A 144,179-nucleotide genomic window follows, 5' to 3' on the forward strand; every position below is an offset into this window, starting at 1 on the left:
GATGTGATTTCCCAAGGTTTGCCGCTATGGTAAGTACTCTGGTAATTTGGGTGGTGTTGACAGAAGCCCTGACTATTACCCAAAGCACTTGGTGATCACTTTTTTCTGCTGGCTCCAACAGCAAAGCACCAAGTTCACCATCCCTGCCCCCCCTTACAGACAGAGACACTGTTATGCTGCTAATGGTTCACAAAAAAAGCTGCCTTACTGTCCCAAGAGCCTTCCTGCAGGCCATGCTGCTCTACTGCTCCTCTCCAGTGGCAAGGACGGGATGGGACAGGACAGGATGGGACAGAGATAAACACATTTCTGGACACAGTCATGTAGATGTCTTGCTGCCCAAGCTTAGTTGTGCTCAGTTTCTTTAGTGATCACAACTCCAGTAGCCTAAGAATAGGCCAGATTCACAACCTTAGTTCTTGGGTCAGCTCCACCTTTGGTCAGCACCATCATTTTAGGTTAATATTTTTAGCTTAAAAATTGAAACATAATTTCAGGTTGCATTTTAATGTCATATTCCAAGAGTGGATGGTGACATCTTTTTAAAACGCATACATGATTTATTTTTCCTTTGTGACAAGGACAAAGGGAGTCTTCATTTAAAAAATCTATGTGGCTGAGACTGCAGAGCATCTGATGTTTCCATTCAGACAGCACTGCATTAGACTTCCCTGTGTATTTTTTTTCTGTACTAAATGATCATAATGGTCCTCTCTTTATAAAGTCAAAAGCTGAAATAAAGAGAGAAAAATGGTGTTACCTGTTATTTTATGAAAACCATCAAGTCTCCTAATGAGAGGAAGCATTTCTCCCTGGGTTTCTATTCAGCATTGTTTGCCAGCAAGCTCATGCTAGCATGGGCCTGAATGAAGAGCAGTCTCCCCACTGTTCTTGGGGCAGGAGTACAAATCCTGCTGATAAATCCTGAAAGATATCCATGGACTTCTGCACTCATTGAGTAGGAAGTGTCATGACAGCTTCTAGAGAAGCCACAGTGAAGAAGGCTTGGAAGACCCTGGTGAGGTGATAGAGAGGAAAAGCAAAGCACAGGGTGGCGGTTTTCAGAACTGAAAATACTTGTAAACTTGTCTTTCCATTTTGGTGATCTGGAATGTCACCAGTTATTCACACAGTTATTGATCTGTGATAGTTGGGATCCAGGTTTAAACTCTTACACAGTGTCACATACACTGCTCATAGAAGGAAAGCATTATTACTGTGTTCAAAGGTGATATAAAAAATTTTCTCAGTTACTGATCTACTTGCAAAATATTGGATTAAATATTACCTTTGTGCAATGCCAAGGTTGTGTTTGTCTGTGCTCCTTGTGTAAGGCTTGCAGTGGGGAGAGGAGGGAAGAAGTGAGCATGGTGACAGTGCTAATCCCCAATCCTTTCTTCTTACAAAGAAAGCCACATCCACAGCAATCCCCAGCAGCACAGCTGTTATCATGACTTACACAAATCTCAGAATAAGATGGGTCTCATTAGCTGCCCTTAGACAAGCTGGGATGCTAATAAGCACGGATGCCTTTGAAGGAAACCCCAGGGACCTGCCACTTTAAAGGGAAGCTCAGGCTGAGGTTACACTGCAGCGTTCTGGAGTGCCTCTGTCCTGGGATTTTGTTTAAATTAAGGCATTGCGGAAACTGGCAGAAAGCAGCCACAGGGAGTGGAGTTGCACAAGAACCTATCTGTGTGTTTGCTCGGGTGTGAGGACTTGTATTTACTCTTTATTTCACAGAACTGAAAGGAGTTGATGTGTGCCCTGTGAAGTAACAAATCCTTTACAATCTAAATTCTTCCATCATAAAATATTCTTTGGGAAGGCATTACTTCTTCATGATGATCTTTCCCCAGTCTGAAGGAGAGACTATGTACTACAGTGACTATCCAAGGGATGTTTCTTCTCATCCTTCATAACTTGTGTTATCTCTGACAGAGAAAGAATCCCCTGAGCTATGAAGGCTGTAGTTTATTTTCTGCAAAGGCTTGCCATCACTAGCTGGGCTGTAGTCAAACAGTGCGTTGTTTGCTTTGTCCCAACTAGGCTTGGGTAAATCAAGTTCTTTATGTCAGGACTTAATCCTTGGTGGCAGCAGATCACCTTTGTTAAGCACAGTTTCCTTTTTCTGTTTCTCTTTTTCTACTGCTAGTACATAATTAGGCCTATACGAGAGCTACCTTAGTCACTGACTTAAAATAGCTAAAGCTGCAGAAGACCCAGTATGAAGCTCTCCCAAGTGCCCTGGAAGAGCATTGACAACTCTAAAGTTAGGAGATGCTAAAACGGAAGTTGCTGAAGTGGTCTGGAAGGGCTCCTGTGCTGCACTGAGCCCTGGCTCTGGGTGGTGCTAGCAGGATCTCCCAACCAAACTGCATCCCGAACCCTTGCAGCCCTCATTCTCACTGCTCCTCCTGGGGATTTCTTCCAGTAATTCACTTCTCACCTGGTTAGATGACACCTTTTTTTTACCACCTCAAATATGTCAAGGTCTGTTTGTACCCTATTGCCATGCCAACACTGCCCTTTAATTTAAATTCAGTTTATTTCCTGGTATTTACTTCCTTGAGGTATTAGTATCTTCTTGCAGCCTTTCCTTTTTGTGCTGGACACCCCTCCTAGGGCAGGTTGAGGCAGGTCATCCCCAGGGGGTCTCACCACTCACTTCTGCAGTGGCCTCAGCACTGCTGGGGCTGGCTGGAGATGCCTTCCTGCGGCGGTACAACAGTGCTTTGCTCATTGCCATGCTGTTGGCAAAGGAAAGCGAGCTGGCCTCTCTGCTTGTTTGCATGCTGCGACTGATGACCTCCCACATCTTGTACCACTACAGCACTCACACATCCACTTACTGTTATTCCACTTCTCCAGTTTCTTGTTGTTTCAGCCAAAGTGTCTAGTTCTGCAACCTGCTCAGGGATGTGGTAGGGTCATCACTAGAGGTTTTAAATATGCAGCTGAACAGATGCTAGAAAATCACATCAAGGCTCCCTTTCCTGTGAAAGGCTGGACCAGATGATCAATCTTTCAAGGTTTCTTCCAACCTGGGCTGTTCTGTGATTCTGTCATTTGAAACAGCATGTGGCTGTGGTCCAGCTTGCATCTGGGAAGTGACTTTCCTGCAGTGATACAGCACCTGGTAGTACAATTAGTGTCAGTAATGTTGAGATCTCTGTGCAATCCAGCACCAGGGGAAGGCAGAAAACATGGTTGCTGAGCCAGAAGGCCACCCACAGTCATTGGTCTTGTTCAGACTGGGTCCCTACCTATCTTCACAGGGTCTTCTGCCTTCAGGATGGTCTCCCAGCAGGGGAGCTCTGGAAGGGCAGAGGCTCTTAGGCCACATGTAGCCTGGCATGTGCTCAGTGTGCATGGAAACCCACATATATTCAGTCACTGACATTAGCAACACTACTGCTGAGCACATGTGGATCTCAAAGGGATTTTCAAAGCAGATTCATGAAGCAGTCTATTTTATTTTCCTTCTGCCTCTCCTGATGCTGTGCTAACCTTCAGCATCTTCCTCTGACACATGGAAAAGGCAGAACTGTTTGTAAACGTGAAAACAACAAAATTGGACAAAATAGCATTGTTTTCTCTATCCTTACTGCCACATGCAAAGAACCATCCTGGCTAAACATTTCTTAATAGTAGGTTATCAGCCTCAAGCTGGCAACTATTTTGGAAAAGTTCTTCTCAAATACATCAAGTCTGGTGATTAAGAGCTAAACCCAAGGTCTCACAATGCAGTGTTCCGTGAATCCTTACCCTAGTAAAAGCAGGTGACACCAGGCACACCTGTGGTTGTATGAAATCATCTGAACTATCTGCTCTTTTCACCTGCCCAGAAAAGCTCATAAAGAGCTGCTGGGTGTAGTAATATGTTTGCAACATGCTGGAAGGATGGTGAAGCCTGTAAGTGTCCAGCATTGCTCCAGTCAGCTACTGCACTCTGGGCAGAGTGAGAAGGTCTGCTAGAAATGGCAATGGCCACTGTGGGTTCAGTTACGGATTCTGGGAGGGAGCTTCTGTATTTGGTGACTCGGTACTATGGTGACAAAAAACTACACAAACATTTCACAGGGAATAAGGCCACATGTTTTCTGTTCCTCCTTATGCAGTGTGGTGCTGCCTGGGAATAATCTGTGGTGGTGAATTCTTTTGAGTTTGTCCTTTTCCTACGTTGCTGTCCTGGAATATCCTTTGCTGGGGTGAAAGACTACTTCAGATGCCATTTATGACCCACTTTATCTAGTGGACTCCATTGAGTTGCCAGTGAACAACAGAGCCCTTATCATACTCTCCAGAGTCCCCATGTTCAGCCTGAAGTACTGCCAGCCAGTACTGCCATCCATAACCCAAATAGCAGGTGGAGTCATCCTGCCTCTTAACATGCAATGGGTCATCCATTGTAAGCTTTATTTGGAGATGGCTGGAAGCCCCTTCAAAACAGAGTGTGCTTCCAAAAGGCATGTTTAATCACCATGACTGCACCTCTGAAGTGGGGAGGCTGCCACCCAAACCATCATCTCCATAGCTTCATCCCTCCAGGTATCCATTTAGAAAAGCATTTGGCACAATGGCTACTCTTCCAGTCTTTCCAAAGTCTTCATCTCACATTTGTTCCTGAGTCACCTTTAATTGACACTGTTCTTTACATGTTTGCAACTGTTCTGGCTAAAGTGCTGATATAGTGGAAAGCAGCACCAAACTGAAAGGCTGAATTCCTTGTGTTCACAGAAAGCATTTAGGAAAGCAAAAGGTGAGGCAAAACTTTCTCACAAGACCACCACTGGTACTGCATTTCATTCCTCTTCTACCTTAATAATGAGTCTGGTCTTCCTGTGAGCATGAAATTTCCCATTCTGAAGGACCAGAAGAGCCTGTCACTCAGCACTAGCCATGGATCAGGTTCTCCATGTGGCTCTCCTTGACATTAACAAGAAATGCTCCAGCAACTTCCAGTCTGGCAGGAATCAGGGGAACTTTTTCCATTCACTTCAAGTGAGTGATCAAGGGTGATCAAGCCTACACAGGGACACAAAACCTAGAGGTGAGCAGAAAGCTGTAGGAGGGAGGAGAGTTCTTCACTTGACTCCAAGGCATTTGTGCATATTCAGCATGATTTTGCAGCACAGTCTTGACCATAAAGTCTGATGAAATTGTTGCTCAGCTTGCTCAGGTTGCTCTCATGCTCAGCAGGGCTGAAGCAACATTAGGAGTGTAAGGGACAGAAAGCATTATTACACCTCTCGGTAAATCTAGAGTGCCACAGATCTGGAACACTGCATGCAGGTCCTGTCACCCATGCCCAAAGAGGAGGCAATCAGAAATGTTACAAGGTCAAAATGGCCATGGTAGGAAGTCACATCAAAATGTGCAGGACTCTGCATGTTGTAATGGCCAACAACAAATGGGAGACAGAAGGAACAATTTGCCCGCTGTTTCACACAGTGCCACAGATGCCAAATGCCACAATCAGAAATGTGGTTTGTAAGAAACAAAATGATTATTTGAAGAACCTCATAACTTGTGGGGCTCAAGCCCACATAACAATATGGAGGTCAAAAGTATACAGGGGTTCAAATGGTGGTCAGACAGATCCATGAAACAAAGCGTTGACTTAGAGGTGTAGATCCAAGCTCCAGCTTGGCTTCACTAAGGGGAAATCCTGCCTGACCAATTTGGTGGCCTTCTATGATGGGGCTACGAAACTGATGGACAGGGGCAGAGCAGTTGACGTCATCTACCTGGACTTGTGCAAAGCATTCGACACTGTCCCACACGACATCCTTGTCTCTAAATTGGAGAGACATCAATTTGATGGGTGGACCACTCAGTGGATAAAGAACTCGCTGGATGGCCGCACGCAAAGAGTTGTGGTCAATGGCTTGATGTCCGGCTGGAGACCGGTAACGAGTGGTGTCCCTCAGGGATCGGTGTTGGGACCGATCTTGTTCAACATCTTTGTCAGTGACATGGACAGTGGGATTGAGTGCGCCCTCAGCAAGTTTGCCGATGACACCAAGCTGTGTGGTTTAGTTGATACGCTGGAGGGAAGGGATGCCATCCAGAGGGACCTTGACACGCTTGTGAGGTGGGCTGATGCCAACCTGATGAAGTTTAACCATGCCAAGTGCAAGGTCCTACACCTGGGTCAGAGCAATCCCAGGCACAGCTACAGGTTGGGCAGAGAAGAGATTCAGAGCAGCCCTGCAGAGAAGGACTTGGGGTGTTGGTCGATGAAAAAATGAACATGAGCCAGCTTCAGTGTGCGCTCGCAGCCCAGAAAGCCAACCATATCCTGGGCTGCATCAAAAGCAGCATGACCAGCAGGTCAAAGGAGGTGATCCTGCCCCTCTACTCTGCTCTCAGGAGACCTCACTTGGAGTATTGTGTGCAGTTCTGGTGTCCTCAACATAAAAAGGACATGGAACTGTTGGAACAAGTCCAGAGGAGGGCCACGAGGATGATCAGGGGACTGGAGCACCTCCCATATGAAGATAGGCTGAGAAAGTTGGGGCTGTTCAGCCTGGAGAAGAGAAGGCTGCGTGGAGACCTCATAGCAGCCTTCCAGTATCTGAAGGGGGCCTACAAGGATGCTGGGGAGGGACTCTTCATCAGGGACTGTAGTGACAGGACAAGGGGTAACGGGTTCAAACTTAAACAGGGGAAGTTTAGATTGGATATAAGGAAGAAATTCTTTACTGTGAGGGTGGTGAGGCACTGGAATGGGTTGCCCAGGGAGGTTGTGAGTGCTCCATCCTTGGCGGTGTTCAAGGCCAGGTTGGATGAGGCCTTGGGTGACATGGTTTAGTGTGGGGTGTCCCTGCCCATGGCAGGGGGGTTGGAACTAGATGATCTTAAGGTCCTTTCCAACCCTAACTATTCTATGATTCTGAGACACGGAAGGGAAGATGCTTGGAACAGGAAGAATGCCGCTCACTTCTTCCCTAAGTGGCCAGGGCAAGAACTCTCAGAGGTGCATGGTGCAGCGTACAAGCCTCTTGTCCAACCCAGGACAGAGAATTGCATCTTCTGATGAAGCAGTTGTGGGCTGAGGGAAGGGCTTGTCACATATTTCTCAGCACTTTCTAAGGAATGGTTGTATTTTCACTTCAGTCTGGCCACCGGTGCAGAGATGTCTCTGTGCTTCTCTGGTGCTTGCTTGTAGCTCATGAGGAGTTCATGAGAATAAATACAAAGCTCACTATTGTGTCAGCTACTAGTCAGGCTTAATGACCATTTATTAGCCCATACACTATTGAGCAAAGAGACTCCCTTTTAATGAAGGTCATACTAAATAACAGTGTACAAACAATGCTTAATGACTCAAAGCGATGCTGGGTCCTTTAAGATCAAGGAAAATGGTCTTTAATTATACTTGGATTTCTTCTTCCTTAAATGACATCAACTAGTACACCAAAGTGTACTAGCGACATAAAGTCCTTTCAGCCAGGGAGGCCATTTATAGGCAAAAAATACAGGATTTTTATTAAAAATACAAAATACTTTATCATCGTAGTGAAATAAGGTTCAAAGGAATTAGTTTGTGATGTAAGCAAGTATATATCTATAATAGCATACATGTTTGTAATTCACATCCGTGTCTCTCATGGTTAATATCATGGGACTCACTACTTCAACTCTGCAGGTGAAAACACAGACCAGGAAAGAGGATGTGGCTTCTCCAAAGTCACACAATAGCTCAATTGTCAAGTATGAAACACATAAGTGGAAATACACAAACACAGAAGCCTGTTCACGGATGGGAATAAAATATGACAAGAATGAGCAAAAACCTTTCTGTTCCCGAAAGAGAAGGGTCATCTGCTGTGGTAAAACAAAACCAAACATCTTAAAACCACCTGCAAAGTCCCTGACTATCCACATAATTTACACCAGATTCCCTCTAGGGACTCGAGGCTGGGAGGGGCTGATGCAGGAATCTTCCCCGACTGCTGCAGGAGCTGGAAATGGGGCCATTTGCCATAGATAAAGTGGTTTTATTCTATAAACTCAGGAGGCTTGGATTCTTGCTAATGGTAGAGTTGAGGGGATCAGTCAACTGCTGTCATAAGCTGTTTAACTGTTTCTAAATCAATTGGTACAGGGTTTCCCCACTTCACATTTATACCATGCCAAGTGTGCTGCTGGGCTCTGCTCTATGCTGCTGTGCCTGTGCTGGGCTGCCACTGGGGAGCAATGCACACAAAAGACTTACAGACCGCTCCTGAACATGTTGGCCACCCGCCTGCAGAACTTTTCCATAGACGTGCAGATCTCCTCAAATCAGCTGTACCATAGCTCACCTTTTCCCTTCTTTTTTATCTCCCAAGACACTGTAAATCACACTGCATTCTCCGTTATTGAGATTCTCAGGGACAAATCAAAACTTTCCTCTCTCCGGGCAAGGAAAAAAAAGGAGGCAGCTGCTTCTTACAGCCCTTTCTCAGGTCCTCTTCCACTATTTACCTTACTTCTTTACCTTGCAAACAGCTCAGCGTCTTGGAGCCTGGGCTAAGCCCAGCCCTTTTGTGCCCTGCAGTCATCGCTGCATCTTTAAGGGAAAACTGATTCCCAGGAATGCTGTGCATGCACATACCTATCTGGGCTCTGCACCCACACCTGCCCACCAGGTAACCCAGTGCCCGCTGGCCCTTGCAGCCACATTCCAGCCGGCAGAGCTATTACTCACTAATTGTTACCTGTCAAACAGGTAAATGAAGCTCTTGGGCCAAGTCCAAACAAGTGTATATTCCCACGAAATCCTAAACCAGCAAACCTTTGACCTTTCTGCAGCCCCACTGTTGATTTTTGCTGGGACTGATGTAAAAGTATGATGGTATCTTTGGTGGACAGAAAAAAAGTGGCATGTTTGGCTATTGTTTATTGTGACGAAGCTTTCTTGTACGTGTTAATACCTGCAGGAGACCAGAGGATTACCAGAACAGGAGAGCATAGCAGGCAGCCCAATAAACATGGCATAGCTCACATCTCCCAAATCACACAAGTCGGGTGGCTTTCCAAGATCTTGGCAGCACAGTGCTGATCCAGAAGGAGTTTGTGGATGGAAGGAATTAATATGCAAAACCTCCAGAGGCTGAAAAAGTTGGTGTACAAAATAGCCCAGAGCCATCTGGGAGGGCTGGAACTGGCATTTCCTCTTCAATTCACCCTGCTCAGACTTGCTCTGCAGAGCTTTAACAGGATCAGCTCCTGTGGAGCAGGAGGGTCTCTGCACACAGCCATAGGCAGCAGCCTATGTTGTTGCCCAGTGAGGCTGTAAAGACTTGGGAAAAGCTTAGTGCTTTCTGAACAGGCCAGCTGCAGAAAGCAGTTTAGATCAAACTGTTCCATTATGAGGCTTGATCCTCCTGGCTAATTGCACAAAAAATACATTCCCCTGCAGAAGCATCCATGGAAGGGTAGCCTGCTCTCACTGTGAGTTTTCGTATATTGCTACATCCAAATGCAACAAAAGAAAAAATGGGCCTTATTGAAAAAATACAGCTATAAATCACAACATTCCAAATAGCACAGATGTCTCTGCTTTACTGTGACCCTCCTCTTTACAAGCAATCTGGCTTGGACTGTAAGTGCTTTGGGGTGAAGGCTGCAGTACCTACATGTTCTCACAGCGAACGACATGATCTGAAGACACTTCTGCCTCCATAACATGATTCAGTCTCACCATAGTTTCACCCTAGGTGTTGTGTTGAGTCTCCCAGCTGTCAGAGGTGATGGCCTATGAAAGAGAAGATAAAGGGTATAAACCAGACTGTTACTGATAATAACAGCAACACGATCTCTCTCCCCACCAAGACAGTAATCTTTCTCCACAAAGGTTGCAGACAGCCTCCGTTGATTTTGACCTGTCTCTTACCTTAGCTTCACCCCAGTTAAACCACACTCCTGTAGATGTCCCAGATGTCATCTTAGACATTGAATTTTATCTTGGAATAGATTATTATTATATTTTTTGAATAGGTGATTTTATTTTGGAAGTTAACTAAAGAAAGCAGTTGTTAGAGAGACCATTCGCAAAACAAATTGGCTTTTTATGCTTCATTTGAAGACGCGTTTCTGGCTTTAACTTAACAGAACCTCCAGACTGAGGCTGGCACATTTCTTTGGAAGAGGCTAGTGCTTTAAGCTGATTTTTAGGGGTTTTTATGAGATCAGATATGCTAGCAGAACTCCAGCTCAGTCCAGTACCTTCTCTAACTGGTGAAGGATTGGCTCAGAAACCAGAGAAATCCTGGGATTTACAGCTGAGCTACCAGGTTTCATGGAGCTGAGCACAGCTTTGGGCTCTCTCAGACCCAATGTGCCAAGCAGAGATTCCTACAGGACTGAAAACTCCTCTGCAGCTCCTCCGCCCTTTTTCTTCTCCTTACTGTGAAGAAAACATTGAAAGAGAAAGGATGTCCTGCAAGGGGATGAAAGAAATAACCTTTTCCAGCAGGTTGCCAGGCCTTTCCAGACCTGCCTGTTGAGAAGCACACATGGTAAGTGGTGGGACAATTGGCTGAGTTTCTTTATAGGAGGAACAAGTACAGAAGAGTTCTCCTGTCTTCTCCTCTCGCACACAGCCTACCAGATCCCCACAAAACTCCTCAGCAATTCAGGAAATGATCAAACACAGAATCCAAAGATCATTACGAGGATGACTTCCTCTCCAGAGCCTCCTCTGTACCTTGGGGACATGGCTGAACTGTTTGCTGTCAGCTGACACCCACCTACATTGTCTGTTGGTCCTTTGTGACAAAGCTGTTCCCCTAAGTGAAGAGGAGCCGAGGGACCAACAAACATTATCAAGCCTTGACTTTAAATGGATGCTGTGAAGAAGCAGTTGGTGTTGGCCCCACTGCTCCCTGCTTGGCAACAGGAGATAGCCCAAGCTTGGCAGGGAGTGGAAGGGGAGGAGAAGGGGCTGTTTTGGTTTGGCCAGGAGGAAAGGCAAATGTTTTCTCTTGTGGCTCCCAAGATGAGGCAGCATCTTGACAGAGGCAACCTGACCACCAGGCCAGAGTCCTCTCAAGAGTCCTCTCAAAAGCTGTTCAACCCAACAGTGGTCCCTTCACAAGCTCCATTCAGCTGAATTTACTTGATTTGGGATTCTTCCCCCTTTTCACCTCACAGTGAGATTAAACAGATGTCCTGTCTGCTCCTAGCTCCTTGCCAGGCTCCAGCATGGAATGTCTTTCAGCTTCTAGCACTGTCACAGGCGCTGCACTGACCAGCTTCCACTGAGTATCACCTTAATGTTACTGTCCAATAGTATCTGAAACCACCAGTAATGGTACCTGGAGGTATTTTGCTTAAGATAAAAGGGAAGATATCTTAAAAGATGACTAATAAAAGGTGTCTGAAAACCATCACATGAAAATGGATAGCTGCATTACTGATACCCACCTAGAACCAAGGTGGGTTCTAATAGAACTAGGTGGAAATAATTTGGGCAGAAAATGCTGATTTTTCCTGTATCTCTCATTCCAGTTTTGACAACCATTTACTGAACAAAGAGCAAGGTTTCAGGATTTCGTTGCTCCACATAGGCTATTAAGATTCCTGGAGCACCTGGGCTCTCAGGGGTCCCTGCAAGTGGGCTTTATCCACGGTGGAGCTGATTGTCTGTTCTCTCTACAGGAGCTTTGAGAAAGGGTCAGAATAGCTCAAAGTTTGAGTTTTCTCTTTCAGACCTGTAGAACTTCTGTGTCTTAATTTTTCCCAACTACATATGTGATCAAACAAGATATTAGCTCTGCTGGCAAACCTGACCTCTCCCCATCACATCACTTTTACAACATGTTTAACATATAAAGGATGTCCTCTTTGTAATTAGCTCTTACTGGTGAGATCGTGGATGATTTAGCTTTTTCTCAATAGCTGAAGAAGAGGGTTGGTTGACTGGAGGGTTAAGGAAACTGGACTATGAGTGCCCATGCACTGATCACCAGAAAAGCTGACTATAACCACCAGTTCACACAGTCTCAGGCCACTGCCTGTGACCATGGGCCACTTATATTATTCCACTCCCGACTCCATCTTGAGCAAAACTGTGTTACTCAGAGAGCTGGTGACACAAAGTTTTCCAGCTTCTGTAATGTTCAGAAGTGAACCATCCTAGTATTGCTACTCGATGCCTCTGTGAGGTTTAATACCTGTTAGTGTAATTGCGAGGGTGTGCAGTAAAGCTGTGTTTACACTTGTTTGAGATTCGGAAAAGCAAAAGTAGAGAAAAGAAGAAAACATGTAACTCTTCAGAGCTACAAAACAACCTTCTTAAATGAAGAAATAAATAAGGGATTCTCACAAATGAATGCAAAACAACTGAGAAAAATAGATGTGTGCCTAATCAAACAAAGCCCTGATTAGTTCAGTGGTGGCAGGGGTGCCTCAGTGACACCAACCCTTACAGTTTTGTATATCTCTCTTTTTCTAAATGCCAACCTCTTAGATTTATATGACAAAAGTGTATTATTTAACTCTCTGATTCTTACACTTCATTTTTACACCAGGGAAAAGCTTGAGAGGGAAATACTGAGACACTGACAGACAGATGAAACTTCTATTTTTCAAATGTCACGATTCTAAAATACGATGCAAGGAAGGGGGTGCCACCACCTGTAAGCATTCACTTCAGAGTCTAAAGCAGGGTTTGAACCTCAGGGCCTCCAGAGTGAGTTCTGTCACCTGCTGCAAACATGGCATGAAAGAGGCAGAAAGTAAGTTAACAAAATTCTTGTGTTTGCTAAAAAGAAAAGAACTCAGTTCTCAAATGCCTGTATCTTTGCTATGGCTCAGGACACAGCATGCCACCTAGACAGCAGTTTCTCTGCCACTGCTCCTGTGCACCTTAGGGGAGGCTGCTACAGCACCGACACTATTTGTATCTTCCCATCATCAAGCTGTCTGTTGTCCACAATAGGTGCTTCACTGCAGGTATCAGGGGCAAGAATTGATTGCATGGGCCAGGCTGCCTGTTCTTAGTGTGAGATAGCTGAGAGGAGTGCACTGCAGCTCCCAGCACTAATTAGCCGCTAATCTCATGCACTGAGATTCCCACACACCGTGCAGGCTGCCTTTGGTGACTTTTCAATTAGCATTATAACACTCCAAGCTTTGAATGCTTTGTGTATATTTATCTTTTCTTTCAATTGCCAGGGCCAGCAGACAGAGTAAATTAAACCAATTTAAGACTATCTGTGTCTGTTATTTGACAGCTATTAGCCTAAACTGACATAATCTTCTGCCAGCTCAGAACTAACACATTTGTGTTAACCTGGGTATGACTGACTTGAATTCTTTCACAGAAAATGTGAGAAATCATGTAGGTGCTGCTACAGAAGTGGAATTCACTCCAACATGTACAGGAGAAATGTCTGCCCTTATTGCATTGATTTGTCATTTCTAGAGGTAGGTGACGCAGGTCTGCTGAATGGAGGGCAAAACCCACACGCTGATCCCAGACTGAACAGGGGCTGTATGCAGCACATGTTAAGGGAACGTTAGGAGAGGAGCAGGCATGAGAAGAGCCTGCAAAGAAGTCATTGTGTTTGATTTCTCTTCTAGAACCAGAGCCTAGGGCTGAGAAAGATGCTGCAGCCTTTGGTACTACACAGGTAGCTGCACTCACCTGCAAACAGACTGAATTCAACCCTTTTAGGCCTGATCATCATCTCACAGAATTAGAAAGATTCTCAGTTGACCCCATCCACCACAGGATCAGGCCTTCTGAAGAAGTGCTTCAAAGGAGAAAATGACACTTGGGTCTTAGAGAGACCTAAAGCCAGAGGAGGCTGCAGACTTTCTGGGAAAGTAATCTGTCAGTAAAGTGCAGGTCAAGCAGTTTCCTGGGCACAAAGGCAATGACTACACATGTATGTAACAAAAAATTCCAATTCCTTCACACTGCCATCAGTGATATGTTGGCTGATATGTAGGCAAACCTCTAGCCAGGTTGCCACTAGCTACTGCCTCATTCCTGTTGGAATTTTAACTACTGTATTGTGGTATCAGAGTATCCAATTCCCAGTCCACCCAGCCCCATTGTCACTGCCACCAAGCTCTACTCATTGGAGCCAACACCAGCTGTTGGTGCAATTCTCTGCATAAATGGGCAGTCACTGAGGGGAGGCACTTCAAAGCACCCTCCTCAGACTCAAAAGGTTCTCCCCATTATAGTGCTATTGGTTGTTTACAGTGAGGTAATTGGCGTGTGTATAATTGGCCTTGTTTACACTGAAGATTCTCAGATATCCTTGGTCTCCCTTCCCCCTCCGTTCCCTGATGGAAACTCCAAAACCTAAAAGGAACACCACAGATGAAGGAGAAATCTCCCTTTCCCTGTCCCCATCTTCCAAGGCTGGGTTTGGAGGGCAAAACCATCAAATTTAACCCCAGGCATCTCACTGTCTGAAGCTAACAGAATTTGAGCACTACCCAGCTATGAAGTCACTTCCAAAGCAAAAAATGGAGATGTAGTGCAAAGGACAACTTGAACGATTAACGTTCTGTGTAACAATGTCTATAAAGAACAGGCACAACACCTTCTACATGTGTATCTTCTGAAGAAAAGATGGGTCATTTCACCTGTGGCTTATAAAATACCTTCCTGATCAGATTGCTGCACTCATGCTTGTGTGAATTCAGAAAGCTTCACTGGGCCTACAGTGATGCTGATGCTATGGATTGTCTTGAAGTTGCAAAAATTCACCACCACTCCAGCCACTGGACAAGGCTGAAAGGTTCAAGAAACGGATGCTGCCAGAGCTCCTGGTGATGCTGTGTGTCTCTAATGCTGAGTCTCTCTAACATAGTGTCAGACTCTAGAATTGGACTGTGCATATGCTTTAATTAATTCCACTGCTTACACCTGGAAGGCTTTCATTCACTCTAACAGAAAAGACTGCTTTGCATGCACTTTCACAATTTAACTCGAAGCTAAAACCAGGCTGCTACCAAAAGAGGTGGGCCTGTCCTACAACTGCCATCCCTTTCCTTCTATTGGCTCCAGCACTCCCACAGCTTAGGAATGGAGATTTAGGGTGTCAAGCCAGCCTACTTATCTGCTTGAAAACTAACCATACTACAAAAACCAAACTAAACCAGTTTTCAGGAAGATGAAAAAGCAAGCCTGCGGCTGTGACACAAGAGGGCAGAAATGTATGACCTAGGGTAAGAAAGAGAAAGCCCCTTTGGGTAGGCACATGCTCTTCTACTGGGCTAAGCCAACTAGTGGTGACTCTAATGCGTTTATCTGTTAGAAATCTCAACAAAATATGCTTTATTAAACTTCACTGTAAGGAGGGTTGAAGTATGCACCTCTCACCTTACAAACAAGATCCCAGGAAAGCCTGGGTGACAGGACCTTCTGGCATTCTCATATCCTGCTCAAGTTGCTGCCTGTTCCTTGGTGTGACCTTGGGGATGCCATGGGAATCCCCGATACAGGATTACCTCCTGCTCCCTCCACCTCCACTGCATTGTGGTACCAAGCTCAGTGTCAGCCACCTGCACTTCATACAGACATAAGACTGAGAAAAATTTTTCTCTGGTGAGAATGGACTCTACTATGCCCAAGGTAAAACCTGTCCTTGAAGCCAGCTAAGATACTGCATCATCAGTTGTCCTGTGTAGATACTGATTTCAGCTTAGAGTTATCAGTGCAACATTTTAAATTCAACCTATGCTGCCCATAGGCTGCACCAATTAGCTCTGATATGAGATAAAGACATTTGGGTTAAAAATCTCACATTTCAAATGCTGTTTGTCTACTTTGTGAGTGCAATTCACCCCGAATTTCCCTCTCCCCTACTTGTAAACTCTACCTTCACCTTTGCTAGTGATTTAAACAAAAAAAGGGCAAGGCTGACCTGAGAAAGGTGTTTTGCAATCTCTCAGGCACTGTCTGGGAGCCCACAGGAGGGCTAAGGGATTCTGCCAGGCAGCAAGTTTAACAAGCAGTTAGGCATGATGATGTTTCAGGGCCTAAGAATCTGCAATCAACACAAGTTTGTCAAAACATGTAATCCCTGCCTGTGCAGTTTAAAAATAAATGTATTCTAAACTGGGGAACTCACTGTTTCACTGGGAATGCAAGAGTACTTTCCAGGAGTCAGGTTGGACCACTCTGCAGCCTTCCTGCCTGCATCTGCCACCAGCCTGAGATTTGGGCAAACGGTAATAAATTCCTGGCTCTGCACAAATTCCCCACATAATATTTGGCAAATCTGTTGCTCAAAAACCTCACATATAAAATGGAGAGGTGCTGCACCTACCTCCCCACGTCTGCCTTACACACCTCCTTTGAAACCTTCACAGGTCAGGAACTGTCTCTGGCAGTTGGTGCCTGGACTGTGGGAGCTTGAGCAACTTCTCTGTGATACTAGATGTCTTTGCCTTGGGGCTAGGAGAATGCAGGGTGTCAGTTTGGCCTCCCTCTCACACAGGCTTCCTGAACCTTTGAATGTGTCCTCCTGCACCTAGTTCACTCTGGAATGACACAGCCTAAGTACATGATTTTGCCTCTCTCCCGCAAGCACCTTAACCACAGTATATATTATTCAGAGAAGTGATTTATACCCCCAGTGATGGCAAAGCAGGATTTGCCTTCCCCTGAGAAGTCCTAGTACTCAGAGTAAAGTTTATGGTGAAATAAGGAGCAACATACACATCTTGCCCCCACCCTTCCCCGCAGGGCTATTGCTCATGTGTGGGAGCTAGAGAAAAAAGCAGTAAAGAAATTGAGCCTGCTTTGCCCCTCACACCCAAACACTGCATATAAACAAACAGCCATCTCTAGGTACTGTTTTGTCAGAGACAAGCAAATACTCAGCATCTCTTTCCTGGAGCCACATAAAACTTCTTCACTGCAGAATACTTTCACCTTCTTTCTTCCTGAAGCTAAAATTTCCACTTAGTTGGGGAAAAAAGGAAACAAAACAAAAGTGTAAGGGAAAAGCACAGATGTTCTAAATCTGTTTATTCTGAGAGATTTGGTTTCTGTACTGAAACGGAGGAAGCAAAATCTACAGTGCACGTCCTATTTACACACAGTGTCTAGGGGATGACACAGTAAGAAGTTTCTGCATCCTGAATGAATTGAGAAAATGTGAATGTTTTATTTGTACCTTCTCTAAACAAATAACTCAGAGAAACAAAGGTAGGGTTAAAAGCAGCATATGCCACAGTCATGGAACACTGTTAAAGGATTTGGAATTACATAGTAACTCCAATCTGCATTAAAAAACAATGAAAAAACCCCAATACTGGATTAGGCAGTGTAATAATGCACACAGGTAACAGAGATACTACAGAAGAAAAATGAGATGTAAAGGAACTTGGAACCAACATGTCAAAGTGAGGCACTGAAAGCCTGATTTCTGCGTCTGGCTATCCCACAACACAAGAGATGGAACGAGACACAGTAGCTATCACATCTCCCTGGGTGTCAGGGAAGTCCTTCCAGCAGCAGAGGAATAGCAGAATTTACTTTCACAGCACTCTGAGTAGAGATAAAGCAGGCTTGTAGGTGCATGCAGGGCATGTGCATTGTATAAACACGGTATCACTGAGATGGTGAACCTGATAGAACAGGATGACGAAGCAGCTGCAGGAGATCTAGAACTGGGGTCTTCCCCAAAACACTGACTAAATGATCTTGAAGGACCTGAGCACTGAAGAACCAAACCCAGGCAATAAGAAAGGTTAAAGATTATGTCAACAATCTCTTATCCTACATTGCCCCAAAAGCCTGATGGAGTAATATTATATAATGCCTTTATGTATATGAACTAAACCAGTTGGAGGCTTTCTTCTGAAATACTCCTCTGTTTAAAAGAGAATAGCAACAAATAGTAAGAGAGTGACACCGCTACACCTGTCTGTAAAGTTACTAAAATCAGAGTTGACAAAGCTTAAACAGAAACACAGAGACACAGGGTCTAGTGACCTTTACGTAGAACAAGGCACTGCAGAGATCTCCTGGCTCCAACACTGGTTCCTTTTGTGCCACCAGACAATCCCCTTTATCCTTTACCCTTCAAATGAAATAACATTTGCCTGCTCCTGAAGGCAGACACAAGGATAAATGAGCAACTGCACAGGGGCTATCAACCCCACCTCTTATTCAGCAGATCCTGAAAGCAACTTTTCCCATTTGCTGTGATTTAAGTACCTTGGTATTTGATTAGTGACCTATTTTGAGGGAAAACTGCATTTATTTTAAGTGAACAGGATAATACATCCACAGCTTTGTTTCCCAACTCCTGCTGCTCCGTTTGGAAAGTATTTCTGTGGATTCTTTGGGCTGCATTTACTCTAGTTCCTGAGTGTGGGAAAAGTAAACAAGCAATTGTTTATATGCCATCCTTCACCTTCTGCATGCTGGAACACTTACACCTATTTCAGGACAGACTGTTAGAGCAAAAAGAGACACATTTGTAATTGTTTTTAGAATGCTTATTATTGCAGTGCAATATTTTAGACCTGTGGAGCTTCTGTACTTTTTTAAAACCCTCAACATGCTTATAAGCAATGCAAAGGCAGTTAAAGCTCTTGGGTTTTCCACATGTTGATCAAATCCGTATTACAGATTCCTTTAAAATGATGTTCTGTAAGTCATAATGGTTCAAGAACTTACTGGTAAGAGCTGGGAACAGCAACCTCAGTGGCAAACAGACTTGGCCATTCTCACTCTCCAGTGAGAGCCCTTCAGTCCCAGCCTCCATGGAACCTAGAGGGCGAGCCCACCTCCATCAGGCACCCACTGCAGTACCAAGAACTGTGGGCTCATTTTGTACAACTGAGGGAATTTGTGTTGGAAAAGAAGGAGTGGAAAGGAGGAAGTTAAATAAATAGAAAAACTTCTATTTAGAGAAAAAGTTGGTTTTAAACTACTACTGTCAATTAAAAATGTTCTAGTAATTAAAGATAAAAAAAAAAAATCTATAGGTATTAGAACAATTTTTTTCTTCCATTCCTCAGGAACTGTTCACAGCCTGAACAAACTTAACAGCATTTTACCTTCATCCCCAAATAGCTCAAATTAGGATTACTCAAATGTGTCTATGAACACATTTTTGTTTGCATTTTTGTTCTACAATGACGCAAATATCCTGTTGATTAGTCCAGGAAGCTGGACACAGTTTCAGGAAGACACACTTGACATTTTTCTCATAGGCCAGGTTATTTAGGATCTCTAACTCTGGCCCATAATAGCATCACACGATTTTAATGCCAACTTAATTATATTTGCAAAATCCCAGATCCCACATCATGTTATACTGTCTTTCAGAAATGCCTTCTTACTCTCTTTCACACTACGGTTTTACACTAAAAGGAAAATTACCGTCATTAGGTGACCTAAGTGTATTTTCCAAATGTTTCAAAATGCTTGTGTGAATCACTAAAAAACACTATCAGGTAGATCAAAGCATCTGCAGAAAAGCTATCATTCTACATTAAATTACGTTGGATTGATTCCAAAACTGTGAGCAATCTTTATGAAATGGATTGGTACTTTAATGTCTGCTAATCAAGTATGAACCTAATATTCCCATCTGTTGTCAGACTTTGCCAGCTTCTTAGCTGTCTCGATGTCTCAGTCCTGAAAGGATTTCCATGCTGTGAACTATTTCCATCGCTAAAAATTACTTCTGTTCTAAACTGAAATAACATTGTGTGTGCCCCAGTGCCTAAATTCAATGTGCAGATATACAAGATAGTCATAAGTTTGGCATCTTTCAGACCATGAATTCTACACTCACAATGAGCAAAACAAAAATAAAGCCCCTCCCTCTTTTTCTTATATGTTTCCAATGCAAATCCATATTTCAAATAGAAAGTGCCACGCTTGGCTCCACACCTTACCCTGTGACCAGGAAATACTTGATGGTCCTCCACACAGCTGAACTGCTGCTGTTGTACAAGATGTGGATGCACCCGAGAGCTTGAGGCTGCTAAAGGGATCCCAGCAGACCTCTTTGGGGAGCACAAATTGCAGTTTCATTGTGAAGCATTAGGAGTAAACTCTTATCAGGATCTTGGTTAACTAGAATTACTTCCTTAAAGTTAACAGTGCAGTGATTAATTCTTACAGCATCTGAAAGATCTATTTGGGGTATATGAGAGTTGCACTGAAATATTTTAAGCTTATTTTGATGTACATGATGGCTTCATTGAAGTCAGTTGAGGATCAAGGTCTGCAAATTCCAATAAATATATTTTTTCATGCAGAAGATGACTACAAAGGAAAGACCAAGGGGAAGATTAACAGTAAATGTTGCGTATCACAGGATTAGTAGGTGGGTGGTTGTCTTTGAACTTATTGTGAGAGAATACACTTTATATCAACAGCCATCAATGACATAGAAAGACACAAATAAAAATACCCAGTAATCATTGCCTACTGAAAACAGTTGTTTTTAAACATCTGCTTTCTCACTGAACTACTTTACAACACTGTTTTGACATAAATATCTCTGTAACATCTTTTATCACATAGGCTTCTTTTAATAGTATTCTGAAAGATATTTTAGGTACTTAGTGCAATTAATAAGCCTACTTGAGCCTTATTTGTACACTCTATTTCCTTTAGCCAGACCTGGCAAGTCCAAACAACATTGATGGTAGCTGCTATGAAGTGAATAGTGTAAACATGGGGTGAAGCATTAGACAGTTGAATTCTACACTGAATCCTTACAACACCACCACAAAAAATGATCAGTTGCTGTGCAAACAAAGAAGCAAGCACAGTATAAAAAAATTGTAGTTTACTGTTTTAAATTTCTCCCATACACCCTAAAGTCAAGTCCAAGATTTCCAATAATGTATGACATGACTGTTTCACTTTTTGCTCTATAGGAAGCGAGACTGGTCTGGCCAGAAATAACATAAGCTGAGTTTTCAATGACTAACAGATTAGTTTATAATAATCTTGTGGATCATGAAGAATGAGCATCAGGCTGGATTAGGTAGGACTTGTTTGACCTGCTCAGTTAGAGGTGGACTCTGACACTTTCAATATGATTCCAGTCTGCAGTCTGAAGCAAAAGGCTCATCCAGAAAATGATAAGCCCTATGTCTACCTACCTAGTTAAATTAAGTTTCAGGATATATTTTTCCAACTAAGCAAGTTCCAACTGAATAACAGTTAACAACCTCAAATCAAGAGTTCATTACTGCATTTTCCACTTGCATTCCTAACGTTGACCTTGGAACACCATCTAAGATGGTGAGCAGTAGTAATTCAGTCTCCCAACTACCTCATTCTAAGAGAATCTCTCCTGAGAGCAGGCTGCTAAAGGCAGTTTTGTATTTGACCCAGTACTAGAACAACAAACTCCATTTCAGTTTGAGTTACAGTTTGGGTTTGGTCCAGAACTGCAGATGGCATCAAAAGCAGCTTCCTTCTTGTAAAATCACACATCAGCAGCATTTCTACCTTGGGGAAGATGGCATTTTCAAAAGTGCTTATCACTGATCTTGCTCTCCTTCTTCCTTTGTATTTCATACAGGAAAAAACAGGGGGGAGAGGAGGGAAGAAACAACATCCAAATGCTTCTCATAATTGAAAAATTTAAAAAGAGAAAGAGGATACCCGAATTGGCGTTAATCCTATTGGTGGTGCTCAAACAGGTAACCTTTTCAGGTCTCAAAGTTTCTTTCAGCATGACAAATATTTGGGAAAGAAACCTTATCATTTCTGAAGTTAATAGGGGGTTTTTTAACTGTTACAGCATTCTACCAATGTGTACCAACGCACAGTAATATGCCTGAAAGACTCAACTTGTTTTAAGATTACATAGTAATCCTGTATTCAAAATAACTGCATTATTTGCAATGAATAAATTATTCTGTTTCTCTCCTGGTTTTTTTATGTAGCCTTATGGCTCCCTCAAAATGTATTATACAAAATAATTCATAGAAGCATTGTTGTGAATAATGGTCTCCAAGTTCAGTAACAGTATTTTTTATTCAAAATCCAGGCCACATTAGCAAATTCTAATTGGATTTATAGATTATATGATAATGTTTCTTTCCTGTGGCTGGTGAATGGAACAGGAGGACAGCCAATAAGTACCTGGTGCTCAATCAAAGCGTCATTGATCTAGCTAAGGTATTTTCCTAATTCTGTTTAGTTAAAGTGACAGGAATCTTCATGGGGCTGTGTTTTAGCTGACTTATGTCTGCTTTATACTGAATTGTCTTAATTTGGTTAGTTACTATAAATATGAATTAGGCCTGAGACTCAGTAGCAGATATTTGTGCATGACTGCAATCCCATAATACCAAAGACTTTACACAGTCAAATTTGATTTTGACTGCAAGAGTAGGTGAAAAAAGATCAGGCCCCAGATCACAGTACCTCATGTTTTATATATATGTATGCATACATATATATATTTGGTTATACAAACATATATACTTCTGTGAATATCCCTATATTCACCTGCCAGGTGAAATCAAAGATAGGAAATAGAAAATGCCTTCACCTAAGACAGTACAAATTTGATGGCTTGGACATGATTCAGCTAATTTGCTTGCAAAGATCACCAAGCTATATAATGGTCTACCCCACATAATGCTGCGTTCTTTGCACATACAGCTCTGTCTGTATAGCAGAGGTTATCAGCAGTCAAGTTGGATGCCTATAAAGGGAGATGTCTCCAAGAGGACAGGTTATAGCAGGAAGAATTAGTGGGGTTCTGATCTGTCTCAGGTAGAGGAATGGGGTCTGAGAATGGGTGAGAACAGATGCAAGTCTCTCTGCTACCCTTCCACTCCCTTTTCACAAACTGACCCAGCGGGGGAGAGGCCCTCTCCCCCACCTTCCCCATCAGGGACAAAGCTGCTGCCCACACAGCCGTCCCTTGTAAGCACACTTAGGTCTTCAAGCAAAGTACCGGTAGGCTGATGGTGACTGGCAGGCTGATGGTGCAGTCCTTCTTACCCACTCAATAAACACCCTGCTCCCACTTTCTAATTTTCTCTGCAGATTTCCTTTGCTGACATAACAGACCCTTCAGCCTGCCCGGATCGACTATTAGCTCTCAGATGCTCGCAATGGGTGTCATCTCCTGGCACCACTACATCCTTCTGCCATGAGATGCCTTTGGCACCGAGGCACTCACCAACTTCAAGCCTGGCTGGTCCCAACCGTGGTAAAAGAGGTCAAAAATGCCAGAAATCCATAAAAAAACCCCCTAACTATGAAATTGTCTTGCAAAGGCCGACATCTCCCGGGGCACCATCCAACGGCAGTTTCGGGCCAGCCGCGGCGCCCGGTGGGTTCTGGGCACAGCTACTCCGTTCTGAAGGGCAGGGGCACGGAGCAGGCTGCCCGCGGCGCGCCCGGCTGGCTGAGGAGCCCCACGCGTCAGGAACCTCGCCTCAGAGGCCAACGGCCGCCGGGCGAGGCACCAACGGCCCTGCGCCTCATCGCGCCGCGCCTCGCCGCCTCAGCCCGCTCGGTCCGCGGCGGAGGAAAGCAGGGAGGAAAGGAGAGAGAACTTCTGTGACGGTGGAACTGCCCGCCGCCTCAGCGCCGGTTCCCCCTTTCTCCCTCCCTCCTTCCTTCCCTTCCCCTCGGCGGCGCCGGGCCCCGCGGCTGCCTCCCAGCGCGGAGCGGCGCGGGCGCGAGGTGCGTTACCTGGAGCTCGGTGGCAGCCTTACCTGTGCGCGCCTCTTCCAATGGCAGCGCACCTGCCGGGCCGCGCCGCCCAATCAGCTGGCGGCTCGTCCCTCTGCCCCGCGCCTTTAGTGAAAGAATCCAGCGCCGCTCGGAAAGTTACCTGTGCGCGCCCGGCCCGGCCGCTGTCTGCCCGGCGAGCCCCACATGCGAGGGGGAGGGGGCTCTACCTGTCCTACCTCGGCGGCTGGCTGCGGAGCTGGGAGAGGGGGGGAAGGAAAGCAGAATTACCAGTAGCTCTGGTTCTGCCGTCCCGGGCGTTCACACACACACACACACACACACACCTTCACCTGCACAGACCTGAAAGTCCAGTTCCGCCAGGGAGACGGAGGCACCGGGAAAAGGGGAGAGAGTTCATTGGATCAAACATGTCACAAGAGACGGACAAGTAAGTGATCGCAGGCACGCCGCTGCTCCCGCTGCGCGGGGCTGGCCGGCCCGTCGGGCTGGTTGGGTTTCCCTCTTGCCGGTGGCGGACGCGGACCTGCCGGGACTGCGCTTCTCCCTCCGGAAAGCGAAGCCGGACCGGGCGGCACAGCAACTCTCAGAGCGCCCGAGGACAAGCTGAGGCTCGCCGCCCCCCACCTCGCTTTCCATCTGGCTGTGGGGCTTCTCGATATTATTATTTTTAGCTCCCCTTTGATATGTTTGGGGTTTTTTGTTTTGGTGGGGTTTTTTTATTTTTTTATTTTTTTAGGGTTTTTCTTTTCCTTCCCTCACCTCGAGGGTCACTTTTCGGGAAGGAGCTCTCATCTCCTCGCCCGAGAAGGGCGGAGCGGCCTCCGCCCGCCGAAGGCCCTGGACTTAAAACTGCTTCTTGGCTTTTGTGTTAGCGCAACAAAGGGCTTTTATCCCGGGCCGGGCACGGCCATCTTCCTCCCCTCGGCCAGTGCCAGCCGGGCAAGGCAGGGCCGGGCGCCCGTGGAGGCCTGGGTCTCTCACGCCACCCGCGGGACGAAGTGCTCCGGCCCTGCCCGGGCGCTCCCCGGCTTCGGCTGCCCCAGACGCTGCGTGCGGTGCCTTCAGCCTTGGCGTCCTGACCTTGTTTTCCCGGCGGGCTCGCGGCTGACCGGAGACCGGCGCCTCCGCCCGAGGTTAAAAAGTAACTTTCGCAGTAGCGGCGCCGGAGGAGAAGGAAGAGGAGGTGGAAGCCGCCGGGCCCGGGCCCGCCGCAGCCGTTCTCCCGCCCCGGCGGGGCACGGCAGCGGGGGCCGTTAGGCCGCGGCGGACGGGCCCGGGTGCAGCGACGCGTGCGGAGCTGCATGCCCCGAGGCCGGCGAGACCAAGGGCAGAGCGACGATGAAGTGGGAAGGCCCCCGTGCCTGCCGGGGGACATGGGCTGTGGTGCCAGGTTCCCCCGGGGCACGCAGCGGGACTGAGACGGAGCCAGCGGTTGGCTCGGCGGGAGCGGGGCCTGTCCCGGGTGGGTGTCCGGTTCCACCAACGCTTCGTACCGATCGGGCACAAACCAGGGACTGTTTGTATTTACCTCTTCCCCGCCTGCCCCTGTGCGCCGCAGGGTAAAGGCGATGCCTGTTCCGCGATGGCGGCGAGGCGGCTGGGCGTGAGGGCCGCGGCCTGGCTGGGAGCGCGGCGGCGGCCGGAGCTGTGCGGCGCCGGGGAGCCGCCGTGAGGCAGCCAGGCGGGAAGGCCATTTTACCTGCTCATGTTATTAGTGCTTCTGCGGGAGGCGGGTGAGGAGAGTAACGAGGCGAGGAAGATGGAGGGCAGGAAATGGCAGTTTTGTGTTACTGCTGCTACGGTGCAGGTAGGAGCCCAAGTCATGAGTGTAATCTCGGCTACCCTTGGTGCTGCTCAGATACAACCCTTTGTTGGGCTCCCCAGGAACCTTTGTGGCAAAGGAGGTAGAGAGGAGGAGCCTGATGTTGGAGACGTCAACTAAGAAAGGCTTGGTGACAGCCTGACTGTCAAGGAATGAAAGAAGGAGATTTTCCGACAAAAGAAAATGGCAGGGTTGGCTGCCCTGATAGGGAAGAGACAGGATGGTTCAGATGAGAAAAGATTTTGTATTCCTGCCCTTTTTCAGACACCAGTTGACAGTGGGATAGTGTGAAAAGGTAGCTACTGACATAAAATTAAACTAATTGTGGTAGGAGTTGGGAACAAAGTGGAGTTTGGGAGTTTGGTCTGAGCTGGGATGGGAACTTAGGCCTTAGAGGTGGCCAGATAAAACCAGTAAATCATTTAAGTGCAAGGAAGGGAATAAGGACAGAGCCCCGAGGGATGCTGGTGAGGCAGAGAGAAGCAGCTGAAAGAGCAGTTACTGAGTCCGGAGGGGAACCAGATTAACTGCAGAAGAGCTGAGAACTGACAAGAAGCAGTGATGGAGGGCACCCCAAACCAGCTGTCGATTCCAGAACTGCTCGAAGGTGGAAGGGGGCCGTAAGTTACTCCCTGGACAAGCCTGGTTGTCAGTTTCAGCAAATGGAAACTAAGCTGCAACAGATCAAATGCAAGTGCTTAAACTTCCTCTCCTCTCACTGCCGGAGAGGAATATAGGCATGGAATATGGGGGAGAACAACTTTGTATCGCATCTTTGAAACAGAACAACAGCACAGTGGAAACCCAACCGCACAAAAAAACTAGGACGAAAGTGATTTGCTTCTGAGTCTAGGATGCTACTAAGCTACAGGACTATGCTTCCTTCCCAACAGGAACAGTATGGCATAGGTGTAAGCTACTGAGACTGGAGCATTAATGCCCTTCATCCCCTGCTCTCTGTAGTGCTGCTGCAGTTACCACTGTGAGCATGTACCCTGAAGTAACAGCACTTCCCCGGTTGCAGGTATGCCTGTGATCTGTTTCTGGTTAAGGTGTTTAGAAAATTCATAGCTGGTAGGTAAGAGTTTGAAAAGGAAATAGAAGTAAAGAAATCCCCATGGCTGTCTGTACACAAGTGTAACATGAGAAGACAAATATGTTTGTTTTCAGAAAAGATGACCAGGTGGAATGAGATATTAGACTGGTGGGGGGAGTTTGCATGGGAAGGTGGTGGTGTTTTTTGGTTTGGTTTGGTTTGGTTTTGTTGGTGTTTTGTGTTTTTGGTTTTTGGGTTTTTTTTTGTTTTTGTTTTTTTTTTTTTTTGGCTTTAACTGTATCCTATTAAAACCTAGTCCAGAGAGTACAACATTATTTTCCTCCACATGGCCTTTCTTTTACTTAAAAACAGCTCTTCCCTACAGGCAAGACTGGAGAGGGAAGCTCATTATTTCGAGGTCAGTTAATTTATCAGTGTCATTGGACGCGTTTTTGTAGGGTTTGTGCTAGTAAAGTGTTGACGTAGAGGAGTAAGCAGCTGAGGGGATATAGGAAGTATGAGAAGTATGTTCCCGTCTCATCCTTCAGTGGGATTTGCTGGGTTTTCTGGAGAGGTGATACTGGAGAGGTGATACATCTCATTGCGCAACAGTTCCACAGACTGCCTGCAGTGTCCCTCTTTGGAGGGAGGAGCAGGAGCAGGGGTGCTGTAGTACCACCTGCACCAGCTTTAAGAAAGGAAGGTGGACCCTTGGGTGAAAATGCTAAAATCATTTGATTCTAATGCTAACTGAGGAGCTTGGAAGGGAAGATTATCCTTAAGAACAGTGTGCATATCTCCCTGTCCTTCCCTTTAGTCTTTCTGCCTTAGTTGGGTCTTGCCTGCTTTCTTCCACAAACTGCTATCAGTCAGAAGAGATAAGGCATGATTTCACATGCATTTTTCAGAGGTCGCACGGACTTAAGCAGGCTGTGGCCACTTGTCCCTGCCTTCATTCCACCCTCTCAGCTGTGTCAGTAGAACTGTTTGTGCAGCTAGAGAACTGGCTCAGGGGAGTGTTGGGTTGAGAGTAGCCTGATCTCCTGTTAGAGGTTATTTTTAACATCTGTTTTTCATCGGTCTGGGTGCTTCATATGCAGGTAGGGTACAAGCAAATGGCAGGTGTTAAAGATGGAACTGCTCAAACTAGAACCTCTGAAGAAGGAAATATGTGTCCCTGCCTCTCTGTGAATGTTTTGGAGGTCCATGCAGCTGCTTCTGTTACTATTCAATTCTCAGGGCAATCACAAGGGGGCATAGGGTGGGAAGAGGGAGCATCCCCTTTACAGGATGTAAAGATGATTCCAGGGTTCACTTCCGCATTTATTGGCTGAAAAGTTGTTCATACTGTAGCATACAGGAAAAAATTATCACTGCAGAACTCCAGAGTAATGGCTCTAGTGCATTAGTGAAGCTAATCAGTGACCTCAATACTTGTGAGACTTAACAGGGTTTTAGAGATTGTCAGTACTCCTGTGAATGAGGAGCAGCAATTGTACAGCCGCTTGGGATCTGCCTGGTAAGTGCTACAGCTGTGCCTCCGCTGCTTCTGGTGTTGTGTAAAGCCAGGAGTCCCATGTACGCTGGGACTGCAGTTGTGTGAAGAGCAGGCTTGATAGCAGGCCTGAGAATGCTGGCTGCTGTGCCTCTTGCTAGCTGGCCAGCCACATGACTGCACTGTCAGTCAGGCTCCCAACACCCCCAGTATGTGCAAGAGCTACTCAGGACACCAAGTAGATGAGGCTGGGGCATGCTTAGACTGACCACAATAAGGAGGACTTGGGGCAGCCTGGGTCTGCAGCTGAGCATGTGCTTGTGGGTAAATAACCAAGAAGAGCGTGAGCTCGGAGGTGGGAATGGGTTCAGACCTGCTCCCTTGTGTCAGTGGGGGATGTTTACATCCAGCTTGCTACTTGGTAGTGTCTGTGGCAGAACTTGATCTTGGACTTTTCACAGAGTAATTTTGGCCTGGTTTCCTGTTTCTTCCTCGGTGTGTAAATGAAGATGCTGCCTTTGTAATATTTAGCTGAAGCATCTAGTACTTTAACAGTTATAACTTGTGTTTTACTGGGTGATTCTGTGAATTGTTCTTAATTTTTTCGTTGAGGGCCAAACACATTTCCCATCAGCAGATGTTGAGTGGCAATTAGATCACAGACTGCTCCCATTGCTCAGTGTGTCCACTAAGATGAATTTTCCAAAGTGTTACTCATCTGCAAATGAATGGAGAATGGGAATTGGAGGTGTTTGGTGCTTGTGCTTTTCAAATGGCAGACAAGCTGTCACAGATGTTCCCCACAAAACCATCTCTTTGCAAGGAAGGTGGAAAATCAAGTATGCAGAACCTTACAGAACCTGCCACCATAAGTTTAACTGGGAGGAGTAAGGGTATCAAATGGTTATGTTCTGCTGCTAACACTGCTGTCTCTCTGGTGCTGAAGTTTGAGGCTGGGCTGAAGATCAAAGCAGAACAGGAGGGAGGGGATTTTCCCAGGTCACTTAACTTGATTGTAATGCTCCCACAACCTTCGCTGTGGAAGGGTCAGCTGGGACATCGTTTTTGTCTGGCAGAGACATCTGAAGGGGAAATAATATTACACCGGTTGACATTTGTTGTCAAATATTTTCGCAAATACTAATCCAGTGCAGACCATTGATGGTTACCTTAAAATATTTGTTTCCCCATGATTATGGAGCAGCCAATGAAGCTACCCTTTTTTGTATGTGCAGGCACATACACGCTCACACACAAGCGCTTTCAAATGCTTATGTAGGAATTCATCCTGGGATAAACTTACTCAGCATTTAAATCGGTGATTGGGACAGTAGTAGCTAATTGAAAGAATAAGTATTTTAGCCATTCTAATATATTTGAACTAACTTCATAAAGAAGAGAACAGTTGCTTACGAAATATTTAACCAAGGAAATCATATTAAGTGCATGTGAACTGTGAAGAATTCAAATATTACAACATACCTGTAGCTTGAGAATATGTCACCAACCTTGAAGATTATGTGTATCTACAGATCCATTAGTTTTCCTAATAATGGGGCATAATGGCATCTTTCATAATTCTGTATTTTAGTTGTCCTGTAAAGTATATGTATTTTTGTGTGTGTGCTTTTTAAGAAATATTCATGGGAAATCTTGACTCCCAGGATTGCTCAGTTGCTGAATTCGGGTTTTCCTGCTGACTGTACAGAAGACTTCATATTCTGAAAAAGCAGTGATCAGTGCTATTGGTGCAGTAATTATTCCATTTCCATTAACTCTGTGGAAGCAATAAATGAATAAGGGCCACAGGGCCAAGGGTCAGGTTAAACTGCAGCAGGTCTGAGAAGCCATGTCATGACCTGTTTTTAATTTTAAAGCCTACTGCTGGCTGCTAAGACAACCTTGAGTGCTATGCATGCTGGAAACAATGCTTAGCAAAACAGAGCATGGCACGGTGTGAAGCTGCTAAGTAATTGCTAGTTGTCTGATCAACTCTTTGGGTACTGCAGTAATGTGAGTTTCAGAGTATCCTATTTTTTGAGATGTCTGTAGTGTTCTACAAATATGCTTAAACTTGCCTTTTTTGAGACTGTTTTCTGGTTAAAAAAATTAAAAAAGAGGCAACAGGCTTAGTGTGCTAATAACAAAAGACTGTCTGGTAAAAATAATATTTAATTAAAGCGAAACCAGTCTCTGAAATCATACGTATAAAAAGTTTGTCTCAGGATGAGTAATTGCCTACTTGAACTAGTCCTCAGTAGGCATTTACTGTGTGTATTTAATCCTTGTGTTAGATTTCTTTTTTGTACTTCCACTTTGACACAGTTAATAATATTTTTGTCAGTGTTAATGAATCACTTATTTGCTTTAATCTTTTTAATCACTATTACATGCTCAAGTTATGTTGGTTCTGAGTAAAAACAAATAAAACTTCTAGTAGGCATCTAATTGTTGAACTAGTCTTTTTTGCCATTCACTGTTTCTCTCAGTATATTATTTTACTTCCTCTCAGGATGTTTGGTAAAGGTAAAATAATTTCTGTTAATCATTTAGCATGTGTAATCTTGTTCAGATTTGTCTTGTGCTCAAAAGGAATAATTGTCCCAAAATTGCCAGAGTCCCAAACCTGTGTTCATTAGTAGGCAGAGTTACTTAGCCTCTTTAATGGGAGTTTTTTCCTTGGTATGGACTGCTGGGTGGGCCTGAGGGCATCTTATCTTCTCATTTCCTGGTGGCCTAAATGCTTTGATTTTCCTTCACTCTCAAGTCATTTGCATATTTATGTGCTCTCTGGATTGGGCTAAATGCATTCTGGAGACCTGTTCCTGCTTCTAGGAATGATTTGGTTGTCGACGATGAAAGACAAAATAGCAAGACACATGGGCTGTAGTTTTCCTGTTCATTAAACGTTTGTGCTCCTTTGTAGTTTCAATGGACCACTATTATCTAATTCAAACAACAGTGTTGCTGACTTTTTAATTATACTTTCGGGGATAAATCCTGAGGAATCTAAACCTTTTTTTAACTGAATAAATCAAAACTTGCAGTGAGTCACCCATGCTGGTGTGGTGTGTTGTTTTTTATTCTTTTTTTTCACTTGATGTCTAGGCAAAGTAGTATGCTGAAGGTAGTGAATTTGGAGTAACATTAGAATCTTTAAAATGAATGGTTTCAAGCACTAGGGCTAGCTTTGATTTATACATCTTCGTATAAATGAGAACAGACAGAAATTTGTCATCTGGAATCTAATGTCTGTTAACTTTAGATCAAGTTAACAGATCCCAGCTTCTGAGGGATCTGTCCTTAGCTGCTTTTTAAATGGTCATAGTAGTTCAATTTGTGTCTATGAATTCATATGTATGTACATTAGTTGTAAATCAAATTATACGACCATCTCTTCTAAGTCTTTTATAGTGTTCTTACAGCTGAATTGAGATTTGTGTAAGTGTAAAATAATCTTAACCAAAGGTCTTTAGAGCTACTGAAATGCTTGTAAATGGTCACACTCTGCCCTCCTTGGCTATGTTAAAACTGAAGTGGAAGCTTTTAGCTCTTTTTCCCAGCTCTTAGATGTGGCTGGAGCATGGTCCTTTACCTTTTATCATACCAAGTGAAACACGTGTTCTTGAAGATCCCCATTTCTTACTTTGCCTTGGAGGAGAAACTAAGCAGGCAGGTGTTCTTTCTGTAACTCATAGCACACTGAGTTTCAGTATAGTTTGGATCTGGACAATTAAGGGATCAGGAATGCAGGATGTGACATGGTGTGTGGTACATGTCTGCATGCAATATAGAAGTGTCCCTTTGGCTAGCATCTCAGTTTAGAAAACTTGTAGGTTTCTTCCAGGGTTTCTGGATTGGAAACAGTTGCCCTGTGCACCTTCTTACTTATCATCCAATTGAAAAAAGAGCTTGTGAAAAATATCCTATGGCCTTGACGTGCTGGGCTGGCAGCCAGGATGGCATGAGTCTCTCTTGCCTTTTCCAGTTGACAGGTGCTAGAATTTCTATGCACTTCCTAACAGCTGTATGGACCACAGCCTCCTATCTCTTCTTCCTAAGGGACAGCTTGCAGAGGATATGTGAAGATGTGCTTGGTGCTTTTGTCTCACAAAGAACTGGCAGGCTCAGGCTTGGGCTGAAACCTGGGAACAGGGATTCCTGCCATTTGCTGCCTTACATTGCTTGTTTCCCTCTGACACCTAACCTTTGCAGGGAGGGCAAAGCATTATCAGGGGACAAAGAAGTCCACAAAGATATCTATGGAGCAGCTTTATTCTTACTTTTTTTATAAGTTTATTGAATGAACAAATGCAATGTCCAAAAAAGCAAAATCCCCCATCCCCCAGGAATTGCCAGGGCTGGTTGCTCCCTGTGTCACTTTTAACAGTCTGCTTTGGATTTCAGGGGATGAATTTCCCTGGTCAGAGCAAAAGTTGGGGGGCAGGCAGGATAAGGCTTTGCTCCTTACTGGAAGCACCAACTGGATCAGGTTGTAATGCTGAGCATGTGATGGGGAGGAGAGTAGAATGCAGCTGTACTTGATGCAGCCTCGCTGCATCAGTCTGCTTTATGTTCAGTGGCAAATTTAGCAGAGAGGTTGAAAGCTGCACAGATTTTGCAAATTCAGCAGGAAGCTTTTGAGCATCACAACTGGCTGACAGACTGGCAGGCAGGACATCTTGTTTCTGAGTGAAAAGCAAGCTTTCTTCACAGAACTGTGGCTTTTTGCCATTGTTTATGAATGCATTAATGGACCTTTCTGATGCTGTGTAAGCTAATTCACAAATTGCATCACGTTGGGTGAGAATTTGCCAGTAGTAGGATTTTACAGCCCTGAGTGCTGGCTGTTGAAAGTTCATTATCTCTAGTCCAAAGAAGAGCTTGAAAAGCCAGGTCTTTTCTTTCAGCTAATTTATTGACTTAAAGTACAATGTACCTCTCCAACCTATGTTTACTGCAGCAACTGAGACGAAACTAAGTGAGCACAGTTTTGGACATCTCTGTTTATACACTACACTTGTATAGGTTTTATAAAACTGCACAATCATAATTTTAAGTAAATTAAAAAGTATCAGTTTACCAGATGCAGAAATCACCGTAACTGGTGTAAGTCTGGAAAAATTCTGTATAACTTTTCTTACGAGGAAAGCACACAGATCATGTAAGATGGTACAAACAAGGTCTCTACTAAACAGCTAGGGGAGATGGGGAGACAGGGCAGGAGAGATTTTGCAAAATAAAGGCCATCTGAAGTTTAGTCTTTACATAAACACTGAAGTGTCAGGGTAATTGAGCTTCTAAGTTAGATCATTCCTCAGAAAACACCTTTCATCCTCATACCTATAAATTAAGATACGTAACTGCTACTACTGTTTAGCTTAAAACAACAGAAACGTTTTTGCACTTATTAGGAGCAAAACTGGTAGCTTGAAAGGAAACATACTTTATAGGAACAAAGCATCCTCAATTGCTACTGTATCTCCATGTAAAATAATGGTATGATTTCAGCTGTGCAGGTGCATGCTTCCTAGCTGTGCTCTGGTTAGCACGTATCCTGACTGCCAGATAGAGGGTCAGTGAGGAATGGGCATGGTGATGAGGGCTGGTCCGGTCTGGCCAGCAGCCTTGGCACACCGGTTTAGATGTGCCTGAGGCTACAGTGGATATTTGCTGGTACTGCTGGCCAGGCTAGATGGGGTCTTCCACTTGCAATCTTGTCTTGTCTTCCTTTCTTAAGTGGGTGGTTCTCCATGGATGTGGTTACTGATGGGTTTGCAGCTTGTGATAAGATTTATAGATGTGTTGCTAATTGCAGGTTCCAACTGAGGCATTTCTCATAGGCGGGGTGTTCAGAGCAGCTCTCTCTGGTGGTTCCTCTTGTGTTTCTTGTAGTGTGTCACCCTTTATCTTCTCCATGGTTCAGGTGCCACCAGAGTTACCCTCCTCGAAGCAGCTGCCTGCTGTCATCAGTTACACAGCTGGAACAGCTAAGGGTGCCCCATCATGGAAGGGTGCCTGATGAGACCAGGGGAGCTTACCTGTGCAGAGCCTCACTCAGGAGGTTTGGTTTTCTTGGCATATATGAAAATAGAAAATATTTATCTCCTCTGGTTATGGAGGGGCTTTGCTACCCATCTGTCACATTTGGCTAAAATTGTCCAGGAGGTTCACCAGTTGTGGAAAAGGAAAGGGAATTTGGGTGCCCACAAGTCTCATTTCTCAAGAGAAACTCTCCTTCCCATCCAAATGACCTTAATTAATACAGTCATTTTCTTGAAGCCAGGGCAGTTGTTTTGGCTGAGTGCTTTGGGTATAATCTTGGAAATCATGATAATTAGATCTGACCATTAACCTCCCACAGAGCTGATTACAGGCATGGGGGTGATGAGGAAGTTTTTTATTTTTCTTAGTGCTATTGTTTGAGGCTGTTTGCAGAGTAAACACAGTGAGTGTGTCGGTTGATTATGCTGCAGACCATCTCTCAAGCCAGAGGAGACAAATATTTAGTTTTTACACGTGAAAACCTGGGTTTTACAGAAAATGTGCTCTGGGGAGATGTTGGGGAGGCTCTGTGTCTATGTACCTGTGGCTTTTCCAGCCATCCCAACTGTTTATTTAGTGAGTGGCTGTTCCTAGAGTATTTATCTCCTCTAGTTTAGGTTTTCCTCAATACAATCATATACAACACCTCTGAGGGACAGCACTCTTTTCATTGATTTAAGCTTGTCTTGACTAAGTTAGAGCAGCAGAGATTGACTCCTTCCCTCCAGCATTTCTGAAGTCAAGCACAGCCCAGGTCTAAAAATGTGTGATTTTAAAGGGCATATCACAATCCGTCTGTAGTGCTCATGACTCAGTTATGACTATTGCGTGGCTATGAGTGCTCTGAGTAACAAAAGGCAGTTATTGATTGTAAGGGAAGATTGCTACAGGAAGGAGAGTGAGTGATATTTTGTGCCTTGCAATGGGCAGATGCCCATGCAGTGAAGCAGCTCGGGTTTAACTGAAGGGGAGCTTTGTTGAGGAAAGGAGAATCCTTGCCTGGAATAATTGCCTCTGAGCCAAGGAGAATTGGCTACTCCAGAGTGGGAAGAGGCCCTCAGCTACCTCTGGCACAAGCAGTGGGGCTGTTGCAAATCTGATTTGAGTCACTAACAATAAGGGATTGAAAAGGCAAGCAGACCTAGCATTCTCTGTCTTCCCTTGAGCTCCTGATTTATGCTTCAGCTTCACCTGCTGAAGCAAACCTGTGACAACACAAATGTATATGTGGAAACAAGAAACATAAAAACCTGTAGAAGAGATGGCAGAAGGCCAAGAAGAAAGGCCTTTGGAACAGAAAGGAAGTTTCTAAAAATCCAGATATTTTAGATGCAAGGAAAATATAATCTGAACTGTAATTGCTGGCTGTATTTTGTGATACAAAGCTACAAAATGCTCTTTTCCCCCACAGAGCTCATAAAACTGTGCTCTGTGTGCCAGATGGATTATTTTGTTTTTCATTAAATAAAGAAACTTGTAAACAGCGCTCTGTACCATAGAGATGATAATCTCCACTGTCCCCCTCCTCTTCCTTAAACACAGCAGCACACACTTTGCAGGTTGGGCTCAGGCAGCAGCAGAGCCCTCCAGTGAAGCCCCAGCCTGGTGGTCACTGCAGCTTGGGGGCCAGGCAAGACATGCTCCCCATGTCCAAGAGCATTTACTGTGCATGTTCAGTTGTGCTTTTATCAAATCCTGTTTCTGAAATCAAATAAAATGCTCGGTTGGGCAGTGTTTGAATGCCACTTTCTGAGCTACAGCATTCGTTGGGTTATGTCTGTGGAGCTGGCACTGCTGCAGGTAGGGGAGAGCAAAAAGAGGAAACTGAATAATGCACAGCTTTTATGTGGAAGATGGCAAGAAATGTTTATGAAGGTCACCAGGAATAGCTCCTAGTTTTGCCAGTTAAGTCAGTATATTCAGGTATTCTGCCATCTTTGCAGCTTTCAATTGTAATGTGTTAAAAATTGATCCTTGTGACTCGAGCCACAATTCTTGAGAGTACTGTTGCAACATACATCCCTCGCTCCCCTGTTACCCTGCCTAATCTGTTTGCCTATTGTCTTGTGTAATAGGAATGCAATTTTTTTTTGTGTGTATAACTCTTTTATCCATAAGTTTATTGAACATTTTACAAAAGCAGGTGCTATTATCTTTATTTATGCTTCCATTATACTGTAGATTTCAGCCATAGCTGTGGTGCAGCAGCTTCTCTCGTGATATACTCAGGCACTGGTCAGTTTGTACCACATTCAGGCTGAAGGATACTGCTCTGCTTCAAATTCCACTTACTAATGGTCTTGTATTGCCATGGGTCTTTAGCTAGATGTGGTGAGTGATAAAGTGTGAATTGATATGAAATATGGTGACTTCTGCTCCATTCACTGGACCCATTACTCATGTCTGATTACAGAAAATCTCTCTGAAATTAAGGACAAATTGCATTCCAAAAGCAGAGAATAGCTCAATTACAGGGTGTACCAGTTATTAAATACTGAATTATACTCTATTTAGGTGAACACAGGATTAGTATTAGATACTTTTATTTTCATTCATGTCTTCTTATTTTAACATTTCAGTTAAATGTATTTTTCCTTAATCAAGTGTACATCTAACAAAAATACTGGGGCAAAATGTTCTTATATTTTTATTTCCTTTTTTTTTTCAAATAGGTTTTAAATATTTTCATCACTCTATCCATATATTAGTAAAAATATATATTTGAATTGTTATCACAACATCTGCACACATGTAACTTTTTTTCTTAAGTACTGAAGAAACATAATACTGATAAATATTTGTGTCACCAAATTTAATACAGAGATGCTTGATATAATCCTATCACTTTCATTGAGCTATGTGATGTTCTTTAACATGTCTTGTTAATAAAGTAATCCCTTCTGGATCACCATTTTATTCTTCCTGTCTATGCAGTAACAAGCGACTTGTGGCCTTAGTGCCAAATGACACTTCATTCAACACCAGACGAGCCTACACCAGCGAAGATGAAGCCTGGAAGTCATATTTGGAGAATCCCCTAACAGCAGCCACCAAGGCTATGATGAGCATAAATGGTGATGAGGACAGTGCTGCTGCTCTTGGCCTATTGTATGACTATTATAAAGTAGGTAACTCCATTGTTAATCCTCCCTGCTGCACTAGCAGGAGATTTCTCTAAGAGGCATCAAAAGAGACTCTTTTCAAAAGCAGAAGTCGCTGCATCTTGGTTTTTTGTCTCATATTCGCACCAAGCACCCTTTCTGTTTTAGGGAGCCTGTCCAAGATTGTTATGTGTTTAGTTCTGGCGAGAAAAACAAAGTCAGAACTCCATATTAAATTTGCAACCATGGTTTCTTTTTGAGCATAATGTTCTTCCTCTTCCCTTGTAAGAGCATTGGTTGAATTAGCTCCCTTTTTATTTGTGCTTGGATACATGCAGTATACTTTAAAAAGTGGAAAAAAGGAGGCCTTATCCGTCTGTAGGTTTGTCTGCTTTTCTGGTTCATTCCACACATGTTTTAGTTTGCTCTTTAACTGCAGTATCTCTCATCTGACAGTTTCCCATGTTACTTTTATTTGCATAATGATTGCAGTAGGCTGCGTACAAACACACAGTGAGGTTTAGCCCTTGCACTGGAAGTTTGCAATATAAGTAGAAAGGTGGAGGACAGAAATGGAGCTGGACACAGAGACAGGGATCTAAGTCAGTTTTACAAGAGGAAACGCTGGTGCAGGGTTTCATTTTATACCAGGTTCTAAGCCCAGGACTTCACCTACCATTTTGATACCACCTTTTTGTGTATTTCATAGTATTTAAGTAGAGCTATATATGAGATTTCTGCTGAAATCAGAGGAGAATCCTACAGGGAGGATCTCTGTGTAATGCAGAAATTTCTCTTGGAAACCCAGGATGACCCCTTTGTACTCTGCAAGTGGAATCAGTGTTGCCTACCAAACACTAAAGTATGAAATTGCTGAACTATCTCGATACTCCTGAAGCCACCTATGCCTGCACTGGGGACACAATCTTCTGTGAAAGCCAGCAGAACAATGCCAGCTCCCCTCATAATTCATAAAGAAGTAGCAGGAGTGAAAATTCAAAATTCAAAATCTTTTAAAAACCTTTTCTTTTAGTATTTATTAGTGTAAATGCTTTTAGAGAATGGGCTTTTTTAGTCTCTGGTACGATCATTGAATGTGTAGTCAGGAGAAAGGGGGATAGGCAAGATGCCATATACCAGCCCTATGGTTAAATATTACTGTAATTTCTTTACTGATTATATTTCAAGAGATGTTTCTTGCTTTTGTGTGTTGTCAGTAGCGAAAAGCTTATCCCAGTGAGAAAGAAGAAAGGTTCTTTTCTCTACTTGACAGAGTTGCCACAGTGCCAGACTCTGTGAAGTTAATGTGAATTTGTAATATTCGGGATGTGAATGTGTTGGCTTCTGTCTTAGTAATACATTTGTATGTAGCAGTCCATTAATCTGCTGGATTTTTTAAACAAAACCAGGGAACAGCCCTTTTCGTTCTCAAGACTATGTTCTAAGAGACATGTCTGTTCCTTGTTCCAAGCAATTGCAAAAGACTTGGGGTTCAGATGGAATGAGCTGTGTTAATCTCAAAGCCATTTCCAGCATTCACTGTAACTATTTCTGTCTTAAACTGGGAGAAAAGGTTAACTTGTGTTGATGCTCTGGAACAGGAACTTTAAACCTAATTTAAACCTCAGTGCTGTAATTTGGAAATGTAGAGAATTTCCAGTACACCAGATTTTCTTGAATTGCCCTTATTTATCATCTGACTCATTTGTTCTGACATGCTGGGTAATTTTTTTGAAGTACTTTTTGCAGTCAGTAGGAATTATTTGAATGTAACTGTTTGGGGGTTTTAATTTTTTTTTTCTTCTCCTTTTTCTTGTACTAATATTTACCTAAACATAACACCCTCCTTCAGGGATAAATATATGATCTTAACAAGGGAACCAACATGTGCAAAATGTGGCTTGGATCCCACTTCTGTAATACATGAAAGAGTTTTTTTTTAACCAGCAGGATGCTTAATAGGGAGAGAGGATGTCCCAGGAGAAGGAAAGGCTCTGGTTGGCACTCTAACTCTGCTGCTGTCCTGCAGATATAGCTGGTGTTAACGTTGGCTACTGTAGTGCACTGTAGTATTGGTTTTCCTCTAAATTCAGATATTTTCCTGATATTTCCTGAAAGTATTTAAAGATAAAAGGCACAGCTTTAGCCCATTCTTACATCTGTTCTTGCCCTTTAATCTGGAGTTAAGTGCTGAGACAGAATTGATGTATGTTCTTTTGTAAAAGATAGAAGTTTTAGCTCCCAAATTGCTGGTTCAGCAAGAAAACAATATGGTCATGGCAGCAGCTTTGCCCTTGGGGATTTCATATCTATGCTGGTGTCAGGAAACTGGTATGTGGGAAGACAAATCTTTTAAGTTGCTTGGTGTCAATTTTGAATCTGTTGAGGGGACAGATTTTACTGGATTTTTAATCCTCATGGCTGTTGATGTTCTCAGCAAAGCAGAATTAAGTGTTTTCTGATGACATGTCAACATGCCCTGACCTGTCTGCATGCTGGGAAAGTGAAGGATTCACAAACTTCCCCTAGGTACAAGTCCTGCACCCTCCAGACTGCTCTATAACAGGAGGAGTTAGCTGGCGCTTGTGGTTTAATCGAAAACCCTTTCTTCTCTGAGCTAAAAGGGTCTCCATGCAGAGCTCATCAAAGCATCATGTATTCCTTCTCATCTTTTACTATTCAGTGAAAAGTGTGCTTGTGTTTGGGAATATAAGCTTTGATTTTGAGATAGCTTGGCCTAGCTTGGTATTGCAAAGATAAGGACATAGAGTGCTTTGCTCCAGACTGGTGTGCCCAAGAACTAGAAAAGAAAACAATACCTACACTATTTTCCCCAGATTTTTTTTTTTCCCAGATCTTTTATTTCTGTTCAAAATTAGTCTCCCAAAGAAAAACAGCTCCTGGCATCTGTGAACTAGACAACACTGATGTGGTTACATTCTTCTAGTTGTTGCAGTAGAGCAGTCTGAAGCTGCAAATACCTGACAGTTGTGTTTACCTGACCCCATGCCTGGTGTTGTTCTCAGGTTCCCAGAGATAAAAGGCTGTTGTCTGTTAACAAAGTGAGTGATAATCAAGAAGACCAAGATAAAAGGTACAGTATTATTCAAAATCATACACCCAGCTACTAACAGTGTTGATCAGTTATGAACTGAAGGAACTATGATAACCCGAGGTTTTATGGGTTTCTTTCAGAAGGTAAAAGAATGAAGACTGTTTTGGGAAGCAAACTTTACTCCTTTTTACTTTTAGTTTATTAGAAAACTTGAACGTTATTATTAAACATGCAATTTGTGAAGTAGCAGAAAGTTTCATTATTTGTTTGTGTCTTGTTTTGCTGCTGCTGAGGTTAGTAAAATCAGATTATATGGACAGCTGGCTATTGGCTGCTTTTCTTTCAATTTTCTTCTAAAATAAAAAGTGCATAGTTTGGCCTCAGTAACCTGATTTATTCAGTTTTATTTAACATAACCTAGGGTCTGCCCAGAAGCAAATAAAGTGACTCTTTAAAATTATTTGCTCAAAATTATTTTCTTACTCCTCTCAGATTTCAGCCTTCCTCAGGCTAAAAGTGACTTCAAGAGTCAGAGGAAGCTAACTCCTGCCTTTGTTAAGACTTGTGGACAAGAGAGAGTGTATATTTATGTAGAAAGACCTAAGTTTGTACATATATGAAGGTATCTTCATGTAAAATTATGGTGGAGAGAAGCTACATAAGGTTTATTTCAATGTAGCTAATTTGGGACACCTTAGATAGACTACACTGGCTGTGTGAAGTGGAAATTTAAATAGGTAGTTGTATAAATTCACTGTTTCAAAATAGAATATGAGACTTTTTTTGAGGGACAGGTTTTCTTATGTAAACACCATAGAAATTTCTAAGTTGAGTGTGATTTGACAAAACTGGCCTTTGGTGGAAAGCCGAGAGAGAGGAACTGTAATGTCCTGTGTTGAAAACAAAGCAGTGTGTTGCATCTACTAAAAGTTTTATGAATTAACAATTTTATGTCAGTGCAACTACTATCAGCAATCACATTGCTTTCAACAGCAGCTGTGGGTAGATGTGGGAATGCAGCTTGAGGTTACCTTGCAGCTGTTGTAGTTACTGATCTACTCTGATACAATGGGATTCCTGGGCTTGCCCTTACAGAAGAGCATTGGTACCAGAGTTACACAAACAGTAGTGGCCTGTCAACAGCCTGAAAGAGCATGCATCAGCATATGAACTTTGCTGTTGATATTCTGCCTATTTCACATGCAAATTATCTACTGTGAGTAATCCATCCCTCACCTTACTCTTTATGCTTATTTTATGCCCAAAGGCTGTTGCACTGATGGTTTGATTTTGCATCCAAATTATAAGACAAGGCAAAAGCAACCTTGGATGCCCAGAATTTATTGCAACAAGTCATACTGATTATAGGCTAAATCAAATGCATTATCTTTCTCTAGCTGTTAGAGCTCTGGATCTCTCTGCTTGCCTAACGATGTCTTTTGTCTAGTATTTGTTAGTGTACTACATCTTACGGCAATGGCTTATCAGAATTCAAAGATCTCCTTCCCGGCCATCTAAGAACATTAAGCTATTAAAGGAGGAGGTTTACTCTTATCAGAACACTTCATAATATTTTTTGGTTTTGTCTCACAGAAATTGTCTTAACACCACAGAAGCTCAGAGTAATTTGAGTGGGGGAGAGAACCGTGTGCAAGTCCTGAAGACGGTGCCGGTTAATCTTTCCTTGAATCAAGATCCTTTGGAGTCATCCAAAAGGGAATACAACACAAATGTGTCTGGGAGCTCAACACCCATCACTGGGACTGGAGTGACTGTGGTTAAAGCAGAGGAATTCACCCCTGTTTTCATGACCCCACAAGCACACTATGCAAGAGGAGAAAATGAGGAGCACCGGGGTGTTATCTTTGAACCGTATGAAGTGTCCAACATTGCTCCCCACACAAATTATCTCAAAGAAGACCAACGCAGTACTCCTGACAGTACATACAACGACACCTTCAAAGATGGAGGAACAGAAGTAAGTTTTTCACCTCCAATTAGTATCTAAGAACTCAATAAAAAGCTGTAAACAAGATAAGGTGATTTGAGCTGTCCACAAGAGCCATTAGAACAACAGCGATGCTTGTTTCAACAAATTCAGTTCTGCTTCTTGCTGTGTTCCTGTCAGTCTGTGCTCTGATTATAGGGGAGAATCATGAGGCATTGCAGAAGGCAGATTTAAAGTTGTTTATTCGAATATCTGAGAATAATAGACCCTTATCTTTTGTCTTCTGGGTTATTGTCTCGAGTAGAGGATAGTTGCCACTCTGAAAGAAGATTTGTTTGCTGTTAGCAAGATCTGTCTTCTGAGCTATTCATAACAGTAAGACATAGCAGCCACTTTGTGACTGGGAAGTTCTTAATGTTCTTCTGAAAGTGCAAATGAGTCTCTGCTGCTAGATAAACCCAAGTAATTTATTCAGAAGCTGTCTGTTGCACTAAGCTTTAACTCTGCAACATGGGTGAGTGAGAAAAAGTAGTAGAATTAGGTGACTAAAGGGGAATGGAGAAGTTAACAGGCAGGGAGACTTTGGTGGGTGTATATGTAGGGGAATGAGAAGAGAGATAAGGAGCTACCTTGTAACTATTTTACAGTTATGCTGAGGTAGACTAATTATAGTCAACTTTAATATGGTGAGTACCCTCTCTCTGCTTTTGCCTGCTGCAGAATAATGCAAACAAGCCAGAAATGTAGAAATTATTTAAAGCTGACAGTAGCTCTGTAAATAATGAGAGATATTAGGGGGTAAAGATGTCATTGGTGTTTTCTCCTCTAACTCTTATGAAATTGTAAGTGTAACAAAAGTACAAGGCAAACTACATTAGGGCTGAGTTAGTCTGACCGGATATATAAGACATTTACTGTTTGTATGTGTATTATAGAAAAGTAAATTGTCTCCACACAAGCATCATGGATCAGGATGTCTGGAGGTGAAATCAATTTTCAGATATAGAACACATCTAGGTCAACTACATGAATAATTAATGAAGAAATCTAGCCTGCCATTGAAAAATCAGTAAGATCAAACTTTGGATTAGAAACACTGCTCTGCATTATCAAATCACATCAGCTATTTTTTATCGTTATTGCTAAATGGCTCTTTATGTGTCTCCAGTGGTACTGTACCTGTGGTTTTCCCCGAGGTGCTGTACCTGAGTGATTCCATCACGTTGATTGGTTCTGGGAAACACTGCAAAGTGCTATCAAATATGCAAAGTTGTTTAACTTGGAGGGAGTTTAGATCCATACATTGGCCTTGCATCCGAAACTCCACTTAGCCCCCATGTGCTGTGTGTGACTGCTTTTCCAGCCTTGTGCCATTGTGTAGGAACAGCTCTGTGAAGGTATGGGGAAAGCATAAGGCAAAATGTTAAAATGTACCAAAAGAGAAACTTGTGCTAAGTTAGTGCTTAAAGTAGGAATATATTTGTTCTTACTAGTTTTCCTATTCACTTGGTGAGATTGGCTGCAGTAGATTTGCTCTGATACTTGCTCAATATTTAAACACATTACGAATATGTATTTAGAAATAGTTTCAAAATGTTTCTTGAGTGACTTAGTTCTGTTATACTGAAGAGTGCTGAGTATTTATAGATTCCTGTGGTAGTGGACACTTCAGTCAGTCACTTGCTATATTATTCAGATACAATTTCAACAATTACATAATTATACCTTGCTCATCTCTTTCATTCTTATTTAGGTGTGATTAATTTATTAGTTCTTTATAGTATAGACAAAATTTTCAACGATAGGTAAGTAAATTGAATGTTTTTGACAATGGCAACCTCTAGGCTTCATATAAAATGTGACGACTAGCATATTAATATGGGACCATCCTTATTGTAATACCCCTCAGATGTGAGATTTCTTAAGAGTATTTAGTTTATCTAAATGGGGCTACGAAACTGATGGACAGGGGCAGAGCAGTTGACGTCATCTACCTGGACTTGTGCAAAGCATTCGACACTGTCCCACATGACATCCTTGTCTCTAAATTGGAGAGACATCAATTTGATGGGTGGACCACTCAGTGGATAAAGAACTGGCTGGATGGCCACATGCAAAGAGTTGTGGTCAATGGCTCAATGTCCGGCTGGAGACCGGTAACGAGTGGTGTCCCTCAGGGATCGGTGTTGGGACCGGTCTTGTTCAACATCTTTGTCGGTGACATGGACAGTGGGATTGAGTGCGCCCTCAGCAAGTTTGCCGATGACACCAAGCTGTGTGGTTCGGTTGATACGCCAGAGGGAAGGGATGCCATCCAGAGGGACCTCGACACGCTTGTGAGGTGGGCTGATGCCAACCTTATGAAGTTTAACCATGACAAGTGCAAGGTCCTACACCTGGGTTGGAGCAATCCCAGGCACAGCTACAGGTTGGGCAGAGAAGAGATTCAGAGCAGCCCTGCAGAGAAGGACTTGGGGGTGTTGGTCGATGAGAAAATGAACATGAGCCGGCTTCAGTGTGCGCTCGCAGCCCAGAAAGCCAACCGTATCCTGGGCTGCATCAAGAGGAGTGTGACCAGCAGGTTGAAGGAGGTGATCCTGCCCCTCTACTCTGCTCTCGGGAGACCTCACTTGGAGTATTGTGTGCAGTTCTGGTGTCCTCAACATAAAAAAGACATGGAACTGTTGGAACAAGTCCAGAGGAGGGCCACGAGGGTGATCAGGGGAGTCAAGTCAGGCAATTTCGAAAGAGTTTTTACCTTCTGCACAACTGTGCCACAACAAATATCCAGTCAGATACTCGTTAAGTGCAAAGGTATTATGTACTGGTTAGGAACATTTCCTTAAGAGCAGAAGTCAAGGATCCATGAGAAGCAGAATAGATCATAGAATGATAGAATAGTTAGGGTTGGAAAGGACCTTAAGATCATCTAGTTTCAACCCCTCTGCCATAGGCAGGGACACCTCACATTAAACCATGTCACCCAAGGCTCCGTCCAAACTGGCCTTGAACACCACCAGGGATGGAGCATTCACAACTTCCTTGGGCAACCCATTCCAGTGCCTCACCACCCTTTCAGTAAAGAATTTCTTCCTTAGATCCAATCTAAACTTCCCCTGTTTAAGTTTTAACCCATTTCCCCTTGTCCTGTCACTACAGTCCCTGATGAATAGTCCATCCCCAGCACCCTTGTAGGTCCCCTTCAGATACTGGAAGGCTGCTATGAGGTCTCCACGCAGCCTTCTCTTCTCCAGGCTGAACAGCCCCAACTTTCTCAGCCTGTCTTCATACGGGAGGTGCTCCACTCCCCTGATCATCCTCGTGGCCCTCCTCTGGACTTGTTCCAACAGTTCCATGTCCTTTTTACGTTGAGGACACCAGAACTGCACACAATACTCCAAGTGAGGTCTCCCGAGAGCAGAGTAGAGGGGCAGGATCACCTCCTTCGACCTGCTGGTCACGCTCCTTTTGATGCAGCCCAGGATACGGTTGGCTTCTGGAAACTTCTGGACACAAACCAGCTTTTAATTGCTAACTGGGTGATCACAAAAGAAGCTCTGGTGATTAAATGTAATGATCCGTTGGTGAATCAGACACATCAGCAAAAACATGTTTTGGGCAACAGGCAAGCCAAAAAGCAGCAGAAGCAATGCTTACATACTAGAGTATGAATGGGCTCATTTGCTCTAAAGGACAGAGTACAATTCTTGCTTAGTCTGTGCAAAAAAGATTAATTTTTTTTTTTCTTCAGAATTCTACCTTAATGTAATTTTTTTGATGTGTTCTAATTTTTTAAAGAGTGACTGTAGGTGTCCTTTCATCTGGTAAAGCCTGCATTTTGCTCAAACAGAATCTTAGAAAATCACACAATGGTTTGGGTTGGAAGGGACCTTAAAGATCATCTGGTTCCAATCCCCCTGCGATGAGCAGGAACACCTTTCACTAGATCAGGTTGCTCAAAGCCCCATCCAACCTGGTCTTGAAGGTAAAATGCTTTATTATCATGTTAAAGGTAAAATACTTTCTTAGCCTGTCGCCACTCCTATTCAACAAAGGCAGTATAGCAATTTGAATTTTTGTAAGCATTTCATTGTAGTCATTAAGGACAGCTGACTACACACATTTTTAAATACAGCAAAATAAACCAAAAAGTGAAGTCTGTAGAAAAACTGATTTAATTTGAAAATCTGCTTATCTTTGAGACTTGGTACATTTTTACAGGCTTGTTTTAGAATATATTAATGTGTAAGCAAGCGGTTTTATAAGACAGATGTTTTTCAGCTACAATCTTGTAGCAGTTACATTCTGCAAAACTCTAAAAGTTTGACATAAATGTATTATGAATTTCTAATGTAAAGACCATGTAGGATTCACTCCAGTTTTGGGGGATTTCAAGTTTTAATAGTTGATAGTTTCTTCTGGGGGTCCTTAAGCAAATGTAATTCTACTTTCGTTGGCGTTTGCATTTTGATTGTATCAAACTATATTTAATTGTTGTTTTTATTTTTCAGAAGTATCGCAGTGTGTCAGTGGGAGCTGAAGAATATATTTATGAACAAACAAGGTATGGCATAAGCTTTGAAATGTGTTGACTGGCATCATGTGGGAATGTATGAGGAGAGGCTGCCTGTTTCCACTTCCCACCCTCTCTTTCATCACACTGGGGCACCTGCAGGGCTCCCTTGACTCTCCCCTTCTTCTCCTGTGCATGTTAGCTTTCATATCTGACCAGTTTATATCTTCATCTATTATCTTCCCTCAGCACTGTTTTAAGTTAGTAATTCTTCTGAAGCTCCATGGAGATGTGGAGATTAAAACTGTTGAGAGAGGTCCCCAGGTAATAGGGCTTTGACAGCCAGGTCATGGAAAATCTTCCTCACCTTTCAGCATGGTAGGATGCACAATTTAGATGTCCAGGATGGTTGCTCTGGCTCCACCAACCTTATGGAATTCCCATCTTTATTTTTCCCTTCTGTTTTTTCTAGCTATTCCTAGTAGGTTTTCTAGGAAACCCCCCTGACATTTTACACTGCTTGTTATAGTACTTCATGTTTACCTATAAAATAAAGGAAGCACCTGTTACAAGCCACGTGAAACACCCTAAGAATTCCAAAAGTTTTTTACAAAGTTTCAGAAACTGAAGTTTGAAAAGATTAGTGTCCTCCTTAAGCACAGAAAAATGCATGCAGAGAATGGGCAAACATTGCAGAGTCACTTTAACTAACAAAGACTGTGATTAGTAAAGTTTACAAGCTGGTGCTTCATTTTACCTTTGTGAATGGTTCTGTTGATGTCTGAGAGTTTACTCTCACTTTAGCAACAGGAATATGCCTACATATTATTCCTAGAGTAGGCATATGACTGCTGCTGTAGTGGAGGTTCCTTACAGCTTGATCTTTTTCCTGAGGAATATTAAAACAATCAGTAACTACAGTGAGCTCAGAACTGAGTCATTGTATAGGCAGTACATATGAAACAGATACTTAGCAAAGACTGCTCATTTACTGCATTGGATATTTATAAAATTGAATCCTGATGCATTGGCATTGTTAACGATTCTCAGACATTGTCTTTCATGCTATGGCCCAGGTCCACATTAGAACGAAACATCCAAATGCTCATTCACAAAAACAAAATATATCTTTCCTGGGAGCTACCTGGAAGTGATAGGTGCTCAGGAATGAAACTTCAGGTTGAAAGAAAGAAGGGCTGAACATGAAAGTAATTGGAAGGCTGGTAGAATATCCTTTAATGACTGCAGAGGGCTTTAGTTAAGACTCGTGGTGAGAATCAGAATAGTATTATAATAATTTGAGTGACTGCAATAAGTTTTAGGGGTAAGAGTAATCCTCCTGCTATAGGGCACACTTTGATTGCCAGATGGGAACAAGAAGAAAATTCTCAAGTATTACCACACAGAGACTGCAAAATCGGCCAGGTGCAGTGTGTCTGGGACTTGCATTTTTTGACGTCTTTCTGAAACAGAGTGCCAGGAAACAGAACACCAGACTGTGGCAGACTGTAGGCAGCTCTGTTAAGACACTGTATGTCTGCCTTTAGTTTATCTGAAGCCCTTCTCGGTACACATCCTCATCAGGCCTTCTGTCTGGAAGGTTTTGAGATGCATCTCACAGGGCACTCAGCATGTTTGGCAGGCGCCTTGCTGCATGCAACCTGCAGCCTCTTTGTGTGACACTAGATCTGAGGATGTGCCTCCACTGCTGATAGGAGGTCAATCTGCTGGACAAGCATATGCAGCAGGATGGATGCTGGGTCCACAGTACCAGTGTTTCTGCTCTTCCAGTCTACCTGGACGGACATGTTGGATGTGTTGCTTGCCAGTGTTGACAGAGCCTCTGTCCCCCTTGCACGCAGGACAGAGGGACTGCAGCAGCACACACCATGGTGGGCGGCAGTGGAGGAGAGTGCAGTCCCCTTCATGCTGCCTTCACATTGTGTGCAAAAACCTTTGTGTCAGCAGCAACTGCATTGTTGGGAAGTGCTGGTACAGTTGTCAGTGGGTTGGATAGGTATAGATTTTTACCTTAGGTGAAGTTTTTTGCTTTTTACCTTACTTTTGTTCTAATTTGTAACTTTTAAGCAATTAGAAAAATGACTGGATTTCCATTTATAAGCTGAGAAACACTTAGAAATTGTCTTAATTTGCTTGAATGATACTAAAATAAATAATTGATACTAAACTTTCTTAAACTTCTTACAGTGGATCACATTTTTTTCTTCTGTGTTCTCTTCAGTGAGGATTTAAATGGTATTCATGCATTTTAGTGATTTTTTTTTCTATTGGATAATTAAAAATGTTTTTGTCTTCCCCTTATTTCCATATTGCTATGGCAGTGTTATGATGATCCAGAGTATTTGCTTGAACTAGAAAGTTAAGCATACATTCTTGTTTAAGACCAGGATATTCATCCTTTTAGTTCTACTTCAATATTGCTTAAATACTTTTGCTGAATTAAGACCTTTGTGAAAATGCTTCCTCCGTAACTCCAATTTGTGAGGACATCCTGCAAATGACTCCTTGCACTAAGCTTCCAAATGCAGTTTGAAGAGATTTATTCTGCAAGGTTAACATTATTTTTCATTTAAGAGAATGTGAGGAGCTGCGGGCATCATTTTTATTGGATTATTGTTCAAGCCCATTATTGGAGGAGGCAGCTGGAAGAGGCTCTTTGAGAATTGTATTCAGCTAACAGTTCACTAGTTAAAGGAGCTTTGATATTTCATGGTTTGAGAGCTGCTTTAAAGGTGGAAGGTTCTGCATTGAAGGAGTGTCTTCTAAAATCTGACTTCTACCATAAGAGCAAACTCTTTTTCTCTAATTTTTGTCTTTTCCTAAAGGAGGGTTACTTGATTGCAGATACAACTAAATGCAGGTACTTCGTTCTGTCTGGTTAATTTTGAAAAGACTGCTTGTAAAAACTTTGATTGCATGTTCTCTTTAAACAAATGAACCTTCTGGTTGTACTCCTTCTCTGCACTGTGCTGAAAGTAACAGTTGGACTTTCCATTCTCCATGTCCATACTTTGGGTTTTTTTTTGGGGGGGGAGGTGTTTTGTTTGTTTTTTTGTTGTTGTTTCCCTTTTTGTGATGCTTCTAAGTTTAAATGTCTGTGGAAGTAGCTGATTTCCTGCGAATCATACTAAATCCCCTCCCGGTATTTGACACTCTTTCTGTGGGTATATAGTCTTGTACTTCATAATTCTTTTCAGAGGAAGTAAAGATGTAGTCTTTGATCCAAGAGACTTAAAGTCCAGATAGTTTTGTGCTTGATTGCCAGATATGATGGACTTGGAAAAAGCAAATTACTTTTTTAAATACCTGTGTAACCTTTTCTTTCAATTTTAGTATTAGCTTCTTCTGCCTTGCTTATACAATGCATGAAATAAGTAATAAATGGAGACAAATAGAAAAGGAGAAAGTAATGTGGATTTTGTTGGTGTTTCTCTCCCTGTCTTTTCAGCAGCACTTTTCAGTACACACTAGAAGCAACCAAATCTCTGCGTCAGAAGCAAGGGGAGGGGCCCATGACTTACTTGAACAAAGGACAGTTCTACGCCATCACCCTGAGTGAGACGGGTGACAACAAATGTTTCCGTCATCCCATCAGCAAAGTCAGGGTATAGTTCCATTTCTTTCCTAGATGGGAATGCAGTTCTACAGATAAATGCATTTGTGGTTGGTTGTTTTTATTATTATGTTTTTTCTTGTGGGAGAGGACAAAGCAAACTTACTGTTACGCCTCGTGCAGAGGTGGGAGAGTCATATTGGTGATGTTCTCAAATATCTTGGGGTCTGTTTTTTCAAAGTGTGATCTTATGAGTTAGTCATACACATATCTGCCTCAGTTTATGAATTGGCAATGGTAATTGCACAGACACCGCACTTGACATGGGTGAATTTACCTTTGCTGTGATTAAAGAAAAAGTCAAAGAATTGCTGCAGCTGCTGTGTAAGTCCATCTTCACTCACTCATGCTCTTCAACAGCTACTTTTCAGCCAAAATGTGAAGAATTGAAGCCATCCTTTGTGACATAACTTTTAAATAATTTACATAGCATAAGTGTGAGCTTTCACTTGATGTTCACCCAGAAGTATGACAAAATGGATTACTTGCATCTTAGATTCCACAGGTAGAACTGGAGCTTGAGTACTCAGCAACATCTGCCTCGTGAACAGGCCTTCTGTTTTCCCTGGTAGTGTTTTTGAGTAAGCAAATCCTAACCCAGTGACCTCAGAATGAATGATGAGCTTCAGAGTTGCTGCCCTGCAAATTTCACCCTGAAGATGGAAGGGATTCATATATATGAGGCTGCAAAAGTGTTTCCATCCAAATAAATGAAGTACCAGCAAGATATTGTGACTTTAGTTGAAGGAACCAGTGAAAGTCAATGTGAAGCAGACAACAATCTATGTTTCTATCATACATAAAATGTAGAGAGACTTCATAAAGAGAAGCGATTGTTTGTAAACCTGAACAGCAGTTAATTTTCAGCCTGATTTCCTAGGGACATGAGACTGATGATGGTGCTTTACTGTTGGCTGAAGCTGATTTAAGACTTCTGTGCTGCTGAAAAATCTCTCTCCCTGCCAGCCACTCGTTCCTTCCAACTTTGTGGTGCCAGCTGTAGTACTTGTACAGCTACAACAAGAGTCAGGAGCTCACTGGTCTGGCTGAAAACCAGTCCTCATAAGTCTTGTTCAGTGCACAGCCACATAAGCTTTGAAGCTGTGCCAGCAGAATTATAGAATGGAAAATTGTAAAGAAGAGATGAGACCATTTATTTTAGAGGGTGTACAGTTTACAGAAGATTGTGAAACCATATGCAACTTTCATACTTTCACGATCATGTCCTGTTTGTCAGGCTCCCAGCCAAGGAACTGTTGAATTTATTGCCAATTCCATGCAAACCTGATAGGTGCAAGAGGTTCTCAAAGTATTAAACCTCTGTAAGTTCCATAGAAGTGTTTCATACAGAAGAAAGATTGTCTCGTTGGTTGAAGAGCTACAGTCTGCAGTGTCAGTTCTGGTTAGTGCATCAGCTGGCCAGCCAGCACATACTTGATGGCCAGCCAGTATACACATGCATAGTTCAGGACTCATCCACACATATACCCACACAGTAGCAAGGCATGAGAGGCGCAATGATGACGTTCAGCTTTTATAGGTAGAATGCGGAAGGTCACAGAGCATGTGAAGAGTTATGGTGGTGATTGTGTGAAGGGTCATAAATCATGAATCAATTGTGATCCAGCTCCTTGGCTTATGAAACAGCTTGATGATGTTTTTTTATGAGCTTAGTGACTCAGGGTTAAATGAAAAATGGAAACAAAAGAGGATATTTAGATGTATTTAAATTTCTGTTCTTTGTGATTTCTTTTCACTTCATTTTACCTAGTATGAGCATTCTTTCACTTTTTTGTGGGGTTTTTTGTTTTGCTTGCCTACAACAGGGCTTTTTTAAAAAGCCTTTATTACACATGCAAAGTTTTGCTTGAAGTTTCAATTTGTTTCCTTTGAATCACACAGTTTAACAAAAGGAATTCAGATATTGAACTGACGAAAAGCTCAGCAAAACTCAGTAGTCATGCTGATTTTGTTATTAATGCATGTACGCAAGAGTCCTGCTCCAAGAAAGGGTATTTGGACTGTGTATGCTAAACTTGAAGATGTCCTACCTTTAGCCAGTGAGCCTAAACTCCATAAGAACACATTCCTTTACAGTGTAATGTCATCTTCCAGAGTGGCAAGGAATTGGAATTCCAACAACTGGACTGAACTTGGATCAGAACTGGAACTGGGGAATCCTCTGAAATGACCACTTTTTACTTAAGGGAACTTAGACTTCCTAAATTAAAGAATGCAATTAAATTCTATTTGGACTATCAAAACCATAATTCTAGGCCCTGCTTTATTTTCAAACTACATTTCTTCTGCCCCGAGTCTTTAAGTGCATGGCAATATTGCACTGGAACAAAAATCAGCAATCTTACAACCAATATACTGATAGATAGTGGTGACTGGATCAGCATTAGAGGCATAGCAGAGATTTTAATTTTTGTGTATCTGACTACTAATTATATTAACTGATGCAATTTCTGGTGTTGGTTTTCTTAGAGCGTGGTCATGGTTGTTTTCAGTGAGGATAAAAACAGGGACGAACAGCTGAAATACTGGAAATACTGGCATTCTCGGCAGCACACAGCTAAACAGAGGGTCCTTGACATTGGTGAGTATAAGAGGATCTCCAGATGTTTCAGGGAAGATTGCAGGATGTGGGAAGCTCTAGTACCTTACACTGGGATGTGGTGGGATATATTGGCAATGGCTGCAAGGCTTGTACCACAGTTTTTAGCAATGGCTCATCCCTGCTAGGACTAGGCTATGGGCTTTATGAAGCAGGATGCAGAAGGAATCGTTTTCAGTAGTCACAAAGAAGAGCTGCCTCTTGCATGCATATTTAGTGGTGTTCCACCTTCTGCTGCTAGGAAGTCAAGGTCTGCACCTCTGCAGGAGTGGCAGTGTTTGTTTCCTTTATTTTTTCAAAGGCTGATGCGCTCTTTGATCCAGTAACAGCAGCAGCCCACATAACAGTTATGTTAGCTAATCAGGTGTGTAAGTGCAGCCTGAGAGTGAAGATGCCATCAATATGGTGACCACAAAGGAGCACACAGGACTCCTGCACCCCAGTTTGGGGGTCCTGTTGGTGTCAGGGAGAAGTGAGCTCTGCTGTGCTATCCAGAGAGACCTGTTTACTGTTCATCCCATCCAAAGTATTTACAAGCCGATTTCAGCCGCAACTGCCCTATCCACATGCTTGGGAGATTTTAGCAAAGGAAGAACACGTTCCTGCTGCCAAGGAGCCTGAAGTTGAAATCTGTGGGAGTGTCTAGACATCAAGCGCTTCTTCCCTCCCACATGCAGTTTACCCATGCAGACATCTGCAGCAGATTCCAGTCAAAAGAGTCGGCAAGACCAAAGCAGACAAAGTCTATCTTGTTTTGACCGCCTGAGGGAACCAAACCATTGAATGGCAGGAATGAGAGGGGGCAGAGAGGAGGAGGAGGGGAAAAAGGCGCGGTTACTTGAAGAGAGCGCTGTAAGACTTCAGGGTGATTGAACAGGATGATCAGTCCCTAAGTGTTTTCTACTCATGCAATGCCTTTCCACTTTGAAATGCTGCAGCCTCCACTGAAGCTAGCATTATTTAAAGTCAGGCTATTTGGTCAAAGCAGCTCTTCCTGAATCTCCTCTCTGCCTCTTGGCTTATCAGTATAGTTCTGGCTGAACAGTTTTCCCAACTTCTTTTCTTCTTTTCTTTTTTCCCCTGTCCGTTGGGGTAGTTAAGGAGTAAAACCTCCACCCCAGACCAGATGACTCTTATGATGACATGTTAGAAGAGCAAGTATGCCACGTCAGAGCTCTTTCTGAAGGCTGCCTGGTTTTGTGTGCTAGTCCCTATAAGCTTGTAGTGCTTGTGCTCATACCTTTGAAGGTATGTGCTGAGGAGCTTGTTACTGCACTGCCGGCACTCTCTGACTCCACTGCACTTATGGTGTACCGCCACATTTCAGTCCCCTTACCTGAACAAGTCAGTTTATGACACATGTTCTGTAAAATAGTGCTCTGCAGCACAAGTGATGTGCATGAACTGTGTGTTTATCTGTGTTAAAGCGAATGTCTATTGTTTCCGCTAGGTTGAGATGAAATAGGTCTGTGCTGACTTTTGAGGTGCTCTAGTGCACTAGTCTTTATTTGGACTGCAAATATGAGCAAAGCCTGGTGTAATAGTAATTACTGATACAGCACTCCCTGAAAGATGTGAGAAGTTTAAGAGTTTACCTCAGCGTTTTCAGGAGAAAGACTTATATGTGCTCACTAGTGTTTTCTTGAGAACAGCTGAAATACAGCCTTGGTTCCTACCAAGTACAATGTTTCTGAACTACATTCACTTTCTTTGAGACCTGCATTGTTGTTGTGGTTTAACCCCAGATGGCAACTCAGTACCACGCAGCTGCTCACTTACTCCCCCTACTCCCTTCCACTCCCCTGCCCACCCAGTGGGATATGGAGGAGGATCAGAAAACAGATAAAACCCATTGATTGAGATAAGAACAGTATAATAATTAAAGTACAATATAATACTACTAATAACAAGGGAGATAACAGAGAGAAAGGGATAAAACCAAAAACCCAAGCCAACAAAAAGAAAACCCAAACCCAACACCACAAAACAGCAATGATACACAATACCATTGCTTACCACCAGCTGAACAATACCCAGCCCAGCCTGAGCAGTAATGATTCCCTCCAGGGTGACTTCCCCCAGTTTATATACTGGACATGACCCGCTGTGGTGTGGAATGCCCTTTTGGCTAGTTTGGGTCAGGTGTCCTCTCTCTGCTCCCACTCAGCTTCTTGTGCCCCTCCTCACTGGCAGAGCATGAGAGACTGAAAAGTGCTTAATCAGAGTAAGCATTACTTAGCAACAACTAACCATTGGTGTGTTATCAGCATTGTTCTCAGACTAAAGCCAAAACACAGCACTGGGGAGAAAAGGAACTCTATCCCAACCAAAACCAGGACAGTTGTGGATATTTGGCTTATTAGGGCAGAATGGCTCCCAACTACATTTCTCTTACAAGTCTCAAGCTGCATTTAGCAAAATCCTCTTGTTTTGTCATCAGATAATCTGAGCAACTTTATCCAAATTTGAAGTTCTGCTTTGAGTGGAGATAGGGTAGAAGTTGAAGCAGATAACCTCCACGGTTCCCTTCCAAACTAAATTATTGTGTGGCTCTATGGAGATTTCCATTTACATGAAAAAATCAGATCCCTAAAGAGCTCCTTTAAAGGAATACTGAGTTAATGTCCAAGCCCTGTGTAGTTAACAGAGAGAATTACGAGTCTATGAGGGAGATCAGCAAATGCCAGGATATGTCATGGAGTAGCATTTAATCAGGCAGTAAGAGAAGCTTACTAAGGACAGGAGTATGTATTAGATTTGTCCCATCTTCAGGAGATGGTCTGGCAATCTGCTGGTAGCCCCATTTCTCTCTTATTTTGGATTTCACTCTGATTATCAAGTATATCATAGAATCATAGAATAGTTAGACTTGGAAAGGACCTTAAGATCATCAATTTCCAACCCCCTGTCATGGGCAGGGACACCTCACACTAAACCATGTCACCCAAGGCTCTGTCCATGATGATGATCAGGGGACTGGAGCACCTCCCGTATGAAGACAGGCTGAGAAAGTTGGGGCTGTTCAGGCTGAAGAAGAGAAGGCTGCGTGGAGACCTCATAGCAGCCTTCCAGTATCTGAAGGGGGCCTACAAGGATGCTGGGGAGGGACTCTTCATTAGGGACTGTAGTGATAGGACAAGGGGTAATGGGTTCAAACTTAAACAGGGGAAGTTCAGATTGGATATAAGGAGTAAGTTCTTTACTGAGAGGGTGGTGAGGCACTGGAATGGGTTGCCCAGGGAGGTTGTGAATGCTCCATCCCTGGTGGTGTTCAAGGCCAGTTTGGACGGAGCCTTGGGTGGCATGGTTTAGTGTGAGGTGTCCCTGCCCATGGCAGAGGGGTTGGAACTAGATGATCTTAAGGTCCTTTCCAACCCTAACTATTCTATGATTCTATGTAGAATATAATATTGGATTGCAGCAAATATTGATTATTTAGAATCAGTACCATAATCTGACAAATACCAGAATGGGTTCAAACATGGACATAAAGAGTGGGTGTGGAAGTTTTGGATTGGGGTTATTTGTGCTCTAGAGTCTTGCCCATATTTGTTGTGCAGGACAGTTTGTATTATTTATATGCACAATACAAAACCTACTACAGTGGCATGTAATGCGTGCAAATTATTAGTGTTTAATGTTGTAATTTGCCATAGTTTAATATGAAGTTTACCCAACAAAAAGGAAATAATTCCTGTAGAGCCATTTTCTTGCATGTGGAAGAACCCCAGTTTTCTGGTAATCACAACAGCAGAAGAGGAAAAGATGTAGTCACACTGGCAACTTTCAGATAACCTTGAGTGTAAATGCTCTCTTAATCAACTGAGGATCCTTCTTTAAATAACTGTAAATTGAGGGGAATAGGATGCACTTCTGCTTTTAAACAGCATGTCACATAGATGCTCCATGAGATTTGTGTATGGCAATTAAGGAAGTGGAGGCATGTGTTGGGGGAAGGGAAGGGCTGGTGGGATGTGAGGTTCTGACAGCCATTTAAGAGAAGAAAACATGTGTCTTTACAAGACATGTTGTTCGTGTCTTTCCAAAGTGCACCTACACAGCACGCCCATATGAAGCAGTCAGTTGCACAAGGCACTCTCTGGTGAATCATAAATTTAAGGGGTGGGTGGATGTGTGCACATGCATATTAAACTACTTATGTGTCTTCTAATTCTTCTTATTTGCATTCCCACACTGAATTAAGATAGTGAAGCCAATTACTTCAGTTAGAAAGGAGATCTGAGTTCATGATGGGAATGAAAAGCATGCTGCCCTCTCAAACTGTATTCATTTGCTGCATCACCAAATATCCTGTGCTGTTCTTATGGTCAGAACAGTGAATTTTTACTGTATCCAAAACCATGCCAGCATGCCTGTGCTTTGTGACGAGAGACAAGTATACTCATTGCACCTCTCAAATGTTAAAAAATTCTTATTGCAGCAATGGTTTTGTTATAAATAAATTTAAAATTGTTATTACTTAGAATTTTTTTTTTTTTTAGAGAGCAACAGTGTATTTTTAGAAGGGCAAAGGAAATGAATACTGAAACCGTTTGAGTTTATGGAATTTCTATATTTATAGAATACAAAGACATCCTCTTTCTATAACTGATTACAAAGCTAAGAGCCAGTGTGCTTCTGAAGCACAGATTCGTGCAATATTAGATCAAGACTGCTGCATGACATGAGCTCAGCCCTCTGGCACTGAGTCCAATTACAGCCCTCAGGGATTCTCAGGAAATGTATATGTCCCAGAGAGAGTTGATGCATTCGCGTGAACAATCTGGAAGTTCCTTTAATCAAGCAGATATTACTTACTTGCAAACTGGGTCTTTCTCTTAACCTATCATCAAAAAGAAAAAAGTGTGGTTGGTTGGCAAAGGGAGAGAAAAGGGGGCTTGTTCTTTCTCATTATAAAGAAGACCTGGAAGTTGTCTGTTTTATGTGGTGTTCCACCCTTACTGTTTTTGGGGAAGGGTTGGGTCATCTTTGAAATTTGGGCTTCTTCCCTCTTGCTTTGCATTCCTTCTGAAATGTTAGCTCATTGATAGTATTAACAGCCCATGGGAAAGAAGTGTGAAGAGGCTGAAGAATTTGTAGTCAGACAATTTAAAAATACTTGGTGTCTGTTTGCTATTTTAGTAACATACACACGTTAGGGAAAGGATTTTTTTTTTTTAATTTCTTTTTGTCTGTTTTGTTTTATTTTTTAAAAATAGAAATCCAGCATTCACTGCAGTAATTCCTGGGAGACTTGAAATGGCTCCACAAGAAATGTGCACTCCTGGTCACTTCCTCCAGTGATAGCTCTTAGCCATTTAGAAAGCTTCTTTAGCTTGTTTATTTACATAAAGATTTAAATGTTTCAATAGCTTCTAGATAATTTTCCAGATTTGGCCATTCGTTAGCCAAGCTAATGAATGCACCCACTCATTCCCACTACAGTCACGGATTCCTTTTTAAGGGCAAGCAATATTTTGCAAGAACATTAGCTGGTAATGTATATGTGTAAGACTCAAGCTGCGGTATATTACCTCTTTGCAATTAAGCTTATTAATAATTCATCACAAACAATATGTGTGGTAGTTTTGATGTATTAGACAACCCAGCTGAAAAAGCAAAGATCTACTATGCATTGTAAAAGAGAAAGTCCAAATCTTTTTTGTGAGTCTTGTTTGTTTGTTGTTTCTTACAGCTGATTACAAGGAGAGTTTTAATACCATTGGGAATATTGAAGAAATTGCATTCAATGCTGTGTCCTTTACCTGGGATGTCAATGAGGAGGCAAAGGTGAGGAAAAACCATGCAGATGGCATCCTTATATAAGTACCATCCATCCTTAGTCACTGTTCCACTTCTCTCCTTTTTAACAAATAAGAAGAAGGGTGGGTGGAGGTGAGCAGGCTCAGCCTCTGCAAAGCCAGGCAAATTGTGGTCTTCCACTGGCCCCAGGGATTCTGGCCATCTGTAAAAGGCAAGAGGGTGTATAATGGTTGGTGGGATGATGTTGTGTTCACACCTGTGTCACTGACAAAGAGACTTCTGAGGAAAGCCTGCAGGGCTCTTGCGATGCAGTTTCTTACTTGTGACCTCTCAGTGATTTTTTTCCATTTAAAATATGCCCTGCCTCAGAAAGAGTAAAGAATTTTTTTCCTTTTTGCAAAGTCAGTTTAGAACAAAAGGTGAATGTTTTCTTCCTCTTTCCTTTCTGTACTATTAGCATCTCCAATAATCAATATTCTGTAAGCTAGACTATGCCTTCTCTTGTGTTTGTGCCATTATTTTTTATTTTGCACAGACTGTCCTTGTAATTGGGAATGAACATATTTTTGAGGACTGGTGCATTCTGTCTGTCTCTCTTAGTGTTTGAGTACCCTCAGACATGGGGTTTTGTGTTCAGGGATGTGATTGCTACTGTGGAATTATAAACCAGGGATTTATAAACCAAAGAGCACTTCAGCAAGTTTCTCACAGATAAGGTTATCCAAAGGGGTGGCAGAGTATTTCAGCTGCATGGACTAGTGTAGGAGAAATGAGAAGCTGCCAGTAATTATAAGAAGTTGTCTCCTGGAAATAGGCTGTGTAAAATGTGTGGGGATAATGCAGAATTCTTGGGGATGTAGAAATAATAAACAAGCATTGCTGAGCTTAGCAAACTCCTGATACTGTTTTCATGTTGAATAGAAAATGCCCAGTGTTCAAGTAATGCTAAGGATCTTTTCAAATACAGATACATCTTCATGCATGATTCCTCACTGCATTTCTAACAGAGCATTACAGAGATTGCATTGTGTTGCGCAAGCAAGTTGTCCTGTGAGAGACTGCATTGAGTACGGAGTGATAGCATTAACACTCACTGTCCTGACTTGCTGACTGAAGGTGCTGAGGTCTGTACTAACAGGGATTTTCATCTCTGATGCACATTTTAAAAGAATAGAGCACTAAAGAAAATACAATGGCTGAAAACCACCTAGCTCTTTCAAAAGCTGGTCTTGGTAAACAGAGTTGTACTTGTCCCGGTTGCTAATGATGCTGTATTTACTCATGTAATGATTACATTCTCACTGCTGCAGATATTCCCCCATTATGTGATTCCATTTCAAAATACAGCGGTATGTTGTCCTCTGCAGTCACAACAGATGACTGCTACGTGTGTGTGATCATTATGCAAGCAAATGCAGGTTTGGGATCTCTAAAGCAATGGACTTTCCCAAGGGCTTTTACAGAAGCAGTAAGGGCTAGGGCTACCTTGCTCCACTGACACCATCCACATTGACAGGGCTGCCAGTTCTTTAACACATATGCATTTGTAGCTGCAAGCCAGACTTAGCATGACACCATTTTGATCTAGGAGCAAGACTTCCACTAATGTCAGGTATTATGCTTGGCAATTTTTTCTGATCTTGCACCATTGACGTTGCTCTTGCCTTAGGTGCCAGAACATTAAGAACACAAGTCTTGCAATGATCACTGGAAATATAGCAGAGTAAGATGTTAAAATAATGACTGTCTTACTGTTGCTGGATTAAAAAAGTGCCAGGAGTAAAATGTGAAGAAAGCCACATGTATTTCTGCAGGAAGTAGTCATTAAAATGCAAATTAGCTTATGCATATTCATTGGGGGGTTTAGTTATCGAATATCTGAACTTTTAGGAGCTTGAACTGCAAACGTATTGATGGAAGTAAGAGGATTCATAGCACGCTTTGGTATTGGGCTATCAAACATAAATCAGGTTGTACCTGAAAGCTTATCACCATGCATGAAAGTGTTTCCTTCCCCACACGCGTGTATACACGTACTCACATGCTCGCTCCTGTTAGAGAGTCTAATACAACCAGTTGCACTGGGTCTGGGGATTCCCATAGGATGGCCCTGCGGTTGTTTGAAAGCTGTGGACTCGGAGGCACGTCACTGAAGGCTGTTTTTTCTCCAGCAATTACTTCATCCAAGAGAAATGAAGAATTTCAAGGCTTAATTACAGACTCTTTTCTTAAGCTTTTGGAATGATGATCTTTTAACTGGCTCCATTGTTTCTGCTCAGTGTTGTTTTCCCTTTTCAACCACAATTTCAAGATTAAGACTTAACCTCACAGACACAAAGGCCTTTCTCTTCCGAGTCAGACAAAAGCGGCACAGAGCAGTTCTTTCCAGGGCCTCTGAGATGTGATGTGATGAAGCGCTCTACTGGCCCGGGAAGAAAGAAAGAAAACAGACTGGTCATTGAAAGTGCACAGAGGAACGATCTTGAAAAATCAAACAGAAGAAGCAGAAATCATCTAACAAAAAATCAAACCAAACATCCCTGTCTCTCCTGGGAGGCTAAATCGTGCCTCTAGGAAGACTTATCTGGAGCATCGGGTTTCTCACTTTCCTATTCCTCCTGGAGGGCAGCTGATTTAAGGCCAGATTTCTCCTCCCCCACACAAGCAGAGCAGTACCCTCCTCCTGAAAGCCTTTCAGGATGAGGGTATAACAGTGTGGGTGTGACAGTCAGGATCTGCCTGCTAACAGCGAGCCTGTTAAAGGTTTGTAAGGCAGCATTGTGCCTGGATCTTATGTGGAAGAAACGGACATTCAGAGCGTACAAGCAGAAGCCTCTCTTTATGAACTCAGTAACGTGAAGGGAACTGGGGTGTTGGCTCCAGCTTTCTATGCCTTGTCGCTTGTGTTCTGACTGTTGCCTGGCAGAACAATTCAATGGAAGAGGGAATCTTGTACAACACTGTTGAGCTGTGGCATAATATCGCTGTTGTTTTCTGTGGACTAAGGGAACAGCACCAAAGTCAGAAACACCACTCCACTAGTTTCCTTGGCTGTATCTGGTTGACAACAGATACAAGGGGACAAGCAGTCCCTTTGCCTTCTGGCAGAGCAGAGTTAGGCCTTGCACATCCTTATCTTTTTCTAGAACAACATCCTTTTGTGCTAGGGCTATTGTTTAGAGGTCACCGTGAGGCTTGTGGTTCAGAGCAGGACACAAGAAAATGAGGGGAAAAGTCTACAGCCATGTTCAACTCTTCCTTAGGCTTCTTATGCACAGACAAACATACTGTGCAGTAAGGAAGCAGAGGTAGGAAGTGAAGTAGGTACAGAAGAGAAGGCTGCGTGGAGACCTCATAGCAGCCTTCCAGTATCTGAAGGGGGCCTATAAGGATGCTGGGGATGGACTCTTCATCAGGGACTGTAGTGATAGGACAAGGGGTAACGGGTTCAAACTTAAACAGGGGAAGTTTAGATTGGATATAAGGAGAAAGTTCTTTACTGAGAGGGTGGTGAGGCACTGGAATGGGTTGCCCAGGGAGGTTGTGAATGCTCCATCCCTGGCTGTGTTCAAGGCCGGATTGGAGAGAGCCTTGGGTGGCATGGTTTAGTGTGAGGTGTCCCTGCCCATGGCAGGGGGGTTGGAACTTGATGATCTTAAGGTCCTTTCCAACCTTAACTATTCTATGACTCTATGAAAAACACTTTATGTACACTCCATCTTTGTTTCTCTCCCATTATTTACTTTATGTATAAATATGCAACATTTATGGACAAGGTGATTTGTTGACTCCCTTTGTTTTAACCTGAATGCAATGTCTGGTATTTTTAAAAGGGTTCTTTAAAAATGGTGAGGACGCAAACAGCAGTTAACCAGGACTGGCTAACTTTTTAACCATCTTTTAGAAGTCTTTTCATGATATGCTAGAAGGTAATTAGTTGCCTTGCTGATGCCCTACAGAAGATTTCCTACAACATCTGGCTGGTTGACAAGGTTCTAGTGAAGGCTTTTGAAACGAGAGATTAGTTTTGTTTTTGATAGACATATATCTGCCTGCTTGCAGTCTCACTGCTGACAGAAATTAGTTTGCAAGAAAGATAATTAAGAACCAGAAATCTCCTGGTCAAAGGTGACTATCTTTGTCATAAATCATACCAGCCCTTTGAGATGCATCTTCTCTCTGATTAACACTTCAATAATTTAAAATGAATAGGATGATATTACTTCTGAAACAATATATTAATTGTATATTTTTATGGAAAGTGCTTTTTAACCTAAAATTCAAAGTCATCTTAAAGTAGACAAAATTACTTTTCAGTGATATCAAGAAATTACTGGTATCTGCTAAGCACTACAACTTAGACATGCAGGGAACAGACCTTGGTGAATATGATATTCAGGCAGGTGCTGTCACATGCTTTTTAGCGTGTACAGTAGTTGCGTGCTGTGCATTTGTTGTGTATACTTGCATGCAATCATTTTCCTGCTATATTTAACTGATCTTTAATCCAAAGTATGCTGAAGCCTCTGGGAACCTTTCCAGATATTTAATGAGTTTTGGCATAGCCCATACAGTAATAAGCTGTTTTCAGTGACGGAGTGATTTTCAGGATTAGGTTTTTGGATACTGTGGGCCAAAGTCAGCTATGATACCAGTGGGCACAATGGTAAAGTCAAGCTTATAGAGCAGCACAGTTTCTAGCAATGATTTGTATTGTGGCAATTCCTATTTCTTTAACATTGGTAGTGTTGCTAAGGACAGGTTTTGACTAGTATAAGAATTATTCTTAATTAATTTCCTTCTTAACTTGCATGAAATTTCATATAATTAGGAAGGAAATTAACATTTTCTCTATTCTCAAAATTAAAAGGTTGGAGGAAAAGATACTTCATTTTGGGGAGCTAGTACTAGAAATTATGAAGGATTAGACTTTGCAGCTGCTTTATTAAACCATGTCTGTGTGTGCAAGCGTGCATATATATAATATATATAAATAAATATATATATTATATAATGCCAGGCAATATATATGCACACACAATGTATCTATTAAAGAAAAGTTAACCTGTGGTAGCAAATAATGTTGAAATTTCAGTGTGTACAAGTGGCTTGGTAAGTATATATCTGAGATTCAAGGCAAATGGCATTTTTGTGTAGTTGCCAGGGTGGGGTGTGGGTTGAGGAAGCTTCAAAAGAGTAGTGTAAACATTTGCTGGAGACGTTTGTATTGAAATAAAACAAAGGTCTTACCTTTGGATGGGATTTATAAGGTAACGGCTGGCAGGAGAAACTATAAAACCACACTTTTTGTGTATACGAGGGGAATGATGGGATTGATGTTAGTAATTTGAGAGACAAGTCATTTAACTCTTCGTTGTTACAGTCTGGAGGGATGAACCATTTTTAAGTAGGATTTTGCGAAGACCCATCACCCATGCATAGATTCTATGTATTGCCATAGAATCAATGCAATTTCCAGTAGTCAGTAGAGAAATTGCTTTAAGTTTCTGGTTTTGTGCTGTAAAACGCTTTTCCCTCCCTTCTGCTCTTGGCTCTTCCTGAGACGGTGGGAGCCAGAAACGTAAATATGTAAATAGTAATAAAAGGCTTATATTAGAAGTTTCGTAACAGTAGACCTTTAAAGTGTATAAGCTGAGAGACCACAGCAGGAGTCATGTTGGCTGGATTAAATGATAAAAGGGGAAACGCATTTCTGAGTCTTGCTTTCTCTTAAGACATGTTACTGTGTTTGTGTCTTGTACATCACTAATTATGCTGCAGTATTTAACAAACAGTCAGTAATTCACATAATAACATCTACACTTTGGAGGAACACCTTCCCCAAAAGAGACAGTGCTTTTTCTAGACAGGCTCTAAACCAAACAGAAGAATTGTCATTATCTTAGGCCACTTTTGAAACTTTCTCAGGCACCAGATGTTTCTCCAAATGATTTTTTCATTGCCAATGGCATGCCTGAGCTGGAGACTCTATGGGTGGAACTCTGTCATTAATTGCTCTAATCTAAGATATGCTGACATTAAATAAAAAGATACATCACTATAACTACAACCCAAATGTATTCCTGATAGCAAAACATTGCTAAAATCTAGTTTGCACAGGAAAAATAAAGTTTGTAAATTAATTCTTGTACAGCTATAGTCACATCCGTTAAAATAGTTCTAAGTCAAATGTAGGCAGGGCCCTAGGGAAAAAAAAAGTAGTGATTTCTATTCCTGCTACTGTTATTTCTACTTAACTCTACATTTTCTAACTGTTTAACTGTACTATGCAAGAGACCAGAGCAAGGAGGATCTTAATCCTGGATGTCTTCCAAGAGAAGTAGAGAGGGACTGCATCTTTTCCGTGGCTGCCAGTGGGGTTGTTTTGCTCATTGTTGCATTGACAGTGTGAGTACCTGCATTAAGGACATTAGCTGCAAAGGAAGGGAAGATGAGGGTTGTAAAGGGCAAAGCAGGCTGTGCTTGGACAGGTGGGTTAAAATCATTGCTGCTTAGAGCAGGTGGCATGTCTTGGTTACTGCTTTGGGGAGGTGAAGGTTTCTGTTCTGAATAGGGGACTGTCCAGATGGTTCTCCAGGTCCTGTTCACCACAGGAGGCTGCTGCACCATGGTGTTAAAACCGGTGCAAAGCTTCAGTCATTCAAAATATAAAACCAAACCCAAACACAACCTGAAATAAACTCAAGTAACAGAACTTATGCCCTCTTGCCTTTGCCTCTGCACAGCCCCTCCATTTTCCAAATCCAAAGTCAGTGTTGTGCTTTACAGGAAAGCTAACAGAAGATTGTGTGGAGACAGAAATTTTTCCCCAAAATAAATGATCTGTGTCAATTCAAATCCATCTGTCTGTGAGGTGCAGATGATACAACAGGAAGTATAGTGCACTTCATGTGCATGAACCTAAGTCACTGCTCCTCAGGGAGGTCCTGATGTATTTCAGTGTCAGGACAAAGATATTGAATCTTACAGCATCAATCTATTATTCATGATGAATAATCTGTTATTGCTGTATGGAGACTCTGGAAACGACAGTCTGTCTTCCCCAGCCACTCCTACTCTGCTCTGTGTTTCTGGAGGCAGCAGAAGAGATGACACACCATGTATGTAGTTGATTAAGGTGGGACAAGATCTTTCTTTTACTTCTCTGCTGAGTGTGCAGCAAAGGTGGTCGATGCACAATCTGCTAGTTAAGTGCAAAGCCTGCACATCCCCTCTCACATTTTAACGTGCAGTTTGAAAGCCCCCTGTGCACAAGTATGGGCTAAAATATTTTCTGAAATACTTCTGCTAAAGTATGGGCTAAAATATTTATTAGATTCTGTTTTATGTCAAACCTCATTCCACTGCCCTGTCTTCAGACACAGTTTAAAGCTTTGCTGATACTGTAAAGGAGTCTGAAGGCTAATGAAAATTCAGGCTGTCATATTTCAAAGGCATGTGCACCCATATCCATGCTTACCTTTGGAGCTGGAGACCAAGTTGTAATATGAAACAGAAATAACACTATCAGCTTCAAAATCAGAGTTTCACCTAGGGCCCTTCCCCGCCTCCCTCCTTTCCCCGCAGTTAAAGTTCAACTATTTCATTTGTAAATGCAGGTCTGTGATACAATCAGAAGCAGAAATGCAGAGGGGCCATTAGCTCAGTCAGGCAAACAAGCTACTCTGGCTCCATCATAAAAAACCCCTGACTGTAATGTTAACTTCTGCCATTAGGGTAAAGTATCCCCCCCTGCCCCTCCCAGCCCTACCAGAGCCCTTTATTCTCATCTGCCTTTCTGTCTTTCTGTTGTATTCTGGTCACTCAAACTGTTGGTTTGGTTTTGGTTTTGTTTGATTTGCTTTCACTGCTTGTGGATGGGGAGAGGTTCCTTCATGCTCACCTTTCCTGAATCCTCCTAGAGCCCAGGCGCCTGTTGGATTCCCCTTTGCCCAGCAAGATGTGCATCAGGTCTGTTTGAGAGACCTGTTTGAGATCCCTTCCTTCCTGAGTGTGCTCATTCTGCTGGAGCAGGTTTCACATCATCCTGGTTCAGGCACTACATACTGGTGGTTTTCTCTGTCCTTTTACTTAGTTCACAGTTTCAGTGGTTTTTTTTGTTTGTTTCTTTCTTGTTTTTTTAAAATTGAAAGTGAAAAGTAGAGTTGGGGCAATACATAATTGGCCCAAATTACTATGTAGTGCATATATTCCTCACTGGAAGAATAGCTGTATCCAGTTTCATCTCTCAAGTTTCGTGTACGCTATCCTGACTGAAAGATACCAGTGATACGTCAGTTCACAATGCTTACTTTGCATGAGAATAGTCCTTGGGAGACTTGGTGGTGGGAGATCCTTCTCCCAGGATCTGTACTAACACATGGCAGATAACACAAATCTTGTCCCATGGTAAGATGGAGATTAGAGGGGCAGAGCTGACTAATGGATATCAGCACACAAGTTGATGTAGAAGAAAAGCATGGGGTGGATTTTGGAAGCAAAAGCAAGCAGTGAGGTTGCCAGGAATGGAGGGCAATGTCAAGTTGTGTTGCTGCTGCATGGTAAAAAGACTTTTGAGAAGAAGTAAGGAGTAGTTTTATAAATGTTTGAGAAGCTCCTCCCCAGTTTGACAGACAGGGTGAGATGCATTTTTGAAATTGAAGACTGACAATGAAGGACCCTCAAAGTAAAGATCAGGAGTACCTTTTGATGGGCTGGAGGAAGTGGTACTGCTGATGAGAGGGTGAAGAGAATTTGTAAAATAATAAAAAAAAAGGTTAGGACTTGATTTTGCCACACTGAATTTGAATTGTGAGCTGTCAGAAGAGCAAACCAGACCAAAGGACAAGTGGAAAGCATGACACAAGATGATCTTGCTATTTCTGTATTGGCAAATAGAGCAAACATATAGAACTCGCCTTTAGAGTGAAACAAGTCAGGGCTAAAGACCTGTGAGGCACATTTTAGGAGGTTTTATTTCAGATTATCTTTAGTCAGTTCCCAAAGACTGAGTAACCACTAGCAGCTGGAGCATGTAAGGTGTACTCCTAGGACACATCTGGTCTGGCTCTTCCACAAAGAATCCAGCTCATGCACTCTGAGCTCTCAGGTGTGAACCAAAGCATGGTTAGTTGGAGCAATCAAATGATTCACCTCAAATGTGAGCTCCTGATCCAAACTGAAGCACTGACACATGCCTCCAAAGTTTCTCCTTCTTATTGTGGTAGCATCGTTGCTGGACTTGGGACAGAAGCAGAGAATAAATGTGTGAATTGCCAGTGTGGGTCATAGATGGGGGTATCTGCTTTTATTTTCCCATTTGTTGTCATGTGTTTCCTGAAGTGTAATGGTTGTTTGCATCACATGTTAAAAGTAATCTCTCTGGCACACAGATTTTCATCACAGTGAATTGCTTGAGCACAGACTTCTCCTCTCAAAAAGGAGTAAAGGGGCTTCCTTTGATGATTCAGATCGATACATACAGCTACAACAACCGCAGCAATAAACCCATCCACAGAGCCTACTGCCAGATCAAGGTTTTTTGTGACAAGGTAAGTGGAAAGCACAGTTGCCACGGATAGAGGAAGAACCTTGTTACACTGTTCATTATTGCTGTATTTTAGACCTAATTAAATGGTCTTTCTTTCCCTAAAGAATTGTGTTTCATGGTAGAATTTGGACCATAAATCTAACAGATTATCATGTAATTATTTTACTGCTTTTTTTAATTTTATTTTTTTGGCTCTGATTCCTCACCTTGTAAGAACAGTTGGACTGCTTAAGGCCAGGATGCTGCAGGTCATGATATAAGAATATAAGAAAAGTGAGAAAGTACAAATGTAAAGATCTCTATTTGGTAGGTCAGTGCTGATCATATACTTACACAAGTGTCAATCTGATGTTACCCCTTCTGGCTCCAATAGCCACAATAAGTAAATGTGGTGGAGAGCTCTCTGACAGAGGAATGTACCTTCCAGTAAAGGCCTGCTAAGCTCTCTTTTATAATACAGTGGAAAACTGATGCATTATCTAATGCAACTGTTTGAAGGTTTTTTCCCACTTGATTACAAGCTGTTAGTTTGGAAGCTTCAATGAGACTTTTATATTGCTAGGATTTTCTTATTAAAAGTAAACTACAAACTATATTACAAGTTCCCATTTTGTAGTTCAGTAATTGTTACTTCTTTCTCTTTTGCACTCCCTCTTGCAAAATTTTCTTCCTTTACATTTTCCTACTCCCGTGTAAGATTTTTCAGCACCAAAACATAGATCATGCCTTAATGAGTCTGACTACTTAATGAGGAGTGTAATGGTCAGCTGTATCTGTCACCAAGTAGACAGTTGTTCACAAATGTTATGTCAGTGATGATTCTTAGAAATGAGTGTGGCCACATTTCAGCTGCGTTTAACACCTGCCAGCCAATGACTTTAGCCCTGCTGGGAAAGATCTTCCAGTGGGGAGCTGCTGCCTGGATTCTAGTCAAGGTTCAGGGATTCAGGAGCCTGCATCTATTTAAGTGCCTTGGAAATTTATCCAAATTAGTCTTGCCATCTTACAGACGGGAATAGAAAGGCAAAAGGCCATGCCCCAGGCAATACGTAGCATTAACTTTTTAATGGAAAGGGTAAGAGTTCAGCTGTTCCAGCTCTTTCTGCTGCTGCTCCTTTCCCTTTCAGAGTTCATTCCCTTGTTGCTGTCTTGACAAGGGGATCTTGAGGACTAATCAGTCAGTTGTGTTAGTGGAGCACAAACTTTGAAAGTAATGAATGTAAATGTATGCGCTGAGGTCTTCTTGCAGTCAAAATGTTATGCTTTCATTTCTAACTTTGAATGTCAAATATTTAGAGATTTGAAGCTACAGCTGGATGTTAAAAGCTCAGTAAATATCAAAGTAACAAGTCATTTTCATCTACCTGTTTTTGAAAAGCAATTAGGAAAATCTGAATTATTTAAAAAAGGAAGGAAATTCAGAGCACAAACTCATCAAGGGTGACCTGTAGATACAACTGGTGGAGATTTTCAATAATACATGTTCATTGCATCTATTTGCTTAATTGGTACTTCAGATATCCAGCAGGAAATGAATGTTGAGTCTTTTAATCAACACTGTCTCAAAGCAGAAGAAAAAGATCACAGGAGTAGTTAAAACATTATCCACATCTAAACTATATTGAGAATGGGAACTGGAGGGCTCAAGGGTGTCGATAATGGGATACGTATCTGTCTAATATAAATGTATACATGCACACAGAGCTTTTTAATTTAATGCAGGGCTGAAAATGAGTTGAATGAATGTAAATTATCAAGGTCAATTCACATGACAGTTAGTGCTAATTGGCACTGGGAAGGAGACTGAAGCGTTCTTCTCCCCTCTCACGCTGCTGTATCTTTACCGACACCATTTGGCTCTGTGCTTTTGTAAGTAAATAAATGGTTGGAAAATTTTCACTTGCCGGTGGCAGTGGGAGACTTGGTCGCGCTCAGAGGAAGGTAGCTCATGGGGTGGGTGCCCTCATCTTCCCAACATGCCAAAATAAAACCCTGGCGCTGGGGGAGGCGCTGCTAAACTCGCCCTCTAGTGACAGCGACAGGGTTTGCTGCCTGTTTGGGAAAGGCCGTGAAGCTGAGACAATTATTGGCCAGCTCTTTCACATGATCAATTAAAGAAATATTATGGGGCCATTTAAAAAATACCCAACCAACCAACCAAACAAAAAAAATGAGACCAAACCAACAACCAAGCAGCAAACACGTAATATTTTTTTATACATTTTAAAAGTGTGAATTTCACTGTTATAACCCAGTCTGACAACCCCTAAGAGAGGGTGGTGAGAAAAGTGCCTGATTTATTACAATCATCTGGATCAGAGGAAGTGTGCAGTAAATTCCTCCCACCTAAGTACCGAAATGTATCTTAGTTTGAAATGTGGAAGAAAAAAATGTTTCTGTGCCTGACAGTGTTCTTACAAATGGTGTTTCTGCAGCGATGGTGCCTCTTTAGGAGCACTGGGCACATTTATATGTTAACTTGGATAAATCACAGGCAGAGGTGTCCAGTTTTTAAGAAACAGCTGCTGACAAATCAATGTCTTCTAGCTGAAATGCAGTGTAGCTGTTGTGGAAAGAGTATCCCTGAAGAAATAAAACCACATTTAGCTAAGTGGTACATACATACATATATATATATATATATATATGATGTATTAGCATTTACTCAGGCAGTTGCTTAAATTTAGTATTCATTTACATGTAAACTAGAGAGTAGCACCACCTCAGATCTTGTGTCTGGTTTGAGACTTAAATGTATGAGATAAAGGCTTCAAAGGTTGTAATCGTGTGCTTGCTCGCTATTTATTCTCCAATCTTTTGCCTGTATTATTTTCCAGTAGGCAATCTTCAAAGCAACTGGTACAGTGCACGTCTTGTTTGTCAGCGCTAATTCTCTCTGCCCTTGCAGTCTTTTTATCATGTGCAGATAATTGATGCTGCATATGATAAGAGAATACAATTTTTATTCCTTAAGTAGGTTGTCAGGGAAACTTGCTACGAGGCTTATTTATATTTATATATTGCAAGATGCTTTAGCCACCATATATGAAGGAACTAGGGATTCAGAGATATTTTGATTCTTCTGTATGTGATTAACTTTGCTGAAAAGAACCAGAAGCATTTGGCTTGGCAAATATAACATTGTTCCAAAATCAAATAAATGAATCCTGTTTTCTTTATGCAGTTCCTGCCATCTTGTCTTCAGTATGGATTGTCACAGAGAAAATGGATTATTATAGCATATTGAGCAAGTCTAATTGCCTATTAATCTTCAGCTTTAGAGAGAAGGCTGAAGTCTTATGTGCCTGTCCTACCAGATGTGTGGTGCTGTGGCCTTGAACTAGGAACAGGTGTACACATGAGCTTCATAATGGTAGAGGGAGTGGTACTTATGAAGATAAAGGCTTTGGTAGGCTGGAGCTACAATGCAAAACATAAGCTTAAGTGAGTCTAAAGCTTAAGGGACTTGGAAAAAAGGTATTTAGAATCAGCTGAAATTCATAGGCTGTGTTTTGCTGATGGCTTGTAGCAGAAACATTTGTTGCATTTATACTAGGTCCATGCATCAATGAAAAAAATCAAAAATTCATTCAGTATGACTGGTCAGAGCCTAATTCGTAGTTTCCTATGAGTGGGTTATTTTTTCTGTCCTGAAGATATGCAAATCCTGATTTATTAGATATGTGTCAGATAGCTCAGCTGTGGAAACTCTCCAGCAGAAATGCTCTGGTATGCAAACCCCTTATTGTGGTCTATTGTCTCAGCCCCTACAGCAATGATGTACATTGTGTAGACTTGGCTGGCCCCTGCACTGTGCCATGTGGAATGCTCCTAGCTCAGAAGGGCTGGTAGGTAGTTTTGTGGGTATGCAGTTGCTGTATTTGTAAAGTGACTGTGGCACAAATAAGCACTGGCGGATGGGAATGGCTGCCCTGCTTGGAGACTGCCTGCACCCCAGGGGAATTGGAGGTGTCTTGCCTTGGATGAATGAAGACAAAGGTGTGAAGCTTTACCAAGGTCATAGCTACAGTGTATATAAAAAACCCCAGTAAAACATATACTCTTTATTGTATATAAAAAGCTGAGTCCTCCTCAGTTTCTGCTTTCCTGAGAGGAAACTTGCGCTTGCTGCCATGCACAAAATAACTTTCACACTTCATCCCACTGCCTGAGAGCAGCAGCATGGCAGCACTGAGGTAGGACTGTGGCCACCTGGCAGAGCTGCTGGCACTGGTCTTTCAAGGATGTGCCTTCTGCAGAATAGAGGCTGTGAGGTATATTTTTACTCCTTTCTGTTAAAGAACAAGTGGCCTTTAACAATTCAAATAGAATCATAGAACCTTTTGGGTTGGAAAGGACCTGAAGATCATCTAGTTCTAACCCCCTGCCATGGGCAGGGACATCTTCCACTGGACCAAGTTGCTTAAAGCCCCATCCAACCTGGCCTTGAACACTGCCAGGGATGGGGCAACCACAGCTTCCTTGAGCAGCTTGTTCCAGTGCCTCACCACCCTCACAGTAAAGAACTTACTCCTTATATCTAAGCTAAACTTCCCCTGTTTAAGTTTTAACCCATTACCCCTTGTCCTATCACTACAGTCCCTAATGAAGAGTCCCTCCCCAGCATCCTTATAAGCCCCCTTCAGATACTGGAAGGCTGCTATGAGGTCTCCACGCAGCCTTCTCTTCTCCAGGCTGAACAACCCCAGCTTTCTTAGCCTGTCTTCGTATGGGAGGTGCTCTAGAATCAGTTTTGATAGGGGCACATCTCTGAATCCCTCAAGTTCTACAGCTGAGGTCAATGACAGCTAGATTGGGTCCTGGATCTGAAGGCAATGTGTCTGTTAGACACCTTCATGTTTATTAAAGAGCTGTTTCTTTCTCCACCATTTTCAACCTCTATAAATTTATTGATAGATCACAGCCAGGAGTACACCTTTTCCTTGCATTCTTTTTGAGCTTGTTTCAATGGCTCATGTGTGAATTTTGCCATCTTGAGTGGATATTTTTGGTTTTCCTTACCTCCCTCCCTCCTTGCTTTTAAAGAAACTTCTAATTTTAATTTGGACAAAAATCTTTAATTTCGCATGCTGACTATCTGGGACCATATGGATCTTTAATACCCTTCACAACGTGACGATTCGTATTTATAAAGTAAATTAGGAGAACTTCAAAGGAGGTGTTGCTGCTTTTTATGTCAATAACAAGTTTTATTTTCTAAACTTGTTGAGAGTGTATTTACATAACAGAAGCTTGCAACTTCCCAGGAGTTCCTGGACCCTAACAGGGCATTGCTTTCCAGTTTCTGGAGGGCTTCTCCCTGTTTGAAATGCCTGTATTTTTCTGTAGGAGCCATTGTGCTGTTGGCAAGCTGTCAGTGTAGCCTTCCTGCACTGGCAAATCTCAAAGGCCTCTACAAAGCTGGCCGCAGTGAAGCTGTGCCACCCCCAGATGAGGTGGGTGGAGGAGAGTTTAGGAAAAAGCTTAGCACAGACATGATCCAAGATGACAGCAATCCAGCAGGTGTTTTACGTCAGTACATACGCAAGGTATTTGGTCTGAGTGCTCTGTCCATTGCAGGGGCGCTGGGCTCAGGATGTCCTGTGCACAGGATGTGGTGGCAACAGCCCCATGCAGACTGCCCACTGCCTGAGCCATCCATCCCATCTCATCCAAGCCAGTTCCTCTTGCTGTTTCCAGTCATGGGGGGATGCTGGATGTGCCAGCCTGAGTTTTGGGCATTGGTGATCCATCCAAAGGTGGCATATTCCCAACAATCCAGGCAGATTTATCTGTAATGGGATGACCAGTCTCTATTTCAGCTTTTCTGATGTGTGTGTTGCTGTAGCTCCTGGCATTGCAGGGTACGACGTTCACAGTGGATAATATCTGTGGCTTGTCTTTTTTGCATCAGGGAGCAGAAAGGAAAATCAGAGATGAAGAAAGGAAGCAGAACAGGAAGAAAGGCAAAGGCCAGGCATCTCAAGCCTCATGTAATAACTGTGAGTAAGATGGGCCTTTCTGGTTTGGGGCTAAGTCACACTTAACATGCCTCCTCTCATAACTGTGTTGCTCTGTGATCCTCCTAGCAGCGGAAGGGAAGTTGAGCGCACTCCCTCTGCAAAAAAAGAGCGATATCACCTTCTTCAAAACAATGGCTGACCTGGATTCCCAGCCAGTTCTCTTCATACCCGATGTTCACTTTGGAAACCTACAAAGAACTGGACAGGTAGGAAATGATAATGAGAGGAGCCGGTGCCCACCTACTGCCTGGCTCTTGTGCTTTGAGGCAGGGTTTAGGAAAATAAATCGCTGTTCCCAGGGACCCCTTGTTTGAGCTCTTGTTTTGGTAAATGTAGCTCCTGGTGAGTCACTTAAAAAGAACTTACAAAAGACAAGTGCCTTTCCAAGTGCGAAAGAGGAGTTTATGCTTCATTAACAACCAACTGGTTTGTGTTTGTTATGGTTTTGAAGTTCTTTTGCTAAGAAGAAAGAATGAAAGAGTCAGAAATTTTGAAATAGGAGGTTGTGACTGAAAGACAATGTGCTATTTGGCTTGATGAGATAAAGTGCCACCTTGTGGTAGCAGTGATCGACCTCCTTGTCACTACTGAAAACAAAGATCAAGCTCTTACATGTATAAGGAGGTCCAGAGGAAGCTCACTGAACACCATTGCCCATATCGTGTCAGCATCACCTGGAGATCTGAGAATTTCTTGGAAGAAAAGGTTTTCACTCTACAAAGTAAAAATCTATCATGCTAATGCTAATATTCAGTATTGGCAGTCATTATCACCAGTAAATGTGAAGAAGTCTTGGCTGACTTGACTTTTTAAGACATACTTTATTACTTGCTGGGAAATTGCAAACCTGAATTGAAGGGTCAACTCTGCCAATTTTTTGAATATGAACCTGTTATTTATTGACAACTTGGAGAGTAGAATGAGACCTTTATGCATGTGTTTATAAAGACAAATAGTAGGTGAGGAAATTTAATATGTCTTGCTACCAAATATTAAAATAATGAAGTTTAAATGACACTGAGTGTTGGAATTGTCACTTATTTTAAAGCAGTGAGATTTGTGGTAGAGCGAAGCACAGGGAGTGCAGACACTGCAGTTGCAGCTGTCACTGACTGACTCTCCAAAATTGGAAAGACACCCACTCACATACATCTCAATGCTGGTACCTTCTGTCCTCATGGCTTTCAAACCAGAAAGTGGATTTGTTTCAAAACAGGAGAAGGTGGAAGCATTCCTTGGTATATATAATCCTGTAAATAATTTTCTAAACTAACTGGAAGATGCCCTTGTTTGCTAGCTCTTGGGCAATGTTCAACCCCGTCTCTCTTGCTGCTGTAGAAGCTGAAGTTTTTGCATTCTTGCAATCCTGAACTTGTCAATTTAATTGTATATTACTTAACATAAGAATGATTTATTAGGATAACAATTTACTGTTTATGAATGTTTTATTATGAGAGTGTAGCCACTTTCAGGTGCTGATCACAGAAGGAGTTACAGACCTCAGCTTTGCACACACACAACTCTGAGCTATCTTCATTGTACAGGTTCAGAAGTGAAGAGCCTTGTGTGCTTTTGAGTGTTGCCAGCACAGGTGCTGGAACCTGCCTGAGATTCCTTGCTCTGCCCCAGCAGAACACAGGGCTCTGGTGCCCTGCTTTGCCCCATGCTTGCACAGTAACTCAGCAGCTGGAATGCTGGTACAATTGTTGATGCAGACCCTCAGTGCAGGCACGTTGTGAGGCTGATTGTTCTGTAAACCTTTTGACAACAGATTGTGATTTTATGCCTCCCCTGCTGTTAGCTGCATTTGCTGCTGTTGTCAATTTGGTCTCAATGACTGTGAGCTATACCGATTTGCACAAAACAACGGTCTGGACTTGAGCTTCTGCTCACAGCACAGTTCTGGTATAGTTCAGCTGTACCATAGGTAATTGTATTTCCATTAGGCCTGTAGTTTAATATGTTAGTCTTTATAGTTTAATTAGATTTTCAGACAATATTAAATACATACAAAAAGCTTGTGAGTGTTGTGGCTAAAATTGTATTAGGGGTAATTCAGGTGAGCTGTGATCTAATTTAGAGGATTGTAAAATAGCTGGAAAAATGATATAAACCAGGGAGAGGGCAATGTCTGTCAAAATGCTTCAGTATATTTCCACTAGATGATATTCAACAGCAGTGTTTTTAAGCCATACTTTTTCCAGATCACAATTAGAGCTAGAGATGTTTGTATTTTATAGAAGGAAAAGGATTTTTAACAGATAAAAAATTGCAAACCACTTGTTATCTTTTCTCCCTTTTGAAGTTATTCTGATAAGCAGGTGTCTGAGTTTTGGGAATAACTATTTGTTTTTTTATTTCCCCACCCTTCTAGGTTTACTATAATACAGATGATGAGAGAGAAGGGTAAGACATTTATTGTTTCACAAACTTCGCAATTAGCAGTTCAAACTCATAGAAAGCAGACACAAAACATGAAATCAGATAAAGCTGATCCCCTTTCTCCTCTTTCCCTCATGTTCCCCAAGTGCTAACAGTAGGCGAATAATATGGAGAACTGGTAGAGGGAGGTTTATTTTATAGTAACTTTGTTTTCCTTCAGGTGAGCTGGCTGCTTTTTATATCTGTTTTTTATTACATTTCCAAGTAAAATATTTAAAGAACTCTAAGGTTCAGTACAGGAACAGGACAATATATTTGATAATAGAGTACTTACATATATAAATGAAGCACTGAATTTCTGAAAGCATTCCTGAAAGCTGTTTAGTAGTGCGCATGTGCACATGCGTGTATGTATGCAACAAACAGGAACTGCAGAGAGAATATCCAAGTGTTCCAGAAAAGAAAGGTGGAAAGAGGAGATCCTGGGAAGGGAGATGGTTGGAAATGGGAACATCCATATTTGGCTTTGGAGGGACTGGAGGAATTGCATGAAGTCCCTGAAATACTTGTGAAATAAAGGTTTTAACATGTATGGCTAAAGTTCAGCTAGTTTTAACTGTAACGTGTGCAAGCTTGAATTCTGAGTGAGCACCCTCAAATCTGAGAGCTTGGAGTAACAGCTGAGCTCACGTAAGCCTGCAAGTGTCCTGTGGCAGGGATTGGCCAGGCCCCTGCAGCTAACGTTGACTTGAAAACATGAGGCCCTTTTTTTTCTTTTATGAAGCTAATATTCTTCATAAGGCTCACAGTGGAATTAGAGAAACAAAGGGTTTGAACTAAGCACACTGGTTCAATTCTCTCCTCCAAGACTAAAAGGAGGCACCAAGTTCTGCCAGAGTTACGCCAAAGGAAGGGGGCAGCTGTACTGCTCTCAGCCTTCAGCTTCCGCAACAGAGCATTTCACAGCTTCGGGCTGGATCTGGCCCAGCATGTTATTCCTTTTGAACTTGCTGGCATGTATGGTCTTCGATATTAGAAGTATTGCTGGTATTACTTGAGGCTGTCTCCTTGACCCCACGGAGGAAGTGAATCAATGTGTAAATGTGGGTTCAGCTCCTTAGCTGTTTCTTCCCCCGCCCCCTTCCCTCAAATTTAAACAGTTGAGGGCTTTTGGGGTTTTCAAAATAGTATGTAATGTTGGAATGTATTTCTCTGTCACCTGTCCCAGCCAATCAGTCTGAGCAATTTGAGAGGGCTGGAGAGTTCAGTTAAGCATCGAAAGCTAAATCTTTGCAGTCTCTGGTCTGGTGCTACTTGAGTAGCTAGTGGGTTTTTTGCCAGAGTACAAAGTGAGTCACGACTGCTGCTGTTGTGAGTGGGTCTCCTCCCCTGCTGGGAGCACAGTTTTACTGACATAGTCCCTGTTGTGTGTTTTCTAGTAGCAGTGTCCTGGTCAAAAGGATGTTCCGGCCTGTGGAGGAGGAGTTTGGTCCATCCCCTTTGAAACAAATGAAAGAAGAAGGCCTGAAAAGAGGTAATAATTCTTAACAGTTAGAAATAATGCTGGGGTACTCATGATTTCAAGCTGGGAAGGGCAGGTGTGGCTTGGACCAGTCAGTTAGTCAAATGTGGGGTAGATGGGAGAAGAGATCATTACACCTGCCAGTATACAAGGAGACATTTAAACAAGTCCTCGTAATGACTTAGAAGCAGAAAACAAATTAGAAAGGACTGTGCTATCTCAAGAAGGGATCAAGACAAAAGTGTACATAAAATATAAAAAAACTAGAAAGCTTCTTGATCCTTGGCCAAGCTACGTAGTTCATAAATGTTCCAGTAGCAAATCTGTGGTTGTCTATTTTTAACTTTTGCTCATCTTTTCTATTCTGGATGGGATCACAAGCAAATATGCAGGATGCACTGGGTCAAATACAGAGACCTAACACAGGCAAGCTCCTGCTGACTGCAGACTTGAATTAGCCTGAATAAAACCTTAGAAATTTCCTACCCAATTAGAAATACAAGGCATGGAGAGACATCTTCCAGCAGACCTAATTGAATTGTTTAAGAGTTTGCTTCCCTTAACTGTTTTTACTACACTGAGTGAATATATAATCATGTTTCATATGCTATACCAATTCGTGTTTTCCAGTCTGCTAATGAAGCTTAAGTTGAGTAAGTAACATTGAAGCAGTGGTTTAGATATTCCTGTTAAACTTTGCACTGAAAGTAAGGATGAGCAGATAATGATTTTGTCCACAAAATCTGCTTTGTGTACGGTCATTTCCAATGCAGTGCTATAGGTGACAACTTCCTACACTGCCACAGTTAGACAGCCTGGAGAATATTTGACATTCCTTCAGTCTCATGAGTTCTGTCATGTATGTTTATTGGAAACTCCACGGTTTTGACCAGCTTGTATAACTCAAACTTGCAAATGTTTGAGGTTCCCCCATCGGTTTGTGAGACAACAAAGCAACAAGATAGAGAAGTGAGCTCAATTATTCTTAGCTGCACCATTTGTAAGACTCATCTGAGCTTTAGAAACAGTTTCCCATGAGCATTAGCAAAGTTTCTCTGTTGGTTAGGGTGATGTTCTTGAACCAGGGGAAGCATACAGGATTACAGGATGGTGACTGATATCTTCCTGGACTAAATGTGAACATATCCTTGTTTTAAATAAATCCTCAATGAATTATGTGAGGTCAGCTCTGAGTGCAGACTCGCATTTGGCTGACTCAAGGCATTGACCAAATTCACACTATCAGGGCTCCATCAAGCAGAATTGCACAACCACTAGGGCTACATAAAGAACTGTCAGAACTGGAAGCCTGGAATGTTGCCTGCAAGAAGGTATTGGCTTGCTTTGATTATTTCTGCCCTTTGCTGTGGTAAGTTGTTTTAATATCATCCAGGATTTACAACCATTTCAAGGGGAAGATTTCAAAGAAAAAAAAAAGTTTTTCAACTAGTGGCAAAACTATGCTAAGTAATTAAATCCAGGAGAGGCACGGAACCAGGGAAGCTGGAGGATGCTCTATTCACATCCCCTTCCTGTTCAGTGTTTCTTGCAATTTGGATTGTGCTGGCTGGAGGCCAAGCCTCTTCCAGTGTGGCCTTTGCTCTTTGAACTTCCTGCCACAGAGAATCCATCCTGCATCTGGGATTGTACTGGTGGAGTAAAGCTCAGCTGAATCTGCCCATTTGACAAAACTGTGTTTGCCACAGAAGTCATCAGGAATTAAAATGTTTTGCTGTTTTTCCCAGGCTTAGCCACACTAGAAGCTAGTTTTGTTCTCCCAGATTTATTTGGTCCAGCAGAATCAGTAACTTAGAAGAGCAGGTAGAGATGGAGCACTGGTGTAATCTTTGAGAGACAGCAGGTCTGATATGTGAAAATATGCATTAAAAGCAATGTAATCACAAGGTGGCTCTTTATTGGTAAGTATCACCCAGTGAGGTGTTCAGGCCCAGCTGAAGAACTGAAGTGACAGTGTATGGCCTCGCCTCTGCCTGATGGACCTAATTGTAGTACTCTCTGGTGGAATCAAAAGTATTAAGGGGCAGCATGCAAGAGAACGGGGCTGAAAGGGTTTGCAAACCATTGGTAAAACAGGGTTCATATTCTCGGGTAGCTGCATCTTCGTGGATTATTCCTTCATCTCCTTGACCTCTGAGGGGGATACAAGTGCTCAGTGCAGAAATATAGAGTATGTTAATCTGCAGCAAGTGTGCAACGCAGCTAGTCACTTGGCTAGACTTGTGGCCTGTTCCTGTTTTGAGTTCCCAGTAAGAGTTTTCAAATCACTTTCCCTTTTGGATTTCATAGGGAGTTTCCCGTTGATTCTAAATCCAGCAGCTGCATTACAGATAAGGGAGATTTCCAGTCCTCTAGTTCTCAGCTTGAAGAAAGTAATATTTTTGTTCATATATATTGCAAACTGTATTATTAAAGTGAGCACATCTACAACCTGGTGACAGCAGGATCAGGGGGCATCAAGTATGAGTTGTATCACATTGTCACACGCATGGCTTGGCATTCAGTGGCAATGCTGCTGAGCCCAGTAGAGCCTTTACAGCCCCTTTCCTTCCATCCTGGCTGTGCTTGCTGCTGCATGCCAGCTGGCCTTCTCTCCGTAGTTATGCTAGCATGAAGGCTTGTGGGGCTGCATTGTAAGCTGAAGCAAGGACCTGATTTGTCTGAAGAACAACTCAGAAAAAAGGGTTGTTTTTTCACTCACATCTGCTGTTTGAGAGAGTTCATCATCCAGGAAAATTCATTGAGACGGGCCAGAGTAACAGAGCATAAGGGCAGGGATGAGACAGGAGCTTCTTAAGGCATCACTGTCACCAGAAGTTATTTATGGAAGAGTGCCTTAGTGAATCAAAGCTGGAATTTTCACACCTGTTGGGGGAAATTAAAAACCAGCAACCCCCCATATGTTTACTAATCCTGGCTCTCTGTGTGTATAATAGTGATTCAAGTTTCCTGTTATCCTTGTAATGGATCCTTCATTGAACATAACATTGCCTGACAAGCCAAGCACAAGAGATTTAAAGCTCAGCACATGGATTGTATGATGTCCCCAACTTTAACCTCAGATCGAGTGATTTTTTGCTCCATTCAGATATGTTTGTAATTATTAATTAATTACAGAGGTCCACGCGATTGAAAAGCCAGGAGTTACAGGACAGCCCTCTAATCATAAGGAAATAATTACTGGTGAAAGTAGCACATTGAGCAAGTGCTTGCTCATGCAAGTGAATGTATCAGACCCAGTAAAATCTAACTACTGATGCAGATTTTTTCTGTTGTTCTCTTACATTCTGACAATTGTTTAGGTTGTGACCCAACAGTATGTCAGCTTCTAAGCCCTTTAAGAGAACACTCTCAGGCAGGTCCCAGAGAACTATTAAAACATGGGCGAATAGGATGTTGGCTCTGCATGCCTGTGGTAGCAGTTTGAATTAGAGATTTAAAAACTCAACATTATCCTGCACATCTGATTTGTAACCCAAGGCAGGGGACAGATCTGCTCATGTTTTACATCTTTATTTTCAGTCATTTCAAAACCTGGGGCAAAGAAGATACAGAGAAGGTACATTTCTCTGCAAATGGGCCTGAGTCCACCCTGCTACAGTCTTGACCTGAGAGTTAGGTTCCAAACAACTGCTTTTGCATGAAAATGCTATCATCTCTGTTGTTTAATCTGCAAGTCATCCATTGAGTTACCTGGTGAAGATATCTTTTGGACCGCAGGTTTCAAAAGACATCTTTTTCTGTGTACCAAAAAATGAGAGATGATTACCAATGTAGTTTCTCACTCAGACTTAAAATACCTAAGAGTGCATGCGTATTTGTACCTCACATGCAGCCCTGCTATTTAAAAAGGCAGTTTATTTAGGGAACAAAATAAGTTCTGGAACATCTTAGTTATCTTGGTACTTTATCCGTCATGCGAGATTACGCCTAACCACTTCTCTAGTGTTTATGTTTATTTGCTTTGTAGCTGCCTGCTTTGCTTTTGCCATGTCAGCAGGTTTCCCCCTCCTACCTGTACAAGTCAGATGGAGGAGAACAGAGCTGGAGAGGGCAGAGCACTGTGCCTGTGAGCCACTGAGACACAGCAGGACATCTGAGGGAGGAAGAGGACATCTTCAGGGGTACAAATGGCATTTGGGTACCTGAGCAAGAGTGGGCACACATGCAAATGCCTGCCTGCCAGCTGTGCTTTTGAATGTCTCCCCTGTAAAGTCTCAAATGACTTTGGACTTGTTCTTTCCAGTGTTTGTTTTCAGACTAGACAGACCCATTTGCAGTAATCTGTGTGGTAATGCCAGAGAACTGTTTCTTTTCCTTGTTGTTGATTTTGCTTTGAAAGGCTCAGCCGAAGGTAAACCAGTCTTAGCTTTTCTGAATGTCCTTTCCCAGCCTTTTGGATGAAGCTTGGAGAGGTGCAAGACGAGACACAGTTTTAGGAAGACCCAGCTTGTGTGATTTGCTCTGACCCAAGGACAGGTTCCCAGTGCTTTTTAGTTTCTCTGATTTCAGTTAATGGAGGTTGAAATTCTGGAAGATATAGCTTCCTTACTAAATTTGCTGCATCTTCTTTGTGTGCTTTCAAAGCTACTATGATGTGTCTTCCCCATTTAGATCACTAATGATATAAGAGCATATCTTTTTAAAGTGCAGACTGTCTTCAGCACTTCATTTTATCTGACGTGGATTAATATTTGTTTTTCTACTCAGTGTGGGTTGTTTCATCTGTTCAATTGACTGAACCTGCTCCAAGTTTGACTTTTTTTGTTTCAGTGCTTTTGTATGTGAGGAAGGAGACAGATGAGGTGTTTGATGCTTTGATGCTGAAATCACCCACAGTAAAGGGGCTAATGGAAGCGGTAAGTATCTGATGTCCTCACATTGTTTGTCTTTCTTAGCAAGAAAATCTTGTGGCTTTCAATGTATTGTTGAGATAAAACGTAATCTAAAGATGAAATTATTCTCAAATACATTTAAAAGAAGAGGCTTTCTGAGGCACGCCTCTGAAATGCTGGCATGTTCTGAGTTCAGTGCTGTAAGCAAGTTGCTGGGATTAAATAGTGTCATAGAGCTGATTTATTGGAGACCTGTGCCTTGAGGAATGGAGGTAATTAACCAGTGTCAGTGAGGTAGAGAGGTGCAGGCTCCATTTTCTGAAATGTTTCTTTCTGAACTGATAATTCTGTTCAGTTGCCTGTTGAATCTTCTGTAATGTCCATTGGTGTGTTCACAGCCGTCTTTTAAAGAAGAGGCCCAAGGATGCACTGTTTCTGTGTGACTCTATATGACATTTATGCAATTGCTGTTATTAGCATATCAGAGGCAGCTGCTGAGCCAGTGCAGACTAGTCATTCATACCTTCAGTCTACTTCCTTCTGTAGCCCTCACTCATAGTGACCTACCTACCAGCCTGCCTCTTTGCTGCTTCTTTGACTTGAATTTTTTGCTTGCTACCTATGAATTGTGATAATTTCCACATTTAATCCTGCTTGTAGGAGCTGAAGGCTAGTAGATATGTGAAATTTGGGGAGGGAAGAGTTAAGAAGCAACCATATGTCTCAGTTCAGTGAGGGGACTAATGTGTGATTGATGTGTGGGACCCGAGTTGATTTCCAGCCTTTCTTACATGTAGGAGAGAAGACAAGAATGGATGAAAGTGTCCCTAGAACTTTCCCTACCACTGTTCCTAGAAAGTTCAGCTGAGTGCTAGAAGTCTGTGTACTCATACTCATAAACTGTCACAGTGTCTTGTTGCATGTGGGCACTTCAAATGCATGAAAGACTGAGTTATTTGGTCAGTATTTGGCCAGTAGCAGAAGGCAAAAAAGATTTGTGGGTTAGTGAAGTTGTTTAAAGCACCCATTCAGATCAGGGTATCTCTGGGGAGAGTCAGCTGCATTCTAAGGATGTCTTAACCGTGCTTTCGCCAACACTATTAGCTGTGACTGCAGCTCAGTTGTTATGCAGAGCACACATATGTAATAACAGCCAGGATTCACTTGAAGAGGCTGCAGTCTGATTCATGATAAGCTGTAACATAATTCCATCTTGTCTCTGTATGGAAGTTAAAAGCATGTTATAATCCTTCTATAAGCCTTCAAGCTCACATGAATATTTTATCTCCATTAGTCTATGCCTCTCCATGCCTATTCTCCAGCCACTGTGTTAAAAACAAAGCTGGTGCAGAAGCAGTTGAAAGGTTTCTGCATACCTCTGTCAGCACAGCTGCTGACTCAGTGGCATGTTTTCAGCACCAGAGAAATCTGATCTGTTGTAAAATGTCCCAGTTCACTGGAAGGAACACATTCAGAAAATTTGAATTCTCTTTGGTAGGATAACGTGGATAAATCAATGCCAAAAAGCTGTCACACTGCATAATCTCAAAATTCTCTCTACACTCATTTCAGCATGCATGTGATTTTGTAATTGTGCACATCCTAAATGCTTAACTCTAAATTCAGTATAAGAATTTAGAAACTGAGGCTCTGAATATTACAGAGCCCCAGCTATGAGAGACAGCACCAAGGATCTGGAATCATACCCTCTTTCTTTGTTTATGGATTTTACTTTTTTGTGTGTTTTGGTTTTTTTGGTTTTTTTTTTTTTTTTGTTAATCACTATTCCTGATCTGTGGCTTTCTCCTAATTTTCTATGATTAATGATACTGTTTTCTCAGATACTATGTTTATTTTATTCTCTCCTATACTCCCATTCCAAATGAACAATTAGATTCCTTCTCAGATTTCTTTCTTCTGGCAGATATCTACAGGTCTCAGGTTTCAGAGATACAGTACATCTCAGAATGTGGTGCAATTGTTTGGCTTTTTAGATGTTTGCATCCTACTCTGGTCAGTCTTGATCAACAGAAAATAGTGAAACAATTGCCCATCACAAACCATCACACACATGTGATGACTGACCAGCTCTAAATCCTGCTTTCAGCTTCATCCAAAATCAGATTAACTTTGTGAATCTCACTAGGCCCCCAGTCTTACATTGTGCAGATTCATAGATGAATTCAAATTACAGAAGGCAATCTAAATTTGGGAAATTCAAGCATCTCCCAAAGCCTTGCTAAAAGTACAAGTGAACAGCTGAGCTTAACAGAGCTTGCTTAGACCAGAGTTTCATAGATACCTGTCTATGAATGTATCTTTCCAACCAAAGTAGGGCAACAGACTGGACCATTCCTTAGAAATAAGTTGGCAAAGATGTTTTCCTACATGCCTCAACCAGCCCAGATATGGCCCTGTCTTCCTGACTCCAGCAGAGAAAGCATTTCTGGTGCCTTCTGCAATTAGATATGTGCTGCAGACAAACTTGCCGTGCCAGGGGACTGCAGCCAAAGGGATACCCTGACCGTTACTTCTGTGCCACTCTGAAGACTGTCCCACCGTGTCAGGCATACTAAGAGAAGGAAAGAATTCTTTGCTCAGAAGACTGAAGAATGACAATGGAGATTATAAAGGAAAATATTCCTCCAAATAAAGATACATTTTAAAATGTTATTGTAGCCTGCTTGGGGCCAGGTGAGAAATCCTGTTGTTTTATATGGAAGTTGGCAGTAGTGGTGTTCCCCCTGAGTTGGTAACAAACGTGTTTCAGAAGAGGGTGTTAAGTGAGATGCCCTAGCAGATGCTAGCTCTCTGCTTTCTCAGATTCTGCAGCAGGACTTAGCACATTTGCACTGGAGACTCGTTTTCTGAGCCTGTGAGGGGGAGGCCCTCCCATACCCCTACTTCCAGCCTTGCTTCCACAGCTTGCCGTTTGGTATAATTGGTTGAATCCCTAGGGGTTGCTGAGAAATGTGCTTATTCAGTCAGCTGGAAGTCTTTCACAAAGCTCACTAATCCCTGCATGTTATATAAATCCTACACCTGTCATAGGCAGTGTGACAGGCAAGGCTTTCTCAGACCTACCACTCATAGCTTATGTAGGAAGTGGTGTCCCAGAGTCCCAGACCACTTTGAACAACATTTGGAATGTGTGTTAGGTATCCCAAATATCCTAGGGAAGTTTTACACTGGAATGTGCAGAATGTTGTATATTAGCTGCTATTAAACCTTCTTGGCGCAGAAATGTTTCTCCTTGCTTGTTTATTTGCATGGAGTCAGTTAATAGTGTCTTCAAGTACCAATCTCTAAAATACCACTACAATATCACTTCAGAGTTATTAACCCAGAGAGGAAGGTATATTGTTTCCTTATGTTTGCACAATTGTGACATTTTCTGCAGTTTCAGGTTGCAGTTTTTCTCTGATGCCTGTAATGAAGGATATTTTCAACAATCTGGTGATTGCTGAAATTTTTATTATTGCCTTACATGAAAGCTTAAATTTAGGGGTACAACAAAAATACAGATACTAAAGTTCATCATCAGATCACTGATCTGGAATCACTGTTCTTGGTAAGCAAAGCTAGAGGGTGAGAAAGAAAAAGAGGAGAACATGAAAGTTTCTCTGAGAGCTTTTGTAAGACAGTCAAGATTTACCCTCACAGTGTGGCACCTGGATACCCTAGAGGAGTCATCAGTCTTGGGTCAGGCAGCTGCAGATGGACAACACAGGATGAGGCATTGAAGGAAGGGAGACTTGAAAAAATAGTGGTAGACAGGGGTAGAGTGTGAATGAAGGGTGAGGTGTGGTTACCTACTGGTACTTCTGGTTAGAGATAGGTGATTCCTTCTACTGGGGATCATGCACGTGGGCCCTCCCTTGGATTTATGTGTGTAGGCTGGGTCAGGAGTTCATGAAGACTAGGTGGGGCATGCTGTCCCATCTGTGATGGAGAGTAGCTGGAATAGGTTAGGGCATCTCACACAGGGTTATGACAAACCCTGGGTTCAAATCACTCTTATTGTGCCCTGTTTGGAGCAAAGACTTGAACTTGCTTTAGATAAGGTATGTAATGGAACTTCTGTGTAGGATGCATTTCTACCCTGTGCATATGGTTACATAGCTTTTCTGTAGGCTACATAGCTTTTTGCCTAGGTTCCAGGAAGCTCAGAGTGAAAAAGATTGTTCTGTAGTCTGATAGGATGCTTGGTATTGTGAGATAAGACAAGTGGCGTGAAGCCCCTCTTCTCCTAAGTGTACAAAGTGGACCACTCCCCACAGCAGGGAGAGTGTGACCATACAGCATGTGAGCTTGCGCAGCCTTGATGCTGAATTAGGCCTCTCTCAAGACAAGGAACAACATGGAACCAGGACTACCATCAGCACTGTATCCAAAACAGCAGCGAAATATGCTGGTGCAAGTAAAACTGAAGTAGTAAATACAATCCACAACTTATTTTGTATTTTATTCTCTGCTAGGTGCAAAAGTTAAGGACTGGATGGGTAACCTTATCAGTTATTCCTTGTTTACATCCTCCCCTTTCTGTTAGCTACAGATGCACACTGTGGTCAGAGGAAGGTGCAGTGTAAAAGAAGTTCTATTGGTTGTTCAAAAAACTTGGAGTTACGCTATACTTTTTAAATAAAAAATTGTATCTTAGGTGAGATGACAATTATACAAATATAGGTGAGGTAGGCAGGTACAGGCTAAATAATTCTCTCTCTTACAAGAATTCTGGCTCTCAGGATGGGAGCCGTACTTGGGTTCAACCTGTGGCTGTCTGAATCTGTCCTTGGTGCTGAGTTGATCCATTGCTTTCTTTCCATTTTCTACTTCATGATAATTGCTTTAATTTACTTCTCTAAATTATCACTTTTTCTCAATGGAAGCCTGAACACAAACACAAAGAAAGGATTTCACAGTGGCTGATGTTTGGCAGTCTTTAAATGGGTTTTTAATTGTGCATTTTGGTTCTCTAATGCAGAAGATAAGCAGTCAGCTATTTAGCTGTAACTTCATTTCACCTGGGAAGAGCAGGAAACATACTTCGGTTGGCAGTGGAGTAACACAGAACATTTATCACTGACAAAAAGTCATTTTTCTGTAATTATTTTCCATTATGGGACAATCCTTTTCGAAAGTATGAGCTGTGAGACCTGTTTCCTCAAAGAAGAGTTTTGATTTGGAGAGGAAACATGGATCAGATGGAGAGCTCGGGGACACCATCTCCACCACAGGCTCAGAATGGATGTCCAAAAAAGTTACTAACGCAATGCTGCAAGGCAATGCCAAAGCACCCCTGTGAAGTGCTTGTTGGTGCTGGTAATTTGTCAGCTGAGTAGTTCTTCCTTTTGGTGGAAGAAGCCTTTGCTTCCATGAGCTCAGAAAATCAGAATAAGAAACAGCAGAAAGGCAGCTGGTCAGATTGAGATTTCCTGGTAAAATCTGAAGCTGGGAAGAGTGTTGACTCCTTGAGCAGAGCAGTAGGAGATGCTGAAGCAGTTCTGATGACTCACACCATATGAAAATTATAATCCTCAAGTTTCTGGATGGAAATGATTGGTTTTTTCTGATCAAGATATTTAGGATTATTCTCCCTGAATCATCCTTAAATGAAGCTATGGTAACTTTCTATAATAGCTATCCTATCAAAATCTGCAGAGATAGTGTTTTAATGCCTTATGTGAAGCAAGAGGTGATAATTTCATATTTGCCATTAGTCTTTATTGATAGTTTTGTGTATTTTTATGATTTCAGATCTCTGAGAAATATGGGCTGCCAGTTGAAAAGATTGCAAAACTTTATAAGAAGAGCAAAAAGGGGTAAGTGAACTAACTAGGGGCTATTGCAAGATCCTTTAGAAGTACTTGGAGATCGTAGCTATGCCTGGGCCTCGTGATGCTGGGTAGCATAAACACTTCTAAGAGACTTGCCCATATGCTTGGAATCTTAATGTCTATGGAGGCAGAAAGGGATGGCAGAGGAGGAAACATGGATCTCCAGTCTGTGTCTGACCAGTGTTCACAGACTTACTGTGAAGAAACAGAGTTTGTGTTTGGAAAATGTATTTGGATAAAATCTGTTTTGTAGACCATATGCTTAATAACTGTGAAGCACTAGCATGGGAGAGGTGCTAGTGTGAAGTTTCTCTGCAGTATTAGGAAGAAGTAGGCTACTGTCTGAATCTGAAAGGCAATGTTTGCTGCAGGGGTTTCAGCTGGGTAAATTTAGACATGGGCATCACAGCTGTGATTTTAGAATAGCTAGGCTACTACTCCTCATCATAAATCTAAATCTCTTCAGTTTAACTTTTTCACTTATAAATAACTGCAATACTGTAGTGATATAATTTTAAATCTATCACTTATTTTCAGCTGTAACTCTAGCTTAGGGAATTGTGTCTGGGGATTTCTTTAGCTTCTGAGAAGACAGGTGAAACTCCTCATGTTTTGCTTCTAACACTGTTTCCAAGTGATATTTTCTTGGAAGAAACACTTTACAGTAAAAAGTGAGGAAAACACTCATATACACTTCTAATAGTTGTTGATATTTTCACATCCAAGCAGAGATCTAGGCCTGTGAGCTGTGTGCCAAGCACAAATTACATTGCTTCCTTATGTTAGCAACGCACACCATGGAGGTGCAGCACCTCACGCAGCGTGGCTGAGTAGCAGCACGGAGGTGTGGCTGGGGGAGATACACCAGGCATGGGCAGCACCAGCTACTGTGTCTGCCAGGGATCTGGAGTGTAGTTCACCTTGTAGGCAGCTTAAGTGTGTTAACATCCCAGCATTGGCATGTCTCTTACCTTAACTACTTTGGGAAGAAGCAGCTTCTAATCCAAAGACTATGAGGCAGATCTTGATGATGATTCCCATTGTTGTCCCTGTACTGGCATGTGCTGGAGTCTGTTTTTGCGCTGTAGTGAAGAGAGCACGTGCAGTGGAGTGCATGGCTTTCCCTTTCAGTGTCCTGGTATGTAAAAATGGTTTTTGCCTTTGTCACCAGTATCTTGGTAAACATGGACGACAACATTATTGAGCACTACTCCAACGAGGACACGTTCATCCTACACATGGAGAGCATGGCTGAAGGCTTCAAGATCACACTGACAGAAATTTAGCCTCAGGCAGAGCCTTTTTGTAAGGAACCACAGCATTTCATCCTTCTTGGAAAGCAGAAGATTCCCCAGGAACTTGACAGACATTGATCAGAGAAACTGTTACAAGACTGCTTTGAAAATACTGTCCATTCTGCACATGTGCACCCACTGCATATAGGCTTGGGTTTGTCAGGCACGAGGCCACTCATGTTAACCTGGTCCCTTATTTATTGTTCCCCACTCTCTAACATATGAGCAGTTACCAGCCCCCAGATTTGTAACCAGATGACCCACTGCAAATGTGAAATGCAGCATTTTAATCCATACTTTAGTGTGGACAAGCTCATTCTAAAACATGTTAAGGAACCATACTGGTCTAGTTTCAGAAATCCGGTGTAAATCACTTTACCAGTAGTCCTCTCCATTGTTGCTAAAAAACTGGTGCAGTGCTAAACATGGGGAAAGTGGCTGACAGAGTTCACTCACTCAGACTGGTCCATATCTCTCTCTAGTGTATAGTCTTGCCAAATACCTCTGGTAGTTCTCAGCACGTAGCAATGAGGACTTGTAAGTAAGGCATTCAGCTACAAATGTCACTTGTAAGTAAATGGTAAAGAAACCATTTTAACCTTGTATATAATGTTTATAATATGCAATAATATATTTTACCTACTGTATGTGGGCATGTTTACTGCCACACTATGTTTTTGTATGTATTGGGTTTAGGGGTTAACAGAATCTTTCCTAGAGGATTAGATCGCTGAAATCTGTTGAGGAGTGTGTACTGAGAAGCTGATAACTGCATCTGCACCCATATGCTCCACCTTTGCCCACCCAGCTACAGGGTCTGAAGTGCTCTGGCACAATGGTACCCACCTTAGGTGCCCAAGTCCCAGCTGCAGATCCCTGAGTGTCCCATCCAGCTGTCACCAAATCCAAGAGGCACCACGCGTCTGCTGCCTGGTGTGCCTAGAGATACAGAAGGGATTTCTCCTGTTCTGTTGATGAAATGGAGGCTCTCAAAGTGGGCTTTTCTCAAGCCTGTGGAGGGAAAGGTGCTTTTTGCAGCAGCCTGCTCATTAAAGCATTCCTTTAGACTGTAAGAAACAGGACTTAGAACTCTCTGTTTTGACTCTTAGGACAGTTTGGTGAGGTATAAACCTGGGCATGATGTAAATATTTTAACAAAACTGGAACAATTTTACCAGTGGAGACTGAATATCTCACAACTGAGGTGTGGAGATTGGTCTCTCTCACAAGGGCTGAATCTGAACCGAAGTTGAACTACAGGGTTATCCTGTCAAATTTCACCACTGTCTCATGAATTCTGTGAAGAGAGAAAATTGTGCATGCTAAAATCATAATAGGAAAAGGGTTCAAGGCCTGAATGTGTTGTTCTGTCTCCCTCCCTCTTCCTTTGTTGTGTACTTTCTCCTTTTGATGCAGAGTTTTGTAGTAATTCCCTTATCTTTTTATAAATATGTACTCCAGCAAAGATGCTCTTGCTACCCTGCTTAAGAGCAGACATCCTGGGAATGAATACCGAGGATTTATGGTGGTTCAGTTTGTTTCTGCTTGGCTCAGGCTGAGATAAAATATCTATGCTGACTAAGCCCAGATACTTTTTTCCTAAAGAAAAACAGAGGACAGTTTTGGCAGGTGGCATTAGGAACTGGGACCAGCACACAGGACTGGTGAGCATTGGTGTTAGTTCTTGTATTTCTCCGTTTTTTTGATGGTGTTTGGGATCCTAAAGATAGCAGCTGGGCTCTCGCTGTCGGTCATCATGTCTGGGCAGAAGCTGCAGGTGAAGCGTAGGAGTAAATGTATGCAGGAGTTGAGCCCTGGTTCGGCACTCAACCCTGCCATCCAAGCTCTCTTGCTTATAGGGGATGTTTGTGGCATCTGGGCCTGGCCTGGGTTGGGATGTGCTGCATTAACAGTGAGAATTTAGGTTTCACAGAGAAGGACAGGGATGTCCTGGCAGCACTAGCACTCAGGTAAATGGGACATTCTTGTCTTACACATGGGTGGAGATGTGCTGGGGTCTGTTGAATGCTTCAGTGTCCTGTGCCAAGGAGCAGTGTAGGATCAGTAAGCAATGCTGAGGCTGAAGGAGCTCTTTTCATTGCCATTTCAGGAGCTTTTGATCAGGTGCTGTCCAGGGAAGGAAGGTTGCTTCCAAGATTAACTGGAAGCTTTTCTAAATACATCTTAAAGTGTGTGAATTCCTGGTACAAAAGAATATACACTTCTGCCTTTAGTTCCTTCTTACAGTCTCAATGAAGGTAGCAGAGTTGAGGAAGATGAGTAAGATTTACCCTTATAGTAAGTTTATTGTTAAAATAACAACTAGAGCTAGTTAAAGATGGTCTCCCTTAACTTTATCTGCTGGGGTCTGAGAGCTTCATTTCTCTGCTCAAGATGCAGATGCATCATGAGCACCTAAGACATTACAAACAGCACATCCCCTTGCGCTCCTTCAGTTGTAGTTGCAGCATCAGCTGCTGCAGGAGCACTTGAACCCTGGATGCTGATCCTGGCTAGCTACAAGCTCTGAAGGTTCACCTTGCTGGTCAAAACCAGGCTATCAGAGTGATAGGGAAGGGCTAGGAAGAGTAATGCAAACTTCTGAAGCAGTGGCTTGCCTCATGCCCTGCTTGATTCAAAGGTCTTGAGGAGTACAAAGTGCTGGCATGTATATTGTTTAAAATACACATGTTGCTTTTGTTTAATGAAAAATATTGATTAATGCTGGATCTTCCAAATATTATGAGTTAAATGGAAGTAGGATTTGGCTGCTCTTCAGCAGGGGGCACGAATATCTGCCTTGCTTCCTTTGTCTCTTTGTGGCACTACTGTGGTTATTTATTTAAAGGAACAAAACTCCCATTTCCTTTCCTTCTTCAAGACAGTAGTCTTGAATGTGAACCAGTGCAGCCTGAAGGGTGGCTTTCTCCTCAGCTTGTTTTCCCTGTGAAGAATTAGAGCAGTGCAGTGTCTGTAGATGTGTATCGAGAGACTGATAGAGACGTGCAAAAGGAAAATAGTCTTCGAAGGTCTAATTTTCATCCCTGCTACAGATTTGGCACCATGTCCATCCATTTGATGTTTTATTATGAAACTCCAAACCTCAAATTTTAGTTTCTTTCTACATAGTCAGTTGCTGATATCCCCATAATCAAATGCATCCTTGCAGTGAAGCTTTGTTGATGCAGTGATGCCTCCATTAAGATATTTTGGAGGATTTTTACCACTGAATGTAAACTACCAAGAAGAGCTCTTTTTTTCTTTCCTGTGTGTTCTCTCTCATGAAGTTTTTGGTCAATGGAATTCGGAGCTCAAGTGTCTTTCTTGTATATTTTCCTCTTTTAGTCTACGAATTGTTTAAATGTTGTAATTTAATTCAAACAGTTAGCAAAAACTAAACTCTCCAGCTGTCAGAGATGCTGTATATTGATTGATATGAACAGGACAGGAGTATCTTATGACTTTTAAAATGTAAAGCTTATGAAATGTTTATATGCTCTTCCATTTCCTATGAATTGAGACAAGATACAAACAAGAATGTTTGTGCCAAAGTTTGTGACAAGCCTTCTTTCTGGCAAGCAAGGAAACTGTGTATAAATAGTGTGCTTTTATATCAAGAAAATAGCTCATGTAACTTAATAGCATTGCAAGTGGGAGAGGGGTTTGATAAACTGTAAATACAGTTATTTTATTTTATTTTTTTGTACATTTTTAAGAAGGAAAAAAATAAATATTCCTATGTATGAGAGAACAGTTGCGTGCTGAGGTGTGCATTGCTCCGTACTGGGATTGGGTTCCTACTTCTGAGCCCAGAAAACTTCAAAAAGAAGAAAATATAAATTTATTCAACTGAGGGAACAAGAACAGAGACTGAAAAAAAATAATCACCAAAAGTGGCTTCAATGACTGGCCTGGTGGATGGGGGAGAGCAGTGCATATTGCCTACCTGGAGATCAGGAAGGCCGTCGATGCTGTCTCCTGTAAGATCCTCACAGAGAAGCTGTTGGTGAATGGGCTGGATGAGCAGACAATGAGGGGGATTGAAGGCTGAACTCCTGGGCCCAGAGGGTGGTGATCATCAGCATGAAGTCTAGCTGGAGGCCAGTGACTAGAAGTGTACCCCAGGGGTCAGTCCCAGGCTGCTGGGGTGCAACATGTGCACCAGTGCCAGGGGATGGCCACCCCCTGAAGCCAGGCTCTGTGCTGGGAGCCTGTCCACATCCCTGCCACGGGACAGAAGCCTTTGGCTTTGCACAGTGGAATGCACAGGCCAGCAAAGGTGGTACATGGAGGATTTTAGAATCCCCATGCAACTGAACACCTCCTTCCACTTTGCCTTTTTTACTGTAATTTTGCCATAATACAATTTGGCTTTAATGCTAAATTGTATTATGGCCATAATGGGAGAGTGAGGAGAACGTATGTCTCGGGAAGTCTGGCACACTGGAAGCTCATACAATAAAGCTGGTCTGAAGGTCCACTGAGCACACAGGGCGCCTGCACAATGTGACTCATGCTCCTCCAGCCTGTTTCAAGCCTGGATTAATGTGCAGTTCCACAAATAGTCTGGGTGGGGGTTTAATCTCAAGAGGAAATAGCACTGGTTTCAGTTACCGTCCAGCAGGATATCAACTACTTTTAGCACCCTGGTGCTAATCCCAGCTCCACATTTAACCTAGGTAAAAGTAGGTAAAAGTTTGAGGAGCTTAGAGAGCAAGCACAGGAGCATGAGCCAGCCCCCTGGAGAGCCTGGCTGAGCCTGGCAGGAATCCCTGCTGTGACAGGCTCTGCTGCCACTCCATGAGCCACGTTTCAGAGCGACCAACCACAGCTACCACCCATGATCCACATGAACCACGGGAACACCCATGAACCACAGCTACAATCCATGATCCCATCCCACATCCTGTTCCCTGACAGCAGCAAAGGCTTCCCTGAGGTTTGCTCACCAGTCCATGGAGCTACCGGAGCTTTTAAGGCGCTGGTGTGAAGAGAGTAACAGGGCATGGCACATCACAGCTAGCTGCAGCAGAATGTTTATTAGTAGGAAAGAACATTTAGGGGATTTCAGTAGGAGAATTGGTTTGAACCATTGGTATCCAACATACATTGGTTTTCATCAAGATTGTTCAAGGTTACATATTTATATAAGAAAACAATAATTCATATTTAGGTGCAATCAGTAATTCCAGTATGAAAAAGCACCATGTCACAAAACAGTTTACAATACAAAAGTCTTCAAAATCTAACATTTAAAACAATATTTGTTCAACGGTTATAACAATACAGTAAAAAAATTCTTACTTCCCTTCAAACAATACTGCTTATATATTTGGCACTGAAAAAGAAACTACCACAAACTCACCTTTTTAACCACACAATGCTGTTTTGTGAGTGTCTATATACAAGGAAAACCATGCTTTTGAAGTCAGTTGTTTTGCCAGGTGCAGCTTGAACTGCTTTCTCCATTAAAAAGGAAACAACTAAAAGAAGTAAACCTCCTAAGCTGCAGCTTGTCTTGTCTTTTGGCCCAGGACATGATCTGGAGAAGCATCTCTCTCAGACTTGATCCATTGAGTACGTCAGTCCTGCCCAGAAGGCTGGATCTGAGCCTCTCTTCCTTCTCCAAATCTGACAAGAAGCGTAGACCTGAGCCCCTGAATGGTCCTGTCTTTTAGGGACTGACCCCAAGTTCTCACTATATATTAAGCACCCCAATAAGATTCTGACCCCAGATGTGCCGATCAGGTTCTTTAATTGCTTAATTCCTCAAGATTTTAGTTAATTAATTTTAGTCACCTGCACATATAGTCTTAAAATGTGAATCCATTGGCTTTGTCCTGGTATAGCCAGCACTGCCAAGGAAAAATGAGCACGCACACGGGTGAGCTGAGGGATAAGGAAGCCTGATACTCTGGCCCACAGGGTGCTCCAGGTTCAGGGACCCTTCTCTCAGGTCTCCTTGGGGGCCGGGGCTTGCACACAGCATGGGAGGATGGAGCTTGAGTTGGAGAGAGGGAAGGTCAGAAAACAAGACTTTTCAGGAAGACTTAGTTTTTGCTCAAAACTGACCCCTATTAAAATGAGAACACAGGTACTGTGCTCCGGGCGCAACACCGATGCCTGTGTGCAGCTATGACCGTCCTTGGAAAGGCCGATTGATTCTAGTGAACATGCAGTCCTTGGTGCTACTGCTAAAAGCCGAACAATAAAAAGAAAAAGAATCATTTAAAATAGTTTTTACATCTTACACCAAAGATGCCACTACGAGAACACAACAGTGTCACACATCAAGTAGTACAGTCTTAAAAATGCAAACCAACGCTGGTAAGACTTCCATACATTCTGCATATCGTATGTACAGACAGAACAGCTTCTTGAGAGGACAGGCATAGAGAGATAATCTGGTTTTTTTCTGAGTATGTTGCATAATACAAATACATTATCAGCATAAGAAAACTTTACTCAGACACTAAGAGTTCAAGAAAGGTCCTAACTGGAAGTTAATAGCAGGGGAACTGGTGCACGTGCTGGGGGGCACAAAACACATACTTTGCCCTTCACCAAGTTCTCCACCTCCTCTGATGGCCTAATCATCTACTCCCATTTTACCAGGTAGGTTTAACATGTCGCTCTGCAGTTACATGCTCCCAAAGCATGCAGCAAGAGCTGTCCTCAGTCTCCCTGACAACAGCCCTTTCCATGGGCTTTGCCTGGCTGACAGCTGGCTGGAGACTTGGAGAATCACCAGATTTGCTCACAGCAGAACCTGGGGGGGCAGGGATTAACACATCACAATCGCTATAGGCAGCTACACGCAGGACACTAGCAATTCTAGACAGCCATAAGAAAAATACGAGGACCAAATTAATTCATAGTCATGCCCCTTCTTTCTGAGTTGTAAAAGTCTTCCCTAGAATATGCAGGTTTGCTTACAAAGTGTTCATCTAGAGAGGTATCTGGTTTTGCCAAGACACAGGATATGCTGAACTCCATGCTGCTGCAGTTAGTTTGCCCATGGTAGCTTACTGAAAGTTAGATCTGGTATCTCTACTGTACACTGCAATGTAGAAACAGCCTGAGGGAACAGAGATAAAGCTCTCCCTGTGGAATGGTCATGGAACAGCAACAGGACAGTTGGATCTATTCAGACTTTGGCCATGGCTTATCTCAATTTATTAGTCTCTACAGCATCAAAATATCTGCCCAAATTTACACAAGCAAATTGTTGTGGTCTAACGCCAGCTGGCACTAAGCCACACACAGCTGCTTACTCACTCCCCATGGTGGGACATGAGTGAGGACTGGAAGGGTAAAAGTGAGAAAACTCGTGTGTTGAGATAAAGACAGATCAACAGGTAAAGCAAAACCTGCACACAGAAGCAAAGCAAAACAAGGAATTCATCCTCCACTTCCCATGGGTAAGCAGGTGTTCAGCTGTTCCCAGGAAAGCAGGGCTCCATCATGCGTAACGGTTACTTGGAAAGGCAAACACCATTACTCTGAATATCCCCCTTCCTTCTTATTCCCCCTGCTTTATATGGTAGCAATGACATCACTCAGTATGGAACATCCCTTTGGTCGGTTGGGGTCAGCTCTCCCGAATGTGTCCCCTCCCAGCTTCCTGTGCACCCCCAGCATAGTCACTGGTGGGGTGGGCTGAGGAGCAGAAAAGGCCTTGACTCTGTGTGAGCACTGCTCAGTGGTGAGAACATCTCTGTGCTATCGACACTGTTCGCAACACAAATCCAAAACATAGCCCCTACCAGCTACTATGACGTAAATTAACTCTACTCCAGCCAAAGCCATCACACAAATGTATAACTATTTACTTTTGTATCTATCACGTCGTTCACTCAGCAATATTTAAAAATAAAAAGGTATCAAGTAATTCCATCAGAAGAGGCTAATATTGGTCTCCTCTGGCTCAAGAGCAGAACAGAAATGAACATACAAATATTAACTACAAGACTGCTCAGACAGAATTGAAGTGAGCAAGTGGAAGAGATAAGCATATTGAAATGTGGCTCAATATGTCCCCTTGCAGCATATGTGCAGACAAAAATAATCCCTAACATAACTAAGCACTTACTTTTTACTAGGTACAGTGAGCCCACCTTGCTGGTAGCTGCTCAGGCAGCTCTGCTTTTGGGATCATTGGGACTTTTGCTAGCACAGGAGCTAAACAGCCATCAGGGCTGAATCTGAGATAGTCCAAAATTAATAAATAAACAAACCATGAACACAACTAAAACACGAATGAGGAAATTAAACAAAAAAATACCAAAGCAACATGATCTTGTAGCACATTCGTATGGATAACATAGAGCATGATGTCTTAGAAAGTTGCCTTAGATTCTTATCTGACTGAAACTCTGGTTTTTCTTTTCTCCCAGATATTAATAAAAACTATTTGGTTGCCCTGGAAATGGGAATAAGCTCCTGACAGGAAATAAAAAGCTGGTGCTGCCAGGGAACTGTGACTTCTCCCCAAACAACCACACAGCACCCGTTAATCTTCCCTCAGAGTGCAGCCAATTAACAGCACAAATGAAGTTTAGAATCTAAGAGGATTGTCTCAGGTGGGGTTGCTAATCACCATCATCCCGATCGGGGCGGGAACGTGAGGCCAACCCTGAGTACGGCTGAAGCCCCTGTCCGCAGGTAGGAGAAACCCAGAGGTCACACTCTCGACACGTGTTTTTGGCAGTTTCCACCTGACATTGCTGCAACCAAATAATCTCTTGGTCCACAGCCTCTGGGTGCTCCGGGCAGCACTGGGGCACTGCACGCTGAATGGTGATGCATTGGAAGATACTGCTCCTGCCTGGAAGAAATCAGCACCCTGTTGAATGAACCATGGGAGCGGAGAGCGAGCACCAGTCAGGTTCAGCCTGCAGTGCATCAACAAACACATACATGGTCATGAAAACCACATTGTTCCAGCGGTTCAGTGTGTTCTTGAAATGCTTCATACTGCCATTACTTAATAGTGGGAAATAAATAGTGTGGTTGGCAAGGTATACACAGGAGGACCAGAGTCTGGGCACCAAATCAGAAGCTGTTCAATCCAAGCGCATCAAGATTGGCTCCTCCAGATATCAAGGGTTGATGTTTGTTGTCCATTCACATAAAGGGTGGGGATGCCAACCAGGAGAGGAGAGCAAAGCCTCGGAGAGCCAGACACCCTGAGTTCCTGCCCTGGAAGGTGAGAACATCTTTGGTGTAAGGTCAGGGCAAGAGGGGAAGCTCTAAGATGTGTCTCAGCCGCACAGTAAGAGAATGCTACGGAGACAGTGACCTTTGTGTGCCTTGAGATCTGGGAAGCACTCAGCAGGTTGAATAAGCTCAGATGACCTCAGATGTGATCTGAGCCAGTGTTCCCATCCTCATCACATGGTGATGTGGGGATGGAGCAGCCCAGGAGGTCCCACAGACTGGGCTGGTGCAGACCTCTTCTGTGCTGACTATTGCTTAAGGGGGTTTCACCTTGTAAATTCAGCCCCTGATCTGAAGACAGTGATGTCTCTTAGAGTGTTTCATTTCTCTAGCCTTTTCACATTGCTCACTACAACCCAAGCTTGGGTTTGTCTTATTTATTGTGCATTAGTCAGCATTTTACACGTGATAGTTTAATCCTAAGTATACACATTAAAATAACTTTTGACCTGTGGGAGTAATGAGGAAATCAACCCTGTACATTGTGAGAAGCCCCTCATATCTGTCTCTTCCAGCTGTTACTTCTTAAGATATGGAGAGTATATCTGAAAGGCTTTATATTTTATCCTGTGAAAATCTCCACTCCTGAAACAACTTCTCAATATGGATGATTTGGAAGCAACAGCAGCAAATGCTAGGCTGGAATAAGGGGTGCTGCTAACTGAGACACCTCTGGTAGCCAGGGTTGGTTTCTGCAAGGAACAAGGAGATTGACTTTTCATCCAACAGATCATTCTACTGCTCTGAATGCCAGAGGCACCTGATGGCTTCCGCAGCCCCTCAGCGATGGCTGTGTTTTCACTGCTTTCCATGTCAATTCACAAACCCTGCTGCTTTTTCCCTCCCTTTGCTTAAAACACAGCTGTTCTTCTCACCTTCCCCAGCCTGCGAAATATTACCTGGGCTTTGAGAACCAAACAGAGCTTTCCCTTGTTGCTTACCAAACCAGGAAGAAAGCTCCTGCAGGCAACGTTTTGACCTCAAATACACTTAGGAAATGCCTTATGCTCTTCCTGAAGCTGTTCAGCTCCTAACCTGGGCCTGGCAAACAGCATTGCTGCTTGTATGTAAGAAAGAGCCTTTACTGCGGCTGCACGTTCAGGCTGAAGATATTCAAAGCATATTTTGTCAGTGCCTCTGCCTGAGTACACAGCAGACAGAGCTGCTCAGCTAGAAGGTGCCATTTCTGGTCTAGCTGTATCTCAGAGCATATCACACCATGAGACTGACATATCACCACTTTGTATCTTATCTGCTCACTGCAGAGTCAATGGAAAACTCCACATGCAGCTCTGAGCACTCCTGTCTGCATTTGCCAAGTGTCTCTGGATTTCTAAGCACAAGTTCTACCCGCGATACCAAGGAAACCGACTTCCCCCACTATAAGACTCCTACATGAGATCCCACCTGGTAAGACACAGAGCAAAGAACGCATCCAAATGGTTGTGCAAAGGGCAGGTGAACTAGTCTTCTCGACTGGACTTGCACCAGTTACCTGACACCCAACTCCAAGCCCAAGGACCTTGCCAGGAAACAGGGCACACCATGAGAAAGACAAAGGGAGGTGCGGGCTGTCCAGCCCTCCCCTACACGTGTTTCACTTGGTGCTTGTACACTAGGCTGTATCCTGACCATGCTACACTGCTGTCATATTGCATCTGCACCACTGTGGCTAAAAAATTGGAGAGAATTTTAAAAGAAGGGGGACAGCTGAGCTCAAAGCATTTATTCCGAGGCAGGAGACTCCCTCCCCACCATCACGTGTCCCCAGGAACCTGCCAGTTGTCACCGTGTTCCCTGGTTCACATGGACTGAGAGACGTTCAGCCACGGCCGCGTTCTCAGATTAGTCTGCGGATTAGGGCTCAACATCAGTTACCAGAGTTCACCAAGTTTCCATGAGTCAGCTGAGCCAAGGTTTCTGCCCATGTGTGCACTTCAGCCCACAGCAAACGCAAGGTAATGCGACTTAGCCTGGTCTGCAGTGAAAGAAAATTAAGGTAAGCTGCATTACTGCACATTTGCAATCACTGAACAGAGCACATGCTGAGAAGTGCTGGGGCTCAGCCCGCAGGGGCAGTTATTAAACCATGGGGACTTGGTCATGTGTCACCATTTCTTGTGCTGCAATACTTCTGCACATAGAGCTCAGCTACCAAAGTTACACACTTCCAGCTTACTGTTTTAAGCAGCAGTATCTAGGAAATGTGTAGGTCATGCTTTGTAACAGGCAGCAACAAGAGACAAAATGCACTAACAATAAGACAAAAACCCTACAAGCTCCTAAGAACAGCAAGAGGAACAGCACAGCCCCGTGTACCTCAGGAACATCCACTGCTGTGAACTCACAGGGCTTCCAATAATCTTGAAGCGCAGACCTTTCTTCAGTTCCTCTCAAACCATAAGTGCTCACAAAAACATGTGTGTGCTGGTTTTGCAAGCGCTGTGTTCCCTTTTCGCTTCCCAGAGCAACCTAAACCACATCAGGCTATTGCAGATCACACAAGCCACAGTCCTCACTTCACATCTTCTGGCCCAGAGCTTGGCAAGTTGGTTGGGAATGCTGAATAAATGGGACTGGCATTTTCCACGGATTCAGTCTACATGCAGGATGTACTCATTAATTCCTTTGGACAACACACGAGTGAAGGCTACCTCTTTCGCATGCACTAATACTGGAGGATGCATCTACAAAACTGAGAGGTGACGTGAAGCAGTATGTGCTGCCTGCCATTCTTCCTGTACGGAAATACTGCTAACTGATTGCTTCAAGTGTCTGACTTGCTGTGCTGTTTTATACAGGATAGGTAATTTTGTCTTCATGTTTATGAAGGCAGTTATGATTGCAAATGGGAATAGCAGCAAAGCAGAAAATTCCAGTCAAGGTGGATCTCACTACTTCTGTCCTGCTGACAGAGGTCTGCAGATGCTCCTATCACAACTCCAGCTGTCAATCACTTTCAAAGTACATGCAGAGGCAGACAAATAAAAGAATAGCTAATAATATAAACCAGTACCAATCATCAGTGGTAGTCAGGTAAAGCAATAACCTTAGTTCACTCTGTAAATGTTTACACAATAGTCTTATCTCCAGCTACATCCTCTGCAGCTGTAGGCTAATTCTTATTCTTCCAGATTTTGTGAACTGTGGGAAGAATTACACCTCCACTGGCCTGGGGTTATAGCACAGGGTTTTTTTCAAACAAGTGTTGTACAGTACCAACACGTGAAGCAAACCTGGCCCTGAAGCCCCAAAACTACTGAGCACAGACAAATAGAGAGATTAGGTTCTGGGCTAGAAATATCTTATAAAATAAGAAGAGATGGAATTCAGTCGCTTCAATAAAAAGCAAGGATTTAGAAGTTTCAGTCACATGCAGCTGCTCTCACAACATTAAGAAGAAGGCAGAACTGTAGAAGGTGCCCCAGTTCACCTTCAGTAAATGCCAGGTTCTGTAGCTCTGGGCTGCTTTGGATGTGGGTGACTGCACTGAGCCAGTAGGTTAGCAGTTCAGCAGGGTTCCACTAGTGTCACCTAGTCCTGCCTGTGCAGCAGTGGCAATGGAGTGCCTGGGAGTGGTGGTGACAGTGGGACTGGTTGTTGCTGTCTGGTAGAGTGGGTGCTGATCAGTGCATGCCCACTGACTTTCCTGCAGCAATCCCAGCAGGTTGGCCAGGCTCGTCCTGCTGGAAAACCGCCCTCAAAGCACTAAGAGAGACCATGGCTTTCAATAACCATGAGGTGATGGATATGGGAGATGGATACAGGCCAGAACCTCTCCAGATAAATCTGAAAATTACCTTGAAGGAGGCAGGCACAGGCTGTCCTTTTGAAGGGTTAGATTTGTGCACAGGATGTCTAATGAATATTAGGGAGAAAGATATAGAGAAGATTTCCATCAGCTGGAAGAACTGGTGCAGAATTTGCCAGGGATGCTTGTAACAGCTAAAAATCCTAGGTATTGAAATCTGTTTGTGTCTGTGGCTGGGCCTCTGATGCTTTCTCATTTTCCCACACACATCCTTTGAGACAAAGGTGTGTGCCGGATGACATTTATTGAGCGTAATTAGCCACTCATAATAATTTTAGTACAACTGATTAGCAATGTTATTTTTGATTTATGTTTTATTTTAATATACTCTGCACTTCACACCTGGCAAAGCAAACGGTAGGGAAAAGTTAAGTCTAGGATCCTTTTCTCTCAGTTATTGCACACGTTAGCTAATGTTCACAAAAAATTCTTCACACTCAGCTACTTCTTCATGACTTCTAATTAGTACTTAGCTAACCAACATCTGCAAAGCAGACTTATTTTACTTAGTTTATTTTAAATTAAGGCTACTGGGGATTAGCATCTACAAGGCCACTTGACAAAACGCCAGTCTTGCCAATCAGACAAAGGGTTACTCTAACGTACTCATGAATTCCCAGCGCTGTGCACTGCCAACACAGGTACCTCTCCAACAGGATCACAGAGCAGGCTTCAGCTAATGACAGATTAAGGCCAATTTAGTCAGCATAATGCCTCCTGTCGCTAAAGCTTTTCTGTTGCAGCAGTGCTGATAAGGTCCCTAAGAAATCCCACGTATGTGAACTAGCTTTGCTTACAGCAACTTTGACCAAAGGATGAAGTTTTGCAGCAGCAGATTTCAGAACTCCTGCATCTAGGCGAAAAGATAAACATTCAACTCATTCAACTCTCAAGAGCTGATCCTTTTTTGTTTTAATTTTATAGATATAAATATACCATAAAGCGTACCATTTCCTTGTTTCAGTACAGAGTTTTTGAACTTTAGTAAATAAATGAAATATAAATGCTACAATTTTATGTTTAAAACAAGTTTTGATGACAGCCTTCCCCTAAGAGCAGGCCCAGAAACTCTGTTAGCTACGTGGAGAGAGACAAAAACACCCCCAAAACTTTCTTCTATGCAAGTGCATTCAGGACAGCAGATGTGCCTCAGCTGGAGCTGCTTGCAGGTGTCTGTGAGTTCCTCACATGAATGCCCACTCTCCTTAGTAGAAACTGCTTTATTACTAACCTGAAGGTTTCACATTCAACATGTATCTCCCTTAAATTCATAGTCAAGACTCAGTTTTCCATATTCTGTGTCTGCCTTTGCTGATCCCAAATGGCAAGAGGTATCCTCAGTTGTGGATTTGGGGATCAGGATTGCAGATTGCTGAATTTTCAGACAAAGCCATGTGAAATCAACCACTGTAAATCTAGTAAAAAAAGTCAACCTTTGTTTTTGCCCCTTCTCCTTCACAACCTGGAAAATGTTCACAGCTTTGAAACAATGAGGCATTGGAGCAGGGGTGCAGGCATACACCCCACACATGATGTGCACTTTCATACTTCCTCCCTATCCTGTCTTTGACCTCAGCTGGTGCCTCCTGGACAGGAGAGGAAGAGCTCCAGGTGAATCCTACCCAACCCATCACAACCACTTTAGTTCAATCTCTACTAGGCTTTCGGGTCCTGCAGGTGAATACTCAGTGACTAAAGCAGCAATCTAAAATCTGTCAGTGTGTCTTGCTGCCAAGGGCTTTGTTGTTGGTTCACTCCTTCTCAATGAGTACTTTCCAAACCAGACACGTTAAAACAAAAAAATCCAAAATGAATCTTTAAAACAATTATAACACCACAATATCTGTTTAAAACAGTACTGCCCGTGCTCTGGACAACTTGTTAAGAGCAATTCAGCATTCTTATAATTAATCCACAACAAAAGAAGCTATAAGATGCCACAAATGAAGGCATAATTGGCCATACAGAGGCAACACTACCATGAATGTTGTTTGGCAAGGAAAAAAAAAGCAGATACAGAATTCATCCAAAAATGGGTTCAGAACTGCCCGGCGCTGCTGGGATCACACTGCAGGAGACGAACTATGGATGGATCGCTCTTGGCGCCTCGGATGAACTCCTCCAGAGAGAGCTTTCCTGGAAGAGAAACACGTTTGCTTAGCACATGTGGTGGGTTGCAGCACACGTGCCAAGCCTTTGAACAAGCATGGTGGAAGGAAATGGGGAGAGCTCCAGGAAAATCTCTGGGAAAGCAATCCCACAAGGCAAAGCCCTGCCTGCCTGCACCCCACTGGCTGTGGGTGGTGTGGCTTTGCCTGGGCAGCCGAGGGAGGAGTGGTGGGCTTGAGGGGTCACCCCGTGTAGGCAGGACACCCCAGCCATCCAGCACGGGGGCACAGGCATCTGGAGGGTGCCTACCATCACGGTTGGTGTCCATCTGGCGGAAGATCTTCTCTGTCCTCTTCTCTGGTGTCGACTCATCTTCCGGCATCTTCATTACGGATGAAACCATCTTATAGATTGCCTGTGTGATATGACAGGAGCAAAGAGCTGGTCAGAAACATGTTATCTTAATGCAGATTATCTCCTGGTGACAGAAACAAGCAGGAAATATCGCAGGAACATTGGCTTGGACCTCCTCTCTGGATGCTGAAGGGAGTCGCGTGGCACCAGTGCATGCAGCTGCCCTCTTCAGTGGGACGCTCATTTATGGAATACTGTGTTTCCTTATTTAGTCATGGTCGAACACGATCTGGGTTTGGACCGAGGTTACATTTTTCCGTATTAAACCAGACTTCAGATGAATTTATCACTTTCACAGCACATTAGGCACTGGCAGCTCCCAGCGCCCGGGGGGAACGGTGAGACCGCTGAGGTCTTGTCCCATGCTGTGATGTGTCTCCATGCTTCAACCACCCAGGCTCCGTCCTCACCACCCTATCCCCCTCACCCTGTCTTTGCTTCCCCCGTCTCCTGTCTCTCCCCTCTCAGTCAGTACCCTGCCCACAGGGAGGCAGTGACTCACTCCTGCGTTTGTCACGTCTCACAGATAATGAAGACTTGACCAGCAAGGACGTGGCCTTTTCCTCAGGGACTGGTGTGCGTGGACAGCTCAAAACCCCATTCACAATTCATTTCACAGAGAGCAGGTGTCTAATCCCACATGGCACTGGTGCTACCCACAGCTATTCTCTGCACAGACAAATCCATTAGTCACGGGTGGTACTAGCTGCCCCTAAATGAGAGGTACTGTTAATTTTAAACCAAGGATGAGTAGTTGTCTCTGAACTGGTCATCCAAACGTTACCTGCACATGTGAGCATGCAGTACCAGTACCCAAGTGGTTTTTTCATCAGATACCTTTGTGGTGCCACACAGCTGTGAGAACAGAAGCAGCCAGATGACTGCAGGGTGGTGGCCTCAGGGGAGCCTTCTGGCCTCTTCTGGCCCCTTGGCACATCCCAGCCAAGGCAGCCTTTCCCTGGGCTGACCAGCTCCTTCTGCTTCCAATCACAGCTCTAGTTGACGGGCACTGCACTGGGCAGTCACTTTGCCCTCCAACCCTGCTCTATAGATGTGGATAGCTTGCTTTCAAAGATTCAAATTCTTGTTTCCCCCTCAAAACACGGTGCCTGCAGCTGTCAGTTGATAACTTAGGGCAGACGTGGTTGCTGTAGGGTATGATTTCTTTAGCTATTTGTTCTCCACTTCCTCCTGATCTGGAAAGGGGGGTCCTTGGCTCAAGTCCAAGACTGCTCCCTGGATCTCCCCTATCTCCTTTCCCTGTTCTTCCTAGCACACTGCCATCATCTGGCCCACAGCCCCCAAAGGCTGGCTTCAGGAACATGACAGCACAAATTCACCAGCTGGAGGATGCCGCTAAGCAGCATCCACAGACATTTACACCCTGACTAGGGAGCACCCGCTTCCTTGGCCATCTTGCTGGCTTCTCCTCTGCTAGTAGCTCACCTTTCAGGCTCCTGGCCTTTAAATAACTTGAAGAGTTACACACTGAGAAAGGCATTTTTCTGTTTAATTAATTATTCATGGTTTATGCTCAGCGCAACCAAACAGCTGCTCCTCAGTTATGTCACCAACACTGTGGCTGGATTTCCTGGTCTGCCCTCTGGAAAGTCTGTAATGCTGGCTATGGATGCAACCAGGGGAATGTAGCGGAACGTTTCAGCATGAACAGCTGCTGCCTGAATAGAAAAGTGGTGGGCACCCTCTTCATCATCATCATCATGATCATCACCATCATCATCATCATCATCAGCATCATCATTACTGTTATCATAATGATTTGCACTGCAGGAGTGCCCAAAGACTCTCAAGAGAACTGAGGTGCTGGAATATTGGGCAGTCTCAGTAGAGGCAGGGATGCTGTCCACACAACCCTGATCACCTCATAACCAGGGAAACAGAAGGATGAACATGTGAGCACATGAACATGGGGATGAGGGAGCTGGGGGAGGGAGGCAACAGGGGAAGAAAAAGAGGGACAGTAAGAATTTACACCTTCCTCATCCTCATCAGCATGCAAGGCTCGCAGGGGTCAGAGCAGAGATGAGGCTTGTAAATCTGCCGATGTTTAGCATCTTAAGCTTTCTGGCTTTTGTCTGGGGTAGGAAGAGAGGTGGAGGGGTCATTCCCTCGCTCTGGGTGAGAGGAGGGCAAAGCAGAGAATCTGCATTGAAAGTGTGGGAGGAATGCCCGAACCGGGAGCGCAGGCGTGTTTACCCTGATCAAAGTAGCCATAGTAAGAATATGCAGATTTTTAGGACAAAAAAAAGCACTTCAGGATGACTTCATCCTACAGAGTCCTTTTCACAGAGGCGTGTGAAGGGAATAACAGATGAGATATTCTAGGAAAGCCAGATGGGAATAACATAGTAAGCATTCCTTTCATGCTGAAAATGGTTACTCTGGACAAATTCTTGCATCCTTACTCAGAAGTTCAGTGGGAAGTTTTCCCAAAGTAAAAGCCAGCTAAAGCCAGCTTAAGAATTTTGAGCCTTGCCCCATATTAATTCAGAGAAGCTACACAGAGCTCTTTATTGCATGTCTGAAAGAGCAAGCTTTGAAAGGAAGCTGGTTTCATGTGGTAATTACGTGGAGCTGGGCTGTACTAACCCTGGGCTGTAACCTGGGACTGAAAAGCTGCAGGGCCTCTACTCCATATGGAGTATGACTCCTCAGCCTTGCAGCACTTAGGCTGAATGAAAGCCATTGGTGGTATTCAGCACGAGGAGGTTTGGAGGGTGTTATCTATCAGCCACCTGAGTCAGGGCAACTTTGTGTTAGGAGGGCTCCTCGATGCCACCAAGACACTGTGCCTCTAGAGCCCTGTGTGCGTTGATGGAGTGAGCACAGGCTCCAGCTTCACCTGAACTGGCTGGTTCCCTGCTGAGCTCTCCCCTCGGATTTCCCACCTGCAGGTGGATGAGCAGTGAGGGGTGATTTAGGGAAAATCTCACCCCTTTGCCCATGCTCACAGGTTTGGTTTCTAGTTACTGGCTGCCACCCAGAAACCTTTGTTGGGGCTGCACTTTCCTGCTATAGTTGGCAAAGTGTCAGAGCAACTTACAGTAATGGCAGCAATGATGGCACAAATTTTCAGTAGATCTTTTTTACTCTGTTGAAATAAATCTTGACAGCTAAAAATCTCATTAAATGAATAATCAGCCTGAAATAATTGCTTTCCTCTCAATCTCATGGGGATTTTTGACACTGTCTTTACTGAGAGCCCAATCAGCTTCTGCTTCTTCCCATATCAGCTTCTGTTTCTTCCTGGCTTACAAATAAGCTAGCCCAGCAAGTGAAATGTGTGTGCTCTGTCTGTATTAAACTGGAAGTGTTATTCTCGTCTCTCAGTTCAGTATTCTTAAGATGCCTTATGACTCCATATGGTGAAAAAACGTATCCTTAGAACAAGGTTTCCATCTCTTATTTGAACTCTTATTTTATGAGACTCACCAAGTATGTCCCAGCATGGCGAACAAACACAAATATTCTAGCTGGTTTGCAGCTATTTTTGAGTGGACTGGGCTATTTAGATTGTAGGTAAACATATGGGAGGCATGAAAAGCATTTCTAGAGCAGGAGAATCTGAGCGGGTCTGTGGCAAGGTCTGTCAAGAAGGCACGCTAGGAAGCATCTTCCCACAGTACTTGGCAGATGTGCTATACCTGGTAGGGGGAGCGGTATCCCATGGACCTTCTTTCATTAAGCTCTGCAATCGTCAGAGCCTAATCAGGCCACCACTAAACTCCTTCATGTTACGTGATCCTCCAAAGTGTGCAGCCAGCTCTAAGCAAGGCTTTTTGGAGACTGGTCTAAGGGCATGGACAGGCATGGTGAGTCTGTGATAGGCAATGCAAACATGGTCAACAGCATTGCAGGTCAACAGAGTTTAACATAATGGAGGTGCTTTTCCCTCTGTCCCATCCTTTGCAGAGAAAACAGGCTTCATATGGACCATTCAAGTTTATCTGCTTGGCAGGTGACCCATTATTAGGGCTTCTGTGTGATATGAGCCCTCTTATCCTATAGTAGCTCTGCTTTTTCAGTGCTGCTGCTGCTACCGCTATTATCACAAGCGCCTTCTTGCAATGTCGAGCAAGAGTTCAATGCCAGTATTGCCTGCAGTGGTGTTAGATTCAGTCAGAGCATGGGAAAGGCAAAGCAAGTGACCCTCAGCATAACAGTGAAAAGCACTACAGAGACAGAACTTTCAAAGCACAAAGAAAACCAGACCAAAAAAGAAGAAAAGCATGCTTTGTCACTATGTTATTTAAGATACAATAATCCCACAGTAACAGGGGGCAGTATTTTTCTGTGAAACTAAGACTTTTAGATTGATGGTGTTTCTTTTAGCATTCATTTTGATGTATTGTCTCATGCAAAAATCCCAATAAAAACATAATAAATCCTGCTATACCAATATGCAAATGTATGCTAGATCAGGAACTTGTTGTAGGTTCTTCTGAGACATATATCAGAGATATAGCAGAGTTCTGGTTTTCACTATAGAAAGACTGTGATGGCTCAGGGCCTCCATGAAGACATTTGATACAGATTCCTGTCTTTCCCTGTTAAAAACTAATAATCTTTTCTAAACGAAAGTGATAGTTGCTAGCTGGTTTTTTTTTTAGGTCTAATCACTCTATATCAAGGGAACCTCTTGATAAAGCCAGAAAATGTGCTCATCTACTTCAGCTTCACACATCATCCAAACATGCTTCCAGAGACTACACAACAAACCTTATCCCACTGGGAGGAGTTACAGGTGACCAGTGCAATACAGGCAGATCACCGTTGCCATAAAAACTGGAAGAAGAGAACAAGGTGAGATCAACACAAACATTGCCTCGGGGGAAGCTCCATCACAGAAATGGCAGCTTTGGAAAACTGTTGATGGTCCATGGTGCAGAAATCACTGTTGCTCAGGCAAATGAGGCTGTTTACTTCTACAATTGCCGTTTGTGTGGTCCCTCAAAATGTGGAGTGAGAGTAAACGTGAGAAAGCATCACTCAGTTGCAATCCGAAAGGAGGAGAGAGCCAAATCTCCCAAGAGTGCCAGGCTGAGGGCTGTATGCACTCCAAGCGTTGCTTTGGGTTGGATGTACAAACTGGCTAAATGTTGCCCTACATTGATCCCTAAGCTTCAGGTTCATTTGATGGTGGCATCATGGCTGTAAAGAACAATGCTACAATTTGGTACCAACATGACTATGAAGAGGAGTCAGAGCATTTCAACCTCTAAACATGCTCATGAGCTGACTGCGGGTAACTGGAAAATGCTGCCAGCTTTGCTGCTCCTTGCTTGGCTCCCTACAGAGAATCCAGCCACTAATGTGTTTATTGTCCTCCCTCTTTGTGAATCTTCTGATCTAGGGGTTTGTGCTGCCGTTCAGCACTGAGGCATTCCTGAGCTGCTCAACAGCAGCTAGGAGTCCTGTGGTCCTTGGGGCATCTCCTCCTGAGGAGCAGGAGCTTGCTGGGGTTTGGCTCCTTGTGTTTGCTTTGTACGTTGCTAGTTCTTTTGGGATTCTCTTTGTTTTCTCAAGAGGAGAAATACAGCTAGAAAAACAATAAATGACAACCAGGGGAGAGGTTGATTTATGAGGAACAGAGTATCTTCTAATTCAAATATTCCATGGGGCTTGTCATGGCACAGAGGCAGGGAGGTCTTTGCATCTCCACGCTACCTGCTCTTCTACTCAGACACAGGAATGCAAAACAGAGTAAGTGAAAGACACAACCCTACATTTGCAGCTGAGAATTGTACCTCGTCTTGCTGAACCAGTGCAAGTGCTGTTGTTAGCTACTGTTTGGAGGACATGAGAAGAGCCCTGGTAGAAAGACAAGCCCGAGGTAGAAAGACGATGGAGTAGGCTGACTCCACATGTGCAGTTTGCCATCACAGCCTGTAATTTGTGGGCACTCCTTTCCCTTGATTTCCAGCACAAATAGAAGTCTGAATAATACACTCCACTGTTAGCACTTCAAAATTTCCATGGAAAGAAAGGATCTTGATAACAGGCTTTTTTTTTTTTTCTAACAGGGCTGCACTATACAGCTTCAAGCTCTGTAAATATACTGCCATATCAAAAATGTTTTAAAGCTTTCAGTGGAGTGATGTGTCTCAAGGATAAAAACACGTTAGGGGAAGCCAAAATGAGGTGGGACTCCTACTAACACCACAAGAAAATACATCTAGAAAAGCTGTGTATGGAATCATTGTCTACCCAGATAAGGTTTACCTATCCTGGCACTTAATACAAAGACAGTTAGTATGATATTAAGTATGCAGACCTTACTGGAATTAGGCAGACAGACACCTTTTAAAATATGTGAGCGTAGGTTCTTCATAACAGGATGATTTCCAATTAGATTTGTTTCTTATTGTGTAAGGAGCCTGCTTTCCTTCAAAGTACACTACCTGGTTGATCTAGGATGTCTACTTGGTCCGAATGTAATTAACTGTAATTAATTGTCAGTGATTTCCCAGAGGACAGAATCGCATTTATCTGCAGGTTAGTTGCTGTGCTCCAGCCCAGAAGAGCTCCCAAGGGACAACATCCCAGCATGTTGCTCGGAAGGACTTGCAATGGATATGAAATGCTGTAGTTTGAATGGTGAGATAATCTTTGCCAAGTGAAATAACATTTTATATTCAAGTAGTTATAACCAAGATCATAAACCCCAAATTCTGCCAGAGTTTTTTGTTCAGTGTCTCATTGCAACATTACTTCATAATTTGCTTGCAAGGAGGGAGGCCAAGAGGTGCCTCTAAGCAGCACATACCTGCACGATTTCCAGCATCTCTGACTTACTGATGTAGCCGTTCCCGTCCAGGTCGTACATGCTGAATGCCCACTTCAGCTTTTGCTCCAGTTTCCCTCTCGATGTTACGCTCAAGGCTATGATGAATTCTCTGAAATCTATTGTTCCATCTCCATTGGCGTCAAAAGTGCGGAATACGTGTTCCGCAAACTTAGAAGCGTCCCCATAAGGGAAAAAGTTCCCATATATTTTTTTAAACTCCTCCATAGATAAATGCCCACTTGGACAGTCTCTCAAGAAGCCTTTGTACCACTCCTGGATTTCGTGTTCTGTAAAGTCTGTACTTTCTAGCAAATCCTGCATGACTTCAGGGCGTAGTTTGCTGTTTTGCTTTCCCATATTGGTGTCAAAATATTACCTGCAGAGGAAGAAAACCCACATATGAATTGGTATTTTAATTATTCATAATTGATAACTTTTAGCTTGGAGGCTGTAGAAAAGCAGTGTGCTGGATTCGGAGTTTTCTGATGATAGTTCACTCTTGGGAATGGATCAAAACTTTGGGCAGCATCTGCTACGACGTGTACGCTGTAAGAAAACTAACAAGCCTTAAATGCATGATTGGATTGTCTTTTCATGTACTGGAAAACTGTAATTACATTGAATTTTTTGCCATCCTACTTTGCCTTTGAAATCACTAGGTAAGCAATGGATGCTGCAAGGTGTTGCTCACCAGTAGCTTTGTGCTGCAGCATACCCTCCATCCCAGTCACCCCTCTGAAGGATCTGACCTGAATGAGATACATTTATTTGTACCTCTGGCAGAAAACAGGTTGCTACAAAGGGCTATGTTCAGTTGGTCTTACTCCAAAATAGGATCATGGAGTAACTGCAGTGTACACTGAAACCAAAGAGCTTGAAAGCCCTTCTAGATAAACCTTTATAACCAGAATCAAACAGAGCAACCCAGAAGCTGCCTCTTGTTTGGTAAAGACAAATTTCAATTTTAGTTCAAAATGCAGATAAAATCTAAAAAGATTTTACCAAAGATGGATTCCTTTACCCCAAACTATTATTGTGGCTTTTTATTCTCCTTTTAGCCAGAAATTGGATCTGTTACTAATAGTAATCTGGGTGGTCATGGGTCTTTGGAAAAAACAAAACAAAACAAAAAAAAAAAAAAAAAAAAAAAACACAAACAAAAACCTCTTAAAAACAAAAAAAAGAGGAGAAAAAAAAGTACCCAGACAATAAAACTGGCAATTCGTTTCCCTTAAATGAACCATTAAGGAATACTATTGGATACAGCTTATGGTAAATCACCTTAATTATATTTTATTTAAGGCAAGTTCCTACATACCACATTGTGCAGCAGATTTACTAATGACTGATGCCCTTTGGGTTTAAGTTTTGGAGCCAGAATGAGTTGGCTCCAAAGGCAACATCACCAGTTTTACTGGAAGCTTAGCATTATACCTGAATTAGCTATTCTCTATCAACAAACTTGCCTGCGAATTTGTCATGTGAATGACAGTCACAACTAAAATATGATGTATGGATAACTTAAGTAGAATTACAAAATAATTTATACAAGACTTCCACACTGTTGTCACAGTAGAGTCACCAGGCCACAGAGATGGATTTATGAACACTGGAGTGTCTAATGAGCATTCAATAAAATGTCTGTTCTAGACCAAAGTAATACGTTTAAAAATGAAGAATAATACAGTATCATTACATGTCAGCAGCAGATAGTGAGAAACATACCACCGTTTGAAGCAAATCTACTGTCTTTCCTCTTTGGAACTGGGAAGAAGAAATTGATGCTAATTGCTTCCTGTGGTGAGAAGCTCCCCTTCTCCCCAAGGTGAATTTGAACTCCCAAGGCACCTAGAGGACTGTATCCTTACCCTCCTGTGTTCTTGGATCAAAATAACCAAAAAATTTTATTTCTCAAGGGTAAAACGGTGGGATCCATCCTAGATCTTCCTATGTTTTCACAGGATCCACTGGTGGCTGTCTGGTAAACCAGGTATCTAGTCTAAACTTGTTGCCTACACAGTTGAAGGACAATAGGCTCCCCTGCTTACAGAGAGGAGGCTGAAAGGGGTGAGAAGTCCTTCCCGATGGCAGCATCTCCATCTCCTGATCATTTCAGGGGTCTGGGTGACTACCTTGATGCAAATAATGTCTTTTTCTCCAAAGTGTCTACAAAAAACTTGGAAAATGGAAAGTGCACCTCAAAGGCATTTTTTTCAATTACCTTTCATCCTGATCAAAACATAATGTACAGTTTTTTAAGTAACCCAAGCTCTTAATACCTTGAAAATAGCAAAAAAATCCCGGTTTTATAGGCCCAGTCCAAGAGCTGCCAAGGCAGCTGAAGGTTGCATTGTCTTCAGCAGGAGTTGGACAGGGTCCATAATAAACAACCTGGGAATTAGCTGAGTGAATGGATTACATTAGGGCAGCCAGACGGGTTTATATCAAGCAAAACAAGAGCAGGGTCTGCCAGCAGGATGGAAAAGCAACTGGACAAATGAAGGAGTCAGGCTTAGTTTAGAGCAGCACCAAATAATACAAAACAAACCAGTAAAATCCCCTGAGTAGGTAGCAGCTTACCCACACCCACGTGGGAAGCTATTCCACAGCCCCAGGGACTACACACTTTTCAGACCATTAGAGTAGAAAGGGAAGATCTCTGACTAAAGTACAAGCCAGCTGCAGTAGGAATGAGCTGGCAGTAGTGACATAATCCCTTGCTGCTTTTTAATATCCCAAACATTTGAAAATGCAAAACTCAGCTTTCGCACTTCCAGAGTCTTATGACAAATAAAGTAGCGAGGTAACATGCAGGCAGTGGCCTTTAAGAGGTAGCCAGTAAGAATGTGTTCCTGTCCAAAAAATGATGCCTTTATAGCTGCGCATGGCTGCAGGTACAACATATTTGCACCAAATAATAAAAAAATAGAGAACAGCAGAAAGCACTGCATTGCAAAACATTGCAGTCAGAAAAATCTATGTTCTCCAGGCAGGAGGGAGAGCTAACCTTATCTGACTTGCAGCAAAGGGTTGAAATTCACAGCCACTGTGATGCCAGGCAACACAGTCAAAACCAATAGGATTATTTCTGAGTCCACTTGTGATGAATTTGTATCATGTTCTTTGCCCTCTAGACTGTTCCTTATTAATAGTTGGTGTTCTAGGAACTGTAACGGTGGGTTTATTGTGCCTATTCTATCAACACAGAGCAAAATGCTTCTGCAGTCCAAGTACAGAAAATCCTTGAAGACACTTGAAGATCCTTATAATCACTTCATACGCTGCTGTCTGCCTCTTCAGGACAGATTAGATTACAGGCAGAGTACAGTGAGCTAAGGGAATTTCAGCTAGCAATGACAGCAATAAATGCACAGAATGAAATAAAATTCAACCCAATTTTAGGCATCTTTTCACACTTTATCACCTCTGTAGATCTTTAAAATTTCTAATGAATGATTAAATGTTAAAAATGCAGAAAGTAAATAGTGAACGGCAATCATGGTGGCAAAGTAAAACATTGACAATACTGAGGAACAGATGTTGGAGGTATACAAAACAAAGACAAAGTAAGTGTTTAATGATTATGTTTAATTGCATTTCTACAATTTCTTCCTCTGATACAATGGTGTTACACACAACATATATGAACGGCTTCCTATATGGGACAACATGGTGTACAAAAATATTAAGGTCTTAATTCTGAAGGCAATATTGTTTAGTAAAAAAATGTTTATGTCTTGAAGGGTTGATACTATTTCAGCCAACAACCATAGACGATCAGAAAGAAAAACATCACTGCTGTGTTGTTGCTATGGAAAGAATCTCTCTTCCTTGGCTATTGTAAGAAATGTCACAGGTACCACTCCATAAAGTAAATACTTAGAGCTTGCTCTAATCAGGTCTAGGTGCGGAGTTTTTAAGATGAGACTGAAGACAGAGCTATCTGACAGGCTGTGGCAATTCAGCGTCTAAGAGAATAAATAAATTAAGTAGTGACTGACAGCACACTGACTGACTTTCCTGCCATGCAGTAGGTTGTGTGCAGATAGGGCATCAATGCTGTTACACCCTTCTCCTCAAACAGGGAGAGCTGACTGGACAGGAAGGTAATGAACAACTATGTTATCACGTGCCTCTTGTCAGCACTTTGCTGCTGCTCATTTACAGCTTTTACCTCGATCTGAAACCTCAGGGTAAGGCAACCATAAGCAACAGCCTTGCAGGAGCTGGGAAGCTGCAGCAGCCAAGAGCATGCAGCTAACCCATGGCTGTGTGAATGCAACGAAGCATCTAAACATATTTCCTTATAAGAAAACAAATTTATTTTTCTGTTGGGGGTTCACTATAATAAGCAAGTGCACGCAACACATTTCTAACAGCACATTTGCTTTTCAACCTTGAGACCCATTGACTGTCCCAGAAACTAGGGACCAGGTGAGGAACGCTAAGGCCCAGTTAGAATTGAACTTGGCTAGGGATGTTAAGGATAGCAGGAAGGGATTCTACAGGTACGTAGCGAATAAAACACAGACTAGGGACAACGTGGGCCCTCTTTGGAAGATACCAGGAGAACTGGCTACCCAGGATTTGGAGAAGGCTGAGGTTCTGAATGACTTCTTTGCCTCGGTCTTCGCTGGCAAAGTCTCTGACTGCACCATCCAAGTCTTGGAAGGCGAACACAGGGACTGTGAGAATGAAGACCTTGGGCCCACTGTAGGAGAGAGGATCTGGTTCAAGACCATCTTAAGAACCTGAAAGGACCTGATGAAATCCATCCGCGGGTCCTGAAGGAGCTGGTGAATGAAGTTGCTAAGCCACTGGCCATCGTATTTGAAAACTCATGGCAGTCAGGTGAAGTTCCCGATGACTGGAAAAAGGGAAATATAACCCCCATTTTCAAGAAGGGGAAAATGGATGACCCGGGGAATTACAGATCAGTCAGTCTCACCTCTGTGCCTGGCAAAATCTTGGAACAAATTCTCCTGGAAGGCATGCTAAGGCACATGAAAAACAAGGAGGTGGTTGGTGACAGCCAGCACGGCTTCACTAAGGGGAAATCCTGCCTGACCAATTTGGTGGCCTTCTATGATGGGGCTACGAAACTGATGGAGAGGGGCAGAGCAGTTGACGTCATCTACCTGGATTTGTGCAAAGCATTCGACACTGTCCCACATGACATCCTTGTCTCTAAATTGGAGAGACATCAATTTGATGGGTGGACCACTCGGTGGATAAAGAACTCGCTGGATGGCCGCACGCAAAGAGTTGTGGTCAATGGCTCAGTGTCCGGCTGGAGACCAGTAACGAGTGGTGTCCCTCAGGGATCGGTGTTGGGACCGGTCTTGTTCAACATCTTTGTCGGTGACATGGACAGTGGGATTGAGTGCGCCCTCAGCAAGTTTGCCGATGACACCAAGCTGTGTGGTTCGGTTGATACGCCGGAGGAAAGGGATGCCATCCAGAGGGACCTCGACACGCTTGTGAGGTGGGCTGATGCCAACCTTATGAAGTTTAACCATGCCAAGTGCAAGGTCCTACACCTGGGTTGGGGCAATCGCAGGCACGGCTACAGGTTGGGCAGAGAAGAGATTCAGAGCAGCCCTGCAGAGAAGGACTTGGGGGTGTTGGTGGATGAGAAAATGAACATGAGCCGGCTTCAGTGTGCGCTCACAGCCCAGAAAGCCAACCCTATCCTGGGCTGCATCAAGAGGAGCGTGACCAGCAGGTCGAAGGAGGTGATCCTGCCCCTCTACTCTGCTCTCGTGAGACCTCACTTGGAGTATTGTGTGCAGTTCTGGTGTCCTCAACATAAAAAGGACATGGAACTGTTGGAACAAGTCCAGAGGAGGGCCACGAGGATGATCAGGGGACTGGAGCACCTCCCGTATGGAGACAGGCTGAGAAAGTTGGGGCTGTTCAGCCTGGAGAAGAGAAGGCTGCGTGGAGACCTCCTAGCAGACTTCCAGTATCTGAAGGGGGCCTACAGGGATGCTGGGGATGGACTCTTCATCAGGGACTGTAGTGACAGGACAAGGGGTAACGGGTTCAAACTTAAACAGGGGAAGTTTAGATTGGATCTAAGGAAGAAATTCTTTACTGAGAGGGTGGTGAGGCACTGGAATGGGTTGCCCAGGGAGGTTGTGAATGCTCCATCCCTGGCAGTGTTCAAGGCCAGGTTGGATGAGGCCTTGGGTGGCATGGTTTAGTGTGGGGTGTCCCTGCCCATGGCAGGGGAGTTGGAACTAGATGATCTTAAGGTCCTTTCCAACCCTAGCTATTCTATGATTCTTTACAAAGACAACTCCCCCACTCCCTTTTCCTTTTGGTTTTTGATTGAGGTCAGTCTGCCAAAGACAAAATGTCTTAATTTTGATTTAGGCTTAAATCTGAAGGAAAACTACGCTGAGAAAAAGTATAATGAGAAAGGGACACTTTAGAGCAACAGGGAAATATTGGTCTAAAAGTGGAGAATTTAGAATATCACGTACTGCGTACCTTACAAGACACAAAACACCTGGAAGGCATAAAGAATCAGTTTAAAGACAAGTCCTGCCTGATATATCTCCAGTGGGGACAGTAAGGTAAATCACACCATCGGCTTGGCTATAGAGACCAACTGTGTAAAAATGAAGGTAGATTAGTGATCTCTGATGTGCCCCAGCACCAGGAAACTCATAATCATACACTGAACTCCTGACAAGCCCATTGGGCAGAGCTCTCTTCTTTGCATTGGTATGATTTTGCCTTTCTAATATTTATAACCTCAGAGCCACCTCTGGTGCACTTTCCCACTGGAAATTCCAGTGCCAGCACAGGATTCCACTTGTGGGAAAAGTTCTTTTGGTTACAGCAGCAGCAGCACTGGGAAGAACAATTGTGAAGCACAAGTGCTACCTGGTCGAGATTTTTTCTTCTTGGTCCCACAGAAAACTATGCCACAGGTTCTTGGAAGCAGCCACTGTGTTTCCTTGTGGCCGTTTCTAGTCTGTTTTCACATGTTCATTTGAGTAACCAGTGTGTTAATGCTTGCCAAAAAAGGCTTTTATTTAATTATTTAAAACCCATCATCTTGGAACATATTTTTGAAAGAAATCCAAACTTATTAAAAATCACAGAGAGGCTTAGTGAGAGAATCAATACATGAGGAATAAAATTTTGAGCCTTGCCATCCTTGTTTAATCTGCTTATATTGGCAAAGAGCAGAAAATGGATAAAATTCATGAGCAAGATTCATTAAAAAAATCTGACACTGTTATCAATACTCATGAGAAACAGCAGTAAACAGATTTACAGGGCAGGATAACAAGTACGCAATGCCTGAAACATTTACTATGGAGTAAAACTTCTGGCTAAAATTATACCTGATGTTAAAGAACAGGAAGGAAGAATAATGTAGAAATGAAGAGGGAAAAAATGGAGCAGAAGGTGTGGGTGGGTTCATAATTCAATATTTATGCTTTGTCATTAGAAGCATTAGGAATTAGGGGACACATGGCATCCAGGTACCCACTGGTACTGCATAACCTATTTGTCACAATAGATTTCACTCGTTTTGTATTAGGCTCTTAGTGTGATTCCAGGATCCTGGTATTTTCAGCGCTGCAAGTCACTGTTCTGTTTTGTGTTACCTTTCTACTCCTCTAGCCCTCTTACTGGGGATTCTATCCCTACAAAAGGTGCCTCTAAGTGCTCCTTTGACAGTGCTTGTTCTGGGCTTTCCTGCTACAGCCCCCAGGAGAAACTCAAGACAGGAAATAAAAGTAAAACCTTCATAGCTCTGTTTTAGTTGAGGTGGGCAGTCCAAGCAGGAGCAGCTGCACAGAGTTCATGTGTTTCAAACTTGGAGGCACTTACGGATATCGAACATCAAAAGCTCAGGCTCTTATCCCTTCGGATTTGCCCTGGCAGAGAAATGCTACAGCTGCTCCATGCTGTCTCCTGTTTCTCTTTATCATAATTCCTTTGTGCATTTAGCAATGAGGGCTGGCGTGGGGGTGGAGGAGGGAGAAGCAGCAGTAAATGCTGTCAGTAAATGCTAGTACATTATCATCAGGGTCTTCAGCATCAATGGGTAAACGAGGTAACAGCCTAGTGCTTATCACATTACTCTCAGCAATGCCCATGGTCTTGGCTGGAATTGTTGTGAGACCAGCAAGTGGTGTTTTGGCCTTGAGCAGCAAAAAGGGCCCACACTTCCTCACCTCTGCATTGGTTTCAGCATCATTTGGGCTTCCAGACAAGGTCTCTGCTTCCAAGTGTTTCCTGTAAGGCTGAGTGTGTGGTATGAGAAAACACAGTCAGTGTTCCCAAGTCCTGCAGTGACTCTCCAAGGTGTAAGTGGGTGTAAATGGGAGCTTTGTGCTCCTCAGTGCACATGAAGGGGAGCCTGGCCCTCTTTGGGAAGTGATGACCGCCACCCTATGACCAGTGTGACAAAGAATGCATTAAGCATTGGTCAGTCATTCCCCAGGGCTGGCCAGCAAAGACTTCACCCACCCAGAACAGCTTGAAAGTAACCTGTTCTCTGCTAAATGAGAAGTAAAGAAATAGAAAATAGGAACCAGACAAAAGGGGGAAAACTCACACAGCTTTGGTGAAGCCCTCTTCCCACACTCCCAAGGGGTTTCACCAGTTAATTTAATTTATTCCTCATTCTTTAAGCAATCACAATAAAAATCATGTCAATATTCAAGTGCTTTTTTGTTCATAACAATTTTTTTGTGAAGAGTTAGGAGCAACAGTTTACCACAGGCTTTGTAAGAAAAAACTTTTGTTTGTTAATCCTGAGTAGAACCATCTAAGTCTTTAAAATAAATAACTCTTTGTCTTGGCTGACTTCAAATGACTCTTTTGGGAATTAGATATATATTTATACATTTGATTTCTTCAAACTCTATGGAAATAATATTTTTGTAAAACTGTATTTGCCTTTGCCTAATTTTGTATGATAAAGGGCAAGAGGGACTTTGCTAACAGTGGACATTAGGACATCCACCCTCAGGAGGCATCTTTTCCAGATTTTACCGCATTGGACTGCTTCACTAAGCACAGGACATTTGTAGTATTTATAAACACGGATGTTAAGCTAACACCAGGGGAGCTGGTAAAATCTCTCAGCCCTGTTCTAGCTGGGGGTGACTTTAACTAGCGGCATCCTTTCAAAAGGAGACCATATTTCAAGATCCAAATGACAGACATTTTCTGCAGTTACTGTGTCTCCTATTATGAGAGCAGCTTGTGAGCCTAAAGTATCTTTGTTTAACCATCCTTTTCTGGACCACATTTCTTAAAATGCTCAAGGATCCATTTCCCAAGTCCTCACTACCCACAATTAAACTCAGGCTCCTCAAAAGAGGCACATCTTCCTTTTGGGCACCTGTGTAACAGGCAGCTTCTCAAAAAGCATCTGTAGCCGGTAAACTGAGACTTCCCAGAAAACAGCAGCACTTATTTCGGTAGCTAGTGAGAGCCTGAGCACTTTAGAAAAGCCAGCTTTCCTACACACCTGTGTCACTGCAATTTGTCTTTATCCTGATACTCACATCTCCAGCCACGTCAAACTCAGTTTATTCTCCTTTCTTCTGAAGTGCTTCTCTCCTTTGTGTAAGGCACTCACTGGTAGTAACGTAATCTTCCCCAAAGCACCCAAACGCAGCAGTCATCAAACTCATCTAGCAGCAGCTTTATCAGCTTTCTAATCTGTCCTACATCTTGTTTGGTCCTTTTATGTAACCATATATGCAACACCTCGGTGGAGAGTAGTGGAAACTCAAGCAGAAAGCTACTGTTGCACAAAGTAACACAAGAAGCTGATGTGAATTCATGATCTTGATTTTTTTATGTTTGTAAATAAATAGCATGTGACTCCCAAAGAGTGATATTTGTGCTTACTCTACCCTTAAAAAAATAGTTAACAGATGGTCTCCTATCCCACAGCAGAGAATTGGTGTTGGCAGATAAAATAAAAGCGTGATATTGGAAAAAATGGAGCCATTAACTGGCAAACTAGGTAATTTTAATGATGTTCTTGTGATGGGAAAAGGAATGATAGTGGAGATTCCTACGGGGAAAGTAACTGTGGGCTTTTGTTCCATATTGAAGAAATCTAGTGGAACGTTCTCTGGGAAAGCGGGCAACAGGAGAGTGGGAGTTGGAGGTCCTGGCTGCCAAGACCAGAATTTTGCTAGGGGGATGGAAACAAGATGCACTGAAATAATGTCAGAGTTTACAAGTTCATAAAGATGAAGGTCCATGCCAGGGATGATTTGTCCAGTACCCAGCACTGTTGAGTGTGCCTGAACACAAGGGATCAAATGTAAGAGATGATACGGTTACCTAAAGAAATGTTGTGAGTTGTAGGGATTTTTTAAACCAGTTTTCAAAGAAGTTTCTAAACTGCAGATAAAATGTTAATTTTCTCTTTGTGCATGTCTTATTTCTCAGGTTCTTTACATACTGGAACTTACAACATGAGTCTGAATTACTGTCACTGGAAGAATAGCACTGGGTGAACGTTTTTTGAGTAGAACCCATTTCCATCATGTAATGCATCTTAGCTGAAATCAAAATGTTTTGTGGAAATGGAAAACAAATTCTGGGAAAACGTTAGGATTTATAATCTCAACTTCATCTTTTCCTTCTAATAAAGCAAAAATTTTCAATGTGACTTTATCTTTTTATTAATTTTGTTTTGGCGTTTACATTGGATGTTAATTTTAGCATTACAGTGGTTTTGACATTATTGAGAAATTCATTGCCAATGAAGTGAAACAACTCGGTGTTTCCAGATAATTTTTAACTTTCATTCCACTGGGAAATTTTTATGTTTTGTTCCAATTTGCAGTGAAAATAAATATAATTGTCAAAATTTCCTTTGGAAAGGGAATTTCAGATTCTAACCAGTTCTAATCAACAACAAAGCCATCTGCTTTGTATTAATGACTTAGGGCAATATGCAATGCTGTAGAACAGGGTAATATTCTAGTGTTCATCATTGCTTATGGAAGTCAGTGACATATGGCAAGTTTCTAGCTCTTAGTTGTCTAGGGAAGTCTGATGCTATCCACTTTTATTCTTCATGCTGTCTTGCCAAATTCACAGAATTCATCATTCAAACCCAAGATTTTCCTGTGAATGTATGAGGAAACATCCTCCCAGTGACATATGGCACAGCCTACAGCCCCTGCATCTGAAGGGAACCTGTAATTCCCAAATTACAGTGCAGTAAGCTACTTTCATTTTACAAAGGTTTTTAATTGATAATTTAAATGTGTGTTCCATGTTAAATGTCTATTTTTGAACATTCATAGGAAGATAAATCTATTTGTTTTCAAAAGATAAGTTCATCCAGATGAGTCATAATTTGAACTCTATTTGAGAGTCATATTGACATGAAGGACTTCAGCACCAACAAACTAAAGTAACCTTTTAATTCTGGTTTAAATCTGGTTTTAATTCCGGTTTAAGATGGTGTCTTTGTTATTTTCCCTAAAATCTTTTCTCTATCTGTCTTCACAGATGCAGTCCTCATGCTGCAGGTAAGGTGCAGGAAAACCACATGTCTCCAGGCTGGTTCAGTGATCCAGTTTGCTTGCTAAGCTCAGCCAGGGGCCCCAGTTCAGGCACTTTGCTCTTCCCCCTGAAAAGTTTCCTGTGGACAAGGATGCAGTTACCTTTGGTGAGGACAGTATCTCCTCTTTTTCTTAACAATCTGATAATTACTCAAGCCACCTCAGGGTACCCGCTTCTCCCCACTCTATGTGGGTAGCTGACCTAGGAGGGCTGGATCTCAGAGTTTATGTCAGGTGTTTAATGTGGAGATGCTGCTTTCTGTTCACTCTGAACACAATTTCTGTACTAACCTGATGGGAAACTTTGCTTTGATATTATCTACAAGGTTACTGGAAGAAGATTCTGACTTGTATTCATTTTGAAAGTCAGAATGACATCCAGTCCTGACAGCCCGCCATGAAAAACACAGCCCCGTGTCTTACCCGGCTGCTATTTCATGCATAACACAGTGTGCTGCCTGATTTTAGAAATTACTCAACAGGAATGAATTTTGGAGTTTGATCAACATGGTAAAGGTCGGTAAGCAAACTCCCTTAAGAGGCATAGAAAAACATTTTACAAATTAAGTGCAAAAATAATTTGCTGGGCTTCTCTGTCCATCTCTCACACACACATATAAACAAATGCTTGAATAATCTTTATGTTCTTACTATTACTTAAGTGTAGATAGAAGGCACTCATATAAACAATTCTGTCTTACAAAGGAACCTTTGTAATGGCATCTAGCATATAGCTGTAATAGAGACTGTAGTAAAAAAATTAAATTGCTTGCACGAAGTCAACAGAAATGGTTGACATGTTCGTATTATTACACAGACTGCAATGAGAAACACTGTACAAAGCCTAGGACTGAGTCTAGGCTGAAAAATCTTAATTATCAGTTTGAAAACTTTTCTGCCATCACAAAGTATTTTCTGTAAATTCAACTCAAATGAACTCCTCCACAAATTAAAGGGTTAACAGCATTTCTGCCTTCACTCTTAACATCCAAGGAGGAGGTAAACAAAGCTCATCAGATAACTGTTTTCAGACAAACAATTTTTATTCTCATTTAACAACAAACAATTTGTTTTATTGTTGCAGAAAAGTAGAAGTGGCAGAACCAGAAATCTTCTTCCAAAGTTTAATTTTAGGAAAACCAGCTTTCATCCAACATGGAATAAAATACCACTCTTCACCACTTCCTAATGACTGCAAATAAATAGAAATGCTGATTCTGTTATATTTTTAGGAGAGTTTACTTTTGCCTCTTTGCTGTTCTCAAGATGTCAGTTTTCCTGAGACTTCTTGTATATGACTCAGTGCCTCTCCCCATTTTCCTCTTCTTAGGACTTTTATTTCTTGTGCTAATGTATAAAATTTTGTTCTTCCTTCAATGTTTTCTTTCTCTTTTTCCCTTATCTCTTACCTTTCACTACTCTTTCTGAGCTCCCTAGAACAAACACCATCTTTCTTACTTTTTTATTGTCTTTGAAAAAGTCCATGCCAAATAATTTCTCCAAAATTCTTCTCTATTTCTGTATTTGTGTTCCCACTATCAGCATTTCCAAATATTGGTGTTTCCCACACTATGCAATGTGTTGAAACAGTATCTTAACAATGAAATAAATCATGACTGATGCAGCAGATTTTAGAAACCTTGGAAGGAAACCATCTACGGCTTAATCTTTGTGTCTTTTTCTCCAATTAAATGATCCAGCAGACATAGGTAGGGAAGACTTATTCTGTATCTAATTCCTAGCAATTTATTACTGTTTCATACACCACATTTTTTGCCTTGCTGCTTTTGTCTTAATGGTAGAGTAGCAGTGCTGCTGTTATTAGGAGCAGTTTCTGAACTGTGAACAGTATCATCACCAACATTTGATTAGAAAAACAGATTTTGATGAACTGATTCCTTTTCCTGGGAAACAATACTTTTCAGACATGGAAAGAAGTGGAAACATATGTGAGTGTGTGAGATGCTGACTCTAATCAGAGTTTTTTGCCTGTGGCTAATGGAAGATTCACCAATTACATGATGACAAATATTTCAGATCCATTCAGCAATGCACACTTTTATGTACCCATAATCTCATCAATAGATCTCTATCTCTGACATTATTTGTTCCAGTTAATTTTCTTACTGTGCGTGCCCCATATGCCCCATTTGTTCTACAGTAATCTTAACCTCTTGCATTCTCAGTATCATGCCTTATAAAAATAAAGGCCTGGTATTTGAAATGTCTCCCTCTCACTGCTTGCTACTTATAGCTCTTAAGATGTCCTTAAAATATTTTCAACTGACAATTCTGTCTTCCACATCATCTTCACCAGTAGGGTCTGTCCCAACCCTCTCCCTTGACACTCCACGCTTCCTCTCACTTCATGCATCAAATATTTCCTAATCCTCTCTTCTGCTACTGATGATATGAAAACCAGTGAAATTCCACTGCTTAGAAACAGGATGAACACTGAAGAATCAGCCCACTCTTTGTAAAGTGTCACATAAAATCACCATACAAATCACTTATTCAATAATAAAAGCACATCCTGTGACACCAAACATGTCTCATAATGTTCTCTGATTCACTGGAAAGTCACTTAAATCAGTGAGAAACACAGGGATCCTCCCGTGAATTGCCAAAGGAATCCTTCAAGAAAGATTGAGAAGTTGATAACTATGCAAATATATATATATGTAAAACCTCTGATTTCCTATTTGCTTTTTCTTTATTAAAAGAAGGATGCTCCCCATGAGGCTTTTAACTTTTTAATGAATGTTTTAGGAAAGGGAGCCATTCATAAACAAACTGTACATATTTCATTGCAAGGTGCTCTAACATCTATCACTCAGTTAAATTAAAATAAGGATGTCTTTACATTAGTCTCCACAGCATGATAAGCCAGTCACTTATCAATAGTTTACCACCCATCACTTGGTAGGATTAATTTGATCTCAATCTAAATGAAAGATGTAGCAATTATCATACCATGAACACAGTTCAAAGCCACACATCGTTCATTCATTTGTGATCAGATGGGAACCGGTTTCAGTGATCTCATCCTGATTTGTGAAACCTCCTATCATCATATCTTGTCATTCTTCTGATTTTTAAAAGGTTGGCAGTAAAGTTGGCTTTGGAGTTGGTTTTCAGGCACTCAAAAAAGCCAAACCAAACCCACACAACAACTCTGGGAGAAAGCCAGAGTTTTCTTGGGAGTTTCCTTGATGAAGGAGTAGGAGTGGGATGGAGCAATATCCTCGATTTTGGCAGCAAACCCTTCTTCTGGCAACTTCATTAAAAAGCCATTCCACTTTATGAGTTATCAGCAAAGAGCTGGCATTTCTGAGCGTGACTGATGCTCCTCCCTGTGCTCACAAAATTAGAAACATCAATAATTCTTAGATTAATTGCTCAGTAAATTTCCAAGAGGCAAACATTTCCTTATTTTTAGAGCCTTGTTTTCTGCTGTAGTCAAAGCAGTAGAGGTCAAAGTTCATCTAACATGTACTTCACTTAAATACTATACTCTTGAGTTTCATACTTGTGCAGAAACAAGTGTGCATCAGTGCTATGTGTGTGTGGGTATATCCTATGGTGAACCCTCAATTCCCAGTCCCTGCATAAATCCTGATTTACTGCACAGAGACCTGGAAGTAGTCTTCTTGACCCTTCCAAAGAAGCCTGGGACACAGGCATATTAGGTCCCCTAACAGGGCTACCAGGTGCCAGGAACATGAGTGCATGGAGGACAATCCATGCTCCATGGTGGTGGCTGAGCCATAAAGAACTTTTGCATGTGGCTAATGAGTGGTAAAAAACCTGTATTGGCCAAAAGGTGAGGGTCTACACTGGTAGTGACATGGTCTCCTTGAGTCCTGGCACATCAGTTGTTGTAGCCATCTCAAGCATGAAGTTGAAAGCTGGGGAGCTGCTATGGCGAGTCTTATTGCTTGGATTTTTCCTGTTGCTTATGCAGGGAAAAAAAAGGTCTTTTGAAACAAGTTTTTCATGCACTTCTCCACCCACCACTTGGATATGCAGCATCTATAAATCAGATACTGGGTTTGCTTTCTGACTGGAGGTCTATATTAGCGTTCCTGGAAGGCCTCATATGCTGCCCCTTTGCAGTATAGGTAGTCCTTGAAGTCACAATCCTTGTGTGTCCTCGCCCTCTTTCGCACATGATGTGGACAGAAAAGTATAAATACAGCAGAACTTCATGAGAATGCTTAAAAAACACTGCTAAGAAGCTGTATTTGTGAAGAAAGGTCTTCACAAATCTTTTATTTGACCACCTAATGAGGTAAAAATAAATGGACTCTCACAGGTACCTTACTGGGTCAGACAAAACAGTGAGGTCCAAGCTAAATACAGGAGAGAAACAGGTTGTCTGCAAATTAATCATTGTTAATGCATTACAAACAAGACAGAAGAGGGTAATTAGCACATCTGGAGCTGAGAGGGATATTAGTGTACGGGGAGGTGGCCATTAACCTCCATGGAGCAGGTGACAGGCAGGCAGTTAGTACCTGAAAAGCAGTGGATTAGCAAGTGTGGTGAAAGATGTATTGCAGTGGGCCACAAATTGTACCAAATCTAAGACTGGTTTAGACACCTTATGCTCATTTTAAAGATTTTATATAGGCCTTCTCTTTAGGATCAGGACTTCAAGGCTGGTATTAGAGTAGCCATTTTACAAAAGAACATTTTCCTAATCATGATTATACATCTTTATAGGTCTCAGCTGTCCATGGAGCTGATACTGACTAGCAGACCTTACGCAGCTTCACCTTCTTCATTTTAAAGGCAGCAGATGATGGATTAGAAGACAGCTGGTGACAAACATGTATAAAACCCACTGATTTTGAAGACCTTGGGGGCTTTGGCAAGGCCTGATTTCACCTGATGCTTCTCGGTTCTTGGGACAACTGACTTCTGCTGATGAACTGGGTGAGGTTGGAGACTACTTGAAACTAAGTGGAAGACCTCAGGAAAAAACTTATTTCCAGATGTGACCAGCCCAGGCTGAAATTCTTCAATGATTTCTCCATGTAGATAGCAGCCTGTAAAACCCACCAGGATAAGCCAAAGGTACATTCTGCTTTTTTACACTATATAAAAATATTTTCTCCCTTATTAATCTCTCATTCTCTTAAACCATCATAGTGACAATACCTGTATCACACTATATGGGCAGATATATCCATGCACATATGTATTGACTTGTCTAATTCTTGATTGATGACAAGAAAGTATAGAATGAAGAAACAGAGAAGCAACTCCTGAATGTTGTAACAGATCTAAACACAGACACCTCACAACCAAGCAGATGCTCAGTTTTTCCAGCATCTTATCAGCATACAAAACTTACGGGCATAGAAAATACAGGGTTTTTTTTCCCTTCTGCCCAAGACAGAAGGCAGAACTGGACTGACCAGGCCAAACACATAGCAGCAACTTGAGGACATACCTTCAAATGCCCTCTGTATTCAGCAGCACATAGGGCCTTACACTGAACAGAGCATGAGCTGTCCAACTCTCCTTGAAATCATGAGCGTGGACATCCTAGTATTTTACACATTTCACTTAGAATCTAATTTTACTCTTTTTTAAATAAATGTCAGCCTTTATAAGCTTAGCTTTAAAGTGGGCCCAAAGTAAACAAGGAAAGATTCAGGACATATTTGGCAGTTCAGGTTTATCAGTAAATTATTTGTTCTTCAGAATACACACAGGATGCTCAAAGTAGCCTCTGTATGTAGTAGCTGGGCTGGAGAAATGGTGAAGGGAGCTACATTTTGGAAAGAAAAAAATGCTACATTTGATAGAAGTTTGATAAAACCCTAGGATGATTCCATCTCTCATTTCTGACTCATTCTATATATAACTGCTGAATTAGCAACATACTAATAGTCACAGAGGTGACAAACCAGTTTATTTAAATTTGTATAATCTTCCTGTGTTACATATACACACATTATACACAAAGCACAGACTGTTTTTTCCAGTACTGTTGCCAGATCTAACACCCAGATTTAAGCAAAGCAATTAATTGGTGCAAAGAGGGATAAAAATATCATCACTAAAATCAAGAGTATGTTGTTTCCCAAAAAATGAAATACATGAACTTTGAAAGTTGAGTCAAACAAAAAAGCATTATTCTACTGGGTTCTTCTTTGTGCAGATTTCTATTTTAGCAGATTACCACTCTTGTCTCCATTGAATGGCCACTTAGGAAACCACATATTTCATCTGAGAGTTCTGTAGCTCTCATATATTCCAAACCCATTCATTTACAGAGCTAGCTGAGATCAAAAGTGTATTTAATTAAAATTTGACTGAAAAATGTCTAGAATATCTCATTCACAGAGGAAACTACAGCTCCTTGATGAGATGATCTAGAAACACACCAAGACCCTACTGAACAGTGCATCATAATCACCATGGAAAAAGATGTCTGGATGCATCTTATTATTTCTAAGCAAGACACTTAGATTGGATTATTCAAAATAGGAAACTCTCCAGATGTTTACTGAGATACTCACAGACCCATACTCAAGTCAATGTGCAAAGCTGCTCTTGATGGGATGATAATATGTGTAAATCCCCCTTGTATGCTCACATACAGAAATACTCAAACTGCTTTGCAGGGGGAGAGTTGTGGTGCAATGCAGGGGATGTTTCACCAGTTTGCAAGAAAAGACTCTCTACATTTGAGGAAGCACTGCATAAAAGGTTCAGGGGTGCACAGCTTTGGAATTAAAAGTAAATCCCCTATCATCTCAAAAGAGATCTTCCTTACTCACAGAGATCCTGATCTTGAATTTCTGCAACTAGTTTCTAAGATGTGTCACTGAAACGAAACATAAAGGCAGATCTCACTGCAATAATATATATGCTTTAATTACATGGAAATAGGTGCAAGCTAGAAGAGTTGAGAGATGAAAGCACAGATCACCGAAACTGCAACTTTTCCAAGCATTTGACTTTGAAAATTCAGCTTTATCTGTTGATGTAATTTACATATATGTACATATATGAATTACGTATATAGAATATATAGATGTGTGCATATGTGTGTGTGTATATATATAAAAAAATTAGCTTAAATAATGTAGAAAGATGGACTTATTATAGAAGGACAATTTCAAGAAAACAAAACAAGAGACTCCCTGATTAAGTTACCAGATAGGTGAATATAAATCAGAGTGTGGATCAGGCTGCCGAGGTGGGATGCCACACTGAACTGTGAATGACTTGAGTAGAGAACCAAATGGGTTCTTCAGATGCGTTAGATGGGACAAACCTTAGGTCATCCGTCAGAGCTGCTTTGCACAGGACTGACTGCACGTTCGTGTCACCTTGGTGCTGCAGGCCTGTTGAGCTGCTGCAGTGAGAGATGTGATCAGTCAAGCATGGAGCGTGAAGCAGATGTTGAAAGCTGGGAACTTGCTTTTTCCACTACTGCAAACTAAAAATGTGCCCTGAATAAGGGATTGCCTAAAAATGTGCTGCCTGCTGAATGAACCCTCTTCTGCTTCCTCTCCTGCTCCAGGGAGGTTATGTTTCCCCTCCACATGGGTAACATTATTTCTGTCCTACACCAACTCAGCCAGGCTAGGCAGCATGGTATTAACTTTCCACCAAGTTATTTAGAATATATCTGTAGCATTACTACTGTTGTAGAAAGAATCAGTTCCTAAAGCCCAAAGACCAAGCCCTCTATCAGCTGGACTTACTGCCACCAGGGAAATTACACTACCTTTGAAAAACAGGTGAATGGAAAAAAGTGTAGGAAAATGAGGGGTTTAGATAGCGGATAGTACCCTGCAGGCATGAAATAATGAGGGGACACATTTAATTACAGATATTTCACACACAAAGGCAAGTTTTTACAGCATCAAAATGGACTGCAACTTAAAAAATAACTGCATAGCCAAAAATAAATGCAAAACCATGGCAGCCAACCTGCGCACGGTCAAAGGAGAAGGGAGTGTTGGACAGCCAGCCTACTTCCCACCACGGCAGAGAGGCACATCCTGTCATCAGTGAGCTATTCCCCTGCCTGCCTAGAGGCAGCGGTGCGGTGGAGATGCTGTAAGCACTATGTAGTAGCAGGGATTGTGAGAAGCAGCTACACGCTGACCACATCTCTCATTGTGGGACTTTCTGCAGTCATTGATCCTGACCTAAAATCCCTCTTTTAGCATCTCTGTTCCCATTTGGGGTTTCAGTGAGAATCCCATGCTGGATTTCCCTCCATAGCCTGTGCTCTGCTTTTGAGGGCAAAACAGCACTGTCCTTTGCCCTGGTTTGCAAAATCTTTAGATCAGTATTCGTCAGCGTAATTGCTGCTGAGATTGTGGTCAATTTAGTACATGAATAGCTTCCACTTAGAAAGCGGTACTAGCTCAAGAGGAGCTGGGCAGCAACAGCAAAACAATTGGTTTTGTGAGTAAAACTATGTAAACCATGTAACCATTGTGTAAGCAATGGTTTGGTGTGAGGTGTCCCTGCCCACGGCAGGGGGGTTGGAACTAGATGATCTTAAGGTCCTTTCCAACCCTAACTATTCTATGATTCTATGATTCTAATGACATCTTGCAACTCATCAAAAACGTGATACCTAGCAGCTCCAGGTCAAGAAAATACTAACGATGGACTTAAACAGCATTGGACTAGAGCAACTGTCTTTGGAAGGGAATGGGAGAGCAGCTTGTATATGCAGAAATGAATTCACATCTTGGGAGCCACTCCTTTAGGGCATTCACTTCCCCAACACTTCAGCCCATCAAAGAAGCCTTTGGTGAAGAGCTCAGTCACAGAGTGATAAGGCATAGATCCAAATAAGTTTAGACATAGAAAGTAAGTGTGAGATGAGGATTAGGGCCCCTCCGTGCAAACATGCTCAAGCCAAACAGCCAGAAGTCCTTCCTTGCTCTGCAGCTATTTGTCCCTGGAAGCGTGCAGACATCAGATTTTGCCTTCTTATCACATTTCTCAGCATAAACCAAATTACACACCAGTCTCAGTAGCACTCAGCACCTACCTCACACTTGATCTTTCTTGTGAACCAGAAACCAGGTGTTCCTTTGCCCAGAAAGAGTCTAGTGGGGACACGTGCACAGGGAGATGCCAAGTGTCCCATGACATGTTTGGGTCACCACCGTTTAAAGATAAAATGCCAAACTTAAGCAACCCTATATTTGGGGTTCTCTGTTCAAAAAGCTTTAATGGAGAGATCTATACTGTGACATATGAGGTAACATTGTCTAAGTAACAAGCAATGGACCAAGAACAGTCCATGAGAAATCTAGGGGACTGCATGCACCGCAGTCTTTTTGACTAAGCAATCTCCTGGGTAATTTTTGTCTCTTGTCACAAACTGGAAGTGCCACAATGTGGTAGAGAAGAAGCTTCTTGCAAGGTTTCGTGTTTTAAGAAATCCCGGGGGGCATTCAGCACAGTGGTGATACTGAGAACATACATGACTGCTGGCAGCTCACCAGGAGCTCCTGCAGGATCTGTGCAGGACTCTGCTGGGGATGTACAGATACATAGGGAGAGGGGCCCTGCCTCAGCAACATTATTTTGGGTGGAAACCAGAGGGTTTGAAGGACATGCTCAGTCCTTTTGGGCTGTTGGTGGCCAGGACAAGAGTTGGAAGCTCCTGGTCTGTTTTCTACCGCATGGTTTTTGTCTACCCCCAACTGCTGCTAGTACCAGTCTAATATTCTGTCTTTAAAGAGTCAAGACACTGATTTCTTCACCTCTACTTAGAAGCTGAAGATGAAGTGCATGCTGGTATACATTAATCAACCTCTGCTATTTTTCTTTAGGAAAATTATAAACAGTAAAAATTGATTTATTTTTACTGAAGACTCCTAAAATGTCAGCTGTACGCTAGTGAATGGAATAAGAATGTAATTAAACATCTGCTCTTTCACTCCTATTAATGAGTGTAAATAGCCAGAAAATTCTGAAGGTTGTGGCCATGGTAACAGACACTAGCTTAGGAAAAAGGAAATACCTGCAGTTATAATTCAACATAAAGATTGCTCATCTCCTTCCCAGAGCTGGAAGTTTACAATCAAAGCCTTGACGTGTGTTCTGGTCCCTCTATTACGATTTCTTCCTATGCATGTAGCACATTTGTTGTGAGAGACTACCATTTATAAGAACACGGCGTGACTCAAGTGCTACATTCACTCGTATTTGAAGTAAGAAAAACTGCTCTTTTTTTGCAATGGATTAGAGTGATTGCTGGTAAATGCTTGTGCGGAAATCATGTAGCATGATGAAAGGGACCCATATCTTCCCCTAACATTCAGTTGTCTCCTTCCCCTACACCAGTGATGTGATAGCAGCTTTTACTAGGCCCAGCAGCTACAAGCAGCATTCCTGGAGGATCCCAAAGAGCTGAGCCTGGAGACCTCCTTGTCTTGCCCAGGGCAGAACTGACAGCAACTGATGAGATTCCTTAAAAACACCTGCCCTTACCAAACCCTGCTCACAGCCTCCAGTGCCTCCTCTAACACTGTCCTGCCTGGGACCGTGGTTTGGGTAGTCCACCACCTTGCATCCCACCAGGACACTAGAGCTACTCTGGCACATACAAGTGGTGAAGTAGGCGGTCACTAGTCAAATGAAGCTCAACAAAATAAAAATCACAGCAGACCGGGGCAGGACAAGCTGAGACAGAGTTGGCTGGGGATAATATGGATCTGCTGCACACAGAGCTGATAATCAGTTCCAGGCGCCATGCAGGATGACTCAAACTGCTTGCACCAAGAGCCAGCAGTGAAGGAAAGGGCTTCTCTGAGTGCATAGTTTTATGCACCTGTGTGACAACCACACCTTACTGCAGATGCTTTTAGCACACCATTTGGAGCATCATACATTTGAGCCTTCGTACATGAAGACAGCATATCAACACAAGGATTTCTTTTTGTCCTGATCAATTACTTAAAATGATATTAAACTAGCACATACCAAGCACATTGCTAGAACCTGCACTGTAAATACTGCCTTTTCAAATATGAAGACAAGCAAAGGCTAGGGAAAGTTCAGAGTAGCTTGCAAACTCCCCCAGCACGGCCAAGAGAAATAATGCTACTGCCACCAATATTACATGAGCTTCATGCCTGTGGTTTCTGACAATGCCATCCGTGCAGTGTAGCCAGATGAGAGATTTAAGTCAGTTAAATTGTGTAAGAAACTCTGGTCCCACTAGCAACACCAGGAAGCTCAATCATAAGTGAAAAATCAATGACATGTTAAGAGCTGTGATGCGTTGGGGGGCACAAAACACCTAGCTGCCTTTTGCACAGCTGCCCCATGCACAAGGCAGATAGGTCTTCGTTACACTGTGGTAGAGCCATTCCCACCTCTGAGACTGCAGAGGTTCAGTGGTTCCTCTGCTGAGATCTGAGCTGCCATCCAGCTTGAAACACCCAGCTCTTGGGGTTTCCTTACCAGCTGCAATGTCTACCCCTGAATTGCTGTCACAGGAGGCCTGCAGGTACAGAGCAATCCCCAGACACCATCCAACCTCATACAACACCCAGCACATTCAGTCATCCCTACCTAGAAACATGCACAAAGCCCTGAGGTGTCTGCCCAGCACCACCGTGCCACGAGCTACTCAATCCTTCCTCCTTCTGTGCCACTTCTTGATGCTGAGCTGCAACAGTCTGTGGGAATCAGCATCTCCTGTGCTATCAGTACTCAGAAGATTCCCGTTTCCAGGCCAGTAAGAGATCTAGGGGCTGGGCTGGCAGTGCACACAGCTATTGACACTCATGGGGGCAAGAGGGCAGTCAGAGACTGCTGCAGAAGTGGGGAGGAAGGGGTGAAGGGAGGGAGGTCTTCTGATGCAGAACAGCACTTTTTATTTTCCTGAAAGGGATTCTCCAAGTCCTGCTCCGTATGACCTTTCACATGAGCTGCAAAGACTGACAGCAGATGCTGGTACCCAGAGGGAGGGGAGTTTTAGTGCCGCTCTATTTCCTTCCCCAGAAGATTTGCTTTTGGAGGAGGCTGGAGGCATGGAGCAGCTACCTGAGGGAGGGCTTTCTTGCCTGCTTCTCCAAAGTGTTGGAAATTGAATGGAATGGAGTATGCCAAGAAGCCATGCCTCACTGGAGCTTTTATCTTTTAAAATTAGGTTAGCAAATTTATTGCTACAGAAGCTTAATCCCATAGTGCATTATCTGTACACGATGGACTAGAATATGAACTAATTCTGCCAATAATGTGACTGCCTCCTCAATTGCCAGATACAAGGAATTCAGTCTTCCCTTCGAGATGCTAAGCAGCTGCACGCTGGTACAGTACCCTCCCTATGCTTGTCGTTCAGATGCTTCCTACATCCAAGATATCTCACCAACAGATGATGCTCTGGGAAAGAAGAAGAGGAGAGGGGGAGAAATTTGGCTCCAGGCACCTGGCTGCACACTGTGACTCTGCACTAACTGCTGCAGCGGTTTGGGGTCTGCAGCTTCCAGGGACATCTCTGATTGATACCACGAGCTCTGTATGCGCTGGGAAACCAGCTGCCTGGCTCTGCTCATCTTTAGCCAGTGTCCTCTATTGACAGGAGAGGCAGAGACCAGCAAAAGTATTCTCTCTGCTGGGTTCAGATCAGCAGGGAGCTTCCTTGGTGGAAGGGATCCGCTGTTGGAAATTCACAGCCAGAGCCCCCAGAATACAGCCTGTTGCCTGGACAGAGCAAGCAGGCTGGACAAGGACAGAACACATGTGCAGGTGCACACTCAATGCTTTGAATCTAGAAACAACCTTTTCCAAGTTACGTCCTTTGACAGCAGCTCAGGAGGTGACTGTTTTAATATCAAATTATCACATTACTTGCCTACAGAAAGTAGGGGGCATCAAACTACTGATTCAGAAACCTAAATTTTGCTGTCTCCAGAAATCCGGGCTATGGAAATCTAGTCAACACCACCTCTGGAGAGTGACTGAACAAACTCCAGTTCTTGGGCTGATTTCAGGCAGAAACAGAAATATTGAAAGCTTGTTTCACAAAACTGCTTGACAGTCTCAGTTTGCTCAGCATCCAATGTCAAATTGAATTATGTAATTTGTTGCTGTGGAGTTCCTTCATTTTAGCAAAAAGAGCTGGAAAATGCAACTTCGTGCCAAATTAAAGCCTTTTCTGCCCGACTGCTCAGCAGACAACTCCTCAAATTGATTACTCTTAGAGCTGCAGCCAGAATAACTGTCCTCCAAGCAAATAAAATGAAGTCTGGGGTATCATGGGAGAATCTGGTCCTTGGCTTTACCATCTCAGATGTATGTACAAGGTGAAGGCTTGTCAGCCAGCCTTCAATACACCAAGGTGAAGGCTTATTCTTCTGATTAGAAAATGCTCTAATGTTAATAAACCCAGCTAAATTATAATGCAGTGAAGAGGCTTGACTAGACTGAAATGGTATTTCTGAAGGCTTTTTCATCTTTTTAATGGTAGAATCATTCAGTTCTCATTTATACAGCACATTCAGAAGAGCTAGATGATAACATTGAGAGATATCTAAAACCTGAACTGTTCAAGGGAAGGAAGGTAAGGGCTGCTTTTCCTGTCATCAAAAGGGCAGACAAATATTCAGTAACTTCTCCTCTTTTGCTTTATTTGAGCCTCAAACAGAAGTAGCTTTGTTCTTTGGTGTGTGGGATGTTACCACTAACTCCTCCAAAAGTCTCTAAACCCTTCGGCACAATGAAGAAAAGAAGACAGTCAGATCTTTGTGAGGAATTGTATGGAGATGTTGGAGGAGAAGTCCTTCAGTCTTTATTGAAGAACTAGCAGGAATGTTGTTTTAGGACTACAAGATATTTATAGTCTCACCCATGTTGAATGTAAAGGGTATAAATATCATTTTTGCTATTCCTCTGCAGGCCAAGATCTGAGGAACACAGGCCAGAGCACAAAAGAATTTTCACCCCTTTCCAAATTCCTATAAAAAAGTGTACTAAGTCTAAATAATGAGGTTAGTCATTTGAATCATGAATTTGGCTTCATAACCCACTGGGAGACTGAAGCAGAGCAAAACATGTCTGCTAACACCCGGACTTGAGCACCGCAATTGGCAAGTCCTGCTGAGGAGACATCTCAGACTGCAGTTGTAGAAATGTTAGAGGTTAGAACTGAAGTTTCTTGGCAGAACAGACCTTATATGGAAACCCCCTAGAAAGTCTGCCTGCACTGGCTTTCAGACCAGCTTATCAGTTTCATTTCTAATAGATATATAGACGTACACAGAAAGATCAATTCAAAACCACTTAAGTAAAATCAGAGTAAATAATTCCTGCTGGAGGATGTGATGGACAGTGTCAGATAGATGTTTCCTCTTTAAGGATCATGGGTGGAAATGCAAGAGGAAATCCCAAGTGGAAGGTGGTTACAGTAGAGCTCTTCAAAGATGAGTCTCAGGATGAAACTTACTTAAAATCTTCATTTCATCCGAAGCAGTGCAGTTGCTGATGACACCAAGGTGGGACGCACTGTTGGACAGCCAGGCTACCACACAAAAAGAACGGGAAGATCTTAGCACTGAAACAGTACAATGGGATGAATTTCTTTATTACAAAGTTCAGTTTCTAAGGAGCTAGTAGGAAGAATTGATGCTTTAACTGAAAATGATGAAGCAGAAGGAAGAGCTGAAGACCTTACACAGCTGTAAGATAACTGGAAAATAACAAAATGATATCACCTTCAGGAGACAGACAATGCCTCCTAATGAACCTGCTGAGACTGATGTGGTAGAGCCTGGGAGGTAGAAGTATCAATGCTATTAATGGAAACACAGCAGGTTGTACAAGGGCTTGGACATATGAGGGCTCACCTGGTTGCTGTAACATGTGGCCAGGAAAACATGCTCAGGAAAAGGGAATTTGGCCTGCAGTGGCTGCAGAGCAGGGATGTTAAGCCAAATAAGGGAATGGAAAGCCTGTGCTCTCAGAGGAGACCAGAGGCACTCGGCTGTTTAGCCTAGCTAAAGAAAGGCCAAGAGGGGATATGGTTGTAGTCTATAAATACATCAGAGGGGGTAAACACTAGGGAAGGAGAAAAGCTATTTAAACTGAAGGACAATGCTGGCACAGGAACAAATGGGTAGAAACTAGCCATGAATAAATTTTGGCTGGGAATAAGAGCAGATCTCTAACCACTAGAGCAGTGAAGTCTGTGGAATGGCCTTTTCTGAAGATCACAAGACAAATGGCCTAGCCCATGTGAAAATGGAGTTTGAAAAATCACAGATAGGCTCTATATGGTGTAGATACCTGCAGTGGGCTGGATGAGTGAGGAGGTCCCCTCTTGCCCTGCCTTCCTCTAGAACAGAAACAGCATCCTAAAAACCAAGAGCACTTGTACAGTAGGCAGAGTCTTTCTGGCACAAAGGATCACCAAGAGGAGATAAAAAGGCAGTAATGCTAAGTAAATATGTTCACAATATCTCTGTTTTCCTCTGCTGTACATAAACTCCCACCACCACACACCAGAATGTGGAGCAGCAAGAATATGAGTGGAGGGTTATACAAGCAAAGGAGTGAGTGCCAGGATGCAGCAAACAGGTCAGGAGAGCCGGCCAACGCTGTCAATTCAAGCATCAGAGAGCACTGGGAACAGCAATATGATTATTGCAAGAAACTTAATTGAAATTAAGATTTACAAGTAACCTCAATAAAATTCACAGCTGGTTGGGCTTAACCTTGGAGTCAAGAGGATTGGCAGAGTATGCTGTCCAAATCTGTGAAATAGTAAGTTTTCCATTTTCTTTGAAAGTGAATCATGTTCCCAGTTTCTATTCAGTATTGATGGAGCAATTCACACTTTCTACAAAATTTTTCTTCCTTAATGTGATCCCTTTGTCTTCTACAGGGAACACAATAACTTATTAATGCCATATAATTTTTCATCTGTCCACTTTACAAAGATTACCACGTGACAGCTGCATTTCAGTGTTGACTGGACCAATGCACAGGAAGAGGGAGGAAAGGATTTTCTGTATGGCTTTTTGTATCAGCTGGTCCTGTGCTCCAGGACCACTTGGGGTCAGTTTTCAAGGTTCCTGGGTTGGCTGGGACTCACAGAGGAACATCAGGGTGCAGAAGCTGTTGGCACTTGAACCTCCTGACTTCCTTCTGCTTCAGGATATGCCCAGGACTGTCTCAGTTGTGATGGGGGGAGGGATCTTGCCCTGTGCTCCCCCTAAGCCACACCATGACAGACATGGAGTAACCTCTTTGCTTACCACCTTCACACAGCAGCGCTATGAATGCAGTGGGCTGCTCCCACAGCCACAAGCTGCTGCTTCATTGCTAAGGCTTTGCACTTCTGCATCCCTGTTCTCCCAAACCCACATTTCTGGTGTTGCATCACGTATACTCTGCTGCTGGGCCTCCTTCTTTCCTTGTGACCTTCAGCACACTCATTCCTCCACAGGGATTAAAATGACCCTCAGATATTCATGGCTAGAAAGTACTTCATATAACACAATATTCACCTTTTGATGTTATTGCTGAAATCGCAGCTGCGCTGGGCAGGGCACATCTCCAGGATGAAGGATCACCGCCTCCCTGAGATTGTGTTTTATGGTGAACTCGCCACCGGCTGCCACAAGAGAAGTGCCCCAAAGAGGAGATATAAGGACTCCCTGAAACAATACCTCAGCCTTGGCCATATTGCCTACCACCAGTGGTCCACCTTGGCCTCCAGTCAGGAGACTTGGAGACCCACCATACATAACGCTGTTGTCTCCTTTGAGAACACATGCAGAATTAGTCTCGAGGAGAAAAGACAACGTAGAAAGAATCGTGCCTCCCCTATACCACCCAAGGAGACCTTTCACTGTGCTTTTTTGCAACTGGATTTGCCTATCCCACATTGGCCTTTTTAGTCATCAGTGCGCTTGTAGTAAGTGTGGGTAAAGCCCTCCCCAAATCTTCATTCGCGAAGTCAAGCCATCACCCTTTGATGTATCTTCTTTATGTTTCAAACACTATAAATGACAGTTTTAAGGAGGGCTGCTCCTGCAGCAACCAACACACGACCCTTTGGATGTTGCAGGGTACAGGAGATGTTTGATTCTGCTGTTCATCTATCAGGTGCTTATATGCAGAAAGTCAAGAAAGTTGTCAACTCTCCACTTAATGGGAAGCACACAGGTGGAAGGGAGCTGTTGCTCCAGAACACCACCTTGGACTGAGTCTTCTCTTTTCCTCCTGCAGAAGGTGTCTGCTGAGGACTTGAAATAGCAATACAGAACAAAACAGTAGTGAATGACACAAAGGCACTTCACACTGTAGACAAAACCTAGCCTTGCGTGGGTCTGCAGCTAGAGGAACTCCACAGTCCTCTGCTATCCCATGAGCTTCCAGAGGGCAGGACTGAGAGCAGTGAAACTGATTCTAGATGAGACGGGGAGATTGGCATCCCATCATTTGAACTCTCTGCCCACATTTTGACTATCATCTATCTCATGAGTTTCCTCAGGGCAGGAAAAAATAGCTGGGAACAGATACCACAATACCTAACAAATTCATCTGATGCCAACTTCTCTCGAGCGCTGTGTAGTATAGTTAACCACTGTTCCCATTAGAAACACCAAACCTAATTAGTTTACGTAACTGCATTAGATGGAGAAGGTGCATGGTGCTTATAGTTGCATAGTGGGAATGTAGCATAGATCTTCCTTTTGCCCACTTATAAGTGATCTTCTTTGTATATAAGATTCAGCTGCTTATAATGAAATGCAATAAAGATTCCTGGAGCAAATCACATTTTTCTTAATATGTTTAAACAATTTTATGGAGTCTTTTATTGATTGGAGGAGGAGCAGTTTCAGGAATAATGTGTTTAAACAGATATGACAAACCATTCAATTACCAAGCACTTCTCAAGACTAATGCCTGAAGAAACAACCGTGTCACACAATGGTGCTGCTTCCATTTGTGCCAGATGCCTGAGAGGCAGCGATCATAAACCTCTGCAGCGGGTGGGGTGGGTAATTTCAGCAATGACTGAGAGAAAAGCCTGTCACTGTATTGTCTGCACAGACAAATTTAGCATGCAGTGAATCTTGACCAAAATTACCCACCAGCAGAATTAGATACCAAGCTTAAAGTAGAAAGGAATAGGGAGTTATGTCCAGTTGAGCAGTGGCAATTTGGACAACACTGATGCTTTAGTGGAAAGATTGAAGCACAATGCAAAATATGATACAGAATAAGGAATGCAAACACTGATGAAACACACAGATGGTTGAACAGGCTTTTATTACCAGACAAAAAAACTGTGCTTTAAGACAGGATCATATTTTGGTTAAGAAATGAACATTGTACATTCGAGCCAGGTGCTTAGTGGAACTAGAAACTTAAGACAGATTTTGCCATTACCTAATGATGCTTGGAAAAAACACTTGTGTGCAGTTTTGTGAAAGAAATATTTCCTGTTGCTGAGCTTTCCTTTAGAAAGACATATTTCTGTTTCACTAGTGAGAGCAGTTGTGTGGCTAAAAATGCATGGCAGGCTGCGCAGGACAGATCTTTAATCATACCTATCCTTCCGTGAGTTTGCTCAAGGCTAATAAGGATTAAAACATATTCAATGACTCTGAAAAATGTCTTAATGCTAGTCTTCCTAAATCCCTTGTATTATTTGGAGCAATATGAGCACAGTACCTTCTGTTTGCAAGTGAAAGGTGAAAACTTGACACTTTAAACCGTCATGGCCATGCCCTGCTTCACTAAAAGCTGGGTCCTGCCTAACTAAACCCAGCCAATACCCTCTTGCTGTGCAGGGCTTTGATGTAAAGCTGCAAATAAAATCAGAGTGCCATGCAATGAAAGGACGAAAGGACCTGCCAAGACACCATAGTCATGGTCATGTTGATCTGACTGGGACAGCCACTGATTTGCCTGGGGTTACAAGTCAGTCCATGGAGGGGTTTAAATAAGGACCCCAGCCTAAAGAGTCCCAGAGTGATAGATTTTGCCCTCTACCAAGTGACATAGTCTACTTCTGCTCAGCATCTCATAAATGAGCTGCATTTCCAGCATGCAGCAAGGTGGAACGCAAGTTCCATTCCAGTGGCAGCACAGCCAACAATGTCCCCAGGGACAGGAGGCTGCTATCAGAACAGAGGTATGGGGAGTGGATCTCACTGAGAAACCCAGGGAAAGAGGAAAACACTCCATGTCTAACAGAGTAAGTAACACAAATAACCAAACCTCACTGAAAAGCTGCAGGGAAGGAGATAGATAGGTAAATGCTCTCCTGGCTCTTGCAAGACCAAAAAGTTAAAGGTTGAATTCAACAAAACCAGAAGCACCATCAGAAAGCTACATTCAGAAATCTCCTTTGCTTTTTGCCTCTTTCAGCCCTGCAGTTTTACAAAGAGAGCCCTGGGACACCACTTCCCTCTTGCAGAGCGAAATACAAAATACTTGAGCACGCTGCACAGCAGACGCAGTGCTGAGAGGTGCTGTGGCAGCCGGGGAGCAGCAGCGGCATTATACAGAGCATAGTGCTTGCTTCAGGCAAGGGGGCTTAGAAAACAGATACTAGGCACAACACAGCATTAGAAAAGTGGATCATGTCAGTCCCTCATTGAGAAGGTTTATACAGATGATAACAATTCCCTCATTCTGGAGAAACTGTGGAGCAAAGCAGTACAGTACTGGATATTCACTTCTGTGATTTTCACATCTTTAAAATAAATGGATTACAAACTAGAAAAGGTTTATAACTGAACCAGGCAGGATGAGGAGTGTGTACCAAGGAAATCAGCATCAAACCTACACACAGGGGAAAGAAACCTCCGTACAGAGTCAGGTCAGCAGTGTATGTAATAATGTCCCTCTGTACAGATGGCTGAGTAAAAAGTCTTTCTCTATAGACCAAAGGTTTTTCTTTACCCTTCTTTCTAGCCATGTTCCTCACTTCTTTTGCTTTGGTCCTATTAAAACCCCACTGCTTCGTTTGACAGACTGGAGCTGTCAGCCTTTTCGTCATGCTCCAGTGGGCTGGTTTCCTGCTGGTGGCCGTGGCAAGAGTGCACAGCTCATGAGCTGTCAACAGCTTTGG

At 42.8% G+C, this 144,179-nt stretch overlaps 2 protein-coding genes across 2 annotated transcripts; one reads left to right on the top strand and one right to left on the bottom strand.

Moving 5' to 3' along the window:
* Positions 1-25,244: 25,244 nt before the first annotated feature.
* On the top strand, positions 25,245-90,147 carry GRHL2 (grainyhead like transcription factor 2; the record flags this gene model as incomplete). Its single annotated transcript, XM_080609726.1, has 16 exons — positions 25,245-25,330; positions 36,995-37,184; positions 40,188-40,255; positions 41,810-42,194; positions 46,676-46,728; positions 50,147-50,303; positions 52,802-52,913; positions 58,627-58,721; positions 68,087-68,245; positions 74,159-74,246; positions 74,334-74,473; positions 76,642-76,673; positions 78,089-78,183; positions 82,963-83,048; positions 88,782-88,846; positions 90,033-90,147. The coding sequence occupies 16 exons, from the start codon at positions 25,245-25,247 to the stop codon at positions 90,145-90,147; spliced, it is 1,926 nt and encodes a 641-aa protein (XP_080465852.1).
* Positions 90,148-105,224: 15,077 nt separating this feature from the next.
* Positions 105,225-112,874, bottom strand: NCALD (neurocalcin delta; the record flags this gene model as incomplete). Its single annotated transcript, XM_080610475.1, has 3 exons — positions 105,225-105,322; positions 105,605-105,710; positions 112,497-112,874. The coding sequence occupies 3 exons, from the start codon at positions 112,872-112,874 to the stop codon at positions 105,225-105,227; spliced, it is 582 nt and encodes a 193-aa protein (XP_080466601.1).
* Positions 112,875-144,179: the final 31,305 nt, after the last annotated feature.

Source organism: Psittacula echo (genome assembly GCF_963264785.1).
Source record: "Psittacula echo genome assembly, chromosome: 2".
NCBI lineage: Eukaryota > Metazoa > Chordata > Aves > Psittaciformes > Psittacidae > Psittacula > Psittacula echo.